The 144,179-nt window shown below is 39.3% G+C and overlaps 4 protein-coding genes across 8 annotated transcripts in view; 1 reads left to right on the top strand and 3 right to left on the bottom strand.

Moving 5' to 3' along the window:
• LOC311080529 (uncharacterized protein) overlaps positions 1-5,054 on the bottom strand; it is an 8,854-nt gene extending 3,800 nt beyond the window's left edge. For 2 of the 3 annotated variants that reach the window (XM_084110520.1, XM_084110521.1), the window contains exons 1-2: positions 4,983-5,054; positions 4,226-4,367 (exon numbers count right to left, since the gene is read on the bottom strand). In XM_084110520.1, the coding sequence (XP_083966646.1) occupies positions 4,226-4,304 (79 nt within the window). In that variant the 5' untranslated portion in view covers positions 4,305-4,367; positions 4,983-5,054. Of the gene's footprint in view, positions 1-934; positions 1,021-4,225; positions 4,368-4,982 lie in introns of all 3 variants that reach the window. The other variant, XM_084110522.1, reaches the window with a different exon arrangement.
• A 65,619-nt stretch (positions 5,055-70,673) lies between these two features.
• LOC311080520 (protein NLRC3-like) lies at positions 70,674-112,269 on the bottom strand. Of its 2 annotated transcripts, XM_084110509.1 has the most exons (10): positions 112,178-112,268; positions 111,854-111,960; positions 105,860-106,221; positions 105,646-105,708; positions 98,650-100,498; positions 96,618-96,791; positions 96,331-96,504; positions 90,511-90,684; positions 77,724-77,770; positions 70,674-72,530 (listed from the first exon to the last, which is right to left on the bottom strand). In XM_084110509.1, the coding sequence occupies exons 3-10, from the start codon at positions 106,113-106,115 to the stop codon at positions 72,010-72,012; spliced, it is 3,258 nt and encodes a 1,085-aa protein (XP_083966635.1). In that variant the 5' UTR covers positions 106,116-106,221; positions 111,854-111,960; positions 112,178-112,268; the 3' UTR covers positions 70,674-72,009. The 2 variants fall into 2 exon arrangements, with proteins under 2 accessions (XP_083966635.1, XP_083966634.1); XM_084110508.1 differs by lacking the exon at positions 111,854-111,960 and having other exon boundaries at positions 112,178-112,269.
• An 11,232-nt stretch (positions 112,270-123,501) lies between these two features.
• LOC311080527 (uncharacterized protein) lies at positions 123,502-126,055 on the top strand. 2 transcript variants are annotated; one of them, XR_014605630.1, is made up of 3 exons: positions 123,502-124,722; positions 124,804-124,880; positions 124,979-125,952. XR_014605630.1 is itself a non-coding variant. In XM_084110518.1 (3 exons), the coding sequence occupies exons 1-3, from the start codon at positions 124,597-124,599 to the stop codon at positions 125,936-125,938; spliced, it is 1,179 nt and encodes a 392-aa protein (XP_083966644.1). In that variant the 5' UTR covers positions 123,502-124,596; the 3' UTR covers positions 125,939-126,055. The 2 variants fall into 2 exon arrangements, 1 of the variants encoding a protein (XP_083966644.1); XM_084110518.1 differs by having other exon boundaries at positions 124,963-126,055.
• An 88-nt stretch (positions 126,056-126,143) lies between these two features.
• Positions 126,144-128,842, bottom strand: LOC311080525 (uncharacterized protein). Its single transcript, XM_084110516.1, has 3 exons — positions 128,056-128,842; positions 127,076-127,208; positions 126,144-126,957 (listed from the first exon to the last, which is right to left on the bottom strand). Exons 1-3 carry the CDS (start codon positions 128,697-128,699, stop codon positions 126,205-126,207), a joined length of 1,530 nt encoding a protein of 509 aa, XP_083966642.1. The 5' UTR covers positions 128,700-128,842; the 3' UTR covers positions 126,144-126,204.
• Positions 128,843-144,179: the final 15,337 nt, after the last annotated feature.

The raw sequence follows: 144,179 nt of genomic DNA, 5'->3' as shown, positions 1-144,179 counted from the left end.
CATCAACATTTGTTCAACTTTAGCCTCTAGTTGCAAATTGTGGCAAGAATTCCCATCTCGCTTTATTAATGATGTCATCAGTGATTAGTCAATGTCCGCTCAACTTTAAATCACCATAACTGTATATAATATGATGCTATAAAAATTCTAAGATCCACACTGGGAATATGGAAAAAATAAAAACAACGGCTTTAGTTGGATAACAGAGGCTATGGTGAATGAAATAGGTCAGAAGTACTATGATTTCTTGCCTACATTGATATGGTCTCTGGCCCTTGAGATCCACTTATCTGCAGAGTTCTGATCAAACACACCTGAACAAGCTAATCAAGGGTTTTAGCATACCAGTCAAGTCAAGTCACCTTCATTTATATAGAGCTCTTAACAATATTGTTTCAAAGCAGCTTTACAGTGTTAATAGGAAATTAAAATAACAGAGATTGTTTTGGCTTTACAGCAGCTCTAGAATAATTTTATTGTCCAGCTAAAGTTGGTTTTGATTGATTCTCTTCCGTTGCGAAGATCATTAGTTATTAACTTAGGGGCCACTTACACGACACCGTTCTAACAGTAAACCCTTAATGTGCCCGACCATTTGCACAACAACAGTGCCTGGTGGCTCGAGAACGCAAACCTTGAAAGGTTCCAAGGTGCAAGCGTTGAATAATTTTGAAAAACGTTATCTCTGCGTAAACCTCAAAAACGTGAATCTGTGAAAACACTGACCGGGTGTAGCCTACATGCATATTACGTGTCTTGACTCTAGGTATGAGTGTTTGAATGTGTGTAGTCTTTCTTTACAAATTTACCTCACCAAATTATGTGTCTGGCCTTAAAAAATCATAATACAGATACCAGGGAATGTAAAGCCAGCAGCCTGTAGCCCAAGACTGGTTGCCCACTGAAGCTAAGCAGGGCTGAGCCTGGTTAGTACCTGGATGGGAGACCTCCTGAGAGGTCATCCAGGTGGATGCTGCACATTGGTGGTGGTTGAGGAGATTCCCCCTTCCATGTAAAGCGCTATATAAATGTAACAAATTATTAAAGTCAGAGATATCAAAATTTGGAGAATGTTTAAAAAAATTCACAAGTGTTTTTGCGAAACCATTATATCTCTGGAACACTAGGTGGCACTGTATTCTTATCATCATTAAAGATATTGCAATTTATGACAAAATTCAAAATGACGGACTGATGTTTGTCTGATCTGGACAAAATCAGCACAGATTCAGCATGACACCAAGAGACACCAATATTATGAGTTTCTGACAAGCTGTTAAATTAATAGCAATAGCTATTTTCGTATCTTGTGACCCATAGGCGGCGCTGTTCCCATCTTTTGTTTCCCCTCAGAGCATGGTTTTGATGAAGTGTACCAACTTTTGTTTTGATTAATCAAAGTCTGGCAAAGATACAACCTCTGAATCCTTTGGTAAACATTATAAAGCTTGTGATCAGGGCTGTGCGATATGACGATATACATCAGATGGATGAAATAAAATCTCTATCGTTTCATATTTTGCATCAGTTATTTGGTGGTGTCGCAAAAATACATTGTTTATTGGCAATATTTTTTCATCATTTGGATGACTGCAATCTTACACGCCACCATTAGGGATAAATAACATGTCGAGTGAAGGGGAGACAGAAACTGGTGGCCCGAGCAGGAGAGGGACCAGCCAGAACAAATCGAGGAGCTCGTTTCTAAACGAGGGGCTACCTCTGTAGCATGGACAGGGTTTGATTATGAAAAGTCTGACACAGATCAAAAAACTGTACTTTGCAAATTATGTCAGACGCCGGATACCAGAACAGGCTCAAAACACCACTAACTTCACTCGCATTATTGACGTAATACATCATTCTTCATATATAACAGCACAGTGAGGCGGTGGTCAGGCTGCACAGCACAGATTGTACTACGGACTATTTCAATTGAGCAGTGTAACTTTCTAATATGTTTAGTTGACTGCATTTTATTTTGATTATGAACATTTAGCTCAAAATAAATATGAATAAAACAATCATAACGTGTAATAATAAATGATGAATATATGGATCAGTTAATATAAATGTAGTAAAATTAATATTACAATCAATCAACCTGTTCGTCCTGTGAACACTCAGTGTTAATTGTTTATTAATTCTAAAAAAAAAGTTCATTTCCGGGGGAGTGAAATGTCTTTCTTACTGTACATTACTACTAAGAGCCTGTAGTGAAAATCTAAACTGTAAAATAAACTTTGTTGCAAGCAGAGAATCAGAACCTTTTGCACAAGTTTTATTAACTAATTAACTAATCTAAACAACACATTCACATAAAAATGGTAAGAGACAGTATGAAACCGGGAGCAGGAAATGGAACTATGGAAAATATCCATCAGCTTATCATTATCAGAGCACCTCATTAAATATATACATGCATGGCCTTTGCAGTGAAAGCATTTTGTGAAGTTCCTGAAGAGGGATTTTGATGGTACCTAGGGCTGTCGCGATAACCGCAATATTGTAATACCGCGCTATTGACAAGCAAACCGCAGAGGAAGGATAGCAACCGCAGAAACCGCAGTGCTCAGGTTTTTTTTTTTTTTTTTCATGAGGCTGTGGCCTTCTTGTTTTACAGTTTGTCACTGTGCATTCAATGTTAAATAAATTAATGATACAATATGGTTACGACTGTTATTTTCCCGCAAACCGTTGTAGCTGTTTCGTTTGTTTTGAATAGACCTGCTGAAACAATGGCAGGCGCTCTCATCCCAAAACCCAATGTCACGTCGCCAGTTTGGGAACATTTCGGCTTTCAACCCAATGAAAAGGGCGAGCCAGCGAATTTAGATGAGCCCATATGCAAAATTTGCGGCAAAAAGGTTCCTGTGACACGCGGCAATACATCTAATTTGAGGTGTCATCTCGCTAACTGTCATCCAGCCATTGAAGCGCAGCTGCCCCCTCAAGCATCAGGTCGCGGAGCAACATCAAAAAGAACAGCTGAGACCGGTACCGGCCGACAGTTAGGAGTAGCTGAAGCCTTTGCGAAATCTGTAAAATACAGCCGTGAAAGTAACAGGCATAAATGCCTTACAGCCGCTGTAACGCAGTATCTAGTTCAGGAGATGGTTCCATTCAACACTGTGGAGAAACCTGCATTCAAGTCAATGCTTCAAAAATTTGACAAGCAGTACGAGTTGCCGGGCAAAACTTACTTTTCAGAAACTGCTGTGCCGAAAATGTACAGCAGGGTAAAGACATCGATCAAAAGCGAGCTTATGAATGTTGATTACTTTTCTGCCACAACCGATATGTGGTCAAGTGTCAATATGACTCCTTATATGAGTCTAACGGTTCAGTATCTCAGCATGGAATGGATTCTGAAATCACGGTGCCTCGAAACAGTGTTTATGCCCGAAAACCACACGTCCGACAATATTTCGGATGCCCTCCAGCACGCATTTGAAGAGTGGTCCCTGGATGAGAAGAAGCTGGCCTGTATCACTACAGACAACGGGTCCAACATCGCTGCAGCAGTCAAAAAGTTGAACTGGCCGTGGCTGAACTGCTTTGGTCACAATTTACATTTGGCAGTTACAAACGCAGTGGCAAGCGTAAAGGACCGCACAGCCCGAGCAATGGGCCTGTGTCACACATTGGTCAGTACATTTTCTCAGAGCTGGTTGAAGAGAAGAGATCTAGCGAAAGCACAAGCGGAACTTCAAATTCCTCAGCATGGCCTCATACTGGTAAGTTATAAAATTTAAACTACTTGCTAACTTACTGATCATGTTATTAGGCAATAAATAAAAATGAAATTATAAAAATTAAACAATATAGCCTACTGTTACAATAGCATACTTGTCTGTTGGTTGCTGGGTTTAATGTATTTTTCTTTTAAAATAAATATTTTGAATCAAAAATTATTTCAAAAGGTAGGCTAAGATATATTGAAGAAAAAACATTTAGGCTAACTTCAGCTCAATTTAACGTCAAAATGCAGTGCTCCCATTGAAAACGATTGGAAAAGTACGCTACCCGTGGGGAAAAAAGCCGTGGACACACAGCTTTAGTGTTTGTCTGGTCATGTTATCTCACCATGTATGTCCACATAAGGCTTGATGCCAAATAATAGCGCTTTATTTAGGACACTCATATGACATTCTTTAAAATTATCATTAATTTCTGTACAGCTGGAGATTTTAATAAGGATTAAATCTGTGAGAATGAAACCAACCTGTTTGTTCCTCAGTATCTCTGTGTTTCAGTGTTTCATCAATCTTCATGTCTTCACTCTCCTCTTTAATAAACTCCATCTTTATAAAAGTGTGTCACGTGGATCTCAGTCGCTTCACCAGGAGTTTTTCTGTGTGTTTGTCCTGTTTAAGATGAGAATAATTAACGTTAAGAAGCGTTTCAGTAAGCTCTAGCAGCTAGTTCAGTAGTTCAGTTCACTGGTAAGAGAGTCAGTCAGAGTGAGAGTTAATGGACTTAAACAGTAGCCAAAAAAAATAAATAGTACTAAATGAATAAAACAGCACAAATAGACATGGACACATCACTAGCCTACTATGATTCGTTTACTTAGAATTTATTTTGGTATGATGTGTAGATTAATATAGACTGCACTTTCATGAAAACATTCGCTTTTGTTTTTTTACTAACGTTACACACGTTTGCGTTCGTTAGACTCGGTGATTCGAGCGCTTCGGATCACTGAATCATTTCGCGAAGCATTTGGTTTAATTGATTTGAGTCAAAGTCTATAGAATATGACTTAAAAGGTTTGTTTGAGTTGCCAAAAGCTCCGTTTCTCCACCCCTACTGCGCTTTACTCACATTCTTAAACGTTTATTAATGGTTAAGCATAACAACGTTACATTCAGTGACATATAACTCATTTCAAAGCTCTCATAAAGCTATAAAACAGTCCAAGTCATAATCTAACCGAGCCAAGCAGGATTTATATCGATCTAAACAATTAAAACACAAACCTTTATTCAGCAGAATCACAGCAAATGCAGGAGCAAAGAGGCACAGCAAAGGCGCAGCCATATGACGTCACACCACCGAAACAAAATAAAAGTATCGGTCAAAAGTTTGGACACACTATTATTTTTAATGTTTTTGAGTTTCTTATGCTCATCAAGCCTGCATTACTTGATAGAAAAAAACAGTAATATTGTGAAATATTATTACAATTTAAAATAATGGTTTTCTATTTTAATATACTATAAAATGTAATTTATTTCTGTGATGCACAGATGAATTTTCCTCAGCCATTACTCAGTCTTCAGTGTCACATGATCCTTCAGAAATCATTCTAATATATTGATTTATGATTAATGTTGGAAACAGTTGTGCTGCTTAATATTTTTCTGTAACCTGTGATACTTTTTTCAGGAAACTTTAAAAAAAAAAGTTAAAAAGAAAAGAGTTTATTCAAAATACTAAATTATTCAAAAGTCTTTACTATCACTTTTTTATCGAGTTAACACATCCTTGCTAAATTAAAAAAATAAAAATAATTACTGACCCCAAACTTTTAAGTAGTACTGTATAAATTAATTAAAAAAATTGTGTGAGATTTTGCAAAACAGTTTATTCCCGATATCACGATATTCAAATGCAAATAGCTCCATTTTAACATCTTCTTTAGACAATATCTGCCCTCTCTCCTCCAGGCCAGCATGCGCTCCTCCCTCTAACCCCTGGTTATCTGAGGTTCTTCGTGAACACCGGACCGAACTCAGGGCAGCGGAGAGGAAATGGCGCAAATCAAAAGACACATCTGACCTGAGTATGTATAAATCTCTCCTGTCTTCCTTTTCTGTGGATGTTCATGCTGCAAAATCTTCATATTTACACAAGATCAACAGCGCCTCCAACACACAATTACTTTTCAAGACATTCAACTCTCTCTCCTCTGTCGTCCACCACCACCCACCTCCTCTTTAACTGCTGATGATTTTGCTAACTTCTTTACCAACAAAACAACAACTATCAGCAGTCAGTTCTCAGCTCCACACACACAGGAACCCAGACCGACCCCTTCCATAGCCAATAACCCTCTCTCCTCCTCCTCTTCGCTAACCGAGGAAGAAGTATCTACACTTCTCCTCTCCAGTCATCCTACCACCTGCCCTCTAGACCCCATCCCCTCACACCTTCTACAAGCCATCTCTCCCACACTTCTACCAGCACTCACACACATCATCAACTCTTCTCTCCATACTGGCATTTTCCCTACAGCATTCAAGCAGGCTCGGGTTACTCCACTGCTTAAAAAACCAACGCTAAACACATCATTTGTAGAGAATTACAGACCTATCTCTCTCCTACCATTCATTGCGAAAACACTTGAAAGAGCTGTTTTCAACCAAGTAACATCCTTCTTGTCTCCGAACAACCAGCTGGATGTCAACCAATCTGGCTTCAAGAAAGGGCATTCAACTGAGACTGCATTACTGTCGGTCACAGAAGCCCTACAGACCGCAAAAGCTGCTTCCAAATCTTCAGTTCTCATTCTCCTGGATCTGTCTGCTGCCTTTGAAACTGTGAATCATCAGATCCTTATGTCCACTCTCTCATCACTGGGCATCACAGAAACTTCCCTCCACTGGTTTCAGTCCTGTCTCACAGGTAGATCCTTCAAGGTCGCATGGAGAGGCATTTTAAAAAGTGCCAAGACAATGTTTGAGCTCATATATCGGTAACCTGTCATTGTGTTGTTCTTATATTACAAAACATGTTTCAAATTATTATGCAAGTGACATATTAGTTGGATTTCAGTACAATACACATTCAGATTTTAGTTGTTCAAAGAAAGCGTTTGTTTTATTTCTCCATATCTTTTTAAGGACTGGTATCAATCTCAGACAGGTTTGTTAAATAGTTTGCTAAGTGGCAATGGAAACCCTACTTAAAGAGGTTTTTCCAGATTATTAAGCAAGTCACAGGATGAAATGGTGCAATGTTATGCAAAAGGCATGAAGACAACTAAAATTGTGTGAAAACTGAATGGAGATTGTCAAACTATCATAAGATTTGTGAGTAATTTACAGCACAAGGGAAGTGGTCAGATAAAGGCTTATTAATTAAAGTTTCTGTCAAAAAAAATTACATTAAAAGGACAGCTATAAAAAAAATAAAAAGCCACTGTTGGTATTTGAAGCTGCTGGTGTCTCTGGAGTCTCAAGAACCTCTCCATGCAGACTGGCAGTTGTGTGTAAAGTTGCATTTCTGCATCCCCTAGATCAGGGATATTCAACTAATATTTAAAGAGGTCCAGTTAGAGAAAATTTCTTGAAGCAAAGGTCCGGAAGATCATAATATCTAACTATTTAATGTGATATATATTTAAGTAGCCTAGTAGTTGTATCAATACCTGACTGCCAAATCAAATGCATATGTCTTCTTCCGCTTATCCGGGGCCGGGTCACAGGGGCAGCAGTCTAAGCAGAGATGCCCAGACTTCCCTCTCCATAGACACTTCCTCCAGCTCTTCCGGGTGGACACCGTGGCGTTCCCAGGCCTGCTGGGAGACATAATCCCTCCAGTGTGTCCTAGGTCTTCCCCGGGGTCTCCTCCCAGTGGGACGTGCCCGGAACACCTCCCCGGGAAGGCATCCAGGAGGCATCCGGAAGAGATGCCCGAGCCACCTCAGCTGACCCCTCTCGATGTGGAGTTCCACCCGAGTGACCGAGCTCCTCACCCTATCTCTAAAGGGGGTCGCACACCGGACGCGCAGCTCAGCGCCGCGCCACGTCTAGGACAACTCTCACCTGAAAATCCGATAACATCAGCAATTTTCTGATTTCTGTAAATAAATATAAAACTAAATGTATATTGCAGCACAGGGTGAAGTCTGTATATACATTAACTATGATTTGAGACACATAAATGTAAATTTAATAGGAACGTAGATTTACCGGTAATCACCATGACAGACCGGTACATCGACTGCATTACTGCAGAAGCTGCACCGATCCGTCTGTCAATCTCCCGTTCCATCCTTCCCTCACTCGTGAACAAGCCCCCCAGATACTTGAACTCCTCCACTTGAGGCAGGAACTCTCCACCAACCTGAAGTGGGCAAGCCACCCTTTTCTGACTGAGGACCATGGCCTTGGATGTGCTGATTCTCATCCCAGCCGCTTCACACTCGGCTGCAAACCGTCCCAGTGCATGCTAAAGGTCCTGTTCTGATGGGGCCAACAAGAAAACATCAATCGCAAAAAGCAGAGACAAATCAAATCTATTCAGTACAATTCAGAAACTTGTTGACAATATTTATTGTCATGTAACAGAACTGAACATATATGTATGACTGCAGATATGTATAATGTTCTCATTAACTAAATAAAAGTAGGGCTGCATTTCAAAATAAGAGAAAATAAATAAAATGTGAAAATTGTGCTTAACATCAGTAAAAAATAAAATAAAGGGGGGAAAAGCTTGAAGTTCCCCTCTTCTGTTTCACATCTTGACTCTACAGTCTCAACCAATTTTATACATAATAAATCTCAACACGTCTTAACAATTGAATATTTTTACAGAATAACTTTCTTCCCCTCTTATATCCCACTCCACCACTTTTTTTGCTCAGTGAGAGAATTGAGCTCTAGCTTGTCTTGCCAGGATTTGAAACCTGGGCTTGAATGGAGTCAGGGCCATTCTCATACACGTGGAGATGCTCATTGATGAGCCTGGAACGATATTTAGTTTTGATTATGTTCAATGTGGAGTTGTATGTGAAGCCAAACATGGTCAAGATGTAAACGGCTACTTTCACTACAAGAGGAGTGACACCTAACAGGTCTTCACAGAATGCTTTCTGGTCTGTGTTGAAAAACCTGACATACACTAACAGCTGAGTATAGTCACACATGTCAGTGGACTTAAGCACAATTTATTAAGTATAACTAAATGTATTTGTGCCACACTATAAACTGGTATACTTAAAGTCTATTAAATTGGAACAACTAATTTTGTACTAAATGCATTTTAGTTGGACAAAAATAGAGTTGAAGTTCAACTAAAGTTGTATTTAATATACTTGTTTGTGCTAAAGTGGAACTTTTCCAAGTATACTTAAAGTATACTTTTAATATACTCTTGTATTTAAGTTTTAAAATGCAGAATTCACTCAGCTTAAACTTCAAATATATTTTGGTGACATTACAATTGCAGTTCAATTACACTAAGAGTGTTGAACATACATTAATATTATACTGATAACAAACTTTTAGTGATTTTAAAACACATTGCAATAGCATTCCAAGTAAACTTGAAGTGTGCTAATGGCATCATTACAGTGTGCTTCAAGTAGACTACAATTTCTCATACAGTGTGATTATTTATTAAGATTACTTAAATCTATATAAATAATGACACTGTATGAGAAATGGCCTTTTACTGACACACCTCAGTATACCGGTAACTTACTTATCCGGAGAACATCAGTGAGACAATGGGAACAAATATTTGCACATTGAATGCAGGAACCACTTCAGACTGGAATTGAACCTGGGTCGCCCGAGTCACTTGCACACAAATGCACTCGTTTTACCAGTTGCAGCATTACGCTTGCAACAGATTCTCTGCTTGCAACAAAGTTTATTTTACGATTTAGATTTTGACTACAGGCAGTAGTACTACAGTAGTACTTACAGTAAGAAAGACATTTCCCTCCCCGGAAATGAATATTTCTTAGAATTAATAAACAATTAATGAGTGTTCACAGGATGAACAGGTGGGTTGATTGTAATATTAATTTTATTACATTAAGTTAATTCTATTAACTAATCCAAATATTCATAATCAATGATAACAAGTTATGATTACCGTATTTTTCGGACTATAAGTCACACTTTTTTTCATAGTTTGACTGGTCCTGCGACTTATAGTCAAGTGCGACTTGTATATCAAAATTAATTCAGACTGAGATGAAAACATTACCGTCTACAGCCGCGAGAGGGCGCTCTATGGCGGAGTTGTTCAGAAGCCACACCCAAGGATGAAGAAAATTCAATGGATTCAGTGATGTGGAATGAGATCGCGGGAGCTTGGTGAACTTGTTTACTGGTAACTTGCTTGTTGGACTCGCTGGCTTATGTTAATTTAGCCTATTCAGCCTCCCAGGTATATGTTCTTTATGCTATTGTGTAGCTAAATAACTGTTAATGTGTTGCGTTGACATACCGGATACCTACTCAGCCTGTTGTTCTGTGTGCTACTGTGTAGTTGAATAACTTGCCTTTCCATATTAAATGTCTGTTCTTGGTCTTGGATTTTGTGAAATAAATTTCTAAATAAATGCGATTTATAGTCCAGTGCGACTTATATATGTTTTTTTCCTCTTCATGACGCATTTTTTGACTGATGCGACTTATACTCCGGAGCGACTTATAGTCCGAAACATACGGTAATTATTGATATTTCTTTAGATCTAATTTTCTACAGTGTATTAGGAATAATACACTCCAGTGCATACAACTTCTGATCAGGTACATGAATATCTTTCACCATTTCAAATTAACTAGTCTATAGGCTATTTTGTTTTCATTATTTGTCATAACTACATATCTTTACTTTTGTGACTACAGTACATTCTACATGTAGGCTATGTAAGCTGCTTTGCAACCATGCAAAATTGTGAAAAGTGCTATAGAAATAAATTTGAATTGAAATAAGCAATAGCCTACCTGATATTCAAAGTGTGGGTAAATTATTGAAAAGATAAAGGTCATAATTATATAACTTCATGATTATTTTTTTGCAACTATAAACACATTTCCTGTAAACATAAGAAGTAGAACTCAAATACAATTCATTGTATTGTACATTTAATCATATCAGGTCAACAGAGATTTAAAAAAAAGTAAATGACTGAAGTAGTACTTAAATATTTTACAAATTCAATTCATTTACAAATTGCTTGTTGTTACATTTGCACTGTATTTGCATTTGCATCGGCTCTGGGTTTCTTGCCTTCAGCTCTGGGCTTCTTGTCTTCACCTTGGGGTTTCTTGTCTTCAGCTCTGGGTTTCTTGTCTTCAGCTCTGGGCTTCTTGTCTTCAGCCTTGGGCTTCTTGTTTTCAGCACTAGGTTTATTGTCTTCAGTTCTGGGTTTCTTGTCTTCACCTTGGGGTTTCTTGTCTTCAGCTCTGGGATTCTTGTTTTCAGCTCTAGGTTTCTTGTCTTCAGCTCTGGTCTTCTTGTCTTCAGCTCTGGGTTTCTTTTTTTCAGCTCTGGGTTTCTTGTCTTCAACTCTGAGTTTCTTGTCTTCAGCTCTGGGTTTCTTGTCTTCAGCTCGGAGTTTCTTGTCTTCAGCTCAGAGTTTCTTGTCTTCAGTTCTGGGTTTCTTGTCTTCAGCTCGGAATTTGTCTTCAGCTCTGGGTTTTCTTGTCTTCAGATCTGGGTTTCTTGTCTCCAGCTCGGGGCTTCTTGTCTTCAGTTCGTTGCTTCTTGTCTTCAGCTCTGGGTTTCTTGTCTTCAGCTCTGGGCTTCTTGTCCTCAGCTCTGGGCTTCTTGTCCTCAGCTCTGGGTTTCTTGTCTTCAGCTCTGGACTTCTTGTCCTCAGCTCTGAGTTTCTTGTCTTCAGCTCTGGGTTTCTTGTCTCCAGCTCGGGGCTTCTTGTCTTTAGCTTTGGGCTTCTTTTCCTCAGCTCTGGGTTTCTTGTCCTCAGCTCTGGGCTTCTTGTCCTCAGCTCTGAGTTTATTGTCCTCAGCTCTGAACTTCTTGGTGTCAGGGGTTTTATGACGTATCATTATCCAAAGAGGCAATCAGCTTATCAGTCTTTTATACTCCTGTTGTTTCCCACCGAAGTTAGGTTCTAATCTTATTGATTGACGCAAGTTGTAACTTTCCCAAAGTTTTCAAGATCCTTCAGAAAGCATCACAGGTGCAAGCTTTCCACCTTTTCATGTCCTTGAACTACAGTAAACTCAACCAAGATGGCTGATTTCCTTTTAAGGTTATAGAAGTAGAACCACAGTCTTTTGTGTCCTTGAGCGCACACACACATAAACGCACATAACCAACAATTACTGTACATATCTGCCAATACAGTATATGCATTGTGTATACACTGTACACAATGCATCATATTCAGTACATTGGCTAAATATGTGTAGGTATCTACAATAGACAAGTACGCAGATTGCATTTCATTGATATTATACAACAGTAAACTACATTCGCTACTGGCAGTTGCTGATGCTGATTTTAATTTTAAAAAAAATTTTCGTTCGCCGGCAGCGCACACAGTCTTCAAACGGACGAGCAGAGGACGAGAGAATATGGTTGCAAGATACGAAGAATAAGAAAACATCATATTTGAAGTAAGTTTTAAGGTTTAACATCAGGGTTTTTTGCTCTGAATAAATTTTATGAGACGCTGTGTGAGTTAAAAAGGCTGCAATACGCTACTAGTTAATCAGACTAGAGAGATTGGTTCGCAATTTAGCATAACAATCCATACGCTTACACCTGTGCTAGTAATACACGCATATACCATGTCGTGTGTACATTAAAGTATACAAATGTTTAGCTAATGTTGGAAAGTAGGCTATAGCTGTCAGTGTTCAACGAGTTAACATTTAGCAGTTTGAAATCGATTAGGTAGCTCAGTTAGGGCCGTTACATAGTCAACACGAGCAAGCAACGCGAGCGACGTGCTCCCTTTCATAGTCTAAACAGTGGACGCAAGCAGACGCAAGCGTCACGGGCAATGCGTGAAATGCAATACACCGCTCACGCAACAGGGGGTAGTAGAGTTGGGTGATATTAGTAGAGTCGGGTCACGTGATATTCAGATCAAAATGGCAACTGAAGAGGAGTGCATCCTATTGCTGATTTTACATCGGCGGCAACAAAGGCAGCGCAGAGATAGGCGATGGTATGTTCGCCCTTTAAACCGAAGAAGAGATCAGGATGGGGAGTTTGTGTCTCTGGTGCTTCCCATGCGAAGCCTGGACGAGGAGAGACATTTCCAGTACTTTAGGATGTTGGCGGCAAAATTTGATCAATTGCTTTCACAAGTCGTCTGCTTTCTCCCGGACACTCACCAAAATCACTGCAACCCGATTGGAGCTTCGCAAAGGCTTGCAGTGACTTTGCGGTACCTCACAAAAGGCATCAGCCTGCAAGCACTCTCTGCCAGCTACAAAATGGGCACCAGCACTGTTTCGGGCATACTGGAGCATACTCGAACTACTGGAGTTCATGGCCTTTCCTTCGCGCAGTCAGTGGCAGGACAAAGCGGAGGACTTTTGGAGACAGTGGCAGTTTCCCCTATGTGTCGGGGCGATTGATGGGAAGCATGTTCGCATCAGAGCACCACCACGATCAGGCAGCGACTTCTACAATTACAAAGTTTTTTTTCTATTATCCTTATGGCAGCTGCTGATGTGAACTATAGATTTATTTACATCGATGTTGGCGCATTCGGGCGTGAGAGCGATGGAGGTGTGTTGGGCAGCAGTGTGTTTGGATCCAGACTGGCAGAGGGCAATCTCAATCTACCTGCTCCTGCTGTCCTACCAGGCACCACAACGCCCAGTCCTTTTTTTTCTCTGGGGGATGAGGCATTTCCCTTACAGGAGAACCTGATGCGACCCTATCCAGGTGTGAATAAAAATAATTGATAGCAGACCTGCTCGATAAAATAACCCGGAAGCAATGAAAAAGAGAGCATGCACTGGTCTTAGCTCGTTTATAGACTGCTTCTGACCACGCACACACTAACACTGTGCCATTACACACAGTGTGCGTAATTGGCGTCAGCCAAGTTATCTGTTCTGTCTAGTTACTGTACTGACACTTATTTGTTCTTCTCATTAAAGGCACGAACCTGCAGGATAGGAAGCGCATTTACAATTACCGACAGGCCAAGGCGAGACGCGTGGTGGAGAATGCCTTCGGTATATAGGCTGCGCGCTTCCGAATTTTCAGCCGCCTGATTGACTGCAAACCTGAAAAAGTGGTGAAGCTCGTGAAGGCGTGCGTGGCAGTCCACAACTTTCTGCCATCCACTGAACGTGCCAGATACATGCCCGCCACCTTTGTGGATGCGACGTCTGACACCGGATAGGTCCAGCCTGGAGAGTGGAAACAGCACGTTGCGGGGGACCGGATGGTCCGAATGGTCGACGGACCACGGTGTTCGGTCGGCAGCAGCAGACCCTCCCGGAGAGCGGCACTTGTCAAGGAGCAGCTGGCTGACTCCTTTTTATCAGATGCTGGTGTGTTTCCCCACCAGTACAGTGTGCTAGCACTGACCAATAAATTGATAAAAGGTCTCTTGGAAGCATGAGTTTTGTTTATTAGTTAACACTTTACACATTTGAACTAATTTGGTATTATGTGAAAACCATTACACATTTTAACTAATTTGGTATTATGTGAAAACCATTCATTCATATCCATATACAATACTAAAATTAGGCCTTCTGAACGTACAGCCTAGCCAACATTGAAATGGTGACAGTGTAATTCATTCTCATATGAAGGCTACTGAACTTTAACATGTTTCACACAGAACATGACCTAACAAATGTCAAAAACAAATAACATCAGTAACAGCATGTAGCCTACAATATTGGTAGACAAATTAAGTCAAATTAAAAGGGCTCATACTGCCGCATGAGCTGTTTGATGTCGCGCATCAAAATTGCGCTTTGTTCCTGTGGGAGATTTTGTAGAAAATGGCACAGATAATTACAAAAAGTGGTGTGTATGTCCCTCTTTTCGCTTTCCCTCTCCCTCTCTCTATCCCTCTCTCTCTCCTGCCGTATTTCCTGCAGCCTATCGAGGAGCGTACGCTCACATGGATCCATAATCGGCCTGTGGCTTTTGCGCTTCCTTTTACCACCACGGGAGGCTGATGATGTCGGGGTGGTAGGGGGGTAGAAACGGTGTAGAAACGGTCAAATGGTGTAGAAACGGTTGATGGTGTAGAAACGGTCGAAGCCACTAGTGTCGGGGTGGTGGGAGGGTCAGATAGAAGTGGGGAAAACTGGGATATGGATGAGTCGGGATTGGGGGTAGATGGAGGTGCCTGATCTCCCTGCGCAATAATGCTCTCCTCCTCCTCCTCCTCCTCCTCCTCCTCCTCCTCATCATCATCGTCGCCCTCATCGTCTCCCTCATCTGCCTACACAGAAAGAAAATGTAGGCCTACTCCTGTTTCAAACGTCCTGACAAAATCAGTAGCCTACCATTCTCAGTAAATGACAGTTATGACAGTTATAAAGACATCAAAATAATAAAATATTATAACATAACTTAAATTTAAATGTACAAATTGAATGGATTTGAATGTACACACACTCTCTGGGTAACTCTCTCTCTCTCTCTCTCTCTCCTGCCGTAGGCTATTTCAGCCTCTCGAGAAGGGCACATAGGCTACACACACAATGTTGTTTACATACCGAAAAATTTTACTCTGTAGTCCTATGCTTTATGAATTCACTCAACCAGCTAAGTTGAGTCAATACTTTGGGGTAGCCGAAACTCGGCTGCCCCGCACCACTTCTGCATGCCACCTTCCACTTTTTGTGCGCCCTAGTAACGGGCACTTTTCCAGTCCATTTTCACCTTATCTACGGTCTTTCCCATCGTGGCATTTTCCAACGCTAGTTTATTGGAGTGTAATTGCGATGAACTGTCATATAAATGCGGATGTATACGCATAAGCTCGCATAATTTTTCCTCTTCGCCCGCCATTGTATTCAAACCTTCTTCTGTAAACATAATATACTTGAATTAATGTACAATACTTACAATGTTGCCCCCACCGACAACGCATAGTATTGCGTGCATCGGCGCATCGTCTATCAAAAACTAGGACGACACATTTTGACTTGCAGACGCGTATGCGTACCGATGCGTTGACTATGTAACGGCTCTTAGGCTACTGCAGTTCAGAATAGGGCTAGCAATGATCAAACTGGTAACTTAGATTGGTAGTTGATTTTAATGTACAGTTATGAATGTAATTTAAATTACTCTCTTCCAGCCATTGACGAGTTTATGGCTTTCTGTGTTTTCACTGTTATAAGGTATGGGGCACTATTACACATCTCCTGAACGAGTACCTCCAGATCAAAACACAGGCAAAGAAACTTACCAACATTCAAGTGTTGATAAAAAAGGATGCACGAAGCTAGAATAAAACAGATTTTTTTTGTTTAAAAGCAGAGGGTCTGTTCTTTCTTTTGATATAATGCATGTTCAGATATTCATACAACAAAATATTCTGGGGTGCCATGAAATTGTGAAAATGACCAAAAATGTGGCGGTGGCTTACAACTTTATTTATTATTATTTTATTTTTTTAAATGCTGGCGGGAAAGAGTAAGATAAAAATGTTAGTAATTGGATGATTAGATGTAACCATAGGCTGTCATATTTTTGCACAAGATCAATTAACTGAGATATCAGAGTTCTTTTTAAAGAAGCACAAACAGGCAGATCAGGTGCAAACAGACCCCAGCCCATGCATCATCACTGGACCCCAGAGCAGCTCCCTACATGAGGCTAGTCAGAGTCAGTGTGGTCAGACTTCAGGACCACCAACCAAAACTGTGTGGTTACCAACATGCTTTAAAATATCTTCTTTTGTGTTCCGCAGAAGAAGGTCATACAGGTTTGGACGTTTAAAATGTTGGTTCATGTGTGTTCTTGTTGTTGATGGTTGTTGCATTTATATTGTGATTATACACTAATGGTTCTTGTGTTATAAATCGAAGTATCAAGAGAGGACACAGATACCTCTGATTACTGTGTGTGTGTGTGTGTGTGTGTGTGTGTGTGTGTGTGTGTGTGTACCCCCGAAAGTAGCAGTGACCACCCCCTGGCCACCCCATGTATAAAACTCTAGTTCCGCTACTGATTAAAATATTAACTGACATATCGCTTGTGACTTAATGATACAAATATTATAATTAAACTTTATTTGGAGTACTTCTTTATTGCACTTATGAGCACTTCTTTATTGCACTTATGAACATTTATTAATATTAAGCCAAAAACGTGTTTTAGTATATTAGTAAGGATCATATGATCACTGTATGATAACAGTCTTTAAATGCAAGATATTAAAGTATACTTGCAATAGTTTCACTTTAGCACAATAAAATATACTTAAGTTTATCTTTAGTTGAACTTCAGCACTATTTCTGGATAACTAAAGTACACTAAGTACAAAATTAGTTGTTACAATTAAGCAGACTTTAAGTATACCAATTTAGTATACTAAAAGAACAATTGCAGGGTATTCATATTAAGTACTTAAATGTGTAAATGTATTTGTAGTATACTTAGCATAAAATAAATGTATTTAAAATACATTTAAGTATATTTATTTTTCACTAGGGTATCCACAGCTAAGCCTACACATGATAATAATAATAATAATAATAATAATAATAATACTATGTTTATTTTATATTGCGCCTTAAATGAAAATGACAAATGAAAAAACTCAAGGTCGCTTTACAATAAAGTACAAATAAACATGACATAGAACATGACATAGAAACAATACAAATAAATTGAGATTAATAACATAATAGATAGAGGTACATAAACATAGAAATCAGATCATAGAGTCAGGGCTCAGGGAAACAAGTAGCAAAAAGAAATGTTTTAAGGTGGGTTTTGAAATCGTGTAATGATGAAAGGTCGCGGATGTGTTGGGGAATAGAATTCCAGAGCTTGCGAAAGTGAACTTTCCGGAAAAGTTCGCTCTGGCTGGTGAACACCTTTGTACTACCATTGGTGCGTGGTGATTACGTTATAGGTAGGTGTGCGCTGAGGCTCCACCTTCTTTCACGTGGAAATCTTTTCTGGTTCATTTGCTCTGTTCAATCAGTAGAGGTCAGACATCCGCATGTGAAAACATGAACACACTGTAGATGCTTTATAGTAGAAAATGAAGTTGTACATATGATGAAAGGAGACACTAACACTGTTTTTCATGTTTAATACGGTAAAGCTGCTTGATTTTAAGCAATCTATTGTATAAAGTGCTGTACAAATAAATGTGAGGTTACTTTACTAGAGTGCTGAATTACAGAGCTCATGCAAACATATCCATGTTACTATGATCAGATGCTTTATTTTAAAAAATGCTTGCTGTTTTCTCAATTTTGTTGTTTATGTTGTTATTGAGAGGAAAGTGTGCTGCACATATTTACATATTCAGCTCTCAGCAGTGTGGGTGGCATCAGATGTTCGATAACAGTATATCACTGCTCACTTATTTCGAACTTTGTTTACCCCTAAACGAAGAACAAAAAATAACTTATAAACATACGAGTATATAAGCAGCCGCTTACGTCTCTCTAGCATCAGCTGTTCCAGCAACTGAAGTGCCATACAGAACAATGTCCGACATCCCGGAAATCCAGCTCTCTTCCCTTCTGTTCCCCAATTGTCTTCTAACATTCTTCTCAGTATAGATCCTAGCGTGAGGCTGTCTCCGGAAATAATTTCTCCACTCTTTTTGCCCAACAACCCTCCCCTTCCTCTCACTTCAGCCCATGCCAGCCATCTTGGACACCAGTCAGTAATGGGACCCTCTGACCAGCATTCATCTTCTTTTCTCAACACTAACACTTGTTCTTCAGGTCGCTTGACAGCTCATTCTCTCTCCACAGCAGTCCATCTTCCAGCTCCTCCCAACGCAGTCACCATGGAACCACCTCCAGTCTCAGCACACCTCCGTTCCCTAATTCTATCAGAAATTCAGAACATTGGCTCCGGAAGCAGACTCCAACCCAACTCCAGTTCCTCCTTATTCAGCACTCATATTCCTCCAGACCATCCCCTCAGACATCTCCATACCCTATCCACGAATACCATATTACAAGCCGTTTCTTCCAGAACACTCCAAACCTACTGGACAGCTTGGGGTTCCTTCAAAAACTTCCATAGAGCTCACAACATGGTTTCTCCTGAGTTTTCCCTCCTCTCAATATCCTTCTTCATCACGTACCTCCATCATACCAATTTAATTCAGCAAGGATCAATCTCAAAATCTACCTCAGCGGCATTCATTTCTTTTTTAAGGTCATCCACGGCCAACAGTGCCCCAACATTTCAAATCCTCAGATATCCCTCCTCCTCAAAGGTTTACAAAAAACCAATCCCCCTCATGCAGACTCCAGACATCCTTTCACCATCAACATTCTTAGCATCTGCCTAACCACTCTCCGCTCAGGTCTATTTTCCCCCCAAAAAACAAGAATCCTAGATGCCATGTTCAGTTTGGCTTTCTTTGGCTTCCTCAGAGTCTCAGAATTCACCACCAACTCAAAATTCAACCCAGCTATCCATCCTACATTCTCTGACCGTCAAATAATAAACCATGATATCATACTTTTCAACATCAAACAAAGCAAAACCGATCAATTGAAACATGGTCATTCAATTTTCATTTTCATTTTGCCAACTCCCATTCAACCATACCAGTCCATAGCCCTTTTTCTTCACCAGAGGAAATCCCAAATTACCTCTCCTCTTGACCCTCTTTTTATCAATGATAAAAACCTCACTGCCTCCAGACATTCAAAAGAACCTCAAATCCATTCTCAACAGTTCCGGCATCCCAACCAAACATTTCTCTTCCCATTCCTTCCACATAGGGGCAGCCACCACAGCAGTGCAAAGGGGCCTTTTCGCTCTCTCCTTTGAAATGCAGCGGGAGCTCTCCTGGTCGAATCATACTGTGAGTTTTCTGTTCGGGCGCCCTGGGGGCTCTTCACTTTCCGAATCGCTGTGTGGGCCCTCCTATTCGAACAAGCGGACGGGAGGTACCGAGGATCGCATGTCCCTTGGGCGCGGCATGCCTTTATGTCTTTACGTGATCTAAGCCCCCCCTCAAAATATTCTAGTGATTTTGATCTTACAGTGTTGTACATCATTCAATCCTGTTTAATGTCTATTTTTTTGTGTATACTCACAATAAAAACAAAGTGTTGTGCTATTTGCCAAATAAAGAAAAATAAACATGATGCAAGTTCTGCCTTCTCTGTCAGTGAAGTCTATTCTGAAACGTGTCTGAAAATGAACTGTAACTCAGCGAAAACTTGTCACACAGGAAAGAGAGACGTCTTTATAAAGCTTGAATTGTCTTCTTTTAAATTAAATAATTTATATAAAAAAAAATATTCCCAGTTTATGTAATCCATTTGAAACCAAGGAGAGGTACAGTTTTTTCATGCTCTCTTCATTATCTCTAATGAGATGAGGTCTCCACGGCCCCAGCGCTATTCACATGGTATATAGTTAAGGTGAGATATATATGCATCGCACACGCCCCCGATCAATGCCACAAAAACACGAAGTTCCTTCATCAGATTCACTGATAGTTCATCGCGTTTTGAGAATGGCACGCTACTCCAGTAAAGAGGCCCTTCAGATAATTCTGGACAGCGAGGAAGAGGAAGATTGCAACATTCTGAAGAGTGTTACGGCCAGCTCGTTTAAAGCCGCAACATAAAAGAGGGATCAAACACCATCGTTCAATGAATGAAAAATGTTTTATTTTCTTGTTTTATATTTTAACAAATATAACAATAACCACTCATAACAAACACAATAACTACAATAAAATAGTAAAGCTACATAACATAAGATACGTATATACATAAGAAAGAAAATTAATGAGATGCTAAGAGCCGCTCCTGTGATAAACTATCCCACAGAGAGTGCTAACCAAATGAAAACTCAGAGGACTTATATACTCCATTTCCCTAATTAGTAATTAATATGGGGGAGTGACTCAAAACTCCCACAGACTGCCACCATCAGGTAAGGAGGACACTCAGGGTCGTTACAAGAGCGAATTGATCCCGCCAAGGATACAAGTTCGGAGTAAGTTGTTTAGTGTTATATAATTCTTTTTCTGATAATATAGAACTCGTATGAATTTTCAGACTATATTTTGCCTAGTTTTGGCTAGCTTTTGACATATTACATGAAAGATTGACTTACAATGGCCCTAACATTCGTGTATATGTTCCAGTGTAAACGTTTGTAATGTGATATTACTCTCTAAACATATATGTATATTAAATATATTTCGCTCAGTTTTGATTAGTTTATGACGCTGATTATCATGCTAAAATACTGCCTTTTGCATAATGTAGCTTGTTTGCGAATATCTTTATAGCAAAACAATACATTTATAGTTCGTAAAATACACAATGGTGTCTATGGAAGCAGCAATAACAATCCATTCAAATATATTTGCCGAAGTGTTTTATTCATATCAGATACACAGTGTAAGTAACTATAAAGTTTACTATTTTCTTCTCCCTGTTCACCGGCCACTTACTTTCATTGTTGGTTGGGGGTCGTGATGCCGGCTCAACATCGTGATGTCTGGCCGGCCCAATCGTCCATCGTCTATCGGCCCAACCCAACTAACCACGCGTAATCTTTTTTTTCTATAAAATGCAAACATGTACATCCATTTTGCTCACATATTATTGTAGCAAACTTTGTGCTGAATACAGCAAAATGACATGTTGGCCAATAGTATGTTGTAAGTAGCTGAAATAAGCACAAATGTGAAAAGCACATGTCAAAATATCTCAAGGGCCCCAAAAAAACCTCAGACCTCAGAGGATTAATTTAAAAAAATGTTTGCCGTTTTCTCAATTTTGTTGTTTATTTTGTTAGTGAGAGGAAAGTGTGCTGCACGTATTTACATATTCAGCTCTCGGCTGTGTGGGCGGCATCACATGTTCAATAACAGTAAATCACTGCTCACGTATTTTGAACTTAGTTTACCCCTAAACGAAGAACAAAAATAACTTTGCCGTGAGTATATCGGGGCCTTAAGTTTAATAAGTGGCTGTGGTGACTGAAGTTGGCTGTTCCTCAATCCAAGAAGTAGTCATAGGGTGATCATGCTTTTTCAGAAGTAGCTCCTAAATTGTGGAACAATCTCCCCTTTATATTCGGCAGGCTCCATTTATAGAGGTTTTAGGTCTCAGCTGAAAATGCATCTGTTTAGGTTGGCTTTTGATGTAAGGGATTTTTGATTATGGGAACCTTTTATAATGTTTATTTACATTCATACTAGTGATTGACTGATTAATGAAACAAACACATACATCTCTGTTATGAATAATAACCATTTACTCTGCAATAATGTCTTATTTATAATGTTTCTTGTAATTTTTTATTAAGGAAGGACATGCCTGAAGGACACCGCCGTGCCTACCGTTTTCTCTTTCTCCAAGGGCGAAGAACAACAGCCAAAAAGAAGATGCTTGGTAAGTATTAATGAGGTGGAAAGTGGCATCCCTATTACTGCTGTAAATAGTAATGTGGAGGTTGCATATGTAGACAATGGGAGTGGTGCCAACAGCCATGCAACACTTAAAAGGAAAGCTTATGAAGGAAAGGACAAGCTATGTGTGGCTCGCCAAAAGCTGAGGATGAATATCAGAGGTGGAAAGTAATGAATTACATTTACTCACGTTACGTAATGTAAAGGGTCACTTTTTTGTGTACTTCTACTTTTTAAAATCTGTAATTTTACTTTTACTTAAGTACATTTTGTTTGAACTATTGTACTTCGCTACATTTTAAATCATATCCGTTACTTAGTTAAAAAAAAAAAAAAAAACGGTGGGGGGGGGGGGGGGGGGGGCTACTGCATTAATTGAAGGGCGGGAGAACAAACGTGCAAAAAAGGTGATGCAGACCCAGCTGAAAGTGAATGCCATTGAATTCTTATGAAGCAAACCATGGCCAGCATGGCTCTGTCTGACAGTTTGTTCAATTCAATTTTGCGGCAACTACTGAAATTTACCCTCATATTTTCATTAATCTAGTCTAGATGAAGTGGTCAATCAGCTTTATCTGTCTTTGCAAAATTCAGATTACTGCAGGCCTGTCGGATGCCCCTCGTATTTCCTACCAATGGACGCTGTGGAGAGTTATCTGCTTTCAGGGTTGTCTGTTTGCAACATTGCAACTCTTTTTGGGGTTTGTGAAAGAACAGTTCACCGTCGAATGGCAGATCATGGGATGAGGTATGTAGTGCGATTTATATTGTGGGCCAGCATTTGGGCAAATCTTATTGGTATAATTAACCTAAAAACTATAAATATGTAATTTATAAATAGGCCTATCGACATGTTGTTCTAAACAATAAAAGTAAATTGTGATTTTAGACTGTCAGTTCCTTACACCGTGGCCTGATTCCAATTTACATGGCTGTAAACTTCCCTTTAGGTTTTCTGATTTATATAGCAGAGAGCTGGATGCTGTGGTGCGTGAAATTCTCAGCCATTATCCTAATACCAGCTACGCAATGATGTCAGGCCATCTCAGAGTCATGCATCACGTGTTTAACCCTCTGAGGTCTGAGCTGTTTTCTGGGCCCTGGAGGTGTTCTGACATGCTCTGACATTTCTTGTTATTTCTGTTACTTGTGACATTTTCATGGCTAAAGTCTAATTACACTGTATTCAGCACAAACTCTGCTACAATAATATATCAGCACCATGTATGTAAAAGTTTGTAGTTTTGAGATAATGACATTTATGCGTGGTTTGTGAAAATACAAAAAAAAATTCTCACTGAAATAAGGCCATGAAACCCATACTGATTATTTCTTCACAAGACTTTTGAAAATTGTATCACGTAGCCTAGAATATTTGCTCTAAAACTATGTGAAAATCACCCTGACTGCTCATTCAGATAAGACAATATATTGATTTAAAAATATTACGATGTGTTTTGTGTGAAAAAGCCTTATGCGGGAGCTCATTAATATGTAAGCTTTTCACACCTGAGAAAGACAAAGACCCTCCCCTAACGGCCCTATTAGGAGCTATCAGGCCCTGTCATTCTGAGCAACCTTGCACAATACTGTAAATGAGGAGATTTAAAAAAGAATGGCTTTTAAATTGTTTGGATTTATTTACAACACAACATAGTCCAAAGATACACAACACATGCCAAAAAAGCACTTATTGAAAACAATGATCCAAAGACATTGTACATACCTTTCATTTCCAAGGTGTTTGATTTTCACTTTACCATGTTCATGTACAGAGACTCATGTGAATGTTGAAGTCCTCAGTGGAATCTGGGCCCTGAAAAAAAAAAAGTGAACATACTGATATCAAGAGAAAGGCCTGCACGATTTTGGGAATAAATTTTAGATTTTTCTGGTTAAAATTGCTTTTTAAAATTCACAGAATACACACACACACACACACACAAATGTTTCCAACAATATATAATATAATGAACACCAGGTTTGTTGTGCCTTGTAGGCATAAGCTATTGTTAGTTCACAGTGAATCGGCGGGAGACGTGGATACAAAAAATATAAATTTGATTAAAGATAGGAGGAGACTTTATAAAAACACAGAGAACAAACCATCAATAACATTTAATGCAGATCACAACAATTACACAATTTAACAAAACACACAAAGAGCAACTTGAGTAGTCAGCGGCATCTGAGTTCAGGAAAAAGGAGCCGAGGTGTGACAGCAGGGAATAAAGGGCACAACAAGGCCTCCACGGCAAGTCACCTTTCCCGTATACATGTGCATCAACACTCACGCACACATACACACACCACTCATGACACAGCACTCGTGATGAAAAGACCACTACCAACAATCCACCCCTGCCTTAAGCACTCAGCTCCTGTAACAACAGAATTAGGTTATACACAACTCAGAGTTAACTCACTCCAAGTCAAACATCTTACAAAAACTGATCACAATACAAAAATAACTAATAGAAAAAAAGGAAAAAAGGAAAATGATCACTTATTGCCACACAAGACACAAGAATAACCAAAAAAATAAAGAATTCACATTTACCAAGATTCACATTAACTTGATTTAACACAAAAATAAAACTCCTATACCCTTAAAACATAACAAACTATACAAAACATAAACGTAATACAATAGCAACCAAACAGAAACTCACATTAACAACCTTTACAGTCTAACAAACACACTACCTATACTAAAGAAAAAGAAAATATAAACCAGAACACACGCACACACACACAACACTTCAGTAACGAACACAATAAGAAAGCAAATTTAATCCAAAGAGCAACAGCAAAGCAACAGTGCCTCCAGATGGAAGTCTCAAGCAGCCAAACGACACGGAAGCTAATTGCCCATGCAGACGCAACCAATCTGTACTTAATACATCTATAATATTACAAGTTAAACAATCAGACAAACTCCACAATTGAACTACTAACAACTATTAATAAAAATCATCTTATCTGTACAGAAGATCGCCACTTGACCTATAATAAGTTAGAAGAACATACCTTATGAGTGCGATCTCCAGGAACCAAATCAGTCAGGCAGACAACACACATGCTTGGAAGCTGAGGGCTTGTCCAGTCTATTGGAGAGGACAATGTGCACGTCGGCGGTAACGAACGCATCCGTACTGTACTGCAAACACCCGTACTGGCCGTGCTTGAATCAGTCTCACCCAAACCTTTGACTATACACAAACAAGGATGCCGCTACAGTACGAGTGGATACTTAGACAAAAACACCACCATGAATTTCACCTACCAGAAGAGGGACAACCTCCACCCAGTGCCAGCTGCAGGACTTCATATGCCGCTCTGAAAATAGGCTAACGTTAGCTACAGTATGCCATTGACAACCCAGCCAACATCACCAGACATTCCTGAATGGTGACTAAATTACGACACCGGAAGGGGCAGTGACTCGTGACGGCATTCAATCTAGCCAGCTTATACACTCTACTGCAGACCACTGATGGGACGAAAATCGATGAGTAGACTAACCAACCACATGCAGACAGGAAGAACTTCATTGGACCTGCCACACACAACAAATAATGAAATACCTGGGGCCCACACAGACGGGTGGACAAAAATATCAGAGAAATCAAATATTACAATTTTTGGCCATGTAAAGTGCGTAATGGGATGAACATCCCTTGCGAGTGTCATTTAAACTGTCCAGTAGGCTATTTGAATGTGAATCATGGCCGTGTTTTCCTATTCCTCTCTACGTCCATTTTTAATTGTTTGCAACCATGAAAATAAACTTAGTTTGGCCATGAGAGTGTAAAAGAAAATGAGACATAGTCATATTTAACGAAACATGATAAGCAAAAAGAATGGTCACGTTCTCTTGTGTGAAAAATGTATACAATGGATTAACTATTGCCGTTAGAGGTTCGATCCTTCAAAAAGACTGGACAAATTTGTCTACTTCAGCCGGAGTTTGAAAAGTGTAGGATCTCTCCCCACGTGTCAGCAAGAGCCGTGCTGGAAAGATGATTCGGTGCTTATGAATCCCCTTGTCTCGCAGCTTCTTTCGCACGTCATCATAGTCGCGCTGCATCTTGTGTATACCAGCGGAGAGGTCTGGATGAAAACGGACTTGTTCATTGTTGTAAAGAACATTCCCTTTTATTCTGGCTGCCTTTAAAGGAGAAGTTCACTTTCAAAAAAACTTTTGCTGATAATTTACTCACCCCCATGTCATCCAAGATGTCCATGTCTTTCTTTCTTCAGTCGCAAAGAAATTAAGGTTTTTGATGAAAACATTCCAGGATTTCCCCCCATGTAATGGATTCTATTGGGACCCAAACGGTAGAAGGTCCAAATGACAGTTTAAGTGTAGCTTCAAAGGGCTTTAAACGATACCAGATGATGAATAAGGGTCTTATCTAGCGAAACGATCGGTCATTTCCAAAATAAATAAAAAAGTTTAAGTTTTATAAGCACAAACGCTCGCCTTGCTCTGTTCTGTGATGCGCGTTCGTGACGTCACGTAATACGCAATTACGTTGAAAAGGTCACACTTGACGTGTTTACAAATGTGCGGAAGGAGGACCATATACACATTTTCAAATGTATTTGTGTCAGTTTATCGTTTAAAATGCCCATTTCGTGTGCGTATCCTGGGTGTTTTAATATTAAAAAGCCAAAAAGAACATTTTCTTCAGGACAGAAATTTTTCAAGCGTGACCTTTTCAACGTAATTGCGTATTACGTGACGTCACGAACGCGCATCACAGAACAGAGCAAGGCGAACATTTGTGCTTATAAAACTTAAACTTTTTTATTTATTTTGGAAATGACCGATCGTTTCGCTAGATAAGACCCTTATTCATCGTCTGGTATCGTTTAAAGCCCTTTGAAGCTGCACTTAAACTGTCATTTGGACCTTCTACCGTTTGGGTCCCAATAGAATCCATTACATGGGGGGAAATCCTGGAATGTTTTCATCAAAAACCTTAATTTCTTTGCGACTGAAGAAAGAAAGACATGGACATCTTGGATGACATGGGGGTGAGTAAATTATCAGCAAAAGTTTTTTTGAAAGTGAACTTCTCCTTTAATACTCGCTCCTTGTCTTTGAAATTCAAGAACTTCAAAATCAGTGTCCTCTGGTGTGTCACGATTCTGTGAGCCCGCTCGATTATCAAGTACTCCGGCGATTCCATTCCTAGAGCCTCTGGTATCCACTTCTCCAGAAATGTAACCGTGTCCTGGCCTTCTGCTTTTTCTGGTAGGCCCACCAGTCTCACGTTGTTCCGTCGCCTTCTCTATTCCAAATCTTCAACTTTGTTTGAAAGAGTTTTAACGGTGCTTTCCAATGTGCCCACTTTGGAAATCAGCCCATTGACGTTGTCTTCAGCATCAGAAATGCATTGTTACACGTGAGCTATGCACCCCGTAATTGTTATTTGCACACCATCAATTTTCTTTCAAAGACCACTTTTCAAGGACATTATAGCTTTCATGATATCCTGGTTGTTATTTTTGCCCGAAGTTATTACTTCACCATCTCCTTCGTCAGGGCCGTCTTCCACAGTTGCCATGGCATCGTTAATTTCTTCACCCTCAGAGTGTTCATCTTCGTTTCTTGCTTTTTTCTTGTCTTTTTTGCCACCTTTACGTGACATTTTAATTCCCCGTACTCTTATATACGTGTTGCTTGACTTTAAATACAATTCTGGTTGGTATTGTGGGATTAATTAAATGCTGTCGGCAGAGCTAAAAAGTTGCGACCTCTTAGCATCTCGCCATAACCAGAACCCTCGTTTAATTTCTGATGGGCTGAAAATCATAAATTATTTTAGCACACAAAATATATCTTCTTACTGCCACAACTTTTAAGTTAGTAATACATTTTTCTATTTCACAGTTTCGCAACTAATGGCCAGTGTTATATTTTGTGAATACTACAAACATCTAGATACATAGTATTACTATTGAAATATTAAAGGGCTACTATACAGTTCCAGACAAAAGTTTAGACACATACTTTTGACAGGTACTGTAGCTAATAAAATAGCACTACAATACAAACTATAGTATTGGTGAAAAATATTATAGAATACTATAAACTTATAAACTAGTATAATGGTAAGGTTAACTTTCATAAGGGGGGGGTTGGTTGGCACATTTTTCACTCACTGCCGTTTTTCTCTGCCATAATTTATGTTAGAATATTCCAACAAGTAGCAAATGCAAGGCTACGGTCTCAACTATAAATATGTTTATATAGTCATGTTGTGCATTTGTGCTCGCAGTTACAAAAATGTTTGCAGATAATGTCTGAATATATACCATAATTAATGAAAACCAACTTATATCCCAACTATATAGGGCCCCACATTAGCTCTTAAAACGCACCCCCAGATGCTTATGGCCACATCTGCCAGACAGGACCCCTGGTTCGGGCATCTGATCAGGATGCCTCTTGAGCACCATCTACGAGGTAGATCCAGAATGCGCTGAAGGGATTTTAATCTCATCTGGTCTGGGAGTGCCTGGGTATCCCATTTAAACCAGTTAATAAACAAGATTAAAGGAATAGCAGCTATGCATATAGCAAATTCAAATTTCAGCACATTGCTTTGCTATTGGGGAAGACTATAAGTATTATTGGAGTTGCTTCAGCTGTGATCTTTGAGGGTTTACAAAGTATATTCTTTGTTGTCATGTTTTCCATCATCTTTCATATTTGTGATATCCTCCCTAGACTTTTGTCCACTGTAGTGGACATTATATTTTAGTGAATTTCTCTGACATAATACATGTCACATGTCACACAAGCACATTCAGGACTTTTCAGAGATACCAAATGTTTGGAGGTTTCACCATGAAAACAACTTCTCCTTGGTCTTTAAAAATCAGACTACTTTAAAATCGGACTACTTTTCAAATTGTATTTCATAAACCAACATCTCAGGAAAATGTTATGGGGTTTCAAATAAAAAAAATACTTTCTGTTACAGAACAGGGCATTGATTTCATACATTTCCACTGTAAAGGACATCAGGACTTAAATCATGTTTATCAGGCATTTTGGGAGACACAAGAAGTGAATATGGAAATAAATTATACATCAATATTCCTATGAAATATTAGATATTATTATTAAAATGTTGCCAATTATTACTCCAATTATTACACTTCTTTTTTCATTAAATGTTGCTCCAAGAACACATTAATGTGCAAATTAGATACAGTGTATAGATACATTGCATTGAATGGGAATATTCATTTATGGCCATTTTACCCACATATTGCATAAAGTAAAATGGTGTATCAATTAATTCCGTTATTTCTTTCATAACATAGTTGAGAATCCTCTTTATACAAATTTTGGTTAAAAAAAATCCTGAAACCCCCAAATTTATTGGTGATTGAAAAAAAAAATCCCATTGTTTTTGCCTAGACATATAATTTCATGTCATTTTATTTTTTAAACAACTTAGTCCTGGGGTCTCATTTATAAAACTGTGCGTAGGATCCTTACTAAAAGTGTACGTGCGTCCGAAAGTCAAAAATGGCATACGCAAACAAAAATTGAGACTTATAAAACCGTGCGCACGCACACCTGGACGCAATTTTCCATTTATAAATCACAGTCTACCTGATAATTTGCGCACGTGAAAAAAATCGACATCCCGCCCTTTACCCGCCCCCTTTCAACCATATATAGCCCATGCAAATCACCTCATAAATGGCCTTGCATATTAATATAAACGAGGTTCTTTATGCATAAAAATGGCAGCAATGGAAAATAAGGGGCAAAAAAAGAAATTTCACAGACACCGAAATAGAGGTTCTTGTGACGGAGGTGGAGGAAAGGAAAATTATTTTGTTTGGTAGCCATAGCATTGGCGTCACTAACAAAAAAAAAGTGTGGAATGGCAGCATGTGACTGCAGCTGTGAATGCAGTTGGTTCGACTAACCGGACGGTTCCGGAAATAAAAAAGAAGTGGTCCGAAAGGTGGGGGCAAAAAAAAGGCTCGCCAGTCACCGACAGAGTGTGTCTGGGACTGGTGGGGGTCCTGGGACGCCCGATCTGTCCCCCTTGGAGACCCGGCTGGCTTCTATAATTGGAGAAACCAGTGTGTGCGGCATTCTGCCTGACACGGAGGGAGACACAGACATGGTGGAAACAGGTAAATTATTTTATTGAATTAGCACAATTAAATAAAATATAGCACAATAGGTTATTGTGTTTTAGTTTTTTTTTTTAGAATTCTAATTTAGTTATTGTTTTTCCAGAGGATATGGGAGCACAGGGTGGTGAGGAGACTCCCAGCGCTGAGTCTGCAGCAACTGTGGAGTGTCCGGAGGTCCCCAGCAGGAGCGCGTCCAGACCCCATGGCATGGTTGGAAGTGGCCGGGTGTTAACTGATGCTGTCCTTCAGACACAGAGGGACACTATTGACGCAATTACAGTTATAGCAGATGAGCTAAAACAAATAAGGGTTGTGTTGGGCGACATTGCGTCTACATTAAAAGATCTTGTTAAAAAATGAACCTTTGTGTTGTTCCTTCAAAAATGCTGCATTACTTCCTCGCGGATCCTTGCTCCCTGATGATGCCATTCATGTTGGGGAGGGGGGTGTGGGTCAGGCTCCTCATGCTGTAGGTAAGGAAGGTCAGGGGGGAGAGCGACACCATTCCTCTGTGCCATGTTGTGTAGAATGGCGCATGCCATGATGATCTGGCAGACTTTTTTTGGTTGATATAAAAGTCTACCACCAGAAACATCAAGGCAACGCCATCTACACTTGAGGAGGCCAATGGCTCTCTCAACAACCGAGCGCGCACGAGCGTGGGCATCATTGTAACGCATTTGCTCTGCACTCTGAGGGTTTGGAAATGGGGTGAGGAGCCAACGTCTCAGGGGGTAACCACTGTCACCTACCAGTATAACAGATTAATTTTACAGTAGGCTTGAACTGTTAGAAAAGACCATTATGTAATTTTCACTTACCAAGAAGCCACCCATCGCGCACAGCACCTGCCTCAAGTCTGTTCCCTACACTGCTGTGCATTACAATAAACGAGTCATGTGTTGAACCAGGCCATCGTGCCACAACGTTTGTAAAAATCATGTTGGCCTCACAAACAACTTGCACATTTATGGAATGCACATGTTTTCTATTCACATAAATGAACTCGTTCTCATAGGGAGCCCTTATAGCAATATGAGTGCAGTCAATTGCGCCGATTACATTTGGGAATCCGGACATTGCTGCAAATTGCCTTTTGATATTGGCCTGTTCCCAAATAGTGTAAGGAAACTTTATGTATCGATTTGTCATTGTAATAATCCCTTTCAAAACAGCAGGCATTAAGGAGCTCAGTGATGGCTGTGAAATCCCAGACCTATGTCAAATTAACAGAATTATAAGTTTCCACATCAAGTTTTGCGCAGAAAAAAATAGCATCATCATATTTGTTAACTTGCCTATCGGCTAACTCCCGCTGGTAACTCCCGGTTGCCAAAAATCCTAAAACTGACAGGACTTGGGATGGTACCGGGATGGCGCGGTTTCGTGTAGTTTGCCTTTGTAACGTTGGCCCCAATTCAGCACACAGATCCAAAAGCATGGCTCTAGGGAATCTAAATCGGCTTATTAGCCAGTCATCATCGTGGGCTAGGAAATCTTCGCGGTCTCTAAACACTCTTAACCTCCTAAGTCTGCCATTGGCATAGTCCTCCAGCAATGCCAGCACATCCATCATGCCGTATGCAGAGGTGTCACCGTAGTAATTATGTTTACAGCGATCACATTCAATCCTTTACACCTTGTCATACCAATCAGACAATGAGTGGTAAACCCATACGCCCACCCTTAGATCATTAGCAAATGAAAGTAAAATAAATTACATTGATGCACTTTTATTTGATAATTTATTACAATTTATTTATATAAATTGGTAGTGTGGACATGCATGTTTTTATGATTAGGACGCATAATGAGGATTGAAAGTGATTTGTATGTTTATGGTAATATGGATAGGTCTATATGCGCAACTTTTCAAGTTCAATGTGTTTAATTTCATTCATCTACCGTCAATCCCTCAGCTCACCATCGGATGTCGCCAAACTGCTCCGTCTCCAAAATGTTCGTACGCATGGGTCAGAGTTTGCGTGCAGGTACGCAAATTTTCCCGTCAAGTTTGTTTTTATAAATCACAACTTATGCGTCGGAAGTGGCGTACGCCTCTTTCAGGGCCTGTTTTGTGCGTACGCAATGGTTATAAATGAGGCCCCTGGTGTCCAGTACAGAGGACATAGCATAACGTATGAATAAAATATTAATTTTAAAAAATGTTTTTTTTTACCATTTGTTTCTTGTGCTCTAAACAATGTGATGACATGAAAAAAAAAAAACTAAATTCAAAAACCTTTTTTTTCTGGGTCTCAGGAGGATATGTTTGTTCTCTTTCTAACTGTCAAATATCCTGGACCACCAAGCCCAAAGGAGACCTTAGAAAGTAAGTGCAACAAATATATTACTCACAGATATGTGAAATCTATCATGGTCCATATTTACCAAAATATAGTCCCTGATGCAAGTGGGTAAATATATATATTGAGTATATTTACATTATTTTGTATATAGTTGCAGAGTCTGGTTGTTTGAATGAGGTGGAACCATCTGTATCTTCATAAGGAGATGGGGTACAGCATTGCCCTCATCATCTGTGTGCATGGATTAATATAAGAACCGCCAACTACAGTACAATTAAAAGTTTTTATGAATTTTGTATGCATATGTACAATCTAGTACCTTGCTTATTTTTGTTTTTTAATTTAGTCAGATTCACTTGGGGGGAGACATTCGAGTGCGCAGAGAGTCCTGGTCAAGGATACAAAACAGCTTGCAGGATTCCTTATTTGTGAAGGAGTTGGCAGTGGCAATCTGGGACACAGGGAAGGAATGCCCCACAACCAAAACCACCAGGCAGCCTTTAACCCCCTGAAACTTCAGACAAGGTAGCAGTAGCCACAAGGTCTTTATAGAATGCCAAGTACTGAGTTATGCAGTAATACATTTTTCTTTATTCTGGTGCGACAGAAGCATCACTGTTTATCTGTACATTTCTTTTCAGTCTGCTTCAAGGAGTGGCTTGACAAAAAGAATGTGGAGGAGACAGTTGCAGGCCAGATGGGTAAAGGCTGGACGGTTCATCACAGAAAAAATAATGGACAAAAAAAAACCTTAAAAATTTGAGCACTTAAGATCAATTGTTGTTTACATTACATTTATTCATTTAGCAGACCCTTTTATCCAAAGCGACTTACAAATGAGAACAATAGAAGCAGCTAAACTAACAGTAGAACAACAATATGCAAGTGCTATAACCCTTCTCAGTTTAATCTAACGCAGTACATGTTAATTTTTTTTATTATGTTATTTTTTTTTATACAATAGAAGAGAAGAGAAAGTGTTAGTATTACTGGATCAAGTGCTGTCGAAAAAAGAAGGATCCTCAGCCGGTTCTTGAAAGTGGTTATGGACTCAGAAGCTCTGGTTGAGTTAGGCAGATCATTCCACCAGCAGGGAACAGTCATGGTAAAGGTCAGAGAAAGAGATTTTGTGCCTCTTTGAGATGGCACCACAAGACGTCGTTCGCTTGCAGAGCGCAAGTTTCTGGATGGCACATAAGTCTGAAGTAATGAGTTTAAGTAAAAGGGAGCAGAGCCAGTGGTTGTTCTGTAGGCAAACGTCAGTGAATTGAATTTGATGCGAGCGGCAACTGGCAACCAGTGCAATTTTGTGAGGAGAGGAGTGACGCGTGCTCTCTTCGGCTCGTTAAAGACCTAAGTGCTAGTGATGTCATTGTAGATGGAGAAGAGAAGTGGTCCAAGCACTGAGCCCTGAGGCACTCCAGTAGCTAGATGTTGGGTCTTAGACACCACACCCCTCCACGATACCCTAAAGGACCTACCTGAGAGGTAAGACTTGAACCATTGGAGTGCGGTCCCCGAGATGCCCTTAATCTTTGGGATTGACAGGAGGATCTGGTGGTTAACTGTGTCAAAGGCAGCAGACAGATCCAGCAGGATGATAACTGAGGATTTGGAAGCTGCTCTTGCCAGTCTCAGAGCTTCAATTACTGAGAGCAGGGCAGTCTCAGTTGAGTGTCAGCTTTTGAAACTAGACTGATTGTTGTCCAAGAGGTTGTTCTGTTTAAGGAAGGAAGAGATCTGGTTGAAAACAACTCGTTCAAGTGTTTTCGCGATGAATGAAAGAAGAGATACCGGGCTGTAATTTTCCAGATGTGCTGGATTTAGAGTGGGTTTCTTAAGCAGTGGGGTTACACGAGCCTGCTTAAATGCTGTGGGAAAGGTACGAGTGTGAAGAGAGATGTTTATGATGTGTGTGAGTGCGGGTACAACTGAGGATGAAATGGCTTGAAGTAGGTTAGTGGGAATAGGATCAAGCGGACAGGTGGTGGGGCAATTGGAAAGGAGGAGTTTGGAGACTTCTGCCTCTGAAAGTAGAGAGAAGGAGGGTAGAATGTGTGTGTTAGCTGGTAAAATGTGTGTGTCAGTTCATAGATTGGAAAATTGGCCGCTGTTTTGGTTGATGAAGGAGGAGGAGGAGGGTTGAGAAGTGCGGAGAAGGTTTTGAAAAGCATGCGAGAATCTGAAGTTAAGTCAGGACCACTTCGCCAAGTATGGATAAATAGATTTATTGCGATAATATAGCATACAGTTAGTGTTGGCAGTATGGTTCTGTTCTGGGCAAAACTCCCACGCCTGTCCATGCAGCTATGCCTGGACAGAGCTGGAGAGCAGCAAGGCAAACCCCCATGGGGTACAGAACAGAACCAGTATATGCATGATTACAATTCTCAATTACATGATTTGGAATGAGCAATTACATATGAAATACAATACATTATAGAAAATTTGCCAAGATTATACTGTAAAGAAAACAAGTGATCAGAAAGATGAAGGTTTGGTTAGGAGGAGTTGGGGTTGGAGGAGGGAGTTTAGATGCGAGCAGCAAGCTATGTGGGAAATGCTGAAGGAGTGTGAGATTTAAGTGTGCCGCTGAGATAGATGTCGACACCGGATTGGTCCACGTCATGAACAGCTGGCTAACAGCTGATGTGGGCTTGGCTGACGTAGCCTGCTTGAACTAACGCGATGCTTGATAATTGTTAATTTTGTTTGTTTGTAATAGTCATTTTAGCAGTAGAGATATTAGCAGAGAAGGAAGAGAGGAGGGATTGATAAAGACCAAGGTCAGTAGGATCTTTCGATTTGCTCCACTTCCTCTCTGCACCCCTGTGTTTAGAACGATGTTCATGGAGAACATCAGATAGCCAGGGGGCAGAGGGTGTGGCGTGGGCTGGCCTGGAGGAAAGGGGTCAGAAGTTGTCCAAGCAGGATGTTAGAGTGTAGAAAAGATTATCAGTTGCACTGTTAGTATCTAGTGTTGAAAGCTGATCAGGTGGAGGAAGTGTGTGTTGTGTTCTGAGGCAGGTTGAGGTTGAGAGTGAGGAGGAAGTGATCTGAGGTGTGCAGTGGAGTGACCAGTGTATTGTTAGGGGTTAACAGTTTAGGACCCAATGACCAGATGTTTGAAAGAAGACCCGGAGTCAGAATTATAAAAAATTGAAGAAAAGTTTTACTGAAGATAGTTTGCAGTTTCATCAGCAGAAGTCAGCTTCAAGACTCGCACAGAAGTTTGTAGGCCGCCCCGCTTACAGTTACAAAGATCACAGCAGTTATACCATTTCCAAGGTCTAAGCTACGTCATTGCTTACAGGTTGAATGATTCTCATTGGCTAAGAAATAGATAAACATAGTAATTTTCCACACATATACAGATAGACTGAAGCATATCTGCATAGACCCTGAAGTCAGGCACGTTGTGACCTTCCAGGTCGCAGATTTGAGTTGCTGGGTGCCAGCATGTCCCGAACAACAACTCAATCTCCAATAATGCCAGTGGTTCCTTAACCTGTAACCAAGAAGACTAACACACACACCGACACACAGCTTTTCCAAGGTTGGATTTGGCAAGGCTCTAACTATAAACAGGAGTCTCGTCTCAAAACATCAAGATAATAAGTTCTTATTCTCAAGGATATGGGACACTTTAGTCTAAATGGAAAATATACACAAAAAACACAAACACAAAACAAGTCCCTATTTAATTTCTGTAAGAAATGATGAATAGGCAAGCACTGTTACTGCATTCAAATATTAAATACTGACATTAAAGAATGCATGAAAATAACATTTCAGTAATCACACTGTAACTTCTATAATAAAGTAAAATCTCCAGAGAAGTCATTCAACTCATTTGATATTTAGAAGGAAAAATATTGATTAACACCTTGATTATAATCACTCATTACATATACATAGAAGCAGCAGTGGATTCCAATCCACCCCCTTCAGTATGGTCAGTGGAGCAGTACCATGTGTAAATAAGGTAAAATTTGTTATCTGATTTGTGAGTAGCCGCAGTAGATACTCGTTTGAGGTCGAATGAGGCAAGCAGAGTGTGGAAATCAGCAGCCTGAGGTTTTTCTAGGTGGATGTTGAAGTCTCCAAGAACTATGAGAGGAGTACCATCCTCAGGGAAGGATGAGAGTAGCACATCAAGCTCCTCCAAGAAACTGCCAAGCTGACCTGGGGGACGATATACAACTACAAAATGACAAAATGACTTGTTTAAGTAATTGTCATGGGGAGACTGATAAAAGCCATGAGTTCTTTGAAGAGAACACCAAGAGGATGAGCGCGAGCACGAGGAACATGTTGATTGACAGCTGATTCTAGTGGACTGAGTTTGATTATATGACTTTGTTTTCTCCTGTTTTATTTTGTTTTTCAATAAACACCCGCAGTCTCCGCAAGCCGACCCTGTCCTCTTAAACATTATTATAACTCTGTATTAGCCATTACATCCAAGTTACCTGCCCTTGACACTAATTCATATTTTGGGTTGTTAGTGCAACATTTATCTACAATTCAAATAAATTATTAAATAAGCATTGCATCTTTCTTTTTAGTCAGCAAGGTGCATTAAATAAACAAATTAAAATGCACATCATACATTCTACAGGGTGGGCCATTTATATGGATACACCGTAATAACATGGGAATGGTTGGTGATATTAAAGTTCTGTTTGTGGCACATTAGTATATGTGAGGGGGCAAACTCCTCAAGATGGGTGGTGACCATGGTGGCCATTTAGAAGTCGGCCATCTTGGATACAACTTTTGTTTTTTCAATAGGAAGAGGGCCATGTGACACATCAAACTTATTGGTAATGTCACAAGAAAAACAATGGTGTGCTTGGTTTCAACGTAACTTTATTCATTCATGAGTTATTTACAAGTTTCTGACCACTTATAAAATGTGTTCAATGTGCTGCCCATTGTGTTGGATTGTCAATGCAACCCTGTTCTCCCACTCTTCACACACTGATAGCAACACCGCAGGAGAAATGCCAGCACAGGCATCCAGTATCCGTAGTTTCAGGTGCTGCACATCTCGTATCTTCACACCATAGACAATTGCCTTCAGATGACCCCAAAGATAAAAGTCTAAGGGGGTCAGATCGGGAGACCTTGGCCCACAACTGGCCCACGACGACCAATCCACTTTCCAGGAAACTGTTCATCTAGGAATGCTCGGACCTGGCACCCATAACGTGGTGGTGCACCATCTTGCTGGAAAAACTCAGGGAACGTGCCAGCTTCAGTGCATAAAGAGGGAAACACATCATCATGTAGCAATTTCAAATATCCAGTGGCCTTGAGGTTTCCATTGATGAAGAATGGACCCACTATCGTTGTACCCCATATACCACACCAAACCATCACTTTTGTTGTTCCAACAGTCTTGGAGGGATCCATCCAATGTGGGTTAGTGTCAGACCAATAGCGGTGGTTTTGTTTGTTAACTTCACCATTCACATAAAAGTTTGCCTCATCACTGAACAAAATCTTCTGCGTGAACTGAGGGTCCTGTTCCAATTTTTGTTTTGCCCATTCTGCAAATTCTGTGCGCCGATCTGGGTCATCCTCGTTGAGATGCTGCAGTAGCTGGAGTTTGTAAGGGTGCCATTTGTGAGTAGCTAATATCCGCCGAAGGGATGTTCGACTAATGCCACTCTCCAGTGACATGCGGCGAGTGCTACGATGTGGGCTCTTGCTGAATGAAGCTAGGACAGCCACTGATGTTTCTTCATTAGTGACAGTTTTCTTGCGTCCACATTTTGGCAAATCCAACACTGAACCAGTTTCACGAAACTTAGCAAGCAGTTTGCTGACTGTAGCATGGGAGATGGGTGGTCTCGTAGGGTGTCTTACATTGAAATCTGCTGCAATGACCCGGTTACTGCGTTCACCAGATATCAACACGATTTCGATCCGCTCCTCACGCGTTAACCTCTTCGACATGTCACTGGCTGTGAACAAAGAGAAACTTGTAAATAACTCATAAACGAATAAAGTTACGTTGAAACCAAGCACACCATTGCTTTTCTTGTGACATTACCAATAAGTTTGATGTGTCACATGGCCCTCTTCCTATTGAAAAAACAAAAGTTGTATCCAAGATGGCCGACTTCTAAATGGCCACCATGTTCACCACCCATCTTGAGGAGTTTGCCCCCTCACATATACTAATGTGCCACAAACAGGACTTTAATATCACCAACCATTCCCATTTTATTACGGTGTATCCATATAAATGGCCCACCCTGTACAACAAAAGTAATAGCTCACATCATAATTTTACGTCAATAACTGTGATATATGAGTGTTTTTATCAAAACGCTATTGTAATTGTTGAAAGAGACTTAATTTGACAGTTCAAAGTCCAAGAATTTTGGTGATTAGCAAACATTAATTACCATAATGGTGATTTCAAATGAAACATTCATTAAAGCATGAACATTACCTAGAACTAAACCTCTGTTAATTCTCCATAAGAACTTTTGTGGACGTATTAAATGAAGTAAAACTGGTTAATAATAGGGGAAGTTTGTAATGTTGTGTTTTATGTTTTTTGTGTCATGTCAGAACTTTTGTTGTACTTCATGTTCCTAGTGCCATATTTGTTAATTCATGTTTATTATTTTTATCGTTCCCAAGTATCTTGAATATATAGCCCTTTTTTCCGTTCTGTGTTTTAAAAGATTTGTTGTCAATAAGCCAATGCATAATCTGCTTTTAGGAACAGACATGTACATATTCAGATTATAAACTTAGTTTGGTGTTTTAAGCACCCAAAAATATGATGAAATAAAAAAAAAAAAAGAATAGACTCAAAGGTGCCTCAGGATGTGGGAAGGAAAATTGTCTCTAGATTTACTACTGATCAGTGAAAAAAATCAGACTACAATAAAAAAATAAGGTAGTAACTAATGATTACCTGAATGTAAATGCCTTTTAGCCATTGCTTACAAACAATATATATTTTTCTGTGTAGTGATGCACTTAATGTCGATAACTTCCCTGCCAGTGTTGTTTTAAAATGTTGCCAGCCACCACCAGCGATTTTGGTAACTTTCACAAAAATTTCATGGCCCCCAGAATATTTTGTTGTATGAATATCTGAACATGCAATATATCAAAAGAAAGTACAGACTCTCTGCTTTAAAAAAAAAAAAAAAAAACAGTTTTATTCTAGATTCATGTGGGTACGTTTAATAAAAAAATAGCAACATTTTGAGCAAAAAGCTGGGAAAGTCACATTTTTGTCAAAGACTACACATCCAGATGGGATTCAGAACGATGATCAAAACACAGATGGAGTTGATCGAGTCCATCAACACTCCTAAAGCTTCACAGTCCTAAAACTCGTCCTGGGTCAACATTTCATTCAGCAACATTAAGCAGTTTTGATTTACTGTAGTGTATATGCTGTTTAATGTTGATGATTGCATTATTTTTCATATGCATATGATATCACTTGTTTCTACATCTTTTTCGCCTTTCCAGTAACCAATGCTGATTTTAGGAATCCTCCTGAGCTGAGATTCACACAATTGGCTTTTTGTTTCTACGCGCTGTAACCGGTAGACCAATCACAACACTGCTATTTCCAGTATGAGCTCGCAAATGAAGTTTCAGGTCTCTTCGATATGTGAAACTCCTGTCACACTGAAGACACATGAAAGGTTTCTCTCCAGTGTGAAGCCTCATGTGGACTTGATAGTTTCCTTTTTCATTGAAACCTTTTCCACACTGTTGGCAGGTGAAAGGCTTCTCTCCTGTGTGAAGTCTCACATGAACATCAAGGTTTGATTTGCTTGAGCAAGTCCTTCCACAGTAATGGCACATGAAAGGCTTCTCTCCAATGTGACTTATCACATGCCACTCAAGGTGATTGCTGTCTGTGAAACTTCTTTCGCATTGGTGACATTTAAAGTAGTTTTCTCTTGAGTGTAGCCTCATGTGGCCATTAAGGTTTAATTTACGTCTGAAACTCTTTCCACATCGATCACATGTGAAAGGCGTTTCTCCAGTGTGAATTCTTTTGTGGTCATTCAGCGTTCCTTGTTGTGCAAAACTTTTTCCACACAGTTTGCAGGTAAAGGGCTTCTCTCCAGTGTGAATTCTATTGTGCTCATTCAGCGTTCCTTGTTGTGCAAAACTTTTTCCACACAGTTGGCAGGTGAAGGGCTTCTCTCCAGTGTGAACTCTCATGTGCACTTTAAGGCTTCCTTTTCCAGTGAAACCTTTCCCACACTGTTGGCAGGGGTAAGGACTCTCTCCATTGTGAATTCTCACGTGAGCATTAAGGTTTTCACGTTTACTGAAACTCTTTCCACACTGAAAGCAGGTGAAATAACGTCTACCCCCCGTCTTTCGAGCTCTTTTTCGTGAGGGAGTCTTTTCAGTCTGCGAGCAGCTAGGATGGTTTTTCCCAGTTATAAAATCATGTTCCTCTTCCTTTACAACGTTCAGTTCTTGAGTCTCATCTTCCAGCAGCATTGGGTCTAAGGTGAAAATGGATAAATACAACTTTAAGCCCAGTTTAATGGCACAGAATGAAAAATAAATGCATACAAGGTTCAGGCTTCTTAAGCCAACACCAACATTTGTTCAACTTTAACCTCTAGTTGCAAATTGTGGCAAGCATTCCCATCTCACCTCATTATTAATGTCATCAGCGATTAGTCAATGTCTGCTTGACTTTATTCACATAACTGTATATGAACCCTATATAATTATGATGCTATAAAAATTCTAAGATCCACAGTGGGAATATGGAAAAAAATAAAAATACAGGCTTTAGTTGGATGATGGCTTTAGTTGGATAATAGAGGATATGGTGAATGAAATACAGTGGGGAGAACAAGTATTTGATACACTGCCGATTTTGCAGGTTTTACCACTTACAAAGCATATAGAAGTCTGTAATATTTATCATAGGTACTCTTCAACTGTGAGTGACGGAATCTAAAACAAAAATCCAGAAAATCACATTGTAATTAGTTTGCAATTACAGAGATTATACGTTTCCTGTAGTTCTTGACCAGGTTTGCACACACTGCAGCAGGGATTTTGGCCCACTCCTCCATACAGACCTTCTCCAGATCCTTCAGGTTTTGGGGCTGTCGCTGGGCAATACGGACTTTCAGCTCCCTCCAAAGATTTTCTATTGGGTTCAGGTCTGGAGACTGGCTAGGCCACTCCAGGACCTTGAGATGCTTCTTACGGAGCCACTCTTAGTTGCCCTGGCTGTGTGTTTCGGGTCGTTGTCATGCTGGAAGACCCAGCCACGATCCATCTTCAATGCTCTTACTGAGGGAAGGAGGTTGTTGGCCAAGATCTCGCGATACATGGCCCCATCCATCCTCCCCTCAATATGGTGCAGTCATCCTGTCCCCTTTGCAGAAAAGCATCCCCAAATAATGATGTTTCCACCTCCATGCTTCACGGTTGGGATGGTGTTCTTGGGGTTGTACTCATCCTTCTTCCTCCAAACACGGCGAGTGGAGTTTAGTCCATGTGTTTTTAATCCATGTGTTACTAATGGTTTTCTTTGAGACTGTGGTCCCAGCTCTCTTCAGGTCATTGACCAGGTCCTGCCATGTAGTTCTGGGCTGATCCCTCACCTTCCTCATGATCACTGATGCCCCACGAGGTGAGATCTTGCATGGTTGCGCCAACAGTTGTTGCCTTCTCACCAAGCTGCTTGCCTTTTGTCCTGTAGCCCATCCCAGCCTTGTGTAGGTCTACAATTTTATCCCTGATGTCTTTACACAGCTCTCTGGTCTTGGCCATTGTGGAGAGGTTGGAGTCTGTTTGATTGAGTGTGTGGACAGGTGTCTTTTATACAGGTAACAAGTTCAAACAGGTGCAGTTAACCCCCTGGGATCGGCGGTATCGCCGGCGATACCAGCGCGCTTTTTTTCTTATCAGTTCAAAAGAGATTCAAAAATACTCTGTTGACCTTTTTTTTACAAACAAATTTCACATATCAATCGATCCTGTTAAGTGTGTATTATTTTTGTGTATACTCACAATAAAAACAAAATGTTGTGCTTTTTGAAAAAATAAAGAAAAATAAACATGATGCGAGTTCTGCCTACTCCGTGTCAGTGAAGTCAATTCTGAAACACATCCGAAAATGAACTAACTCAGAGAATACTCAGTCAAACAGGCATACAGACACACAGGCATGAAGCTTGAATTCTCTTCTTTTAAATTAAGTAATTTTTATAAAAAACAAATATTCACAGTTTATGTAATATGTATGAAAAGAGAGAGATGTCAGTCGTTCTCATCTAAGCTCATTATGTTTTAATGTGACTCCGCCCATGGAGAGCATGCACTATTCAAACGCAAATTATCTGAGGCGATCCATGCAAACCTATGAAACGCCCACATCAGCTGGATAACACACACCGCGAGTTCACTTTCAGACTCATGTACTTTACGACGCTGTGAGGAATAATACTATCTTAATAATAATTCTGGAAAATTTACCTCAGAAGTGCTGGAAGTTTCATTTCGAGGAGCAACAGATCCAGATGAGGAATAGGTCAGTTATATATTTGCTTTGTTCTAATCGCAATAGTGTCTGTACACGCAAAAAGACTGTATATATGAATCGCGTTTCTGCGTGTGAATGAATGAACAGCTTTTACCGAACTCTATTGCTATACTGAGATGAGTAAAAATTGACTAGAAAAATCTGAGAGATTATAAAGTTTTACTGTAAAATACTGCCACATCAAATAAGCTTATAATGTTGCCAATTTCTGTTCTTATATGTTATATATATATATATATGTTTTGTTAAAAATAAAGTCATCAACTAAGATGTTATAGTGTTTGTTAATATGATAAAATGTATACTTTAGTTTTTACAAATGAAGATTACACTGGAAAATTTAAGTTTTATTAGTGACACATTTGAGTAGAGAATATATTCCAAAATTTTCTGAAAATACAGTATGAGAACAATTAACTGCATAATTACTAGAAATGTTTACCTTGGATATTATACAATTTGCAAGCACAATTTGTGAAAAAAAACAACAACTGTGTTTCCAACTGTGAACCAATTATATATATATATATATATATATATAGTCCTTGCATTCTTTCTTGTGGCTCAGTGACACACCTGAATGAAAGGCTCATTAAGTATGCAGCCCCATTATGCGGGGCATTGTATTCTCAGGTGTGAAGTACTCTATATGCATGATGGTGTTGGATCATTGACGCCCACTCGCATATTGCCTTTCCAAACAAAAAGTGTCTTACAAAATTTAAATCAATGTATTGTTTTTGTAACGAGGCAGGCTGGAACATAGAAGGAAGCAGGATCCAAATGCAGCAGTAGTAGTACTTTTATTAAATAAACTAAAGACTAGACAGACTCAAAATCTCAGACATAGGGAACGGAACAGCACAACCAACATCTAACAACATCATGAACCCACAAATACTGTAACAAGACACAGGGTTTAAATACAGAGACTAACAAGCTAAACAAGATAACAAGAGGGTGTGGTTAATCAGAAACACCTGGGGATACTAATAAACTAGAAAAACTACAAAGGACTACAAAACATGACACAGAACAGGAAATATCAAGTATATTTGTATAGCGCTTTTCACAATACAGATTGTATAAAAGCAGCTTCACAGTATTAAATTAAAATAAAATAATACAACAAAGTTTGTTTCTAGTGGAATTTATTGATTGATAGAATAAAATTAAATATCCCCAAAATATCCCCAACTGAGCAAGCCAAAGGCAACAGTGGCAAGGACCCGAAAAAACTCCATCAAGTGACCTAATGGTGTCCTAAAACTCCATCAGGTGACCTAATGGAGAAAAAAAAAAAAACCTTGGAAGAACCCAAGCTCAGTCGGGGGCCAGTTCTCCTCTGGCATTTATGAACTAGAGGCCGGATTGTAGTTTGAACTGTGAGATTAACAATATTATATGAATGCCTGGCCGAAAAGATGCGTCTTTAATCTAGTTTTAAACTGGGAGAGCGAGTCCGAGCAACGAACAGTATCAGGAAGACTATTCCAGAGTTTCGGAGCCAAATGTGAAAATGCTCTCCCTCCTTTGGTTGATCTGGATATCCTAGGTATGACCAAAAGCCTCGAATTTATTGATCTTAAAGAGCGCGATGGATTATAGGGTGATAGAAGATCCGTTAAATAGACTGGAGCTAAGCCGTTTAGGGCTTTATAAGTCAGTAGCAATACCTTATAATTAATACAGAACTTTATAGGTAGCCAATGTAGTGATGATAAAATCGGGTGTTATATGATCATATTTTCTTGATCTAGTAAGAACTCTAGCAGCTGCATTTTGGACTAACTGTAGCTTGTTTATTGAGGATGCAGGACAACCGGCTAATAAAGCATTACAGTAATCTAGTCTTGAGGTCATGAATGCATGAACTAACTTTTCTGCATCAGAAACTGATAGCATATTACGTAGCTTAGCAATGTTTCTAAGGTGGAAAAAGGCTGTTTTTGTAACATACGAAATATGATTTTTAAAAGACAGGTTACAATCGAGTATAACACCCAGGTCTTTTACTGTAGATGATAAAGTAACAGGACATCCTACGATGTCAAAGTTGTATTGTGAGAGGTTCTGTGGGCGGTTTTTTGAACCGATAAGTATTACCTCTGTCTTGTCTGGATTTAATAAAAGAAAATTACGCGTCATCCAATCTTTTATATCTTTAACACACTCTGTCAATTTGGATAATTTAGCGTTTTCATCCGGCCGTGATGAAATATAGATTTGAGTGTCATCAGCATAACAATGGAAACTAATTCCATGTTTCCTTATAATATTTCCAAGTGGCATCATATATATTGAGAATAATAGAGGGCCTAACACAGATCCCTGCGGCACTCCATAGTTTACTGGAATTATGATCGATTTTTCTCCATTTAAATAGACAAAATGGTAGCGGTCAGATAAGTATGATCTAAACCAGCTTAATGCTTGTCCTTGAACACCAGTATAATTTTGATTAAATAAATTTTAATTTTGATCTAAGAGTATTGTGTGATCTATAGTATCGAACGCAGCACTTAGATCAAGTAAAACTAGTATTGAGATACAGCCTTGGTCAGAAGCTAAAAGTAAATCATTTGTGATTTTAACGAGCGCAGTTTCAGTGCTATGATGCGGCCTGAATCCTGACTGAAACTTTTCATAGATATCATTTTCTTGCAAGAAAGAGCCCAGTTGAGTGGACACAACTTTTTCTAGTATTTTAGACATAAAAGGTAGATTTGAAATGGGTCTATAATTTGCTAGATTATTATGATCTAATTGTGGTTTCTTAATGAGAGGTTTTATAACTGCCAGTTTAAATGTTCTTGGAACATGACCTAAAGATAAAGATGAGTTAATAATATTGAGGAGAGGCTCTTCCACTACAGGTAACACTTCCTTCAGTAGTTTAGTTGGTATAGGATCTAATAAACATGTTGTTGTTTTAGATGAAGTGATAAGTTTATTTAACTCTTTTTGTTCTATAGTTGTAAAGCACTGTAATTGTTCTTGCGGGGGGATAACTGAGGCTGAATTATAAGGTGCGATTGAGGATTGAACGTTTACAATTGTGGTTCTGATGTTTTCTATTTGCTCAGTGAAGTAGTTAAGGAAATCATTACTACTAAACTGTAACGGGATATTTTGTTCGGGTGACGTCTGTTTATTTGTTAGTCTAGCCACGGTGTTAAATAAAAACCTAGGATTGTTTTGGTTGTTTTCTATTAGTTTGCGGAGGTGCTCAGCCCTGGCCGCTTTTAGGGCCTTTTTATAACGTGACATACTGTCTTTCCACGCGATTCTAAAGACCTAGAAATAACTAAAGTCCACACAAAACAAGGGAAACACCAGACAGGAATCATTACAGTTTTATGTGAATGATTAGGAAGGATGATTTTCACATCATTTTGAAGAAAAAACTCTAGGCGACAAAATGCATTATTCAGAAGTCTTGTGGACACAATTTAGTATGCGTTGTGTGGCCTTATTTCAGAAACTTTCATTTTTAGTTTTTTCAATAACCATGCATAAACATCATTCTCTCAAAAATACAAACATGTACATACATGTTGCTCACATATTATGGCAGCCCTGTTTGTGCTAAATGGAGTGTAATTACACCTTTGCCATTAATATGTTTATAAGCAACTGAAAAAAGCACAAATGTCAGGGCATGTCAGAACATCTCAAGGACCCCAAAAACACCTCAGACCCCAGAGGGTTAATACAGGTAATGAGTGGAGAACAGGAGGGCTTCTTAAAGAAAAACTAACAGGTATGTGAGAGCCGGAATTCTTACTGGTTGGTAGGTGATCAAATACTTATGTCATGCAATAAAATGCAAATTAATTATTTAAAAATCATACAATGTGATTTTCTGGATTTTTGTTTTAGATTCCATCTCTCACAGTTGAAGTGTACCTATGATAAAAATTACATACCTCTACATGCTTTGTAAGTAGGAAAACCTGCAAAACCGGCAGTGTATCAAATACTTGTTCTCCCCACTGTAGGTCAGAAGTACTATGATTTCTTGCCTACAGTGATATGGTCATGCAGATCCACTTTCCTGCAGAGATCAGCTCCAACCCTGATCAAACACACCTGAACAAGCTAATCAAGGGCTTTAACAAATCAGTCAAGTCACCTTCATTTATATAGCGCTTTTAACAATATAGATTGTTTCGAAGCAGCTTTAAAGTGATAATAGGAAATTACAGTAACAGAGATTGTTTGGCTTTACAGCAGCTCTAGAATAAAGTTACTGTCCAGCTACAGTTAGTTTTGATTGATTTACTTCCATTGCAAAGATCATTAGTTAGGGGCCGCTAACACGACACCGTTCTAACAGAAAACACACTCATTTGCACAACAACAGTGCCTGGTGGCTCGAGAACGCAAACCTTGAAACAGGTTCCAAGGTGCAAACGTTATCTCCGCGTAAACTTCAGAAATGTGAATCTGTGAAAATGCTGATGGAGTGCACATACGTGTCTAGTCTATAGGTGGCGCTGTATTCATATCTTCATAAAAAGATATTGCAATTTATGACAAAATTCTAAATAACAGACTGATGTTTGTCTGATCTGGACAAAATCAGCACAGATTCAGCATGACACCAATATTATGAGTTTCTAACAAGCTGTTAAAGTTAATAGCAATAGTTATTTTTCGTATATCATGACCCATAGCCGGTGCTGTTCCCATCTTTTGTTTCCCCTTCAGAGCATGGATTTGAAGAAGCGTACCAACTTTTGTTTTGATTAAAGTCTGGCCAAGATACAGCCTCTGAATCCTTTGGTAAACATTATAAAGCTTGTGATCAGGACTGTGCGTTATGACGATATATATAGGGTTCTTGCAGGTTTCATTAAGTCAAATTTAAGAGCTTTTTAAGGCATTTTAAGACCATAAAGATTGAAATTTAAGACCTACACGACACATTACTAAAAAAAATATATATATTCAAATCAAAGAAATTCTGAAAAAAATCATTTTATTTCAATGAATTAAGTCATACAGATAAAGCAATCACATTAGTAACCTTCCACACCCAACAACGTGCCAAATGCCCAAAACCTTAGGCCAAAAATGAATGTAGGCTAAAACAAACTTGCTCTCAAATAGAATAGATTTCATCTCATATTTATTTACATTACAAAACAGCATATTAATACCCTAATAGAGATTGAACAGGCTACTCCAACCCATGTAGCACACACTCAGTCACACACACACACACACACATCAGATAATCCATGTTAGATAGATAGATACTTACCTCGGGATAATTAGAGTATCTATCTATCTAACATGGATGATCTGATGTGTGTGAGAGAGAGAGAGAGAGAGAGAGAGAGAGAGAGAGAGGGGATTACATATGCCTCCCCTTTAGCACCAATCTCAGCCTCAAATGTTTTTGTCTTTGTACGCCCTTCATTTGACTTGGATAGGAGCTGGGCCATCTTTGAGCCAGCCTTTCCCTCGGCTTCCTCGGCAAGCATGTCTGCCTCCCTGGCAAGACAGTTGGACACCTCTTTTAAACAGGTCTTCCTCTTTTTTAGTTGCTCTAAACCATCCTCTGCAAGCTTTCTCTTCTGGCTCTGCATTTACATTTTTCCATTTTCTGCATTTTTCAATCTCCAACCCAAGCAGCAGGATAGGGACGGCTTAAACTCTCATGCAGTTAGTTGTCTAGTCGGTTCTCAAATGGCTGGAAGTTGAGAAGTTCTTCGTTCCTTGCCTCAACAGACAGGAAAGACTCAAACTGTTGGACAATGGTTTCCCCTAAAACAAAGTGATTGATAAAAGAGAAGTCAAATATGCATATAGATAAATCACAGCACTCAAGACTCAAACTGACTCTTAACCTATGCAAGTCTTCAATAACAACATACAAAAGCCTGTGTAAAATGATGGGACTTATTCAATACATGGGCCACTGCACACAGAACAGGTGCAAGATGTCCATGCTAAACCAAAACACTGATAGGAAAAGAGAAAAGGGGGACCAAATGTCTGCAACATAGAGAGAATGCTCGAAACACAGTCTTATAAAAATTCAGAGTATAGTTGAGCATGGTACTTAAACTTTGGTTCATAACCCCTTCCAAATCTATTCCTACCAGCAGATACACCTCCTGTCAGCTGCTTGTCATTCAGAAATGTCTGTATGAGACATTTCATTTAAGTCTTGCTTTTGTCTGGGTCCCTGAACATGAGAGACGGGTCAGGACACTCCATCTGCCTAACTGTTGCATATTTCAAGAGGCTCTTCTCCTGAACTTTCCTCACGATGTTTGAGAGTCCCAGCATGCAATCCCTCCTAAACTCAAGGACCCTTAACTCTGCACTTTTACTGTTCTGGACAGGGGAATGTGCAATAAAAAAAATACATGTCAGTAGTATAAAAAAAAAGTTTAATTCAAAAAGTACACATGATTGGGCAATCATGAGACTTCATGCAATGAGGTCATATGACTTCTTACTGTACGTTCACACCGCCGCCAGCGAGAGCGGCAAAATTCGCTCTCGCCGCCCTGCCACCGACGCCGGAGAAAGATTCAGGGACGCTCTGACGTAGTTCGAAGTAGACCAATGTTTACAGGATTGCGTTCTCTTGTATCCTCTCAGGCGGAGGACTTCTACATTCCGATTGGTTGCCGCTGAACCGCGTCATAGCTTATTACCATAAAGTTGACTTGATTTCAACTCTTCTCGCCACTCTCGCCGTCCAAGACGCGCCGCGCCGCCCTCGCCGGAGCTCGCCGCCGGCTCTCATTGAAAATGAATGGCTTCCGGCCACTTTGACGCTCTCGTCGCCGGCAGTGTGAACGCACAGTTAGTGTATTAGCCTAATGGCAAAGTTTCTTCCTGTTGCACACTTTACAATTGACATATCTGGAGTATGTTAAACGAAATGACACTTACTGCCTGCATATTGATAATTATTTCCAAAACCTTAAGAATCATCATGACAATACCTTGAGAGCTGCCTCAGCACCCAAGCCGATGTCAACCATCTGTGGGAGGAGGAGCAAGTTCTTGTCAGACAGGTCCAGTATGGTAAGCTGAAGGGCAGTGATGTATTGCAGGACCTCTCTTTTAACAAAGCACCTCAGTAGACTCTGTCAGAAGACAAATGAAGTAACAATAACAGAGTTGAAAAGGTTTCATTCAATTAACAAAGCAATTAACATTCACTTGGTCTAGAGGAGACTGGCCCTAAAATACTTCACATGTTGGCCTAACAATATGACAAACACTTTGATTGACTTGGATAAAAGCAATCGCCAGAGATGAATAAATAAACAAATAGAATGTATGTTGAGATGTTTATGCCAACAAGTGATACAACGCATATACTGTAAATAATTACCGTAATCAACTCAGCCAAGTCTTTGCCAAAAAAAAGGTATCACAGGTTCGTCTGTTTGGTACTTCCTCATGAATGGATCAAAGGTCCTGGCCACTGCCAACTGTGCATCCTCGTTATTGTTAAAGGATCGTTGTGGGCTGCTTCAATGGTGTCAAATGATGCCGTCTTGGGGGTTTGGCAGCTCTTTTCTGTGCACAGTGTCCAGGTATAGCAGAGATGGCCAGACCGCCAGAGCCCACTCAATAGCCGAAAGATTGTCCAGCCACCGATGGCCGCAGAATGGCTGAGGGAACACTCTGGATTTGGTGACTCTTACGTAGTCCTCCCTCCTCGCTGGAACATGGTGGGATAATGTGTGCATTGCCTTTAATATCTTGTCCACATGCCACATCGAAAAACCAGCCTTGAAGGCATTATGCAGTGTGTGGAGCCCACAGCTGCCTACGGACACCAGCTGTGCACCCCCATAGTTCTCAGTATGGTCAAGCTGGAGGAGCTCTAAAAACTTGAAGTTCACATTAGGCCCATTCATGGAGACTGACATCAGCCTGCTGCCATCCAATTGATCCAAAGACTCCTTATGTATTGAAAATAAGGAGAAATAAAAAGACAGATAACATTAAAGCAATGACACACACAGTCATTGTACATTTAACTATCTACATGTTTGACTACAAGCCTTTCTTCATGTATCTCTGTAGGTGTGTAGAACTATGACTGCTAATGTGGCCTAAACTGCATGTGAACCTACATTTCCTATCTCTCGATTGCCAAATTTTTGTTTGAGACAATAAAGGCTAATCTAATGTAAACTGATAAAATAAATTAAACCATAAACAACGTTAGGTTACTTTTTCTATGTAGGCTACAGCTTCAAATGTGTAGACAGACCAGTGTTTCCCACACATAGACTAATTCGTGGCGGTGCGCCACAGAATCAACACCGGCCGCCACACATTGCGTTTCGTTATAAAAAAATTACGCTATGTAAAATACGCAGCGTGTTCATTCAGCTGCATTTCCTTTCCCTGCTCTCCCTCCGTTTCTCTGTCACACACGCATCTTTCTCACAAGCGATTTTTTGCCTCGCCAAAGCCTTATTTGATCGGTGAGTGATGTAGATAGAGCGCATATTACTGAAAGAACGAGCAGAGAGAGAGAGAGAGAGAGAGAGAGAGAGAGAGAGAGAGAGAGAGAGAGAGAGGCCCGGTCGCGCGCGTCTTCAAACTGTTTTGCTCTCTCTCGCTCCCTTGCGCGTATTAATCAAAATCTAATTTATGATTTATTAATCAATTGAGAATTGACACGATGGTAAAAGATCGGAACACCGAAGTTTTCACTTTGCCTTATCTTCTCTGAAAAGCGTTCCCCCCATTCAGCTGACATAAAAAAGCACCTTCAATAAACAAAACAAAACCTATCCAATGATGAAATGTTTTCTGTGTTGACAAATCTTGTTGCGATGTCCTGACTGCCGGGTTAATCACATTACGCGCAGCGTACAAGTCCGCTAATGACACGTCCGATTTGCGAACTAATGACTCCTTTGAACCGATTCCATTTAATGAATGGTTAAAACAACTGATCTGTCCAACACTGAATCGTTGTATAACAAATCGGTAACACTTTACAATAAGGTTCCATTTATTAAACTCTAGTTAACTACATTAGTTAACATTAACTATTAATAAACTGCACTTCTACAGCATTTATTAATCTTAATGTTAATTTCACCATTTACTAGGCTAGCCTACATTATTTAAATCAAAAGTTGTATTTGTTAACATTAGTTTGCTGCACTGTGTGAAGTAACAATAAAAATACAGCTGTTAACACCTCTTAAAATGAGAATGTGCTTACCCCATTTTTTAGTAAGAATGGTTAGCAAGATTTAACCTTAATAAACTACTGTATTTTCAGGTTATCTAGGCTATATGACAATGTGTAGAACAATTACCAAAACAATCTTTTAGTTTAGACTGTTTGCGGTAAATGCAGTTGGGTTGTCGAGGTCAAAACTCTAAATAAGCTGTGAATCAAATAAACTTACTATAAATAATTTTGTGTCTTTTTTTAATCTTACACTGAATTTTGTGAAGGTGTGAATCTTTTTTTTATTAATATTTAATATAATAAAGTTCTGTGTAACAAATTATTAACCACCACCCACCACCACCACAAATAGCTTTCGAATCTGTGGGAAACACTGCAGACATCACTTTCTTGTCTCAAAAGTGATAAGTAAAAGAATAGCCCATTCAACTTTCACTTACTTTGACATGTTTCAGTAGGTCCTGCGCTGTCCCATGTCCTATGGCCCATGAACTGTGAGCCCAGGTACCTCGACTTAATTCCATTGTTCCAGAAACGAACGTGGACCTCAAGCTGGTCTGATTTAGGCTTTTGTCGAACATTACGACATACGGCCCAGTAAGAGTACGAATCAATTCCCTCTTTATAAACTCCCCCAATCCAAATCTTGCCACATAAGAGCAGTACCTGGAGCTGGGTACCACTTGTAACCAACAGCGGAAATCGCTGTGATCTAGCCACCTCTCATTGAAAGTACACTTTCCCATTTTCCACACGTAGCCAAACTTTAACAAACTCTGAGGAGACGCTGATATCCCCCAGAAAGAACAACAACACACCGAAATAACTTTCTGCGGCCAGCGTTAAGACCTCGGATGAAAATCTGGCCGTTGTTAAGACATTTTAAAGCCTTCCAAATCTTAAATTTAAAGTTCCGAATTTTAGACTTTTTAAGACCCCACAGGAAACCCTGTATTTATCAGATGGACGAAATAAAAAGTCTATCATTTCATATTTTTGTTATTTCGTGATGTTGCAAAATACATTGTTTACAGCAATACTTTTGGCAATACTTTTGGATGACTGCAATCTTACACACCACCGTAGGGATGCAGACAGAAATGTGAATAACATGTAGAGTGAAGGGGAGACAACTGGTGAAACTGGTGGCCCGAGCAGGAGAGGGACCAGCCAGGACAAAACGAGGAGCTCGTTTCTAAACGAGGGGCTAACTCTGTAGCATGGACATGGTTTGATTATGAAAACTTTGCAAATTATGTAGGACACTGGATCCCAGAACAGGCTCAAAACACCACTAACTTCACTCGCATTATTGACGTAATACAGCATTCTTCATATCATATATAACAGCACAATGAGGCGGTGGTCACGCTACACGGCACAGATTGTACTACGGACTAGCCTATTTCAATTGAGCAGTGTAAGTTTCTAATATGTTTGGTTGACTGTATTTTATTTTGATAATGAACAGGCTGCTATGTTAGCAATGCTAGAATATGTTAGCAATACTAGAATGTGTGTGTGTGTGTGTGTGTGTGTGAGGTGCCGGCGCGATTTTTAGTGCGTGATGTGACATTGTGTGAATCCATTCCACACTATCATGCAATTTTTTGCTGGTTTCAAAACACACAACAAGCTGCATATTACCTGCTATCTATTTTCACTGAAATGTAGGCCTAATTGTTTGACAGTTGGTGTTGTATATATCCTCAGAAAAACTATAGCCAGCATTACCATTGCGACTTACCTATGATGACTTGACAGCTGAGAGCAGGCGTTTCACTCACGTTGGATTATAGGTTATGTATATCACATTTGCATAGTCTGTAGGCTACTAATTGAATTCGTGATTGGTTGACTGCCAAATTAAAATATTAAACGGAACGATAAAATAACGTTTCAAATAAACGTTTCTGTTCAGAACGATTCAATTTGATTTTGTTTCCGTGTCTGGTTATGTTCCTGTCAAAATTTTGTTTGTTTCAAGTTTTTGGTTTCGTTCATTGTTTCGGAGCCATGTGCTACATTTTAAACTTGAAAGCACAAGGTTTACATTTGGCATTTTATATAGCAATATTTTATGTTGGGCCTGTAATCATTTGTTTTTGAAAAGTTTTTTATATTTCATTCATATTTTATATTTCTACATTCTTAATTAAACATTTGCCCAGAAGTTATAAATAAAGGGAGAAAAATAATCACATATGAATGAGTTTGAGTATATACTTTACAATCTAGAGAAGAAATAGTCCTTTCCATGTGGTATATTATATATATATATATATATATATATATATATATATATATATATATTATCCCCCCGCAAGAACAATTACAGTGCTTTACAACTATAGAACAAAAAGACTTAAACTTATCACTTCATCTAAAACAACAACATGTTTATTAGATCCTATACCAACTAAACTAGTGAAGGAAGTGTTACCTGTAGTGGAAGAGCCTCTCCTCAATATTATTAACTCATCTTTATCTTTAGGTCATGTTCCAAGAACATTTAAACTGGCAGTTATAAAACCTCTCATTAAGAAACCACAATTAGATCATAATAATCTAGCAAATTATAGACCCATTTCAAATCTACCTTTTATGTCTAAAATACTAGAAAAAGTTGTGTCCGCTCAACTGGGCTCTTTCTTGCAAGAAAATGATATCTATGAAAAGTTTCAGTCAGGATTCAGGCCGCATCATAGCACTGAAACTGTGCTCGTTAAAATCACAAATGATTTACTTTTAGCTTCTGACCAAGGCTGTATCTCAATACTAGTTTTACTTGATCTAAGTGCTGCGTTCGATACTATAGATCACACAATACTCTTAGATCGACTACAAAATTATACTGGTGTTCAAGGACAAGCATTAAGCTGGTTTAGATCATACTTATCAGACCGCTACCATTTTGTCTATTTAAATGGAGAAAAATCGATCATAACTCCAGTAAACTATGGAGTGCCGCAGGGATCTGTGTTAGGCTCTCTATTATTCTCAATATGCCACTTGGAAATATTATAAGGAAACATGGAATTAGTTTCCATTGTTATGCTGATGACACTCAAATCTATATTTCATCACGGCCGGATGAAAACGCTAAATTATCCAAATTGACAGAGTGTGTTAAAGATATAAAAGATTGGATGACGTGTAATTTTCTTTTATTAAATCCAGACAAGACAGAGGTAATCTCTGTCTCTCACAATACAACTTTGACATCGTAGGATGTCCTGTTACTTTTTTTTTTTTTTCTCCATTAGGTCACCTGATGGAGTTTTAGGACACCATTAGGTCACTTGATGGAGTTTTTTCGGTTCCTTGCCACTGTTGCCTTTGGCTTGCTCAGTTGGGGATATTTTGGGGATATTTAATTTTATTCTATCAATCAATAAATTCCACTAGAAACAAACTTTGTTGTATTATTTTATTTTAATTTAATACTGTGAAGCTGCTTTGATACAATCTGTATTGTGAAAAGCGCTATACAAATATACTTGATTTGATATATAAACTATTAATTGATTGAATCTACAGAAAAGGGACTATATTGTGATATATATTGTTATCAGAATATGTGATGACTTATATCGTGATATAAGATTTTGGTCATATCTCCCAGCCCTATTTGTGATGTCAATATTTTAACAAAAATGAATAAAACAAATCTGTGTCATTTCTAAGCAGCTCGGTCCAAAGATCATCTCGACCAATTTTCATAAGAATTGGACAAAAATAGGAACAAAATGGCTGCTACTGTAATGGGTGGAGTCTAATGTAAGACTTTCAGCAACCGGTAAAAAACACACAGGTTTTATGCTCCACTCCACTTTTAGACATACACTTGCAAACTTTCCCTCGGGGGAATCCCTGTCGCCATTTTGAAGTGCATTCCACTTCGTGAAGTGGACGAAGGAAGTTTATATGGAAAGGCCCTCGCGCAACCCCTCAATTTTGACCAAGGGAGTGAGTCTACTCTGATGTACTTCAAGCACCTCTATATCCCACAATTCAACTTGATTGTGACATCACAGCAGATCAAGCTGAAATGAAGTGTATGATATATTTGTCACAGTGTCTGGTTTATGTTCCTTGGGTCACCACTAGATGTCCTCCTTCCTCACGGTGTCCAGCACACTCTTGCACTACATTCCCCATGATCCTTGTCTGTTCATTGCACTCAGCTGTCCCTCATCACTGATTATTGCACTCAGCCTGTTTCCCATTATCATTGTCGTTTCCCTGTGTATAAATACCCTGCCTGTTTTGTGTTTGTTACGGATTCCTTGTTTTTCATCACGCCACTTGTGAGGTCTGTTCCACTTGTTGTTCCTGTTTATTGTTTTATGGTTTTGGACTGCTTTTTGTATTTTTGACCCTTGCCTGGACTAGTTTCTGATTACGGATTTCCCTATTAAAATTCCATTTTGCATTATTGGATCTTCCTGTGTTTCCCTGAGTGTGGATCGTGACAATATTATTATTTTGAGAATTAATCACATAAATAGTGTATAATATATTCATTATTATAACACTTGTAGCTACCTTATGTTCACAGTCAAAGTTTATACTATTGATATTTTTTGTTTGTTTGTGTAATTCTATTTTAACAGCTTTTTACTTAGGCCTATAGGATTTTATATATTTTCTCCAACAACTTGCATGATGGTTTTTCATAAGTAAAAAGGGGTTTAAATAATAAACTAGCTCAATAGTGGATTCCAAGTGATCAAGGTCTTAGTGTATTCCACTTAAACCTTATGCACAAGTTCCGCTAGTAGTGGGCACTCATTAAACGCAAGCAATAACACACATCCAAGTGAATCAGACGGAGGGAAGTTAGCAACTGAAGGGCATACAAATTTGGAGTGGAACGCAGCCCTGGTGTTTTAAAAATGCAGCGCTCCCACTGAAAACGATTGGAAAAGTAAGCTAGCCATGGGAAAAAAGCCGTGGACACACAGCCTAAGTGTTTGTCTGGTCATGTTATCTCACCATGTCTGTCCACATAAGGCTCAATGTCAAATAATAGTAATAAAATAATAGTAATAATAATAAAAACAATTTAAATTATCATTAATTTCTGTGCAGCTAGAGATTTTAATAAGTATTAAATCTGTGAGAATGAAACCAACCTATTTGTTCATCAGTATCTCTGTGTTTCAGTGTTTCATCAATCTTCATGTCTTCACTCTCCTCTTTAATAAACTCCATCTTTTATTGTCACGTGGATCTCAGTCGCTTCACCAGGAGTTTTTCTGTGTGTTTGTCCTGTTTAAGATGAGATTAATTAACGTTAAGAAGTGTCTGAATCAGCTCTAGTTCAGTAGTTCAGTTCACTGGTAAGAGAGTCAGTCAGAGTGAGAGTTAATGGACTTAAACAGTAGCCAAAAAAGTAATTGAAAAGAATAAAACTAGTAACGTTAGGCTACTATATGAATAAAAGAGCACAAATAGACATACACACATCATTAGCCTACCATGATTTTTTTACTTAGAATTTATTTTTGGTGTGATGTGTAGATTAATATAAACTGCACTTTCATGAAAACATTCGCTTTTGTTTTTTTTTACTACACGAGCGCTTCAAATCACGGAATCATTTAGCGAAGCATTTGGTTTAATTTACTTAAGTCAAAGTCTATAGAATAACACTTAAATGTCTTAAAGGGACTATGTTTAAGTTTTTGTTTAAAAGCTCCGTTTCTCCATCCCTACTGCGCTTTACTCACATTCTTTAACGGTTTTGTTAATGGTTAAGCATAACAGCGTTACATTCAGTGATCTAACTAATTTCATAGCTCTCATAAAGCTATAAAACAGTCTAAATCACAATCTAACCGAGCCAAAAAGGGGTTATATCGATCTAAACACTTAAAACACAAACCTTTAATCAGCAGAATCACAGCAAATGCAGGAGCAAAAAGCAGGGGGGCAGGGATTTGTATTATTTTGAAGGTACCCCCGGGCGCCGCCATTGGCTAGCGGAACCCCACCTGCTGTTAGCATCCCATTGACTCCCATTCATTTTGGCGTCACTTTGACAGCGAATAACTTTACATCTGAGGCGTTTAAAGACTCCATTTGTCCATTATTTATTTTTAAAGAAACACGAAAATGTATAAAAGGCTCCATTACCTTGTAGCTTACGTTATGGCCCTGTAGAAGCAGTTTTTGTAAAAGTAGGCTAACGATTGCGTCACAGCCACGCGACTCTCTGTCGCACAGTAGGAAATTACCGTATGGACAGGAGGAGAAGCTCGCGGGCAATCGGGAGGACGTCGAGGCAAAATGACAAAATAATTAATCAGAACACCTACAAAAAGTTTCTCCTGCTCCAAGATCATGGACAGCTCCTACTCACGCTCTCCGTCTCTGCGAGTTTCGGAAGGTAATGATTCAGATTGATCTTGGCACAGCTACTAGAAGACAGACGGTTTGCTCACGTCACATCTACGTCGTCGAGCTCAGTTTGAGTCTGCGCAGTACGCTGGACCCCCAGGAAGTAAGAGTTTCTAATTGGCTTCACTTTGTCTCCGTTGAATCCAATGGGGTCGCTGTGTCCATTTCTTTTACTGTCTATGGCAAAGAGGCACAGCAAAGACGCAGCCATATGACGTCACACCACCAAACCAAAATAAAAGTACCGGTCAAAAGTTTGGACACATTACTATTTTAATGTTTTTTTGTTTGTTTTTTTTTTGGGTTTTTTATGTTTTTGAGTCTCTTATGCTCATCAAGCCTGCATTATTTTGTATATATAAAAAATAGTAATATTGTAAAATATTATTCGAATTTAAAATAATAGTTTTCTATTTTAATATACTTTAAGATATAATTAATTTGCACAGATTAATTTTCCTCAGCTATAACTCAATCTTCAGTGTCACATGATCCTTCAGATTCTGCTTAATATATTTTTTTAACCTGTGATACTTTTTTTAAGGAAACTTAATTTTTTTTTTTAAGTTATGAAGAACAGGGTTTATTCAAAATAGAAAATAGAAATAAGTCTTTACGGTCCGTGTAATGCTTTGCAGTTCTTTGTTAAATTTGCACCATCAAAATTAACCAAATTAAAAACTGGCTTCAAACTTTCATTTTTCATTTCTTTGGAATAATTCACAAACGGATAATTGTTTCTCAGTTTAATTTTCAATTCTACAAGCTGGGTTGTTGCGTCCGAGTCTGATTTTTGAACAAACATAAAAAATTACTCATTGCGCTGATTTTCCATTTCTCTGTGTTTTGCTCGCGATTGGACCGTACCAGTTCCACTGGGGGGGTGGAGCGGGGGGTGGGGATGTGGATGCATTAACCATAGGCATTAGAGGGCTGTAGCGTTGTCTGAGTCTGACCATGATTTAGCCCAGTGGTTCCCAATTCCAGTCCTCGTGACCCACTGCTCTGCACATTTTGTATGTATCCCTTATTTAACACCTGAACCAGATCATCAGCTCATTAGGAGAGACTCAATGAATTGAACTGAGTGTGTCAGATAAGAGAGACATACAAAATGTGCAGAGCAGTGGGTCACAAGGACTGGAATTGGGAACCACTGATTTAGCCTATCGCCTACATGTCAGAACCATATAAACTGTGTGACTGCGGTTAACAACAGATTTTCTGAACGATGTGTGAGTGGAGTGCGCTTGATTATGAAAGTGAAATTCATAGGTTAGTAGAGGAGCAGGGATACACATGCACACAAGTTCAAGAGGTCTTACAGCAGCAATATGGACTTGGGAGAGGTTCCAGTATTTCCTCCATTTCTAAATTCTGCACAACGAGGAACATTCATCGTTTCGATTATGCACGGCTAGGGAGAGATGGTGTAGATGCAGTCGTTCGACCTGTTAGCGGCCCTGTGTACGGTAGAAAGATGATGACTGGGATGTTGAGAGCTTCGGGATACAGGCTGAAAGAGCTGTAAGGCGTGCACTGGCACAAATTACCCCGCAGTACACACAGATGCGAAGAGAGGGAACTGCTCGCCAAACTAATCCACATGTACTCAGTTACGCTGAGTATGCCGGTCACAAAATACACATGGACCAAAACGAAAAGCTTGTGGATTTTGGAGTGACTGAAGTTGTTGCCTCTGATGGTTTCAGTGGGAAAATTTTGTCATTGCCTTTTTGATCAGCTAAGAGTTGATCATGGACGTGAATTTTATTTATGTCTGTATCAACAAGACAATCTTAGGGACTTTCGCACTAATGTCAACAGACCCCCTTTCATTCAAAGTCAGTCAAGACAGAACCACGCTGCTGAAAGAAAGTGGGTCGAAGTCAACTCGCGAATAAACTACCCAATTAAGTACACAGTGTGTGCCTTGGTCAACAATGTTTTTTTTGGACATTGATGACCCCTTTTGGAAGCACTGTGTCTCAGCCATTGCTTCAAAATGCTGCATGGTTGGGCTACAGAATTTCATCCCTGCCTGGAATGCACATACAATCCCATCCAAGGGCATACCGATGCTCTTTTTGCAGCCCATCTCAGGACCGCTCGAATACCACATCAGTTCCTTCCACCTGCTGAGGAACTTGCAGCTGAATACATTAGGAATGGAGGAACTCTGACTTATCCTGCGTCCTTTGGACGAGACCCCCTCGATGGTCACCCTGACCTTCAGGTGCAGAGGGAAACATTGCTGTTGTCAACCTGTAGTTGTGATGAAATGTTTTACGATTGTCTTTTAGGTCACAGTGGCCTATTCTGGGAGGGTTTGGAGACATATGCAAACATTACACATAGACTGGAGCAATAGGCTAGTGTGGTGTTATGTTGTTGTTCAAATTAAACAAAGTAGTAGCCTTAAAGTACATTTTTGAGAGTATTAAGATTTCCGCTCCACTATATCAGAGGTAAAGTTTTTTTTTACTTTACTATTTTTGTCTGACATCTTTACTGGTTATGTTTCAAATTGTAATTTCTTATTAAAGTCTCATTAAAAGTTGTCAGTTTTTTTTCTAGTTACTAGAAGAGGTTCTAGTAACAGGACAGCAACGCTACAAACATGCGAGATTATGAGATGCATTGCTGTATAACTCTGTATCTAATGGTAATAAAACACAACTTATACATTAAAGCTAGGGTAGGTAATCCTGTTCAGAAACACTTTTTTTTATACTGGGTGAAATGGTCCTTCCATCCTGAGTAGTCAATACATTATGTGTTCAGAAAAAGGAATGAAAAAAATCAGACCTCTGTAGCAGCTGCAGGACAGTAAAAACTCTGACCAATCACTGCCATTCGGTGCGAATGTAAAGAACCAATCAGATGCCTTCATGTCTCGTGCCCGAGCACCACTGCGTGCACAGCCCTGCGTGCACTCATCACATGTCACCGTTCCCGGAAACATTCAGCTCACTCAGAGACAATTTATATGGCTCACTACACCGAGTAAGCAGGAGTTTGCGGCACAATGGAAGAGAAAATGCAGCAAAATCTACCAATGCCAGCTTTGCTGGTAACTGCTCGCCCTAATAAAAAGCCTAAAAAAAGAAAATCGGAGACAGAAAAGGCTGCAACGAAACAGGCACTGGATAAAGCCAGAGCACAACTCGCGTCAACATTGCAGCATTTGAACGGTGGAGACAACTGAGGGAGCTGAAAAGCGATGCCGAGGTTGCGTTCTTTCTGCTGAACAGGTAATTATTTGTTTTGCTTCGGGGGGATTTGTTATTTCCATGATATATGTTACGTTAGTCGGTGTAAGCCAGTTGCGTTACAGGTCTGCTTATCTGACTTTTAGGACATGACATTTTGAACATATTGCACAGCCATAGTCGCAAGTGTCTGCATTATAATTGTGATAAAATGACGTTAATATATTGCTTATAAACGGGACAACTGTGGTGATGTGGCATATGTGTTTTGTTAGCTACGAGAAGAAATGTTTGTTACTGTGTGAAATGGAAACAAAGTTGTGTTGTCATTCATTGTGTGTCTTTGAGATGCAGTAATTATTGTCAGATGTGTAATTGTGATATTCTTCCTAAAGGTAAATCACTGCCAAAGGAGTAGATCACCACAGCAGACGACGCCTCATGCAAAGCCTGACCTGTCAGCCATCCCTGGACACTCCTTTTCTTTTATATATATATATATATATATATATATATATATATATATTTCTTATTTGTGTTTGTGGGGGCGTAGCTTTGGACTGAGTACTGACGGGAGGGGGTGGAGCTTAGAAGAGGTGCCGCTTTCAAATCTTGTTAGCTCTCCCAACATAACCTACTATAGCTTTAATGCTGAAGAATTATTAATCCATAAAACAAACAATGCTGACAACAAACAGTTTTCGCAGAATACTTTAACCCCTGGTTTCACAGACAAGGCTGGTCCTGGACTAAAATGCATGTTTGAGCCGTTTTAACTGAAAGCAACTTGCACTGACATATACAATATGTCACTGTCATTGTTTTGTCGCAAGATACACACTAAAAATGTTTATATGTTACTTAAATGTCCTAATTTAACTAATGCCTAATCCTGCCCTGTCTGTGAAACCAGGCCTTAACCTACCATACTAGGATTAGGACTATTCTTTGTCATTATCAAAATCTTTAATATATTTTATGTATTTTTTTTATCACTCCTAAACTGCAGCATGGAATGGTTTCCATGTTACAGTACATTAACATTCTGTCATTTACATTGATTGACATTTTTGTTTGACATAATCACAACACATCACTATATTTATCAGCTATGCACTCTGACTATGGTAAACTGGGTGTGGGGTCAGGGTCACACGTACCTGGTATTAATGACATAAGTACATTTGCAAGTTGAACTGGTTTATTTTGTGAAGCACCATTGTAACATCTGGTAAAGTCATAATTCAGTTTCTTATAATGCCCCACAAGATGTACAATAATGGGGAAACACTCAAACCAGACTTTATTTCAAGTATCAGAGCTATTTTTGTTAAAACTGTAACAGTGAAATGACCCTTAGCCAGCATATTCTGCTAGGAAAGCCAAAATGTGCTATGGTTCATATAACAACAGTGTTTGTTGAAGAAAAGGGAGAGTGTCTCTCTTTAAACGGCCTATTCAAAAACAGGAACAGATACTGCTGTTAAGCAGTAATGCCGATTAAGACACTGCATATGGCACCGGGCTACACAGATAAACTCAGCTGGCTTTTTTGAATTTATGCCCCCATATACGCATACAAAAACGTGATACAGAAAAAGAAAAAATACTCGGCCAGATGCCATACTAACCCCTGAACACCATGCCCAAGATTCTTAACAAAAACAACAAAACAAAGCAAGGTGCTAAAATACATATAACAAATGTTTTCAACATTATTTCTGAACTTTTGAGCCAAACTGTCAGCCAGACCACATTTAAATCACTGCATTTGTCAGTTTTGCCAGTACCTCACTCAGACCTCTTAAAAACACCAGTTTGCCTGCGAACATATTTGCCTTGCATAAAAGGCAGCTGTCATTATCATTTAGATAGGTCTGGATACAGGGGCCACACCCTGCAACCTGCCCATAGCATGCCGTTATAACAAGCACAGAATTTTGGATGTTTGTGCACATCCTACATGCCAACGCATCTCGCAGAGAGGAAGCAATGGATAGTGACTTTGACACTTAAGAAACTTTCTCCTTCACCTCTGCTAAGCCGTCAATCTGTTGCACTACCTGTAGGACATTAGCCTTAATGTGGTTGACTGAAATGGTTAGCTCGTTACATTTTTCATCGATGTTTTCAGCTAGCTTTGATGCAGAGTTTTTTTTATCTCAAGCTCAACGTCAAGCAGGCCATCTAGAACTTCATTTTCTTCGGGGTCCACCCTGGGAAAAAAAAAGTGAAAAAGACATGTCCATTACTTCACAGACAATACTGCAGTCTATCTGTAACATTAACATTATCAAGATGTTAAGTAAAAAGCATCATCCTTATCTCTATTATTACACATTTTAAAATGTTACTTTAAAATGATACCACCATGAATAGATGCTTTATGTTATTGCATGTGGCCAATGCAAGCTATTAGGTTTATGGTCTTTGTTTTCAATCTGTTTTCCTACAGGCCAATTTTAATACTAGCTTAATAATAATAATAATAATAATAATAAACAATAATGAGAAAACAACCCCAATATCATCTTGACTATCGACAAAGACATCAGTTATTGGCAATATCTCCAACTATAGTAAATAATACACTATACTATTGTCTATCAGTGCAACGCTATTCTGGTGTTAGAATTCTAACTATTAAACATTGCTTTGAAGGAAAGGAGGAAAGAAGGAAAGGTGGTAACAGTTCATCAGGGAGATCACAGCAGTCCATTACTGTTACAGACTTGCAGGTAACCATTAGATACGGGTTTTTCTATACAGTGTATTGTTGCATGACATGTCACTTAACTTTTCCTGCTTTAAAGGCTTTGAGAAGCTTTCCTTTTATCACTGATAGTGTTAAATTAGTAAGTAATTGTAATTCCCATTCACTCATTGATCACTGTATTAGTGAGTTAAAACCAATAACATCATCCTTTGTCTGGTAAGTCACATAAGGCTCTGGCTCTGTTTTACACAGTTATCTAAACGCTCAGGTTAAATCTTAGATTATCTTATCAGTTCTAACTAAGAGACTATATCTAACTGTGCACATATATTCAAACACACATAACTATAGAACCAATTCTTAATGCGCATGTGAACAGCATCAGCGTTTCTCACAGGTTAGCGTTTAAATTCTATGTAGAGAGAATGGTGTCATCTTAGCGGCCCTTAATTTGTATCATTTATTTATCAGTCACACAGGGCTATTCTGGGACATTAGGTATACCTGACCTTACCAACCTAAAACATCATGCAAAGTCTGCCTCATGCTAAATACTGAAATGTTGGTACAGTGACAACACTAGCTGTGATGATGCAGTCAACATATAGTGAGTGGTGTTTACATGGTTATGCCTCTACTGCATAAAAGGTCATTTTGATTCCTGAAATTCTTTTTTTTTTTAATTGCCTTTTCTTTTTGGAGGCACTTTTAACTCTTACCGTCTTGAGCTTGGCCAGGTCTGCTGTTCTGATGGCGTATACCTTCCAGCTTGATGTTTTCCAAAATTCCAAATCTAAAAATGCAACAAAATTATTAAATTATGCCCACATTAAATTTCATGGTTTCTACTTAAATTTTCAAAACAGTTATATTTTTCAAATTTCTACAAAATTCACAAAACTGCACACACAATATGTGAGGAACACCTTATCTCTTGCACTATGTTCTTTGTTGGGCTTTTTCAGATATTGTGTTACAGTGCACTTCATAATGCCCTGACAAACCCACTTACAACAGCCTAACACTAGAATACAGTACTTTAAAAAAAATTGTAATTTGTTAGTCTATGAACTTTGCACATACCACATTTTACATCGTGTACCAAAATATACAATAGTTTGCTTAAAATGATAATTTAAACAAACTGAAACATTTAACCAACACATCCCTTTTGCCTGCATGCAGTTAAAAAACAAACGTATGTACAACTAAGTTTATGATTATGTACATTAAGATTATGTACATCATCATCCTCAGATGGACTCTTTGGGCAGTTGATAAACATGTCTGGTAGTTCAGGGGATAAACATGTGGACATCTGCAGTCAAATACCTTTGGTCTCTGATGTATCCGCAATTGCCAGCCCTTTGGCATCGCAGATACTGTAGCTGTCAGCGGAATTTAAATATTCCTGCACAGTTTGTCCCACTGCCTACACACCCTGGCCTTCGGATATTGTGACATGTACTGTAGCTGTGATAAAGAAAAAAAGTTAATAATCTAGTTATGCGGTTACCAACCCTAGTCCTGGAGTACCCTCAATACTGCACATTTGTTTTATGTTTCTCTGACAAACCCATCTGACTCTGAGGTCTTGGAGTTTCTACTAATGAGCTGATGAGTTGAATCAGGTGCATTTGATTAAAGTCCACGTGAACCGGATCTTGCAACAGACTTCAGTGCTGAGATGTATTTCTGACTGAAACGGAGTATTGAAAAAGGGTTATATTTTAGCTCCTCTTTATCCATGGCTCATAGCAGACTGACGGTTGGAGGGGCGTGATTAAGGATATTCAAACTAGAAATTTGAGCTAGCAAAGTAAATATGTTCCATTTTGAATTCATGAGGACTTTAAGGAGACATAAGCAGTGATTGGGGTACTCCAGGACCAGGGTTGGGAACCACTAATCCAGTTTAACATAAGCTACAGCATTTGAAGTACAATTTATGAGCTAAAAGATCTGGCTAATTATACATACTGTATGGAGATATTTTCCCGCTGTCCTCAATGTCTGCTACATAAATTTGTTTTCTTGCTGATTTGGCCCTTCGGAGAGGGTTTTGAAACGTATTAGATGGGTGTGTAAAGGCAGGAGTCCCTTTTGGGCGACAGGATAATGGTGTTGAAGGGCCTGCAACTGGTGTCAAAACTTGTTCTTTGCTTGTCCCTGACACAGCAAATGATCCCCGGTCTCTCATGAGGGTGGTCTGAAACTGTCCAGATTGATCTGGAAAAAATGTTTCTCTTGTTATGTCGTCCTCTAAGTTGGTCTGGCTCAACCTAAAGAGAAGGATACAATAAAGTTAGATTAATGTCACTACTAAATGTCTATATTTCTACTAATATATATATATATATATATATATATATATATATATATATATATATATATATATACAGTGAGGAAAATAAGTATTTGAACACCCTGCTATTTTGCAAGTTCTCCCACTTAGAAATCATGGAGGGGTCTGAAATTGTCATCGTAGGTGCATATCCACTGTGAGAGACATAATCTAAAAAAAAAAAATCCAGAAATCACAATGTATGATTTTTTAACTATTTATTTGTATGATACAGCTGCAAATAAGTATTTGAACACCTGAGAAAATCAATGTTAATATTTGGTACAGTAGCCTTTGTTTGCAATTACAGAGGTCAAACATTTCCTGTAGTTTTTTACCAGGTTTGCACACACTGCAGGAGGGATTTTGGCCCACTCCTCCACACAAATCTTCTCTAGATCAGTCAGGTTTCTGGGCTGTCGCTGAGAAACACGGAGTTTGAGCTCCCTCCAAAGATTCTCTATTGGGTTTAGGTCTGGAGACTGGCTAGGCCACGCCAGAACCTTGATATGCTTCTTACAGAGCCACTCCTTGGTTATCCTGGCTGTGTGCTTCGGGTCATTGTCATGTTGGAAGACCCAGCCTCGACCCATCTTCAATGCTCTAACTGAGGGAAGGAGGTTGTTCCCCAAAATCTCGCAATACATGGCCCCGGTCATCCTCTCCTTAATACAGTGCAGTCGCCCTGTCCCATGTGCAGAAAAACACCCCCAAAGCATGATGCTACCACCCCCATGCTTCACAGTAGCGATGGTGTTCTTGGGATGGTACTCATCATTCTTCTTCCTCCAAACACGTTTAGTGGAATTATGACCAAAAAGTTATATTTTGGTCTCATCTGACCACATGACTTTCTCCCATGACTCCTCTGGATCATCCAAACGTTCATTGGCAAACTTAAGACGGGCCTTGACATGTGCTGGTTTAAGCAGGGGAACCTTCCATGCCATGTATGATTTCAAACCATGACGTCTTAGTGTATTACCAACAGTAACCTTGGAAACAGTGGTCCCAGCTCTTTTCAGGTCATTGACCAGCTCCTCCCGTGTAGTTCTGGGCTGATTTCTCACCTTTCTTAGGATGATTGAGACCCCACGAGGTGAGATCTTGCATGGAGCCCCAGTCCGAGGGAGATTGAGAGTCATGTTTAGCTTCTTCCATTTTCTAATGATTGCTCCAACAGTGGACCTTTTTTCACCAAGCTGCTTGGCAATTTCCCCGTAGCCCTTTCCAGCCTTGTGGAGGTGTACAATTTTGTCTCTAGTGTCTTTGGACAGCTCTTTGGTCTTGGCCATGTTAGTAGTTGGATTCTTACTGATTGTATGGGGTGGACAGGTGTCTTTATGCAGCTAACGACCTCAAACAGGTACATCTAATTTAGGATAATAAATGGAGTGGAGGTGGACATTTTAAAGGCAGTCTAACAGGTCTTTGAGGGTCAGAATTCTAGCTGATAGACAGGTGTTCAAATACTTATTTGCAGCTGTATCATACAAATAAATAGTTAAAAAATCATACATTGTGATTTCTGGATTTTTTTTTTAGATTATGTCTCTCACAGTGGACATGCACCTACGATGACAATTTCAGACCCCTCCATGATTTCTAAGTGGGAGAACTTGCAAAATAGCAGTGTGTTCAAATACTTATTTTCCTCACTGTATATATATATACACAGTGCAATGCATAAGTGAATACACCCATGCTAAAGTTGACTAAAAAGAGGAATAAAAAATCATATTTTGGAAATTGAACTTAATGCCTTAATTTAAAAAATTAGGAAAAATCCAACCTTTAAGGACACCAATTTTCTTTGTGAATGAATAATGTATCGTAAATAAATAAATGTTCTTCCTTAAAATACATGGTGCATAAGTGAGTACACCCCTATGTTAAATTCCCATAGAGGCAGGCAGATTTTTATTTTTAAGTATTTTTTAAAAAAAAATGTTAGGATACTATGCATCCTGATAAAGTTCCCTTGGCCTTTGGAATTAAAATAGCCCCACATCATCACATAGCCTTCACCATACCTAGAGATTGGCATGGTTTTATTTCAGTTAGCCTAATAGCTAGTTTGATTTGCATTGAGAGATGATCTTATGGAAAGTACCCCATGAGAGCTTTTTTTTAACCTTTTATGCGTTTTGGCCGTTCATTTAACGTTACACGAGTCACGACCACGAGGTTTTGGTGGCCTGAAAACGCAAGCTTTTGAAGTGCAAGGTTGAGAACGATGCCATTTCCATATCCATCCATGTAAACAACAAAACGTAATTTTGTGAACGAGCATGTTCGCGGGATGTTTCTTGACAAAGTGACATCGCCAACTACGTTATGGCGTAGCATGCATAATACAGCATTTTTTTTTTGTGGCATTTTCGCATTTTCGTGTGAACGGGGATAGTTTTGACATGGCTGTTGTGTAAACATACCCTTAGTTACAAAATATATAACGTTAGTTAAGTTACTAACCCTCCAGTGAAGACTTTACGTTCCAATATAAACCTATAGGAAGCGCCCGCGCGATCACTTGCATATGCTGGCTAGTGGCTAACGCTAGCTTAACTATCAAGCTAACATTAATGAAAGTTAAAGACAAAAAAAATGCACGAAAATATGAAAATCAACCAGTTAATCACCTTAAAAATACACTCCAATCGGTCCCTCGACAGATCTCGGGCTGACATTGTCAACCTTTTTGCCCCGTGGTATAGGCTGAACTGCGGCGGGTACAGGTCATCCATCTTTAACGTTAACTTTGCATGCAGTGGCAATGACGCACAGATTGCGATGCAAACCATCTTAAAGGATTAGTTCACCTCAAAGTGAAAATTTCCTGATAATTTACTCACCCCAATAGCATTCTAGATGTCCATGTCTTTCTTTCTTCTGTGGAAAATAAATTAAGTTTTTTTGAGGAAAAGATTTCAGGATTTTTCTCAAAACAATGGAGTTCAATGGCAACCAGCATGTTGAAGTTCAAATCAATGCAGTTTCAAAGGGCTCTGCACGATCCCAGCTGAGGAATGGGGTCTTATCTAGCGAAAATATCGGCCATTTTCTAAAAATAAAATAAAAATGTATATACTTTTTAACTACAATTGTTTGTACAGGGCAAGATCAAGCTGAAGCACTACACGCATCCTGTGAATTATTAAAATAAATAAAGACTATAGAAAAATTCTTTCTTCACAGATAACAATTAATCAGTTTCTGTTTAGGAAAGTAACCAGGCGAGTGTGAGGAGACGGGGTGGTGGAGGGATGCTGAAAACTGTCGAGGAATATATAGGCCTCTACTCATGCTGAATAGCTAGACATGTTGATTACTGATTGTTGACAGCTGGTTGGAATGACATGATGATTGGATAGATCATTTGAACGTGTTCCTCCCGAACTTTGTTAATAAAACATAATTTATACACAACAGGTTATATATAAGTTTTAGAGGGTTTTTATTGTGAAACTCAACATCAGACAGTCCTGACATTGTGTGTGACACTCTGAGGTGATGTACTAAACCAAAGACTATAGATTTTGCAAGCAGTTTTTGAGATTTCTGGATTCCCCCATTCAAGTAGACAGGAGCCGGTCTTGGATGCCCGAAACTGAACAGAAGCAGGAGTATAAATACACACGGCTGAACAAATAAAAACAGCTGACAATAATCAGAAACAAAGTAATAAAGATTAAAAGAAAACTCAACAAAAAAACTAAACATAACCCTGACAATAATAATAAAATGATAAAGTGTGTAAATCAAATGACAGATACATACATGACTAATGATTATAAATTATTGATCTGAATATAAACTCAAAGAAAATAAAGCACAACACAGATGTAAGGTTAAAGTAACACGCACAGGTTTCTATTGAGATCCTTTGATCCTTCATTTACACAGGAATTAATCAACAAAGTGTGCGATTGATTCATTCTCTTGAATCTGTGTCTTAATTTCCTTGACTTTGACGTTTAGTTCCTGTTTTTCTTTTGTTGTTGCTTCTAACTCTATGTCTTCCTTAAACTCTGTAAATTCACTCTCCATTTGTCTTTTGAGACGGTCTTTGAATGTCTTAAATTCAGTTTTGAGTTCATCCAGACATGTTTGCAGGGAGTCTCATTGTGTCTCTCTTCTTCTGTCTCATGTTTCCTCTCTCTTCTCTGTTAGTATACTTGCCTGTTTTTTCTAGGTTTCTCTTGCTCTTTGCCTTGTTTCCACCACTCATCCTTAAACTTTCTCTCACTTTTATTATAATTATCGGGTATATTATATAAACTTCAAGAAAGCTCATCGTTTACTCAACCAATACAACTCTAGCGCACGACCCAAAGTTCAGCTGTAGTATTAATGTAATGAAGTGAAAGTAAGAGACTCTATAACATCTCACTGTCAATGTCATGATTACCTGTATGTCTCGGTCTTTATGGACTCTTATTTTGAATTTCTGTTGTCTTGTTGTGTCTGGTTTTCAGTTTTTGGCTCCTGTGTTGCCATTGCTGTCTTGTTAATTTCCATAGTAACCCTTGTTTGTAACCATGACAACTTATCACCATCACCCAATCCCTTGTTATCTAGTGTATTTAAACCCTCAGTCATCTTAGGTTCATTGTCTTATGTTAATGTTTTGTGCTGGTGTTGATTAAATATGTGTTCATGTCTTTCTGCATCAAGCCTCTTATCTTGGATTAGTCAAGCCAGTGTGTGAGAGTCACTGATTTATCATGCAGCTCAAAACATTATGGGTAGAATCTCTCTACAGTCTGTTCTGATTCATAAACACAGTTTCACTGATGATTTATAACCAACATTAAACCCAGGATAGAGCGGTTGAGTGAATGTGGTCTGGACTGTGTGTATGAGGCTCACTGTGTCAGAGATGCTGTAGAAGGACAGAGTTCCTGTACTGTGATCCACATACACTCTTACTCTACTGCTAATGGAATTTACAGGGAGTTTAGTCACTATATTATTGTGTATGAATGAGTAACTGGAGGAAGAGCAGATCAAACTCCAGGACTGATCATTATATCCAAACTCACACTCATAACCCCGTCCCTTCCTGCTGATGCTCTTATATGACACTGATATATACACATATTCTCCAGTCCACTCAATCTCCCAGTAACAGCGTCCATACACAATCTCTCTACACAACACCTGACACACATCAAATCTGTCTGGATGATCAGGATACGGCTGATCTGTGTCTGTGTAAGTAATCACTCTGTTCCTCTCAGACAGACTGAGGCGTTTATTCACTGTGTTCAGATCCAGAGTGAGCTGATGGGAATCTGATGGAGAGAAAACACATCAGAATCAGGATCAGTCTGATCTATTATTATAGCTGAACTCTTCATGTTCAATATATTAGCAGTGTCTCAGTACAGTTTACCAGATACAGTATGTGTGAGTGTGTAACACTTTATAATAGCTTTCACTAATAAATCATTAACAAACATTATATAATGCTTAATGTATCATTAGTTAATATATATATTCAATTAGCTAAAGTGCTTGTTCTTGTTTACAAATTAACTTATTACACATTACATAATGATTAACAGATTAAGTAAATTAAAATGCTTACAAATGTTATTAAACTTTCCATTCATGTGATCCTGCACTTCTTGAAAAATGCCATTAAACTTCAGTTCATATTAACTAATGCACTTTTTTACATTTACAAAATTACAAATGCAAAAAGGTGTTTGGTAGCTATGAGTGATGTGCTTACGAGTTATTGAATAATATGGTCAAATGAATAGTGTGTGAAGTGCTTTTATTAATTAAGCAAATTATTTTCACAATATTTTTAAATGTAAAAAGGAGCATTAGGCAATAAATGAACTGAAGTCAGGGATTAAAGCAAAAAAAAAAATAAGCATAACTTTAACAGAAGTTTTTATTTCTCAAATAATAAAAGCCAACAGAGCTTTTGCCGCAAAGTTAGCTAATATCACAAACTATATATAATATAATATCTGTTTTTAACCTAGCCATTATACCCTGGACATTATAATAATAATAATAATAATAATAAATTCAGTTTTAACCTGAGCATTATAATAAGAAATTATAATGCATGTTCTAACTCAACCTGTTAACACTGAACAGAAGAGGGAAACTAATATCAACAGCATCAGAACAAAAAGTGCATTTATGGTAGGGATGGGCATTTCAACCAAAAATAATATTCGATGATCGCTGGGAATTATTCGAAAAATCGCACCCCTCCCCCACATCCTCACCGGCAAAACGCGTTCATTCAAATTCCACTACGACATTCAATTTCTCTGTACTGTAGGCCTACGTGTTGTAGCCATTAAAGAAAACGTATTTAGTTTCATATGTATGTTTAAATAATATTACGTTTTTTTTTTTTTTTTTTTATTTCATCTATGTTGATTATATGAAAAGTGAACAGCATGAGTAAGATGGGCAATATATCGGGAGACATATGGAGTGGGTCAGGCATGATTTTGGCCACTTAAGTTTTGTTTTGTATAAACCCTTTCTTTAAAGTGAATTTCATTTTGTATAAATTGAATCTCAATTTTAATAGATTTTTCATCAAACAATTGCCTAGATTTAATAGATGAGAAGCAAATATAGCAGACAATATAATCAGGACATGCAAGGCACCGGCGCGATCACTTGCATTGCTCGTGAACTGGAGCACATCTCATAAATGAACCGAAACTCAGCGCATAGGCGCACAGGCATGAGAAATATATCTACAGAAAGCTTGAAATGTCTACTTTTAAACAAAACAATTCAAAACGAATAGTAACAGACTACTCTCTTATATAATCCGTATAAAATTTACATTTCTCTCTATAGGATGCGTTCACTACATTTGGACATTTTTGTGTAATTCTATTTATTAAATGTGAAGAATACTTTCCAAACCGTTACATATAATATTATAAATGTTGTGTTCAGATGTTCATGATATAAAAATATATGTATTAGAATAACTTTTAATATGGAGTGAACATGGAGCAGTTTTTCCGTGAGCGGGAATGGAAAACCTGGAGTGGACCCAGAGCGGAGTTATTATAGAACGCTTAGAGTGGAGAGAGCAACGTGCTTTCGCTCCACTCCAGGCTTTGATCACATCCCCCTCAGCAGGGTGAATACACCTCATCTTTCCTTAATTTAAGACCTATTCAAACTAAAATTAAGACATTTAATTTTAATACACTATTTTAGAAATGTAAGCCTATTTACAGACTTAAAATTATGAAAAGTGAATTTAAGACATTAAGGACAGACGGGAACCCTGCAATTGACGGAAATCCATTTAGCATTCAAATATACATTACCAAATAAGCTTTTAATTATTGTATAATTTCTTTTAAAATCATTTGTAGATTTTCAATCTTGATCATGTGAATTGAAAGTTTAATGGGCTTTGTAAACATTTAAATTTACATTAAATAATGATCTGTTAATCATTATATAAAGTTTAATAAGTTCATTAATAAACAATAACAAGCACATTATCTCATATATCTAGCCATGTGAATATATATTAACTAGTGATGTATTGAGCATTATATGTTTGTTAATGATTTACTAATGAAAGTTATTACAGTGTTACAATGTGAGTGTGTTTGTGTGTGGGGGAGTATGTGTGTGTGTGCGTGAGAGATTTTATTTTTAAAAAACAACTTTATTACATTATCAATTCGTATTTAACACCACAAAATATCAAAACACAACTCTCCTTCCACCACTGAACAAATAGCGTCATTATAACACCACTGTTGTATAAAAATTTCAACATCATTCATAGCTCTATAGTACCTAAAATCTATTTTAAGTCTAGACTTTACAAAAGCTTTAAAAATAGGCAAAAGCTCCTGACCATGTGTATTCTCAAATGTATTTCTCCTTGTAGTAAGTATTGCAAGTTTTGCCTGACCTACCAAAAAATTTATTAACTGCCATTTTACCTTTTGATTCTGACTATAGCCAGATCACAAAATAAAAGAACTTTGAGTATATACCTCTCCACATTTATAAATGCCTTGCTCAATATGTCAAACAATTGCATTAATCTTCCACATTCCAAATAGCAATGAAATACAGTCTCTGGTTATCCACAAAAAATACACTTAAAACTATTAAGAATTCTTTCTGTACCATTTGTAGGGGCATACACATTTATAAACGCCATCTTATACTTTTCAAAAGTAGCCCGTATTATCATAAGCCTGCCAGCTATTACCTCTTCCACCTGATATGAAACAGGCAAAAATCTTTTTGTAAATAAAACAGCCCCTTCTCCTCTATTAGAACTCATATGTGTTAACAACACTTCTCCCTCCCATTCCCTTTTCCAATCAATTGCATTCATGCAGTCACTATGAGTCTCCTGAACATTGTCTTGTGTCAGTGTATGTTTGGTTCCTGTTTTCCTTTGTTCTTTCCCGCCACTCCTTCGTTACTATGGTTACTGTCATTATCAGTTCAGTTGTGTCACCTGTTTAGTCAATCATCGTTATCTGTATCACCTGTGTTCTGTTAATCAGTTTCATCTGTGTTTCTATTTAAGTTCCGTAAGTATTTAAGTTAAGTATTGAATGACTATTTAAGTCATTCATATTTCTGATCTGTCTTTAGTGTGTTGCTACCTGTTCTGCTGTCATGTTTTATTACATTAAACTTTCGTTTTGGAATTATATCCTCGTCTCCGTCTGCCTTCCTGCAACCCACTGTGACATACATTACATCTATATTCTTTTGTTTTATTAGCTCATACAGCAACATCATTCTCTGAATATCTTGCACCATTTATATTAAGTGATCCCACCCTTACTGCACTCATTAGTAAAAGTGTAAGACACTGCCACAAAACATTCCTTAAAAAGAAGGAACACAAAGAATTGTTTCAATCATTTTGTTTGTAGTTCTTGTCTCAGTTTAGCAACACACTTTTTTTTGCCTGTAGATTTCTTGCACAGTGAATTGTTCAGTTCCTTCACCCCTCATTAGTGTTCCAACTGACTCAAACATTCTCCGATCAGAAAACTAATTCACAACCTGTAAAATATTCATTTTTTTAGTTTTTTTTTTTTTGCACAAAAGCCCTGATTTTCACAAATGAATAGTCAATCTTTTTTTCCTCTATTTTGCTGTCAATTGCCTCTATCTGAATCATCCACTGTGCTATGTTCACTTTCATTATGTTTGACATCACTGACACAATTCCTGGATTTTTGCATCTTATCTTAATCCTTTCCCTCTTAATAGAAGAGGTTTTGAAAACCTTCTTCATTCACTAATTCACTCTCCATTCCTTCTCCTTCTAGAACAGTCTCTACAGCCTCAACCACATCACTACATTCAACGTGCACTTCTCCCCCATCCCCATTCGTTCCTTCTATCTTCACTTCATTCACCTGTTCACCCACATTTTCTTTTGTTTTTTCACCTTCTGTCACATTATCCTGTACTGTTCTTCAACTACACCTCGACCACCACCATCCTCAGCAATTACAACATTAGTAGCATCAGTCTTCTCTGGACATGCACATCTTATATGCCCCCTTTGTCCGCATCCAAAACATTTAACTGTTTCAGATGATGCAAAAACAATATAGTCAAATCCATCCATCTCTAAAACTTACAAAATGTTTCAATAGAAGTGATTTACAGCCTAAGGGAATCTTTTTCATTTGAGAGACTATTTTTCCATACCTTGATAATTCTGCCAATAATAGATCATCCTTTATGAAATGGGGCACATTTGACAGTGTGATATTCCTTGCTGGCTGAACCAAAGGCATTACCAGGGTAAATAAAAGTATATTTTATTATTACCCCACTTTGAACCACACTATTCACTTTCTCTAGAGTATCGAGAAAGATAACGACAGCACTACTCATTCGTGACGCTGACATGATACTCTCATACCCGACAGCCTTTCCAACCGCCAGACTACACTCTTCAACTGAACAATTCATCACCGGCACAATCTTAACTCCATGACTGCGTGAGAGTCGCTCAAATGCTACTTTACCTTAAGCCGCCGTTCTCAACTGATAACCTCACAAAAAACTTTCTTTCTACACAACGACTCAAGCCTTAAAATTCCTTCCAAAAACATCTATAATCAAACAAAAAGAAATAAAGTTTTAGAGGAAAAAAGACAGAAACTCATTTCGCACCACACTCTCACGATCACGCTGCCTCCACCCACTCACTCGAGAGAGAGAGTGTGTGTGAGTTTGTGTGTTAATGAAAGCGTGTGTGTGTATGTGTGTGAGTGTCTGTATGTGTGAGAGTGGGAGTTTGTGTGTAAATTAATGTGTGTGTGTGTGTGTGTGTGTGCGTGTGTGTGTGCGTGTGTGTGTGTGTGTGTGTGTGTGAGAGAGAGAGAGTGTGAGGTTGTGTAAATGAAAGTGTGTGTGTGTGTGTGTGTGTGTGTGTGTGTGTGTGTGTGTGTGTGTGTGTGTGTGTGCGTGCGTATACATACACTTGTGTAGTCCTGCTGTAATCCTGATCTCTCCTCCATGATCCACACTACAAAACACACACAGTGTGAAAGTTAATCAGAAAACACTCACACACATAAACACACACACACACACACACACACACACACACACACACACAGATTTGTCTATATTAGTGACAGACACAGCATTGCAGGGCTATAAGATGATTAATCACAATATATTTTCAATTATGATTTCTAATTTCATCTGTAAGTTGCAGTTGGTGGTCAGTTTGTGCGTAAATGTATGTTTTTGACAAACTTTTTCACATTTGATGTGATTTCTAGCAAGAAATGAGTACTGAAATAATAAAGTATTGTCTTAGTTGTACATCTTTAGACGGTCATAGGCCTTTATCACACCGGAATTTGTTACAGGAAGTGCTGGTCGAAGCAGTGTATCGATTCTTCCGGTTATGTATATTTTCATATATAATCAAATTATATTTTCACTTTTTGTCACAGGCAGGACAGACACAAACAAGAAACGACAAGGGACTGAATAGAACAGAGAGTATAAATACACAGGATGAAATGAGGGAACTAACTACACACAGGTGGAGGAAGATGAACTAATCAGGGACTAACAAGAACAGGTGCAGACTAGACAGAACATTATTGTGACATTACGCCCGCCCTCGTAAAGGCGCGTCCTCAGGTGGTGGTGATGAGGCGGAGGCGGAGGCTTAAGTGAAGGGCATGGAGCTGGTGATGGATGGTGATGAGGAGGAGTCGGTGGAGTTGCCAACCATGGTGGAGCTTAAGGTGGGAGGAACTAGGGAGGAGTCCAGATAGAGCGGGCGGATGGAATCCCAGAAGTCCGATGCGGAAACCCGGGGCGTTGACCACCGGAGGGTGACCTGGAGAGACAAGTGAGCCCAGCGGAGCTTTTGAGCAGATGGTCCGTGGAGGCGATGAGGGAGCGGTGCAGCAGGGGGCTCGGCCTCACGCCAAGCTGGTGGAGGGGAAGCCCGAGGCGAGGAGGATGAGTCGCATGGAGTGAGCGGTGGAGGCAGAGCCGAGGAGCTGGACCACACCAGTGGTGCCGACGGATCCAGGAGACTGGCCGTGACCAGCGATGGAGACGGGATGAGGACAACAGGCAGGGATACGGGCAGAAGACTTCCAGACGTGACCGGCGAAGAAGATGATGATGCGAGGGTGGGGAATTGGGTGGGAATAGGATCCACGGACCACAGGTCTATAAGGTCCAGATCCGCTCCTGGCTCTGAGGTGGACTGACCTGCCTGCGTCAACTCCGAGGCCTTGATGTTCTTCGGTACAGAGGTACAGAGGATCTGCTCAAACATGTTTATCATGTGTATGAGCACGTCCCAGTGAGGAAAGGAAAATCCAAGAGTGAAAATCTAGCTCTAATTAAACGTAAATCGCCCTGAATTAAAATGTAAAAACGGATCAAATAATTTCTTTGTCGAAATGTTGCGATATTGTTTCATTTAAGTTCATAATTATTCTATAAATGTTATTTAGTTTAACAGCAGCACGAAATACCCACTGTGGTTCGAGATTTATTTGAATAAATAAAAATATTGCCTCTACTTTATTCACAAATCGCACCCTGGTTTTAAGGATCCAAAGTGCCCTGTGAAATTAATATTGAGTTGAACATTTTTTTCAAGTTTGTATTTCGTTTTGCTTGGAAAACCGAAGTAGAGTTTTAATTCTTCAATTAGCCTATTGCATTATTGAAATAATTAAATATTTAGTTAATAAACTTTTTTTATGATAGAAATATTACTACATTTAGCCTAAATTATTTAATTCCTTCATTATCAAAACACTTTAATAATGCTAATGTCTAGAATAGCGATTTAAGTCAGAATTGTGACTTCTCTTTGTCTCAGACGCTACTCACCTCTCAGAGAGCCTATGGTGTTTTGTTCAGTGGCTTTATCGTGGGGGTGCAGGACAATATACACTCAACAAAATTATAAACGCAACACTTTTGTTTTTGCCCTTATTTTTCCTGAGCTGAACTCAAAGATCTAAGACTTTCTATGTACACAAAAGGCCTATTTCTCTCAAATACTGTTCACAAATCTGTCTAAATCTGTGTTAGTTAGCACTTTTCCTTTGCCGAGATAATCCATCCACCTCACAGGTGTGGCATATCAAGATGCTGATTAGACAGCATGATTATTGCACAGGTGTGCCTTAGGCTGGCCACAATAAAAGGCCACTCTAAAATGTCCAGTTTTACTGTATTGGGTAGGGATGGGCAAATTAAGCCTCATGAAGCAATGAGGCATCAAGAGTGTCGAAAACAGCGCCATCTTGTGGCAGGTCAAATTTATAGCAGCCATAAACCCGAGTGCGTATTTCACCTCCGTTGTTTATCCATTAAACACAAATAAAAGCCTGACTATGCTAAATGTTCAGTTTTCTGATAATATAATTTACATATTAAAGTGTGTCAATAAATGAATGTACGGCACTTTAAATGCACATACCTTAGAAAGCATAAATCTGTATTGAAGATGACATAACTTGCCCACACTTTTACTAAAAAACCTTTACAAAGATAGGACATTTGTGTTGTAAGAATGTAGAGCGAGACTTCCTATATACGACAATTCACCATGACGTCACAACAGTAATAGACGTTCTTCCGGGTGGCAAAAGCCGAAGCGTTCCTATGGCAACGCTAGTAAATTGCTTGGAAGGGAGGCCCACCGTCGACAGTAAAAATGTAATAAAAATAAAAAAAATAATTAAATATAATGCATTTTTTTTATCATAATAACAACTGTGTTTAATTATATAAGTAAAAAATATAATAAATATGTAATATAGTAGGCCTACACATAATTAGCAAAATACTCTCTATAGCTATTTTTTCTAGCCAAAATAACGTGCTATATAGCCTATCATAGTCATTAAATGGCTTTCCTGAGGTAAATGTTATGTGACAATTGTTTTCCAGCTGTTATATTGACCTTTGCGCGGTTGAAAAACACTGATTGGTCGATATTATGTATGAGGAATATACATTTCGGTAAGTTGCGTGAGAAAATGGATGTGTGGCGTGAGAGCATGTGAAAAGTGATAATTGCGTGAGTCTCATCATTGTCAGTGTGTGAGAGTGGGCATCCCTCTTTTACTTCAGGCAGTGACTGGCAATGAGTCTGATCTTCAAAAGAGACAAGTTTACTAATATTAGTCTCGAATTTCCCCAGCGGAAGATAAATGCTCTGCTGTGATTTTGTAGATGGACCGTTTTGAAAATACATGAAGAGTTGTGTAAAGCAGAGAGAAATGTAAACGTTGGATGAATCATATAATTTAGGGGATCGTTAAGATTTCCTACTTTTGACGACACGACGTCCACTCGCTATAACCTCCTCACAGGAAATCGATAAAACCCCTACACCTTTTGCTGTATATCTGGCAGCGCAACCCCAAACACAACACGTTTTCATCATCGTTTCAGCTTTGATCAACAACAATGTTTTTAACTATGTAACTGCTGCAGTCGCCGGCTGGATCTCTTCAGTTAGTCAGTGGAAGCCGCTCGCGTTCTGCCACCCGGAAGTATCTCGGTGCCTATTGTTTACAAACATTCTGAAAAGGCCTATAAAAACACTGATTTGTTAGGTCATGTTTTCTCAGTAAAATCAGATGATTTTCTATTAATTCAGTAGAATGTGTGGGAATACCAATATGGCGGCGCAGTGGCTTCACTTGTTATGATGTCATGAGCTGTCCAGTCATTTATTATAGATCTTACACTTTCATTTCATCAAACTATGCTGTGAGCAACTGTATGATCTGTGTTTCACTGACCATTATTCAGTATGTATATTGATTTGTCTCTTGTAACGCAAGTTGCATTTTATATTTACTAATTTGTGTTTGCTTTTTAGTAGGTTGATTCATTTTATTGAGAACGTTGAGGTTAGCGTTAAGATTATGCCAGGGTTCCTCAAATCCAGTTCTGGAGGGCCACTGCCCTGCCGAGGTTAGCTCAAACCCAGATCAAACTCACCTTTCCTATGATTTTCTAGAGATCCTGACGACCTTGATTAGCTTGCTTTGGTGTGTTTTATCAGGGTTGTAGCTAAGCTCTGCATTGGCCCTCCAGGGCTGCGTTCCACTCCACTTTTAGACAAACACTCGCAAACTTCGCTAAGCACTTCCCCTCTGGGAATCCCTGTCACCATTTTGAAGTGAAATTTCATCAATAATATATTTATTTGTGCTCCAAAGATGAAGATGAACGAAGGACTTATGGGTTTGGAACGACATGAGGGTGAGTAATTAATGACAGAAATTTCATTTTTGGATGAACTAACTTTACTGTTTGTAACCAACCACAAAGGTTAAGGAGTGTAAAGAGAAGGTGTTAAACCACAAGCGCAGATAAGGCTGAAGACAAAGGCTATGTCTACATTAATCCGGATACATTTGAAAAAGGTGTTTCCGTTTAAAAACGCTCTCCGTCCACACTAGCATTTTCCAAAAGTTTCTCATCCACACTGAAAAGTCGGAAAACACTTAATTCACTGATGCGTCCAGTTCGCACTCACTCACCATATGTTTGGTCTAAAATGCATGTATTTGGTCTAATGGTGTCATGTATTGCCACAGGACAGCAAATGTGAGTACATTTTCTGTCATCTTTGCAGGACTGTGATATGAAGAGTGTGCAAAGTAACAGATCTTAGCAACAGTGTGAAAGTGAATAGCATATAACGGGCACAGTACCCGTTACAACATAAACATGTTGGTGCAATATGTATCACATGACTAATCTCACGTCATCGTTTTTAAGAGAAAACCTCCCCTTTCTTTTCAAGTAATCCATGGCATTTGTAGATGGCTGCTTTATTTCAACATGGGTCCCATCCACGGCACCAATGCACTGAGGAATGCCATGGGCTCGGTGAAACCCTGCTACAAGTTCCTTTACTTTGGACTCAGTGACAGGTAACTGTATATACACAGGACCCAAGTGGACAGTAATTGCTTCACATACATGCCTTACTATTTTTGACACCACCTGTCTTGATAATCCAAAGGCGTTTGCCGTCTTGTGTAATCTCCCCTCGTCTGCTAAATAGTACAGTGTGCAACTTTTTTGACAACACTGACAGGCGATCTCATTACAGTTGTCTGCCCTTCAATGTGCGGGCGATGTAGCTCACTCAAAGTCAACAGGCATGGTCCTCGACAAACTAAAATTCTCTCTCCATTCTTCAGCAACAACCACTTCATTCTCAAAGCTGTCCCACCAACTAGAGGTCCGACCGGGTCTCGTCCAAAACCGGCGACGTCCGAAATACCCGTGTGGACAAGGCCTGTCAGTCTCTGTAAATCATGTTTAATAAGCCGGATGTCCTTTTTGCTGTCACCTTCTAGTGCTTTTCCCCTTCTTCATTTCAAGCTCCACTGACCGCAAAGGCTCAAAGGGAGCTCTCTGCAGGGCTGATAAGACCACTGCGAGGTCCCAAGAGGGTATGAGAGGAGAGCGAGGAGGATTTAGTCTCCTCGCCCCCCTCAGGAACCTGATGACCAGGTCATGCTTTCCCACCATTTTTGACTCCACAAGGTCGTGGTGCGCAGTGATTGGCAGCCACGTAAACCTTCAGGGTGGAAGGAGACAGCCTTCGTTCCCAAATCAGCTGAACCGTCTGGGGATGGAGTCTCCATTCCCCAGGAAGTGACTAAATCCGCGAGAGCTCGTCGGATGCACGGTTCAACTCTTCCGGGATGTGAATGGCTCGAAGCGACCTCAGAAGCTTCTGACTCCATAGGAGGAGATGGCGGGCGAGTTGCGACATACGGTGGGATTAATTGCATTTGTGATAATATCGTGATATGATGAAACACGATTTTTTAACCGCAAAAGCTGCGATTACACTCTGGTCATGTGACGTGAGAGTAAGCAGTCTGCACTGCAGATGAAGCATCAACTTGGCATGCTACATACAGGCCTGGCAAAGATTACAGGAAAGAACAGTTTATGTTTAATTTATATGATATTGTGTTATAGATTCTCTCCAACAATTCTTTATCGATTCAGATAATTTCAGAATCGAAGCTGAGCTTAGTTTTAAACACAGATGCGTGATGATGCTGCGTGTGCTTTATAAACAACCGATTTCTGCTTGCTTCTAATTCCTCTTTCTCTCTCTCTCACACACACACACACACAACACCACTCAAACCTTCTGAAAAATATTCTTTCATAAAGACCGGAAAAGTTTAAGCGAATTACAAGGACATTCACAGGCTTCATTGCACAAGATATGCGCTGTGAGATACGCGTGCATTGCTTGATGTTAAGGCTGATTTATACTTCTGCGTCGGACATATGCCGGAGCCTCTGCGCTGTAGGCTACGCGTTGGTTTTCATTTATACTTCTGCGTCGTTGTCCACGTTGACGCGCAATAACACATGGAGAGGGAGTATGTGAAACCCGAGGGAAGGGTTCAAGCAGACCAATCACAGCACTTGCCGTCCGCGAGGAATTGTCGCGTTGTTACATTTTTGGAGAGGTGCACGCCAGGGTACGCGTGCTACACACAGCCTACGACGTAGTTACAACGTGAGTTCGACACGGAAGTATAAATTGGGCTTTACACTTGCCCGCCGGTATTTTCCTTAAAAATGCTCTACGAAGGCATCATATGTCTTTTGGAATGCAGTTGGCTTATATATTAAAAATATAAAAATCACCAACAGAAGCTGCGTTCAATTTCAAATACTCACACACGCTTTGCGAAGAGCACTTGCGCATGCGTCTGTGAGCAACTCCGTCTACGTGGTTAAATGTACTTGCATCTCAAAATGCTTTTATGATGCAAAATTAATGTAAACACAGTCTTAAGTTATTAAACAGACAGCACAAACCAAATCTTATATTTCAAAAGAGATCTGTGCATTAGTGTGAATGCAGCTTATCGTATCTAAACTGAGAAAGAAAAATCACTTACAGCTCTTGAATGGAAAACGTTCAGACAGCCTACTCTTAAATACTGAAAGCACTCTTTGTTTATTGCTTGTAATGTTTTTTTCCCCTCTTTGTTATTTGCTAGCTTTAATGTTTTGGAGCTATATTAGTTTATATAGCCTATTTAAAATTCTTAACATGTAATTGTATTAATTTAGTTTTTTAAAGTTGGCTTACTTATAATTACATATGTAATTAAATAAATATTTTAAGTTTTATTAATAAGATTAATTAATAAGGAAAAAAGTAGATCGGCTCATGAGGTGCCTAAAGATTCCCATCCCTATTTTACAATGATTTATTGCTTGTCTTTGTTGAATAATAGAAAATATAAAGAGCTTAGAAAAAAGTCGCATATTAAATTGCAATTGCAATATTGGTAAAACTAAATGGCAATTAGATTATTTTCAAAAATTGTTCAGCCCTAATGTACGCTACTGTGGCCGTGTTGTCTGAACGGACTAGTACGTGTTGGTCCTTGAGCAATGCCCGGAAATGGTGCAGAGCCAAGCGTACTGCCAGCAACTTTGACATGCCAAAGGCGCTGGGGTCCTGTCCAGGAACCCGTGGCAGCATGTCCATTGCACATGGCACCCCAGCCCGTGGTGGAGGCATCTGTTGAGACAACAACATGCCTGAAAACTCATTCTAAGGGGACTCCAGCCCATATAAAGGAGAGGTTCATCCACGGGGTAAGGGTCTGACTGCAGGCCTGAGTAACTGGTAACGATCGCAAAGCCAGTGCTGAAGTAGTCTCATATGAAGCAATCCGAGCGGAGTGGCTACCGCTCCGTACGCCATATGCCCCATGAGCCTCTGAAATAACTTCACTGGAACCGTACTCTTGTCCTCGAATTGACTCAGTCAATTCAGCAGTGACTGCGCGCGCTCGCTCGTAAGCTGCGCCGGAGCACCATGTCCCTGTGTTCGCAAACCTGGTCTCGAGATGAGCTAGAATCAGCCAGTCGTTGAGATAGTTCAGGATGCGAACCCCGTGTTGCCGGAGTGGCACAAGGGCTGCCTCGACGACTTTCGTGAAGACGTGAGGGGACAGGGCTAACCCGAATGAAAGAACCGTGTACTGGTATGCCTCGCTGAGCAGTCCCTAAAGGTCAAAGGAGACTTCCACGATCTCATGACCTCTTCATGCACTTCCTGGAAGAAAGGAATTGGGGACACCTGTCAGCACCCGCCGCCCCCAAAAACCAATCATCAAGCCTTGAGCGCTCGGTACATGGCGGAGGGTTCCACACAAACACGATTCTTGTGGCTGCCCAGGAAAGCATGGCAGTCAGCTCTGGATTAGACTCGGGCAATGCTGGCACCCCCAAAGGAGGCAGCACAGCCGAGTCTTCATCTCCAGATGACTCAAGCCCACCTTGTGATGCGCTGGAATGAAACGCTGGACCCGCCATAAGACTGGCCAGCGACCTCATCCGGAAACCTCACGGGTTGCAATATGCAAGAGGAGGGTGTGGTCCGAGGTGAATTTGTTGGGTTGTTCCACACCAACAGCCTCAAATCACCCTGGCCACCAGCCAAAGTATCCCCTCTCGTGGAGAGAATAGATTGGGGTATGGCAGAGGGGACTCTACCTCTAAGGAGGTCATTGAGTCTCGATCACAACATTGAGATGGTCATGTTCCTGCAATGAGAACATGACGCATCCACGAACGCTGCACGAGCGTGATTTAAGCCCAAACACGCAATGCAGCGTTCATGCCCATCAGCAGAATTAATCTGTCTACCGCACCCAGAAATACACGGGCGAGACATCTTTAAAAAGACGTGCCGCGTGCAGCTCTTTTAGAGAGGATCAAATTCAGCAGCAGTGCTGAAGCGCCCATGGAGAAACACACACTGTCGGCAGATCACTGCACAGACCAGCAGCAGGAATGCGATCTCGCTGGAACACGCCGTAACACCAACACCGCTGAAGAGTCGCTCGTCTCGTAATTCAAAACTCGTAGACAGCTTGCGGTGAAGTGAAGTGAAGAAACACTCGGCTCCGAAGCAAAAACATAATGTGAGATTGACGCTGCTCCTTTTATACCCATGAGGTGGGGCGGAGTTGCGCTATGCAAAATACGCAGACCCATGGCATTTTTCTTGCCATTGGCTCGTTTTGTAAGAACTCGAAGGTGATAGGCTTCTAAGCGAAACCCCCATTTTGTCATTCACTGACGTAACTTGTAGTGACTGAACGAAAGGGAACAGTACATACACACATATTGTGAATATGGATTAACTGTAAAGCTCGTGTACAGCTGCGTTCTGTATGAAAGATACCAGTGTTAATAACAAATAAACCTACTTTGGATGAAGCTGATTGGATCCAGTGTTTTGACTGACACCCCTTGTGGAAAGCTAGATATCTGACCTCACCTAATATGGTCCCGTTCTCAGTCATACTACATAAGTTGCGAAACTATTTTACTGATAGGCAATTAAGACTGATAGTTGCTAGGCAGAACTGACAAGTGTGTGTGTGTGTCAGTGTGTGTCTGTATTGTATGTGTGTGCGTTTATATGTGAGAAAGAGCAGGAGAAAACAAATAAGACGTAGAAAAATTATGAAAATAGTTTGTCATTTTTATCCTATTTGTTATGTTTATTTGTTTGGTCAATATCTTTGTGGGTTTTGGTTCTTTTGCTGTTGTAGGCTGTAAGGACCTTACAATAAGATATAATTTGGCGAAAGGCTATGAAACTCTAATGCAGTGAAAACCTGCCTGGAACTACTTTAGCTGTGCATTTACTGGAAAAAATTCCATGCCATAGAAAGTTCATCAACCAATTAGAATGAAGCATTTAACAGCCCTGTAATATAACTAACCCTCTGTACATTCTCAATAAGAACTTTTGTAAATGTATGAAAGTAATAACGTCTAACTGGTTTGCGGGGGCGGCAAAAGCTCAACTATCGCTCTAGGCAGGGGCGGGATGGAAGTGGCACTACTAGGAAGAATAAACAAATTTCTGCCCTGACTGTGCTGCCACCCTAGGCGGCTGACTAGTTCTCCTATAGGCAGAGGTGGAAAGTAACTAATTACAAATACTTTCGTTACAGTACTTGAGTAGATTTTTTGATTTTTTTCTACTTTCTTGAGTATAATTAAATTGTGGTACTTTTACTTTTACTTGAGTTGAATAAAAATAAAGTATTCAACTTCACTACATTTATTTTTCACCAAAAGTACAAAGTATTTTGACAAAGGTGCCGACGAACAACAGGGCAAATTGACATTTGACAGACACTTTTCAAACTACAGCGGTGGAGCCCTGCGCATCAGCCAATAACAGAAAGTTCTGAAGCGCTTCAGCCAATAACTGGCAGGTCTGACTTGGGTGCAAAACCAATCAAAACTTCCAGTTTGACTGGGGGGCGGGGCGTTCAAACCGCACTTTGACATTCAATTACTGGCGCTCGTGTTTTGAATCAGTATCACTAACGTTTCAATATTTCAGTGAATGTAAGTGAGCTATGCTCATATTCTGATTTTAAATTTTAATTATGGCAACTTTTGAAATGGGTCATCCCATTGATAATACCAGAGCACTGAGCAGTTGAAGTAAATAAAAAACGTGGCTCATAACATGGACGCAGTTATTGCATGGACAGAGCAAGAACAATGTAAGTGTCTAAAATACATGCACACAGTTCAATGGTAAAGCTCGCCATCTTTAACAATACAATTAAACAAAATGTACAAAGCAAACTTTGTACAAAGCTGAAAAAACCTCAACTCGATTTTTCTGTCAATCAGATGCATGTAAAAGTATAGTTTGTTACTATAGCAACAGGAGCCCACAACAGGAGCTCAGCACATTTTCGGTAGAATGAAAAAAAAAAGAGAGAGAGAATTTAATTTAACATGTTAACCATACCCCAACTGATTATTTTTATTTTTTTCACTGGGACTTTTTTATTCATACTATTGTAGGCTAAATCTCTCTTTTTTTTATCAGATCTCTCACTTAACCTTCTTTGCTTTCAATTATTAAATGATTCAAATGAAATCATTCAAAGAATCTTACCTGGACTTACTTTTCAAAATTAGTAATAAAACAAATTGCTCTTGACAACAGGGAAAGCTAGTATGTTTGCTTAGCATACTGTTAAACACTACAATTTATGAGTTTAATATCATGTTTTGCTCCAAAATCACAATACATGAAATTACTTCTGTGGTTTCATGTTGCTTCTTAACACAGAGTGAGAATATATTATTTATTAGATTCTACAAGCTATGTTGCATTGCATTAAAGGGTTAGTTCACCCTGAAATGAAAATTAGCCCATGATTTATTCACCCTCAAATCCTTCTAGGTGTAGATGACATTCTTCTTTCAGACGAATACAATCAGAGTTATATAAAAAAATGTCCTGGCTCTTCCAAGCTTTATAATGGGAGTAAATGGCTGGAATAAATTTGAAGAAAAAAAAAATTACTCCACACAGCTCCAGTGGGTTAATAAAGCCCTTCTGAAGTGAAGCCATGGGTTTTTGTTAGGAAAAATAGGCTACCCATATTTATAACTTTATAATCTAAAATAACTAGCTTCCGCCAGACGACCGTACGCATACTACGCAATTCTTGCGCCACAAGAATAACCCATGACGTATGTATGACGTAGGATGTAGGAGTATCGTAAGCTTAGACGCCTCTCGCTGTTTAAACAAATAGGGCTATGCAGCAAACTGAAGCTACTCTTCTATTATACATAAATCCTCCGACATTTCTCTTCAAAATTGCTAATTCGCGACCAGGGTTTTGTTTAGCTCTTTCCTCTGAGCTTCCACGTTCGTCATATTACGTTGTGCGTCGGGTCAGGGGTTAGTCTTCCACCCTAAATCAATGCGTACGGCCATCTGGCGGAAGCTAGTGATTATAGTTTATAAAGTTTTAAATATGGGTATTTTCCTTACACAAATGAATGGATTCACTTCAGAAGGCATTTATTAACCCCCTGGAGTAAAAGTGGATCACTTTTTTCATGGATGGATGCACTTTTTTGGGCTACTGTGTTTTCTCCAGAAAATTTCTCCAGCCATTCACTGCCATTATAAAGCTTAGAAGAGCCAGGACATTTTGTAATATAACTCTGATTGTATTTGTCTGAAAGAAGAATGTAATTTACACCTAGGATGGCTTGAGGGAGAGTAAATCATGGGCTTATTTTCCTTTTTGGGTGAACTATCCCTTTAAAGACATTCATCATTCTTATGAAAATACCTGAGATAGCTTGATGAACACATATATATTATCGCTATCATCTGTTTGTCTTCATGTAGTCACCAGTCATCATGACTTCATCAGTCAAAACGTCAATATTTGCATGTTATTATATCCATATAAGGCATTTCCTGAAATGTCATACGTTTTATACTTCTATGAATCTCACTTGTGGACTTTCTGCACGAGGGATGAATCAGTATGTACTGGGCTTCCAGTATGGATTAAACAGATGACATGAGTGTTTAGTGCTCCATATCGCCATCATCTCCCCATTTTGGGTAAAAATAGAAAAATAATACCAAAGTACTTTGTAACGTAGTTACATGAGTAGTTTTTAAGCAAACTACTTATTTACTCTACTTGAGTACAAGTAGAAGTACTGAAAAATAATATGACTCAAGTAAAATTATTACTTAAGTAGCAATACTTAAGTACAATTTGTTAGTACTCTTTCCACCACTGCCTATAGGCACTTGCCCTGCTGTTTTATAATAAGTGAAGATTGTAATGTTGTTTTGGAGTTTTTAATCAAAACTCTTCTTGCTCTACATACTTGAGTGTATCTAGTCTGTAGTCTGGATGGTTGAGTTTATCAGAGAGCAGCTTGACTCCTGAATCTCCTGGGTGATTGTAGCTCAGATCCAGCTCTCTCAGGTGTGAGGGGTTTGAACTCAGAGCTGAAGACACATAACCACAGCCTTCCTCTGTCACCATACAGCCAGATAATCTACAAAGACACAAGGCAACAGTCCACATGACATTAGTTTGGAAATCAGTTACTATTACACACTGACCTGAGCAGTTTGTATTTGCAACTGTTGTCTTTTGTAGATCCAGTCACAAAAGTAACAAGAGTCTGTGGAAATGTGACAGATTAAAAGTATTCATTTGCTTTTCTAAATGTTTAGAAAAAAATCCCCAGAAATGGCATACCCAAACTAAAACACTAAAAGCACTAAAGTATGGTCTAATTTGAAAGCAGACACTTGGCAGTTTAATTATTGTCATAATGAAAAAAATAGTTATAAATAGCTTCAAAGTTTTGTAAAGTTATTAGAAATGTATTTTTATGAAATGTCTTTATGAAAATAAAATTGAAGTTGGCATTATATTAATTTAGAAATGCACTGCAGCTAAAGCCACATGTCTGACCATGTTAAATCTGAAGATGATAAGTCTAAAACTCTGAGTTTTATTAAATGATTTTCAAGATCATCTCATGTGATTTTATTTTGAGAAGACTTTAAAATGCTAACTAATGTTTATTGTCATTTTCTAAGCATCCAATCAGTGTATTGTCTCTCTTCTTTTGTCTTCATTATAATTACTAACTACTGTCTATTCATGGTGTTTCAATCCCTAATTTCTTTGATCAAAGTTATTCTTGAAAAAAGAAACATTTCAGTGAGCATTCCTATTCAAAATTATTCCTAAAAATAACAGCTAGGTGGCAGGTGCATCTTAGGCATCGTTAGCATGTTAGCTTAGCTCACCATAAATACACGACAATTTTGAGATTAAAACCCTGTTTTTGCTCCAAACTTACGCAAGTCAAGTGTTTTAAATAACCTTCTGTGTTTTGATTTGGTTTCAGATAAAAAAAATCAGACAGAAAATATATTATTTTATAGTATTCTGCACAATGATAAAGGCTATATCAATTACCATTGCATTAAAAATATAATCTATTATTATGAAATGCTCAACATGGCTTGAAGAACACAGCTCAAGAATTGTATTTATTGTCTCCAAAACGTCTTTATCTGCATGTTACAGCGATCTCTGTTTATGTCAGGGAGTTCCTGGAATGTCACATGACATGGCTCTTCTTCATGTTTTCCATATATGGACTAAATGTGCATAGGGCACCCTCAGGCTGCCAGTGTGAATTGAAAACACAGTACAATATTATTCTTCCCTATAGAAATATGACGTACAACTATGAGAATCTATCAAAATTTCTCCAAATCTGCACAGTTTTGAGCTACAATCCCTGAGGGACGATGTTTTGTCAAGTGCTTTCATGACGACCGTATGGGAGATGCTGCTGACACTCATAATTCATAATAAAGGTATCGACTCTTTTTTTATTACATAACTCTTTACACAAATTAAGACATAACTGTCACTAAGTTTCTCAGAATAAAATAGTGGTCAAAAACTGAAGCTTGAGTTTTCTATCTTTTTAATGATGTATAGTTTGTCAAGGTAATAACATTAAATCTAAAAGTAACTTTGAACTTATTTAAACAAAGTACGATTCAGTGCTGAAGGGCGTTGTTAGGCACGACACGTTTACCAGTTACCACAATACAACGGTTACCACACAATACAAATATTTAAGCAAAAGATTATGTATCAATGCAAATTCATGAAGTACACTCACTAAAAGCCTTCCTTCCGCTAGAAAAAACAGTCCCTAACCGTGAACCGCAACCGAAGTTACATTATTTCGCCATTAGATGGCAACAAAGACTGTATTTATGAGCGAGTCTGTCAGTAGAGAAGACTTTTATATTGAAAGGACTGAAACTTGTGAACACTGATAAGCAAGATGCAACTGACAAATGACTAGAGGGCACGGAAACAGGGCCGGCGCTAGCCATTTGGGTGCCCTAAGCGCAAATGCTTGGCGGTTTTAACTGCTGCAAATAAATAATTTTACATTAACAATGGCACCAAACATGAAAATAAATAAATAATATAAAGGTTAAAATTATAAATACCAAATACCACCACAATTACTAAAAACACAGATTTGGAACTGAACAATGTAAACACAGAAAGTTAAAAGTGCAAAGGTCTGATGAGGCACAATATAATAATTCTGTACATAATTTGACAACTCTGTGAATATGAAAATATACAAACACTGAGATTGTGTTGTTGTTGTTTTTTTCTAATTGCAGTTTCACCAACAGATATCGCCCTTGGCCTATGAACCTCTTGAAAATGACCGCATAGAACAACAAAGAAAAAACTTATCTAAGCGGTCTAATTTGGCAAAATCACATCATGTTCAGTTGCAGGGTTTTTCTAAAGTTCACCTTACCAAGAGGCAGATATACATTGTATTGAAGCGAAGAAATTACAATAGGGAACGTTCTGCACTAATAGCCTATGCACACATCTGTGTAACGTAATAGCCTACCTAGGGGGAAAATTAGCTTTATTTGTCATTCAAATATGACGATGAGGACCCCAACGATTGGCCTTCCTTTCCTTCTCAAACAAACTAACTGCATCTTAAACAGTCCCCAAGCTTCAAAATTTCCCGGGGAAGAAACCCCCGGACCCCCGTTAAAATAAAAGACTCAACATGCAGGGCTAAAGCCCCGGATCTTTTGCACTACTAGCGACGCCCCTGGACATTTTTATTTTAAACATTGTCTTACATGCAAGCGACGCGCGAGCATCATCCCGCTGTCTCTTCTTTTTTCCGCCCCCGACTCTTGGTGCCTTTTCGAGGCCATGTCTGAGGTCGGTGTCTGCCAAATTTGACATTGATTGAGGCATAATCGAACAGACCACTGGGATGTGGGTAAGGGGGGCACCAGAGGGAGACTGGCACAGGAGATTCACCTTTTTCTCGACTAATTTGGTCTAGGCCTATATTACTTTTGTATTGCTTTTGTATATTAACATGCTTTAGACATATTTTATTTGTTATTTATACTAGTAGCCTATTGTGATGATTTTTCACAACCCAGATTTTTTGGTGCCCCCCCAAGCACTTGGTGCCCTACGCGCAGTGCGTGATGTGCGTGTGCGGAGCGCCGGCCCTGCACGGAAAACCCCTTAACTATGGGGTTAGAATTGTTGCATTATTCCAATTAAATAGATTGAGATTCACAAAAATGTATCAAATTCACAAATAAATAGATTAAGATCCACAAATAAATGTACAGTTTCACAAAAATACATCAAATTCACAAATTAAAAAAAAAGATTTGCAAATAAAAAAATATATTTACAAATGTGTTTTATGTCACAAACACATCTCTGCCTGGCATTTATTTGTGAATCGCTTCATGTGCATTTGTAAATCGCTGCACACATTTGTGAATCGCTTCTTGTGCATTTGTAAATTCCCTCGCATCTCAAATTTGAAATTCGCATTTCAAAACTCTCCAGTGATGAAATGTTTTCTGTGTTGACAAATCTTGTGCGATATAGCAGCACCAAACACAACAACTTCGCGATGATCCCTAATGATCCAGTGATGCACATTTGAGGATGAGCTTAACTTTTATTGGAAATATTTACGAATGCTCGTTTTAAGCGGGCGGGAATGCAATTCATTCGCTCATGGTAACACCGATTTGACCAATTGCACAGATGCAAATAATAATAATAATAATAATTATAGCTAATTATTCTTTTTTTCCCCGACCAAATGTGACCAAAAATTTGATATATGCTGTCATTATAAAAGGTTTCTAGTGTCAATGTATTGCTTGTTTTTTCTGTTTACATTTCATGGTGTCCATTTCACACTTCTCTTCTCCCATGATCGAACATAGAATGCTGCTACGTCAGAGCGGCCAAAGCGTCAATAGGCTTCCCCGAACTTTTTGACAAGCGTCCTTGACAGGGCGGCCAGAGCTTCTTTGCAGCTCAAGTCGGCGGCGGTGTGTACGTACAGTTAGGGGCATCTTACACGACACCGTTCTAAAAGAAAACCCCTAACGCGCTCCGGCCAGCTCTTTGGCACAACAACAGTGCCTGGTGGCTTGAGAACGCAAACCTTGAAATAGGTTCAAAGGTGTAAGTCTTGAAAAAAAAAAAATACACAATATTACACAAACTCGCGTATTTATCACGAGATTGAATCCAGTTATTCATTAGTCAGCAACTTATATAGGCCTATGCTTTTTTGTTCTATCTTGAAGAGTGTGACGCTTCCATAAAGCGTTGTTCCCATAACAGAGATGTAAAGCACTGTTTCTATGGCATTTTCAAAGGCTCATAAAAATGTGGCTTGACTTGATACACAGTCTAATGGTCTAACTCTAATGAAATCCAAATTTTAAACATCTTTTACAGTAGCAATGTTATGGGCCTTAGCCTTACAATTCCTATTTGAGCCAATGCAGATGAATGAGCAAAGTTATTTCAGGGCAAGATCGCCCTGATTGCACAGCCAAACATGACTGATTGTAGCGAGAACATGCTACGATTGGTCAGCTCAATGTGGCCGTTATCTGATTGGCTTGAGTAAACGGTGGGTGGAGTCCACTTATTTGTGGATTTGTCTGTACGTTGACGCTAGAAGTGTTTCAAAATCCACAGATGTGTGAGGGGATTTACAAATGCACAAGAAGCTATTCACAAATGCACAGGACGTGATTCACAAATAAATGCCAGGCAGAGTTGTTTTTGTAATTTAAAACACATTTGTAAATGTTTTTTGTTTTTTTTATTTGTGAATTTTATAATTTTCTGTGAAACTCTTTACATTTATTTGTGGATCTTAATCTATTTATTTGGAATAATGCAACAATTGTAACCCCATACTTAACTGTTAAAAGGACAAGATATCACAGCGGACATTCAAACGGATTTACTTTATTACGAATATAGGACTGACCTGAAGGAAGATGCTATATCTACTGTAAATGCTGCTACACTCACTTATTCAATCTCTCACAATATTCTACTCTATAAGCTTCAATGAACAATATCATTGAGAACAAACATATATTTACGTTGCTAAGAGTGGTTGCTAGGGGTGTTGTGTAATACATAGAACTGTTGTTTGAAGCGGTCATAGCCGTGTTTTATCGTGAATAAAACACAGCTATTGACCAATCAGAATCAAGGACTGGAACTAACCGTTTTATAAATATAAATAATCCATTAAGTATTTGAGTATAATAAATCACAAAATTATTAAATGATTAGTTTCAAATTAAATTACTTGTAAATGTAATATATAAAGAATAATATAGCCAAGAAAGCACGCAAAGAGCCCTCTCCTTATAATAACTAAAAACTCACTTTAGTTCATCATGATCTCGGAGTTCCGTTATAATCAATGCATCTCTTATTTACAACGTGTCTATACTTTATTATAATTAGAGGATTCACGAGCGCTGAATAAAAACTTTTGAGTGGCAAGTGAATTCTGACTAACTTAAACACCTCTGATTGGCCATTGCGAAATGTCTGTGATTGGCTACAAAATTAAAAAAATTTCATAAAATTCAACGCTGCAAAAACATATTGGAAATGCAAACTTGGAACATTTGCTAAATATGTTTAGCCAAATCAAATGGGGCCCCCTGATTCCCTGGGGCCCTAAGTGACCGCTTACCTTGCTTATTGGTTAAGTCTTGATTATAGAATATTTAATTATTTTAAAACCATTTACCTCATTATCTCCAGCTGACAGTTTGGACTCTTCAGGCCATCAGAAAGAAGCTTCACTCCAGAATCCTGCAGGTCATTGTTACTCAGGTCCAGCTCTCTTAGAAAGGAGTTTGGGGATTGTAGAGCTGAAGACAAACTCTCACAACACTGAGCAGTGAGATTACATTTGGGAAATCTGAAGAAGAAAAACACATTGTAATTGCATACAGAATAAATCTTAGCAGTGCAATTTTTATTTTTATTTTATAATTCACTTATTGCAAAAAAATTAAGTATTTGAACTCAAACCTCAGTATCTCCAGCTGACAGTTTGGACTCTTCAATCCATCAGAAAGACGCTTCACTCCAGAATCCTGGAGGTCATTGTTACTCAGGTCCAGCTCTTTTAGGACACTGTTTGTGGATTGTAGAACTGAAGACAAACTCGTACAACAATGAAAAGTGAGATTACAGCTACGTAGCCTGTGTAAAGTACAAAACAAACAGCAATATTAAAGATTATCAGGTAGGTTTTATAAGGGATTATAATCTGCATAGATAACTTGGAAAAACCTTTGACTGTAGTGATGTAAGCAAAGTCAAAACAATTTTCTCTTCATAAAACATCAAAACAGTATTTCCAGTTACTTTCATTTATGATAACTTTAATTGACCTCCATTCAAGACATTGAAGTGAACGGCCACTATTTTGTATGTTAAAATTATTTTCAATGGCCTGCCATTACACGTGGAATTGTTTTGAAAACCTCTGACATAAGAATATCTGTGTGCACTGTGTATAATTATTTTTGTATATATAAATATACTCATATGCATGTATATATTTAAGAAATATTTGCATGTATATACTGTATGTATATTTATACATAATTTATATTATATATAAATATTTTATATATAAATAACACATTTTTCTTAAATATATACATGCACATGTGTATGTACATGCATATGTGCATTTATATATGACCCTGGATCACAAAACCAGTCACAAGTAGCACGGATATATTTGTGGCAATAGCCAACAATACATTGTATGGGTCAAAATTAGCGATTTCTCTTTTATGCCAAAAATGTATAGAATATTAAATAAAGATGAAAATCCTACCGTAAATATATAAAACATTTATTTTTGTGAGTGAATGCAGCACAATCATGAACATAAATTGACAACTTTAAAGGCGATTTTCTTAATGTTTAGATTTTTTTGCACCCTCAGATTCCAGATTTTCAAATAGTTGTATCTCGGCCAAATATTGTCCAATCTTAACAAACCATACATCAATGGAAAGCTTATTCATTCAGCTTTCAGATTATATATACATCTCAATGAATTTAAATGACCCATGTGACTGGTTTTGTGGTCCAGGGTCACATATATACAAAATAATTAACCATTGCTTAGCACTACTCATTATATAGTTGAAACATTTGCCAACAATGTGAAACATTTTTCTTTTTTAAATAAAATTAAATAAGTTGTAATGTCTTACTGGTGACAAAACAAAATATCTCATTGTAAAAACTATTACAGAGAATGGCTTAGATCAAAACAATAACAAAAGCAGCATTCTCTATGTGCTTCCCTTCCGATAATCCAATGTATTAACCACATAAATTCAGAAGCAAAGGAAAGACCAGCAAATCACAACTTTTACATTTAACTGCGGCTCTATAGTATAAATACTCAATACATATCGAATGATCTGTAACAGACAAAGCAATAGTAACACATGGTAAAAACATTGTTACTCTAACTTGTGTGTTGTGACATTGGTGTTGGATCAAATATAGTCTAAAAATAGTCTAATTTTCACAATTTGACACTGCAAAAATATCTTGTAATCCTAAGAGGTATCTCTATGGTTTTGTTTGCTGGAGTAATCCTGTTTTTACTACATGGCACGTGCGAATCAATGGGATGGGCGAGGAGTAGGCATTGATCTTCTTCTGCAGAGATGGTCTTTCATCGCATTATGATGCAATAATGTAACAAAATCTGAAACTAGTTGTTTTCTGAACTTGGTTTCAATAAAAGCTTTTTTTGGACTAACAAGAAAGTTTTGAGTTCAGAAACATACAGGATATTTTTATAGTATATGTCAAAAGATTAATGAACATTTTATTTCTCAATTCACGACCCCTTTAAGAAAAAAAAGGGTAAAACTCAGACTCAACTTGCCTGATGATAGAGATACATTGGCATTTAATATCATCACATACATTGATACATTTAAAGTCTCGGCCAATGAGTTAACCGAGTAAAATTAAGCCCCAATTAAAATGACTAATAGTATATAAATGTAAAGGAGACTCTTACAATGCTCTTCTGGTGTTTTTGATCACTGGTAGTAGTCTCATCAGTCCATGATCAGATCTTCTGTATTTCTGCAGATCAAACTTTTCCTGAGTCTCTTCAGACATGAGGAGCACAAACACCAGACCAGACCACTGAGCAGAGGAGAGATTCTGTGCTGAAAGATTTCCTGAGCTCAGATTCTCCTGGATTTCCTTTACAAAGTCATCTTTCAGTTCATTGAGACAGTGGAAGAGATTGATGGTCCTCTCTACTGATTTCTCTGTCTCTATTTTCTTTTTGATATAGTCAGCAGTGTTTTTCATGTTCTCTGATTTGAGTTTTAGTCCTGGCAGTAGTTCCTTCAGGTCATTCTGACTGGACTCCTGTGACAGACCCAGGAGGAACCGGAGGAAAAGGTCCAGGTGTCCATTCTCGCTTAGTAAAGCCTTCTTGACTGCAGCCTTATGAAGCTTAAACAGTGGCTTTTTGGACAGCTTCCATGTCAGTTTTTTTGTCCAGGATTCAAGAAAGGGGTTTGTTTTCTTGTTTTTGCCCATCAAAAACACATAAAGAGCTGCCAGGAATTCCTGTACGCTGAGATGTATGAAGCTGTAAACATTTCTTCGTAAAAGTATTTCTTCCTTAAACATTTGAGTGCATAACCCAGAGTACACTGACCCTTCGCTGACATCTAGTCCACATTCCTCAAGATCTTCTTTGTAGAAAATCAGGTTTCCTTTCTCCAGCTGTTGAAAGGCCAGTTTCCCAAGCTTCAGAATAATCTCATCAAAAGACCTTGTATTGGCTTTAGGTTCAGGGTCATCACAGTATTTTTTTTCCATCTGTTGCTGCTGAGAAATTAAGAACCTTGTGTACATCCCTGTGAGAGTTGTGGGAGTTTTGTCATTGCTCTCTTGAGCCAGTAGAGGCTGAAGAACAGTAAGAGAGATCCAGCAGAAGACAGGGATATGGCACATGATGTACAGGCTCCTGAATTTCCTGATGTGATGGATAATATTTTCAGAAACCTCAGGACTGCTGTTATTTTTGAAGTATTGCTCTTTCTGCTCATTGTTAAATCCTCGCACCTCTGTCACTTGATCAATGTAGTCACGGGGTATCGGACCAGCTGCTGCTGGTCTGGATGTGATCCAGATGAGAGCAGAGGGAACCAGGTGTGTCTTGATAAGGTTTATTATTATCTTACTCACTGTTGTTTTTTCTTTAACATCAGTACATTTGTCATCCTCTTTAAAGTTCAAAGTGCGGCGACATTCGTCCAGCCCATCAAAGATGAACATGACCTTACCATCACCTTCAGGAAGAGAGGGCAATTCTTCAGGACTACTAAAGAAGTATTTGTTAAGCAGTCCCATGAGACTGTACTCTTCTTTAATCAAATTCAGTGTACGGAATGGAAGTGGAAATATGAAGACTATATCCTGATTTTCTATTCCTTCAGGCCAGTCAAGGATGAATTTATTGACAGAGACAGTTTTTCCCACTCCTGCGATCCCCATTGTCAACACTTTTCTGTTTCGTCGACTCGTGTCACACTGGACTTTAAACATGTCATTACACTCGATTGGCTTCTCCTTGGCAGTCAGTCGGTTGTGATTTGATTCGATCTGTATCACCTCATGGTCGTTCACTCTTCCTCCAGTTTCATTCTCCACCACATATAAATCAGTGTAAATATCATTTAGGTATTGCCGATGACCCATCTGTGAATTACCAACCAAGATCCGCTCGTAGTCCTGTTTTAATTTGTCCTTCAGTTTGTGGTTGGTCTTTATATAGTCATGAACAGTAGCTTGACTTGTCTTTGTATAGTCATGAACGGTAGCTTGACTGTCATCTGCTGTTGAGCCTTTAAGGAAGAAGGGAAAAAACAGCAAAGACTAAGTGATTGTGTTTTTCATAAATTCATTATAAAACCTATATGTAAATTATAACCTAGTCTGCAGTTCCCATTACAAAAATAACTACAGCACATTGTCAAGAGAAATGGAGTGTTCTATTCTAAACAATTAGATAAAGAACTAAATTATAAGAAAAGATTTAATAAAAAAGCAGAGAATTACAGATCTTGGATAATCTGTAGGGGCCATGAAGTTTTCATAAGGTGACAAAAACATGTACTGTGTGTGCACACGTGTAGACCACATCCTGTAAAGATGACGTATTTTGCATTATGTGTTTGGGTGAACGTCGGTTCTGGGTAACATGAGCATTTTTGTGTGTAACTGCTAAATATAAAGACAGTCAGGCATTAAATGTCTAGAAAGGTAGAAAACTGATAAAATGTACAATAAAAAATGTGTGTATTGCTAATACCATTGACGCAAACAGGAAAAGCATTTTGTAAAAAAGCAGGTAAAACCAAGCATTGACGCTAATAATGTAAAAATTAAATGCACAGTAATTGTTGACGCAAGTAGAAGCAACGTGCGCAAATGTAGAGATATTGTGCGTCATTAGTGATTATAAAATGGGGCCTTTTTGAGCTTTCTCATGTGTGTGTGTGTGTGTGTGTGTGTAAGATCTTCTGGAGAGAGAGAGAGCAAGCAGCAAGCGGAAGCCAGCCACAGACCACAACCTTCAGAAGAAGACCGCGGATTTTCTTACAGAGCGTATATATTGAACGAAGACAGGGTAAGCATTAAAATGTAATTGTGTATTCTGGCCCATGGAACTCCCAGCTTATACGGCATAGAGTGGTGTATTTTTGCTTTTGCCTCTGCAAGAAATAATAAATTGAGAATGAGGACTGCAATCACTCAAAACTTATTGTCCAAGTCTGTTTATTGCTGAAGAGTAAGAACCCTTTTGGGGTATCATGAAATAACTGTCTGAAAAAGCTATATCCCATGGATTTTACAAAGTCAGTCAAGGTTGACAACCAGTCACAACAGAGTGGGCCGTGGGAGTGCATGAGCAGGTATAGCTGTTCTCTGGGGTGACCCACACCACCCAGGTAGGCTTGGTTGTTATCTGAACTGTAGGCCTAGGGGGAACGGCAGTGATCAGAGTAAACCCTGAGATAATATAATCAAAGAAGAGAATATTATACGCCTACCTGACTCCTCCTGAATCTATAAAGGTAGACCTTTTACAGGAGTTGAGTAATATAAATAGAAGAAGTGGCTTGTGACCAACATAAGAGTTACAGGGTTGTGGTAGAAACCACCCAGGAGGTGACGCGGCACAACATGTGTAATAATAATAACTACTATATTCAAATTAATCACACTCGTACTCCAACGGTGCTTCTCAATATCTCTCCTCGTTTCCTCGCTCCTCCGTCCCTCGCTCCTCCGTCCTCCATTCTATGACCCGGAAACCGATCAAGCTCAGCCATCTTGTAGGACATCTCAATTCTCTAATTGCACCGGGAGGAGGCGAGGATCGAGGAGTGAGGAGGCTTCCAGAGGAGTCATGAGCGAGGATACACAGGTGTATCCTTTGCGGAAGAGTTTTATCGACTAAACATGACGAACGTATAAATTCTCCTCCCCCTTCACATCTTTACCTTTGCAGTTTAAATAAACCACACATCTCACATATTGGTTTATCATTATTTATTACGAATTTCTTAAATAACCAAACTTCAACAACATCCAACAAGATCCTTTGAGCGCAGCTGATGACACAGTGAAGTGACACTCGAGTGATCAAATATTCCAATGTATAAACCTCTTTTCCTCCAACCTCCTTTTCTTTCCTTGCAGCCTTTCCTCGCATCCTACAGGAGGCGGAGCTAAGACATGAGGAAATGGAGCGAGAATGCACAAATAAGAAATGAGAAGCACCAAGTGATTACATTGTTACGTTCTTAGGGATGTTTAGCGTTTTTGGTTGTGTTTTGTGTGTTTCTCTTTTTGGTTCCTTTTGTCTCACTCTGACTTTAACAGGTGGCGTGCTGATTGGCTGTTTAGCCTGTCAATTATCCGTGACGAGTTGATTGGCTGTGCCCTTTGAGGGCGTTATCATCCAGTCATCCTGATGCTCGACACCTGGGGAAGCGCTACTTAAGTGACATGCAACTGCTGAAGCAGGAGAGACCCCAGCACACATTGGCATACAAGGGAATGAGATGGCAGCTAATTTAGCTAAAAATGGGTTGAAAGTAAATAAGGTAGAGGTGGCAGTCCCAGTTAGTAAAGTAGAGATCAAATCATATGTACGGAGCAAAATTAAGTTACAGTGGCAGAGATTATGGGATAAGGGAAATAAAGGAAGGCATTATAAGTAGTGATGGCAAAATGAGGCTTCCTGAACCACTGAGACCTCGCAGGCCATTGCTTCAGCTAAAGGTTCATTACTCGAAGCTTCATTCAGCATTGCTCACTAGTGACACCTAGCTACTGTGCAAAGAAATAGACAAATTAATTCATTCTGAACCAGTGTCGCGCCCCCCCCCCCCCCTCCCTAATTTTATAAAAAATGCTTTTATAAATAAAAATATTTATTTGTAATGTAAATATATTTATATTTAAATGTATATTTTATAAAAATATTTTTATAAATAAACAATATTTATTTATTTATTTTGTACTCACTGTTGATGTTTGTAACCTTTCATTTGCAATAATAAAAAGACATGATCAGACATTTGTCCATTACTGTGTATAATATAAAATATGTATATTTCTCTGTCTGAATTTACTTGAGTCACACACCAGAGTCACACACACAGTTCATTAATTATTCATAAATTGTTTGGATAGGGACAGTATGAACAACAACAGTGACACTGTTGAGTGCAGTGCTTATGTTAGAGGGAGTGTAATAATTTATTAATTTAACAGATTATAGATAACAGATTAAAGTAAACTGCAACAGAATAGTCTGGAAGGAAGGAAAATAAAAATAGATTTTTTATTGAGAAACAGAATTATTTCAAGTGTGTTGGGGTTTAGACGATTCCTCTTCTTGGACAAAATCTCTCTAGCCTGGGAAAATATCCTTTCACAAGGAACAGAGGATGAAGGGGAACGTAAAAATGGCAGTGGTACAAATGAGGATACTGATGCTTCTGTTGAGCCCAGACAGGGGAGGATTCCCCCTTTCTTGCTGGCTCCATTACCAGGGAAAAGGAAGAGTCACAAAAAGCAAACAAATCCAAAAGGGCAATCCAAATCAAAAAGCAGTCCAGTCCAGATCCAAAAATCCAGAGCAATCCAAATAATCTTATCTAATTAATATAACAAGACTATAATATAGGCCTACTATAATAATAATATACTATAACTATTCTAACCTGATAATGTAATAATATACAGCCCTAACACATATGACACAATAACGACAATGACAATGATAGTTTTCTAACTCTCTGACAGACACTACTACAACTGATTCTACTACTGCTGACAACACCCACAAGGAGGCGCGAGTTTCGAATTTAATCCGGAAGCGACACTCAGACCGAACCGATGACGTAGCCACACAAACCGAGGCCTCGTTTGTCATTAGTCACGTGATTTTCACGTTAACAACACAAGCCTCGAATCGCGGCTTCATCTGGCACGCCCACTTTTTCTCGACACACGCTCCAACGCCTCGGTTCAAATGTCACATCACTAATTATAAGATACAGCAGAAAGTGGGGGAAGAAAAGTCAATGGGGAAGAGCAGGAGAGAACAGTGTCAATTTAGCAGAATTAGACTAGGTCATACAAAGTTAAATGCATCTCTACATCTTATAGGAAAACATATCTGGAAATTGTGAGACATGCAGTCAACTGGAAACTGTGGAACGTGATGTTTGAATGCACTAAATACTCAACTCAAAGAATGGCTTTAAGGAATGGACTGGAACAAGAAGGAATTAAACAAATGGACAAAAAGAAGCAGGAGAGACTTTTTGTATTGAATTTGACTTGTGATGTGTTTTTGTTTTATTTAGTTTTGTTAAGTGCTTTGACTGTCATGTTAATCTTGCCTATTTTGACTGCCTTAAAAACTTCCCATTTGTGAATTTTGAAAGTATTAAACAAGCTCTTCTAAGCTGGATGGAGGAGAGGGGTTAGGTAAGCATGTCATGAGACATACCTATCTTGTTTTACTTTTGTCTGTTTGTCTGGTTAGAGTAGTTTAGTTATGACGTAGTGGATGTTGAAGACTTTTTAAGGATTGGATTGAAATGAAATGAAATGGTTTCGTAAGTTCCTTTTTGATTGTTATTTTCTTTTGTTTGGCACAATCCAGTTTCCCCCTTTGTTCTACCCAGTTCCTAAAATTTGCCGGTGTGTTTAGTTTTCTTTTGTTTCATGGTTGGTTTATTTGTCTTTGTGTAAATATTGATTTTTCTTTTATTCATATGTAAAATAGTTATCCATTTATTAAATTAAGTTAATTTGACTTTTTGTCTCGTGTCTCTCGTTCTTCTCATCTCATTCAGTGAATATTGGTGTCAGGGGTCCGAACTGCATCATCTTTCAGTTGATATAAGATACTGGATGCTTTCCAGTATCAATCAAAATCTATCTTTGCACAGAAGCCAAATCTGAAGTGGCATAAAACCTTAAAGATGTGGGATAGTTCACCCAAAATTTTTAATTCTGTCATTGTTTACTCCCCCTCAAGTTGTTCCAAACCTGTATAAATGTATTTGTTCTGCTGAACACAAAGGAAGGTATTTTGAAGAATGTTTGTATCCAAACAGTTGTGTGGCACCATTGACTTCCATAGTATTTTTTTCCTACTATAGAATTCAATGGTGAATAGCTCACTGCTGTTTGGTGGTTTGCTACACAATGAAATTACAGGACAAAACGGTATCAGAGTTGGATTTGATACTAGGAGCTGAGGTGGATCAGACCCAGCATGTTTTATGTCTGCTTTTATGCGGCGTTGCATCTTTAAACAGAATTTTGTGCCGACATAGAGCAGCCTTAACTCCGCTGTGTAAAGATGCCTTAAGGTCTGCCGCTGTTATTCTTGGCCCTGTTATTGTTTTTTGCTGTTACATTTAATCTTGTTTCCATGTACAGGGAGTGATTTGTTATTTACCCCATTTCTCTACTGAATGAGCTCCAACAGCAGCAGATGTCTTTATACTGCCTTCAGCCTGACCTGCGTGTGTGTGTGAGAGAGAGAGAAGATCACTAACTGGGAGATATAAGTTACACAAACACATCAGCAAAGTAAAGAGGAAAGATTTAAGTCATACCATCACACTGGTAAACATTCGATCATATTACAGTCACAGCAAATTAAACATTACCTTGCTTGTGTTTGTTCTCCAGCTGATTAGCCAGTTCATTCTGGTTCATGTTTCTCAGGATCTCCACCGCGATCTTCACAGCTTCTTCTGGTCCAAAACACTCCAACATCTTATCCACAGTTTTTAACCTATCTGCATTCTCCATTTCACAATTTGATATATGCTCATGATTCTTTAAGCGCCACTGAAACTCCTTTAGATCAGCTTCTACTAGTTCCTTCAGTGAGTTCAGAAGCTGCTCTTCAACAGATGCCATCGTCCTTCACGGATTCACAGCTATGTCTTTAAATGCAAATGAGCTGCTTCTTTCAGCCCCCTTTCCAGAAAAGGGTGGTGCTTTTACAGCTTGTGCCTCAGATACTCTGCCAACAACAAATAAAACAGGAAACGTTTAACGTTTAGTTTAAATAGCCTTGTCAGTTTAAACTTCAGAAATATGGTTTTCTGAGTGCAAAACACACTAAGCACGTGCACAGAAAGAATGCTTTTTGCATCGATTTTCAAATACAAACAGTTCACATACACAGTTGGTTAAATTTATGAACATAATTAGCTGGGAAAGAAACCGGATGTATCTCAGTATAAGATCTGGGAATTGGTGTCTCTTGGACATGGCGACAAGTATCGTACTAATGCAACCAGGCTTCGTCCCTGTATGCCTTGTGTGGAAGTGCCTGAAAGATAACTCAAGACTACACGGCGTTTCAGGGAGTTCAGAAACAGTGCACACTGATGTTGTTTTGAATATTGATATTGTTATTGCTTTTTACCTGCTTGGAAGAAATGTTACTTTGCTTGCTTTAAAGGTAATGCTTATAAAAACGCTTGAATGCTATGTGATTGGAAAGTACCTGAAATACTTGAAATGATGTTGATGTAGTAAACCTCTAGATTGTTAAAAGTAATAAATAAGTGTTCCCTTTCGAGGAAACTCGCACTGTTTCAATGACGTTTTGGAAACGCCCCTGCGTGATTGCGTCTGAAGCACTTATATCAACTAGTCCAATGGCGAGAGTGAACATCGCGGGCGGGTGACGTCCAGTGTTGGGTAAGTTACCTTAAAAAAGTAATTAGTTACTTTTTGTGAGAAGTAACTATAACTGAGTTAGTAATTATTACAAAAGTAACTAATTACCAGGGAAAGTAACTATTGTGTTACTTAAAAAAAAAGTTCAAATATGTGAAATAACTTATTTCCGCGAAATATTAAATATGTTAAATGAATGAAATGGACACTAAATAAAATCAATTATTATTATAAAACATTGTACACTAATCTACACTATTTTAATGTTGCTGTGGGACAATGTGAGAGACACCTATTAAATTAAATATTATATTACTATAGTGGAACAACAAAACACAATAGATAGTCGAGCGTGCTCTCGGACACATTCTGTCTCTCTTGCGCGCTGTCAAGCGAGCTCGCTGCATTCGCCTCTCTTTTATCCAGCCCAGCGCCTCATAAACACACACACACCAGAGAAAAAACTTTGCAGGTCCTATGGCTGAGATAGAGCCTTCTCGGACAAAAACTGCTTCAGTGAGCTCAATTATAGTAACGCCACATTTTATTGTCAGTAATGGTAATGGCATTGTAACGGAGGAAACAGTAATTACACTGAACAAAATTATAAATGCAACACTTTTGTTTTTGCCCCCATTTTTCATGAGCTGAACTCAAAGATCTAAGACTTTTTCTCGTCGCTGTCCCAGGTTCACAGGTGGTCTTATCTAGGTTGTGCTCTCAGTATTCACACAGACAGGCTCTTGTTTGTATGGCGTTTGGGCATTCTCGTTCCCAAAGCGCCATTGACGCAGCGCAAGTTCCCTCGAATGGGAACGTCTCAGGTTATGACTGTAACCCTAGTTCCCTGAGAAGCGTCACTTTGCCATACTCCCTGCACCGGTCAGACCGGATATGCTTTTATCCTTTCCTGGTCGTGACATCACCCGCCCGTGACGTTCACTCTCTCCATTGGACTAGTTGACACAAGTGCTTCAGATGCAATCATGCAGGAGCGTTTCCAAAGTGTCATCGACACTGCGCAAGTTCTATTGCCTCCTGTGAGACTTTACTTATAACTACAAACTGAGCTTCAAACAAGAACAACCACAAGGGAGTCTTCTACATCATTACATTCCAGAATAACTTTAACCTGCTGCTGGTGAGTACTTAACCCCCTGGGGTCGACGGTCGCGCCAGCGATACCAGCTCGCTTTTTTTCTAATCAGTGCAAAATATAGTGCAAAAATACTCTGTTGATTTTGATCTTGCATAAAAGTGTTATACATTATCGTTAAGTGTCTATTTTTTTGTGTATACTCACAATAAAAACAAAGTGTTCTGCTTTTTGCCAAATAAAGAAAAATAAACATGATGCGAGTTCTGCCTTCTCTCTGTCAGTGAAGTCCATTCTGAAATGCGTCCGAAAAAGAGATAAAAAGATGTCACTTTTCACAAAGTGAAAGATAAAAAGTATTTTTTATCAGACAAAAGGCTGATAAAAAAGACAGCCGTTGCATCGGCATTCAACTGCGTGAATAGCAGTTAGCGCTCTGCTTTTACATTTTTGTTTATTTAAATTAAATTTTTGATCTATTATTCTCTCTTGATGAATCAATGACATGACAAAGTGAAACTATTGTAGGTGTTTTTCATTGCATGGTTTTCAATTTAAAAAATCTTTCCCATATAGTTTCCCAATAGTTCCCATTACGTTTTCAGAATGATCCCAGTACATTCCCCTAACCTCTTTACTCTGATATCATGTACCCTGCAGTACGTCAGTAATCATCCAGCACTGCCACATCCCATATAGTATAAGCGGCATTGAAGACGGATGGATGGATGGATGTCAATGATCAGTAAACTTCAACAAACCACGTCTTGTTTTAATCTGTTGTTTAATCAATAGAAATGATCCAAGCACATAAATCATTATATGAAGGATTAAATGTGTCCATTAAAATTTAAGATTTCTTAGAGCTTGGATCCAACCACAATATCCCATATTTTACTACTTCTTTTTTTTTTAGCACCAAATAACAACGTTAAATAATTTCTTATTTCTTAGGCTTCACTTTTGATTATTCTTGTGTAAGACTGATTTGTTTAACTTCTTCCTGTTACAAAGAAAAAATAAGTACTTGCACACACTGACACTGGCAAGAAACCAGAAGTTGAAGATACACACACACACATTTGCGCACAAACATTTCTTCCTTGTTTCTATATTTCTTGAAATGCAATATATGGTTAGGTTGATCTTTAATTATTATGATTGGATGGACTGGATATCCTGGATGATTTTGCCATATCTTTAGTTATTGAATGTATAAATATGAATCTTCTTCCTTAAAGGGTCATGAAACCCCCCTTTTTCAGCTCAAGTCTAGCTCACAATCTTTTTGAAAAATGCAACTTAATTGGGCGTGGTGGTTGTAAGAAGAAGAGAGGGGAGTGGGTGTGGTACGGCACGGGAGGGGAGGGGGGGAAACTGTCATCGCCAGTGGCCCATGCATATCGACTGTCACTAAAAATCTGTGGTAAAACGTGAGGAAATGCTAGATTTTTTTTATAGCTGGCAAAGTTAAAGTCTAATGAAATACACGGACACCTTATTTTTGTCCTTTCAAAAGTAACTGAATGCCCTGCTACATATATTAGCCTACAGTAATCATAATTGTATTTACATATAAATGTACATGTATAGGTATAATTATGTTATTATAAAATATATATTTGTTTATATACACACTATAAATGCATATATTTGAAAATACTAAATTTTCTGCTTAAAAAAAAAAACGTTCCGTACATAGCCTAGATCTACGCGCCCCCTGAACCCACATAATAAAGATGGACAGTGACATAGAAATTTGCAAAAATTAAGCATAGGCTACGTTCCATACAATTGAGGTATTATCGAAATATCTAAATTTTAATAACGAGTGATTATTTAAAGCTACACTGTGTAATATTTTAAGTTGATTTTTAGCAAAAAACACTTTGTTCTTTCAAAATTATACGTTCTCATTGATGAGTAATAACTTCAACCAACTAATTAAGTATTCTCGTAAGTGCATAATCTGCCGTTTAGAATACATACGAGCGAGTCGCTCGAATGGCGGAAGACATGTTGTACAGCGCATCCATCTTGAAAATACATTAGCCAAAGAGGGACATACCTGGAAATTCAAGCTTCGCCTTTCGCGTTTTTACACTCAGTGGCACCGTGACGAATGTGAGGAGGAGATTACTCGCGACTGCCGGCAGATTTGAAATAATACGGCCACCCTAGGACTTAAAACGCCCTCGGAATGGGAGGGGCTAGAAAGTAATATTCAGTTGGTAGTCATATACAATTTCACCGAGTGGTCAGGGGTGACCACTTATTCCATGCCCCATATACTAGCGTTATAAGCTAATCTGTTTTTAGAGATAAAACTCTTTACATTCGATTATCATGAAAACGCATCCCAGAGAACGATCGACTCGGTAACCATGTGCTAATTACCCCTGGGTTCATTTTTCACCGGAATTGTCCTTTAACTCAACCAACGAGTCTATAAGACAGGGATTGTCAACCTTTTAGTCATGAAGTGCCATTTTTAAGCTTCCAAGTTAATCACAGTCACACAACCCATATACTCCTTTCATAATAAGATGATTTTCTTTAGGTTTAAATTAGACTTTGAAGAACAGATTTCAAAATGGGCCTATTTACACAGTCATTTGTGTGTGTTTTACTGATTGGATAGCTCTTCGTTTTTTTTAATTATTTTTTTACAAAAGTGTTCCAATCTTCAATTCCTGCTCTATAAGCAAATTCACGTCATATATTCACGATAAGAAGTTCACGTCAATGAAAGCAAGCTGTGAGCATGATTTCATTTATCAGCTCATTTCAAGATCAAAGATGCAATTGTAGAGAGAGCGGCATCAGCACTGGAAAGATAATTTAGTGTCACTACTTTTAACGAAGATGATTGTGTGTTGAGCTTCAAGCTGAGACACTGGACTTTTCAGTTTCATTTCAGTAGCTGAGCTACTCCTATGCAGCTATGTGTGTTGCAGTAGCGCTGTCATTTCTGTGTACCAGGAGCCGTTATAACACGCCCTCGCATGGTTAGTTTTTCCAATTTTAGGAGTAAAATTTACATGTGTGGCTTCAACAACCAGATACATTTTGTCCAGTTTCATCTGGAATGTGGAAAAATGCCTTTTCACAATTAGATAGCTATCCTCAAAATGTAGATCTCTATGCAGGTGGGAGGTACTTTATCTGAATGAACTACATCTTTCTCACTTTTGCTCTGCGACAGTATTTTACATATGCTTCTGCCTCATCTGGACGATTGAACTGCTTCTCCAAGCCTCATGGGGTTTAGGTTTTGGCTGCAATGTCCATATTTCCAATATCTACAGCAATATCTTTATGGAAGTGAAGTGCATCCCTGAGTAGCTTGGAGACTACGGTTTCCATAAAGCAGGTTTATGTCTTAGAGAATATGTTTCAGGGTTAGTTTACTTCAGATTAACGTCTCGAAGCCAGTGTTAATTTTGACAGCAAATTTCGATTTAGTTTTAGTCATAGTCGTTTGACTAACATGCCATTTAGTTTTAGTCATATTTTAGTCATCTGAATTGTTTTAGTCGACTGAATATCATAAGATTTTAGTCGACTAAAATCTAATGGGTTTAGTTAAATTGTTAAATGCATTAATTAAGCATTTCTCTAAAATTTCCAAACTCATTTACTCCTGGAGAAAACATCTATTAACCTGCTAATATGAATGATATTAAGGTTTGAACATGCAATATAGACACATATTTAACTGCTCTGACGTGTTTATTTATCTTAAATAAATAAATAAATAAAACCACTTTTCATAAAGAAACAAGAACATGGTTTTCTTTTTAATTAATGATATGTGCATTCTTTTTATCAACTTGCATACAATATTCTTCATTCTCTCAAGCAGACATACTTTTTCAGATTTATCCATTTGCCTGCTCTTCTCTTTCTCCTAGCCATTTCCGTTTACATTTTTGAACGTTTCATGAGACGTGCAGCAAGTGTATGCCAACTTATGTCCTGTTGGGTACATCAGCATGTTACAATTCAAATTCAAACCTATGTCAATAAATCATAAATCATTGTTATTCAGCCCTACTTTTCCAATCTCACATTTCACTCATCTGCAGTCAAAAGTGAACAAATTTTATGTATTTATGGAAGATTTATTTTTGCAATTGGAGTTTTCTATATTTGAAAATACATAAAAAGAACTAAAGAAACATGAAATGCTCACCTCAACAATATTTGTAGATCTTTCTTTTTTCTCTTCTGAACTATCGAGTTGAACAGCAGCTCTGAAATTTCTTTCACTTCCTTGAAGGAAGTGAAACTGCTTTCAAGAAGAGATTTATGCACTTAAAGGGATAGTTCACTTTGAAATTAATTTTTGATATGTTTTAGCTTACCTCAAGGGCATCCAAGATGTAGGTGTCTTTGTTTCCGCAGTAGTTTCAATTTTGATATTTTTAGGTCAAACCGTTCTTGTCTGTCAGTCATATAATGCAGGTCGATGGTCACTGGCTCAAAACACAAGCACAGAGTCCAAATTAAAACAGTTCCCCATCGTCCAAATGAAACAATTCCCCATCATAAGTACACATTGATGGCCTAAGACACGAAACGAGCGGTTTGTGTGAGAAAACGAACAGTATTTATATCGTTGTTATCTCTTGAAAACAGCACACGTCCAAATGATCTGACGGCGCGGGCGGGTATAGATGTATACACTAGAAGTCGCCTTCGCTACTGCAGTTCATTGGAACGAAACCGTAGCCAAGGCGACATCTATGTATATATCTATACCCGCCCGCGCCGTCAGATCATTTGGACGTGTGCTGTTTTCAAGAGATAACAACGATATAAATACTGTTCGTTTTCTCACAAAAACCGCTCGTTTCGTGTCTTAGGCCATCAATGTGTACTTATGATGGGGAATTGTTTCATTTGGACGATGGGGAATTGTTTTAATTTGGACTCTGTGCTTGTGTTTTGAGACAGTGACCATAGACCTGCATTATATGACTGACAGACAAGAACGGTTTGACCTAAAAATATCAAAATTGAAACTACTGCGGAAACAAAGACACCTACATCTTGGATGCCCTTGAGGTAAGCTAAAACATATCAAAAATTAATTTCAAAGTGAACTATCCCTTTAATATGTCTGTGCACTACAGGGCGCTCTAGTTCACTCCCTTGTATGTTGCGTTGAGTCATAAAAGACGTTCCCAGTAAACAGAGATGAGTTAACACAGCAATCGTCTCAACGTATCATTGTGTTATATAAAAGACAAAGACATAACATATTGGCGACAAGGATCATCTTTGTTGAACCCATGTTTAGTGCGACATAGAGAGCTGGCTACTGAATACTGCAGAACTGATGAATGTAGTGGACCAACGACAAAATGGCTGTGTTTATCGGTCATATGGATGCATTTGATGAGTCAGCAGAACAGTGGGCTACCTACATAGAAAAGTTTGAACAATTTGTTGCTGCAAATGACATTGCAGATGAGAAACAAGTCGCGGTGTTACTGAGTGTAATGGGTGCATCTACATATGGTCTGTTGCAAAGTTTAATTGCTCCGGATAAACCGGGTGTGAAGTCATACGAAGACATTGTGCGTGTTTTGAAAGAACATTTCTCGCCGAAACCGACCATGATTGCAGAAAGATTTAGGTTTCATAACCGTAGTCGACAGGAGACATAAACAGTAGCACAGTATGTCGCAGTTTTGAAAAAGCTGAGTGAACGCTGCGAATTTGGGACACATTTGCAAGATGCATTAAGGGTGCTTTCACACTTGGTTCGATTGCCTGTTCCGAACCCGAGTTCGATTGCTCCCCAGTCCCTCTGCCCCCGATGGACTGAGTTCACATTATATTATTTGTATCTGAAACGCGCTACGCTTTTGTCATCAAGCTGCAGCTGGCACGTAATCATGTTGCTTGGTAACCGCTATGAATGAAAAGGCGTCAAAATGGATAGAATTGCTCGCTTCACATTTGTTCTTCTTTTTTGAACCTTTGGTTTTGTTTTCAAAGAAAAGATACAGAAACACACTTGCATCTGTCTGCCGCAAAAGTACTAAAATCGTTCCAAAGACAGCGGGCTGTCTGCCGAAGACAATTTCGCAGAAATTAAAACCAGAAATCATCTCTCTGGTTGCAGTGCGTCAATCCCGCTTTTCGTCAAGGTAAGTGTATACACACACACGCACGCACCACATTATACGTCATCAATAGCGATTCACTTCCGCGATTTGGTACGATTGCGTTCATATCAGCAACGAACCGTACCGCAGTTCACATTAACCGTTCCCCAGACCACCCTTTTTAAGCGGACACGAGTACGGTTCGCGGGTGCGCACCCGAGTTCGGAAGACAGCGTTCACATCATCCAAACGAACTGAACTCTGACGTCATTCGAACCCGGGTGCGCACCAAAAGTGCTAGTATGAAAGCACCCTAAGAGATCGCTTTGTGTGTGGGCTGAAAACGGAGTCTATACAGAAACGGCTACTGACGGAAGCAGCTCTCACATTCCAAAAGGCGGTGGAGATTGCAGTGTCTATGGAAATGGCCGCAAGGGAATCTCAACAGTTAAGTGGCTCTTTGAAAGTGAATGCAGTCCTTGCAAGAGAAAGGGGGGAGCAAGTGCTACCGTTGTGGAAGAACAAACCACAATGATAAAGATTTCAAAGAGCAGCAGTGCCACAACTGTGGTTAAAAAGGCCACATTTCCCGAGTTTGTAGAATTAAAGCAAAACGCACAACTGAATATAAAAAGTTAAAGTGAGTGAGGATGAAAAGTGCCCAACAGAAAAAGAGAGTGCATCAGACGAATGTGAAAGACTTGTCGAGTGATGACACTACTGATACGGAACTGGCACTGCATGTGATGTCTAGAAAGGAGGAATTGTCAGACATCTGTCTAAAGCCAAAAGTTGAGGAAGAAATCTTGGAAATGGAATTAGACACTGGAGCTGCTGTTTCTTTGATTTCAAGAGAACTTTACAACACACGACTAGCCCATAAACCACTGTGCACGACAGATGTGATTCTGAAAACCTATACAGGCGAGGTGGTGTCTCCAGTAGGGGTCATCATAGTCAAAGTTAAAATAAACAAACAGAAGGCTCACATCCTTGAGTTGCACTGAGGTCAGACCGATCAGACCACCTGAGAAAGTAGTTACTATGTCTGATTTCAAAGAAATTGATGGCAAAATTTTGGAAGAAACCGTACAGCACCTTAAAACATCAACCTGCGCTCTTGACACACTTCCCACATCTTTTTTCAAAAGTGTGTTAAACAGTTTAGATGCAGATATTCTAGAAGTGGTAAATGCCTCACTTCTCTGTGGGAGTTTTCCAAACTCCCTGAAAACTGCAGTTGTCAAGCCCCTCCTGAAAAAGAGCAATCTGGATAAGACCATATTAAGCAACTATAGACTGATCTCAAATCTTCCTTTCATAGGCAAGATCATTGAAAAAGTTGTCTTCAATCAGCTGAACAAATTCCTGAGCTTGAATGGATCCTTTGACAATTTTCAATCTGGTTTCCGACCGCACCACAGCACAGAGACAGCGCTCATAAAGATAAACGATATTCGCTTAAATACTGATTCAGGCAAATTATCAGTGCTGGTACTACTCGACCTCAGTGCTGCATTTGACACTGTCGATCATAACATACTTCTTGACAGGCTGGAAAACTGGGTGGGGCTTTCTGGGATAGTCCTTAAATGTTTCAGGTCATACTTAGATGGGAGAGGTTATTATGTGAGTATAGTGGACGCATATGCTCCCAATGAGCCAAATAATGAGAAAGAACCAAATTGCCTACCACAGCTATGCAGACGACACACAGCTCTACTTAGCCCTATCGCCTAATGACTACAGCCCCATTGATTCCCTGTGCCAATGCATTGACGAAGTCAACAGTTGGATGTGTCAAAACTTTCTTCAGTTAAACAAAGACAAAACTGAAGTCATTGCGTTTGGAAACAAAGATGAAGTTCTCAAGGTGAACGCATACCTTCACTCTAGGGGTCAAACAACTAAACATCAAGTCAGGAATCTTGGTGTGACACTAGAGTCAGACCTTAGTTTCAGTAGTCATGTCAAAGCAATAACTAAATCAGCATACTATCATCTGAAAAATATTGCAAGAATAAGATGCTTTGTTTCCAGACAAGACTTAGAGAAACTTGTGCATGCTTTCATCACCAGCAGGGTGGATTATTGTAATGGACTCCTCACTGGCCTTCCCAAAAAGACCATAAGACAGTTGCAGCTCATACAGAACGCTGCCGCCAGGATTCTGAGCAGAACCAGAAAATATGAACATATCACACCAGTCCTCAGGTCTTTACACTGGCTCCCAGTTAAATTTAGGATTGAAGTATTATTACTGGTATATAAATCATTCAATGGCCTAGGACCTCAATATATTGCAGATATGCTCACTGAATATAAACCCAACAGATCACTCAGATCATTAGGATCATATCAGCTAGAAATACCAAGGGTTCACTCTAAGCATGGCGAGTCCGCTTTTAGCTATTATGCCAGCCGCAGCTGGAACCAGCTTCCAGAGGAGATCAGATGTGCTCCTACAGTAGTCACATTCAAATCCAGACACAAAACACATCTGTTTAGCTATGCATTTACTGATTGAGCACTGTGCCGCTGTTCGTCCGACTGTTTGTACTGTACTGTATTTTATTTTATTTTTCTAAACTGTTTTAATTATTCTTATTTCTTTTTATTATTTTAATTTCTTCTATGTAAAGCACTTTGAATTGCCATTGTGTATGAAATGTGCTATATAAATAAACTTGCCTTGCCTTGCCAAGGCGAAATTACCACTCTATGTCGTGGAAGGAGAAGCCCTACCACTATTCAGGAGAGAGTGGCTCAAAAAATTAAGCCGAACTTAAGAGTGTGAGTAAAGGGTTAATTGAAACGGTGCTAGAAAAGCACAAAAATGTCTTCAGGAAAACACTGGGCTTGCTAAAAGGTATTGAGGCTACAGCCACAATTTTGTCAAGCACGCAATGTCCCCTATGCACTGAAGCCGAAAGTGGAAGCAGAAATAAATCGACTATTGGAGCTGGGGGTCATCTCCCCGGTGACTTGCAGCAAATGGGCTACCCCTATTGTGCCAGTTGTTAAAAGGAATGGGGATGTGAGGATTTGTGGAGATTTTAAGGTAACAGTGAATCCGGCCCTTCGTGTTGAATGTTACCCGATTGCACAAATAGAGGACTTATTCTCATCATTGGCAGGGGGCCAACGCTTCACCAAACTGGACCTCTCAAATGCGTACTTATAAGTGTCCTTGGCAGAAAGCTCACGCAAATGTCTCACTATCACCACGTCAAAGGGGCTGTTCTGTTACAATTGTTTACCATTTGGTATTGCTTCAGCTCCTGCAATTTTTCAAAGGGCGATGGATCAGATCTTACAAGGCCTTCCCCAATGTTCATTGCTATCTAGACGATATATTAGTGACTGGGTCAGATGACGAGCAGCATCTCAAAAATGTAGATGCAGTCCTCAGTCGATTGGATGAGTTTGGGCTATGTGTCCAACGTGAGAAATGTGAATTCTTTAAAGATTCGCTGGAGTATTTGGGGCACATCATAGATGCTCAGGGTCTTCATAAGTCACCAGAAAAGGTCAGGGCAATCATGGATGCGCCTGCACCGAAGGACGTCAGTCAAATTCGTTCATTTCTAGGATTTATAAACTATTACAGTCAAATCATCCCTAATCTTGCACCAGTGTTAGCACCCCTCAATGCTCTTCTGTGTAAAGGATAGCAGTGTCTGTGGTCTCTTGAGTGTGAGGATGCATTCAACAAGGTAAAAAAATTGTTGCTATCGCAAAGCGTATTGACACATTATAATCCACAGTTACCAATCAGACTGGCCTGGGATGCATCACCATACGGTGTGGGCACCACAGAACATTGAGCACAGCAGAGCAAAACGTCTCAGGTTACGTATGTAACCCTGGTTCTCTGATAGGGAATGAGACGCTGCGTTTGAGACGCTGTGGGAACGCCCTGCGTGATTGCGTCGTGAAGCATGTGTATAATCAGTCCAATGGAAAGACGAGACGTCATAGGCAGGTGACGTTATCGACCAGGAAACTATAAAGCACTCCTGAAACCAGACTGCGGTAGCTTCTGGAAAGCCTGAAGCAAGTCGATCAGGGCATGCAGGAAGTATGGCAGGCAAACGCAGCGTCTCGTTCCCTATCAGGGAACCAGGGTTACATCCGTAACCTGAGACGTTCCCTTTCAAGGGAACTCGAGCTGCGTTTGAGACGCTGTGGGAACCCCATACCCACTACACCATAATACCAAATACTCGTTCTGTGTGAAGTCCTTGCGCACACTAAGAAGCAAGCAACCTAGCCCCAGGAGTGAAGAGGTCTAGATCATAAGATCTGACAAATGTATGTGGTGAAGACCAACCCGCCGCATTACAGATATCCTGAAGAGAAACTCCCGAAATTAAAGCCTTCAAGGCAGCCATACTCCTCATAGAATGGGCCCGAACATCCAAGGGTGAAGGCTGTCCGGCCGCTTCATAAGCAAGTGAGACAGCCTCAACTACCCACTTGCTCATTACCTTTTTAGATGCAGGGCAACCTTTCTTAGGTGACCCGAAGCAGACAAATAATTGCTCTGATTTACACCACAGGGCAGCTCTGTGAACGTATGCAACCAAAAGCCCGAACGGGACATAACAGATTAAGTTTTTCCTGATCTGAGGTATTAAATGGTGGAGGATAAAAGGCCTGCAGCACTGTTGGGCCCGCAACATTAGTAGGGACCTTAGGGATGTAACCCGGTCTAGGGTGAAGAAATGCCTTCACCATACCAGGTGCAAATTCCAAACATGAAGGAGCAACCGAAAAGGCTTGCAAATCTCCAATTCTCTTGATAAAAGAAATAGCAAGAAGAAATAAAGTTTTTAGAGTGAGGAACTTTTCTGAAACCTCTTCAGTGGGCTCGAAGGGAGCCAAAGCCAGACCCTCATGTACAATGGCCAAATGCCAAGCCGGTGCTCTAGAGTGCAGGTCTCAACCTCAATGTACCACGGAGAAAACGAATAATCAGAGGATATCTCCCAAGAGAAGTGCCCTCCAGAGGGGTCTGGTAGGCCGATATAACCGCCACATATACCTTTAAGGTAGAGGGAGATAATCCAGGAGAGAAACGGTCTTGCAAGAAATCAAGAACTGTACCAATAGGGCAGTTAACAGGATCTAGGTGACGTTCACCACACCAGGCAGAGAATAATTTCCATTTCAATGCATATAGTTTTCTCGTAGAAGGCGCTCTGGAGAACGGTCTCAACGACCTCAGTTGAGAGACCGGATTCTATGAGCTGGGCCCCCTCAGAGGCCAGGCCCACAGTTTCCACAACTCCGGATGAGGGTGAAATATTGTGCCTTTATTAGTTCAAGGCTTGATTATTGCAATGCTCTTTATGTTGGTCTGAGTCAAATATCTCTTTTCCGTCTTCAGCTTGTACAAAATGCTGCTGCTCGTTTTTTAACAAGTACACCTAGAAGCGCACACATCACTCGAGTTCTAGCTACTCTACACTGGCTTCCGGTGCGTTTTAGGATTGATTTTAAGATTTTATTGTTTGTTTTTAAAGCTGTGAATGGGCAAGCTCCTGAGTACTTGTCTGAGCTCTTAACTCTAGGTGGACTAAATCGGCGGTTGCAGTCTTCTGATCAACAGACTTTACAGGTCCCGAAGTCGAGGTATAAACAGTGGGGTGATAGGGCCTTCGCTGTTGCTGGCCCTAAACTCTGGAACAAGCTCCCCCCTGACATTCGTACTGTAACAGATCTTGTACTTTTTAAAACAAAACTTAAAACTTATTTGTTTAAAATGGCTTTTAATACACAGTAGTGGTGCAACAATTTTACTGTTTCTTCTGATGATTTTAAGTAATCATATATAGCTTACTGTTTTTATGCTTCATGTTTTTGTTTTTCTTCTTACTCTGTTTTTTGTTGAATGTGGTGTTTGTTTATTTGTACCTGATGTGAAACACTTTGGACACCTGGTGGCTGCTGTAAAGTGCTATAGAAATAAAGTTTGACTGATTGATAGAAGGGACACTAGGTCCGAGAACCACACTCGGGCCGGCCAATAAGGGGCTACTAATAGCAGACGGGCCCCTTCCCGGCGAACCCTCTCCAGAACACCCGGAAGCATGGATATCGGGGGAAATGTGTACAGGTGCAGCCTCGGCCACACCTGCACCATCGCATCCAGTCCGAGAGGAGCTGGGTGCATAAGAGAGAACCACATGGGACAATGGGTTGTATCTGATGATGCGAAAAGGTCGACTTGAGCTTGACCAAATTTCTCCCAAAGGAGCTCCACCACCTCGGGGTGAAGTCTCCACTCCCCGGGCCTCAGCCCCTGCCTCGACAGGATATCCGCTCCCAGATTCCTGATGCCCCGGAATATATACTGCCCTGAGTGACAGCAATTTCCCCTGGGCCCATAGGAGGATCTGATGGGCCTGCTTGCATAGGTGACGTGACCTCAGACCCCCCTGATGGTTGATATAGGAGACCCCCCGATGGTTGCTATAGGAGACCAATGATGTGTTGTCCATGCGGACAAGCACATGGTGACCTCTCAGGTCTGGCAGGAAATATTTGAGTGCTCGAAATACTGGCATCATTTCTAGCCGATTTATGTGCCAAGAACATTGATGGTCCTGCTAAAGACCTTTCGCCGAGCGGCCACTCATGACCGCCCATCCCGTGAGGGAAGCATCCGTCGATAGTGCTACGCGTTGACAAGAAGCCCCCAGCACTGGGCCCTGGGCGAGGAACCAAGGTTTCTTCCACATGACCAAGGCACGTGGGCATTGCCGCGTGACCTTGATCATGCAAAATGGATTTCCCCTTGGAGAAAACCCCTTGGTCCTGAGCCACCACTGCAGAGGTCTCATGTACAGAAGGCCAAAAGTGATTACGTTGGACGCAGCTGCCATGAGCCCCATCAGTCTCTGAAACTGTTTCAGAGTGAGTGACTGGCCGAGTTTTACCCCATTTACGGCTGTGAGAATCGCAGAAATAAGTGCAGGAGACGGACGTGCTTGCATTATTGTCGAATCCCATATTACACCTAGAAAAGTGGTCCTCTGTGCTGGGAGGAGCACACTCTTTTTGGCGTTGAGCCGCAACCCCAACATCTTTATGTGAGACAGAACGACATCTCGATGTCGAACTGCCATCTGCTCGGACTGAGCTAGAATCAACCAATCGTCGATATAAATTAATACGCGAATGCCCTGGAGTCTCAGAGGAGCCAGAGCTGCATCCACGCATTTTGTAAAGGTGCGGGGTGATAAACCTAGGCCGAAGGGAAGAACCCGATACTAGTATGCTTCGCCCCTGAAAGCGAACCTCAGGAACTTCCTGTGATGAGGATGGATAGATACATGGAAGTACGCATCCTTCAAGTCTATTGTGACAAACCAGTCCTCGGACTGAATCTGTGATACAATCTGTTTGAGTGTAAGCATTCTGAACTTGAGTTTCTGAACTCTGCTGTTTAAATGGCGCAGATCTAGAATAGGACGCAACCCCCATCCTTCTTTGGAGCAATGAAGTAATGGCTGTAAAACCCTGACTCTTTGCTAGGAGGAGAAACCCTTTCTATAGGCCCTTTTTGTAGAAGCGTCAGTACTTCCTGCTCCATAACCAGAGCCTGCTCAGAGTCCACCACTGTGGGAAGGACCCCTTGAAATCTGGGCGGACGAGAACCGAACTGAGAAATATTTGGTAGTAGTTTCCACGCCGCCAGAAATTCTGCTAAGGGAACCAGTCTCTCGAGACTGGCCTCTGGATTTGGTTGAACAGTCATTTCGGTGCCCTGAAGCAGCGAACGATCACCGAACTGATTGTTCTACGACCCTCCTCGGAGGATTGTATGGGGACGCTTGAAAGGTAACTTGAAAGGGGACGCTTGAAAGGTAACTATGTTCAAATTGAAAGGGAGGCACTTGGAAATTCTACCAATATCTATACGGGTGGAAGTTTACATTGCTTACGGACCACCGTCTGCTGACAACGATTTTCAGTCCAACAAAAGCCATTCCGTCCATGGCTGCGGCTCGTATGCAGCGCTAGGCTTTGTTGTTGGCAGTAAAGAGTCTAGAGTGCAGACTCTTAGTATAGAGTCGGTGCACACCACTGTAACGTGGATGGGTTATCACGACTACCTCTGCCAACCACACCTCAAGTGAAGCTGGATACGGTGGAGTTGCTTCAAGTAAAGCATCTTGATTCCTTGCCAGTGCTGTGTTCAGATGTTTGTAAAGAAACAAGGTCTGACTCCACTATGTCACAAGTAATGGAGATGGTGGCAACTGGACCTTTTTCACAAGTCACAGATGCAAATAATGTGCTTGCATCATACGTGACTATGCAATAGGGTTGCCTTATGTGGGGTTATGTGCCTTAAGCTGAGATCCAGGGTACTGGCAGAGCTGCACACTGGACATCCGGGTGTCATAAGGATGAAGGCAGTTGCTCGTAGTTATGTCTGATGGCCTGGTATTGATGCTCAAATTGAACAATTGTCAAAAACCTGTCACTCATGCCAGCAGATGCAAAAAGCTCCTGGTCCCTCACCATTACACCCTTGGAAATGGCCAGAATCATCTTGGCAATGCATACATGTGGACTTTGCAGGTCCATTTGAAGGACACATGTACTTGGTAGTGGTGGATGCTCACTCCAAGTGGCCAGAGGTGTGTGTGGTGGATGCTCACTCCAAGTGGCCAGAGGTGTGTGTGATGGAATCAATTGCGTCTACCAAGACCATTCAGGTGCTGAGGGGATTATTTAGTCGTTATGGACTTTGAGGCCCGTTATCACTAACCAACTGTTCACCTCGGATGAGTTCCAGAAAGATTTTTTTTCAAGACTAATGGAGTGACACACACACGTTCTGCACCTTTTCACCCAGCTATGAAAGGCTTGGCTGAACACTTGGTTCAGACATTTAACCCTCTGGGGTCTGAGGTGTTTTTGGGGTCCTTGACATGCCCTGACATTTGTGCTTTTTTCAGTTGCTTATAAACATATTAATGGCAAAGGTGTAATTACACTATATTTAGCACAAACAGGGCTACCATAATATGTGAGCAACGTGCATGTTTGTATTTTTGAGAGAATAATGTTTATGCATGGTTATTGAAAAAACTAAAGTTTCTGAAATAAGGCCACAAAACACATACTAAATATGTGTCAATAGGCTCTATGCACGCGTACTTCCGTGTTCGACGCAAGGCTGCTCTTCCGTTTCCGGTTGGAGAGGTTTGAAGTGGAGGAAAACGCGATTATGGCAGAGTCGTCGAATTTTACTCGGTGTTTGCTCGAGTTGCCTAAATTTACAATCAATGATGTGCGAAGAATTGTAAGGATGTGCAGTACAACGCCACAGAGCAAACTTGAGAAAGGTTTCAAGTTTTATGTGTCTTCTTATCTCTGCAATTATGAAGGTAAATTCAGCTAGCCTGAACTGAACTGCTATTTTTTTACGATCCGTCCATAAGCAGGCTAATCATGTTAGTATAAATGTTTGACATTTAATGTGTCTGTAATTTTGTCTGAAAGTGTCAGGTAAAATCAGGGCCACAAATGAGATCTCAGTGAAAGCTCACTGCTACCGCTCTATGAGGAAAGCAGAGACTCCACACCAACTGAGAGTAGGAGTAGTAGCTTAAAAGTGACGTTCAAAGTTCTGTTGGACATGTTCAGTCCAGTTCAGTTTTTACTTTTCTAACGTTACCACTGTTCAGCTTGGATAACCACAGCTGTTATCTTAGCTAGTATGGATGATTATTGTACAAAATTAATAAGAATAAAAAATGTAATGCAGTTCTACGACAGATGAATAGCACTGCATTATCACTGCAAATTATAGCTGAAACGGTGGTAATGGAGATACACTGCGGCAAAGTTGGTTTCATAATTGCACATTCAGACTTTTTGTCAATAGCTTTCCAATTGTGGATGCAAAAGAGTTAATATAATTGACAATGAGCTACAAAAAAATGCATTTTTTTTAATAAAACGACTACAAGAGAAAACAAGAGTTGGAGCTGATAGTCATACTTGTTTATAATAATAATAATTTACTTTTGAATACACCATAAGAAAGGTATTGAGGGCAAAAATCTGAATATATGAATATGAAACTAACTTTACCGCAGTTGCAGATACAGGGTAGCAGAGTGTTCAGGCTTTCCAGTTAGTCTATAACACACAGGGAGTTTATTTTAAAATCTGAAGAATAATGATATGAAATGTAGTTTTACCTGATGTGATGGCTACAGATGCAGAATGCTGGCTATTTCCCTTACTCGGCTACCCTTCAAACTGCTAATGTTCTACCTTGAAACTGTTGTTGTCTTTACCTGTTCCAAGCATAGACAAATGGTTGTTGATGAGTAGCTGATATACATGATGACTACTTTTTTGTATTTATTTTTTTACACTTTTTGTTTGTGTATTTCAGGTGACATTACGTGATTCAGAGCCAGTTGTGCTGGTTAACAGCTCCTGCTCCTGTGTGGCTGGGAGTGGGATGTGCAACCATTTGGTTGCTTTGCTTTACCAGACAGCCCATTACTATGAATCTGGAATGTCTGTCGTCCCTCCTGTCCTATCATGCACCCAAACAGAACAGAAGTGGCATAAACCACGAACAATGGTTTGTATCAATTAAATATCTGACATAATGTTTGTTTTGCTATAGTCTTTTGCTGTAGTTTTGATGGCATCTAATAAATAGGGAGTGAAGCCGGGACCGGTGGATGCCATGGTGGTAGTGAAGCCCAAACCAGGTGCTACTTCAGCAAGTGGAATCAGGTATGCAGTCAGTGTAAACATGCATGCTATACTATACTCTGTAGCAAAAATGTTTATTGATTCCCTGATAATGATATTCCAGATCTTCACTATACAAGGCCTACAGTGGTGAGCTGCCAGTCCCATCAACAGTCGACCCTAAAGCTGTCTATGCTGACTTCAAACCAGGATCTCTTCCGCTTATCTGCACAATGAATCTCTCACCTGACAAGCCACTCGTGGACTCCATTTTCGGTAAGGTACAAGCTGGCAGTATCCTATCGTATCAGCATCCACCACCTACACCTGATGGTTTTATCACCCATAAGGATGCACCCCCATTCCCAAAAGTGCCACCAGAGGGCTACCAGTTAAAGCCAACAGACTGTACATATGTGCCAACAAACCAGGAACAGCTGCATCTCCACTCACTGTCTGTGACTTTGTTGCAGTCACACCTCATTGAGGAAGCAACCAGATGTCAAAGTGCAGCACCTGAGTGGCATTCACTGAGGAAAGAGAGGGTGACTGCTTCAAATTTTAGGGAGGTTAGCCATGTTAGAGGTCCAAATGCTGCAGAAAACCTAACTGAGAGGATCATCCGAGGGACACGACAAACACCACACATGAAGAGGGGACTGGATATGGAGGCAGGTGCCTTAAAGGACTATGCAACTCTTAAAAACCTGAACTTAAGGAAATGTGGGCTGGTGATTCATCCAGATGCACCTTGGCTGGGTGCGTCACCTGATGGGATGGTATATGACCCGCTTGAGAGACCATCATTCGGTTTGGTTGAGATGAAATGCCCAAATGCACTAAACTACGTCGACTGCAGGTACCTCAGAGTTGATCATGGAACATATAAATTAAAGGAAAGCCATGCTTATTATTGGCAAGTGCAGGGGCAGTTGCTTATGACGGGTATGGAATGGTGTGACTTTGTTGTCTGTGCCCATGATGACATGTTTGTGCAGCGCATTTACAGAGACAATTCTGTGTTAAGCTCCCTGAAACAGAGGTGTGATTTGTTTTTCTTTTTTACATATCTGCCAAAATACCTCTCTATGCACAAGTAACTAAAGAGGCACAGTGCTGAGGAAATGAGGAAATTAATTGATGTATGATTTTACAAACATTTTATTTTGTCTTTTCATGTCATCAAAATGTAATTAAAATATTTGTTTCACAATTCTATATTTGTTGACAATTTAATTTCAAATCAAATTTCAAATTATATACCATGAATAACGACTCATTCTAAAGTTAAAACAAAAATGATTATTTCATGTGATTATACAGTAATAAAAAACATTTCTCCCTGTCTAATTCTGCTTCTTCAGCATTAGCAATTGCTTGCCCAGGCTTTAACTAAGGGCCCGTTTTGGTAGTTAACCAAGAGGCAGGCGACTGTGTACAGTTGGTTGATGCTTCCTGTGAGAGAAAGAGGTATTGCTGTACTGAATATCTTGTGCTCCTTCACCCTTCGAATGAGGCGCTCAACATGGACTCTGAGTCTTGCAATAGACTGCGTTTTCCTGACCTCTGGCCCAGACAGTTGTGCTCTCTTTGACAGGAAGGTAGGTATGTGGACTTTGCAGGGCACACAGTCTTCCACAAGGAAACCCTTATCCACCATTACAGCCATTGTTGGTTTTAGAAGAGACACAATACCAGACTGCTTTAGGATCTCTCTATCACTGATGGCTCCTTCATAGAGAGATGACACGAAGGTTACAGCACCGTGAGGAGCCATCCCAATCAACCCTTTGAAAGTGCTGTGAGATTTATAGTTGGAGAATACCTCGCTCTGAAGGAGAAGAGAGTGTGGTGTTTGGCAGCGCAGTTCAGTGCAATCCAAAATCACTTGTGTATCTGAGTAAGACTGAAAAACATCTGGCATGTGAGCTTTGACAGTCTCCTCATCCATCCAAATGCCAACAGCTCCAAGCACAGTGTAGAGAAAGTTAGCCCATGTGTTGATTATGCGGCTTACAGTAGATTGGTGGATTCTGAATCTGTGGGCCAGATCCTTCTGCACCAGACCCAATGACAGATATGTCATGAACAGAAAAAACTCATCAATGGGTTGAAGAGACTGTGAAAAGAAGAAAATATTTTATTACTATTACACAAACACCATAACTGGCACAGAAAGGTTTATTGTAAAACAAAAAGATATCTTAATCAGATTAAATGTTTCAGACTACATGTACCGTTGTTGCATTGACAGCATGAGGGACCTCATCTGTCCCGGCTGCAGTCCGTGCTCTTGTCACGCGCACAATCTTGCCTGTTGCTGGCTCTATCTGCCTCCAAAAGGCCATCAAGTGCGCATGAGTCGCAAACCTGTGGGACATACATTATTTCATTAACACTTTATTTTAATGTTCCTAAATTTACAGATGTTGTATGTATTTATTATAGTAATAACTATAAATTAGGCATAATTACATGCACCTAACCTACAGTAAGTACATGTAGTTCATTAATATTACTCAGTATTTAAAGGATTAGTTCACTTTAAAATGAAAATTCTGTCATCATATACTCACCCTCATGTTGTTTCAAACCTGTATGAATTTCTTTCTTCTGCTGAACAGAAAGGAAGATATTTAGAAGATTATCAGTAACCAGACAGTTTTTGGGTCCCATTGACTTCCATAGTAGGAAAAAAAATATACTATGGAAGTCAATGGGACCCAAAAACTGTCTGGTTACTGATAATCTTCTAAATATCTTCTTTTCAGTTCAGCAGAAGAAAGAAATTCATACAGGTTTGAAACAACATGAGGGTGAGTATATGATGACAGAATTTTCATTTTAAAGTGAACTAATCCTTTAAATGCAAAATTACACTGTAACAGGGACACAATAAAATAAAGTGTAACCCATATTTTATTTGATGGTATGTTGCCCATAGACAGTTTTAAATTGCAGATTTATTAGCATCCTAGTCGTAATTCCCATTAATACAACATTATATTAGGAGGTAGAATAAAAAGCCTAATGCCAGCGTTTACAGAATAATACACTTAACAGTGTGTAACATATTATGTCTTTTTGGACTTGCCGTAGGCGAGAGGGATGGGCATGCGCAATTTGCACATGTGCACTGCTTACTGTTGGTCACTGCTGCAGGTGAGGTAAAATTAATGTGTTAATGAATGTTCAAGGAACTTCTGAGTCAGCTTACCTTGTGTAAAACCTAATATCATCATCGGAGGCAGCAAACCGCTCCAAACAGAACTTGGTGCTGATGGTTATCTCCTCAATTCGTTTTTGTAGCCTCGCTATTTGATCTTCATTGTGGTCCAGGGACAAATCCAGGGCAGCAGGCTCAGCACTGGAGCAGTAGTCGTGGTCCGAATATTCCACGTCCATAGAGGGGGCTTCGGTATGCAGTGTGTCTGTGTTTGGTCGCTCTACCCTTTCCCAAACTCCGGTCCGTGGGGCTGGAAGACTGAAGTTGTTCCAATGAAACAGCAACGGGACAGTTCCATTCTTCAGACGTCTGCGGCCGGCCGGCGTCTGCGGCTCGATCAGGTCTGTACTTTGGAAATGTCGGCTACACACTCTTGTTTGGTTTGTAACTGTAAAATGGTCTCGTCTTATATTAACTACCCACCTCTTCTGTATTTCCTTGTCTTTAGGAAACGTGTGGAAACTTAGAAAAGTGTTAAATTTAGCAGATGCTGTACACTGCGGCACACAGCAGTGGTGGCTAGAGGTGCTGTCCTCCCGTCTTTGAAAAGATACTTTCATACGTTTAGATGTCATTTTATATATATATATATATATATATATTTGTTTATTTAATATAATAAAGCAAATAAGCATCAACAATATGAGTGGAGGCTGTTTTGTCTGTTTTTGTGACTAACGTTACCGTAGTATAGCCAAAGAGAAGACTTTATTAGAAACAAAATAGTACATAGCACTCTACGATCGCCGGAACGGAAGTAATCCAGCATCCTTATATTTCACCGGAAGTACGTCATTCACCGCCGTGCATACAGCCTATAAGACTTTTGACTAATGGATGTCGTTGCCTAGAGTTTTTTCTTCAAAATGATGTGAAAATCATCCTGCCTAATCATTCACATAACACAATACATTGATTTAAATCTTGTAAAACACTTTTTGTTTGGAAAGGCAATATGCACAAAGGGCACAACGATTCAACACCATCATGCATATTTAGTGATTCACACCTCAGGAGACAATGGGGCCCGCATACTTAATGAGCCATTCATTCAGGTGTGTCACCTATAGCCACAAGAAAGAATGCAAGAGCATTGGTTCACAGTTGGAAGCATCTCAATTTTATTTTATTTTTCCACAAATTGTGCTTGCAAATTGTATAATATCCAAGGAAAACATGTCTAGTAATAGTGCAGTTAATTCTCATACTGTATTTTCAGTTTTGGAATATGTATCCTCTCCCCAAATTTGTCAATAATAAAACACAATAAAAATTATTTAAAGAAAAGGCTTATATTTACCTTTTAACATTTGTTTACATCTACCTTGTAAATATATATATTTTTTTATTAAAAAGGTTACAATTACAACAACAATTCAAGTGTAATCTTTCTTTGTAAAAACTAAAGTATACATTTTATCATACATATTTCAAAGTTAAGGATTCATTACTTTGAATATAGCCTACATTGACAAAACATACTATATTTAACATATTAGCAAAAATTGGCAAACAAAAGCTTATTTGAGGTGGCAGATATTTTACAGTAAAAATATATAATCTATCCAAAACTAGTCAATGAAATGTTGTCTTTCATATGTCTGTAACATATCTTTCATTTTTATTATAAGGAACATAAATGTTAATTTGCAGTTTAATACGTTGCTTATACAAATACATTTTATTTCAACATATTTCAGTCGATTTTTACTCATCTCAGTATAGCAATACAGTTTGCTAAAAGCAGATCATTCATTCACACACACAAACGCGAGTGTGCGAGCTGTGGTAAACAGCGCATCTCTGCCGTTCATTCATTCACACAGAAACGCGATTCACTTGAGAATGAAAAAAACTTACTACAGTATTCCTCAGCTCAGCTGCATCTGCTCCTCGAAATACCAGCACTTCTGAGGTACATTTTCCATTATTATTATTATTCCTCACAGCGCTGCGAGACGGTGTGAACAAGTACAATGATCTGTATAAGCTTGATGTGTTTTCTCGAGCTGATATGGGGGCGTTCACAGTTTGCACGGATCGCCTCAGTCATTTGAGCTTGAATAGCGCGCGTTCTCCGTGGGCGGAGTCACATTAAAAATAATTAGCTGAGATTAGAACGACTGACATCTCTCTCTTTTCATAAAGATTACATAAACAGAGAATATTTGTTTTTTATAAAAAATACTTAATTTAAAAGAAGAGAATTCAAGCTTCATGCCTGTGTGTCTGTATGTCTGTTTGACTGAGTATTCGCTGAGTTATGGTTCATTTTCGGACGCGTTTCAGAATGGACTTCACTGACAGAGAGGAGGCAGAACTCGCATCATGTTTATTTTTCTTTATTTGGCGAAAAGCACAACACTTTGTTTTTTTTGTGAGTATACACAAAAATAATACACACTTAACAGGATCGATTGATGTATAACACAAGCATATAAGATAAAAATTATTATTTTATTTATTTATTTTTGCACTGATAAGGAAAAAAACGAGCATATCGCGCCGGCGCGATAGCCGACCTCAGGGGGTTAAGCGGGCATTACGTTGTTCTAAGGGGTCAACTCCAATTCAACAAAGGCTGGACACCTTTCTACTGGCATATCGAAACACCCCGCACGCCACCACAAAGGAATCGCCTGCCATGTTGTTTCTGCACCGCAGGTTGCGATCTCGCTTGGATATGTAAAAGCCTAATGTTGCCTCTGTGGTTGAAAAAGCACAAATCAAACTGTGCCAGCAATGTCAAGTGCGTGCTAAAGACAGAACATTTGCTGTGGGTGACAAAGTATTGGTTCGTGATTATCAGAGGGGAAAGAAGTGGACGCCTGGAGTTGTTTCAGCAAAGACAGGCCCTGTATCATACACAGTGTGGTCTGGGACTTTCTGGGACTGGGACTTTCAGTTCACTGGAGATGGCACATCTAACTGACTGTGACAATGGAGATGAGATTGGACCAGAGGTCAATGAGGTTCCTGAGGGGAATCTGACAGATCTTTTTGAACATCCCAGGTCAGAAGAAACATCACCTCCTAGTCTCGATCCAATCCAGACTGGGTCAGCACAAGCTATGGATTCATTCCCAAGTGAAACAGGGGAGGTGTTACGCACTCCACACAAAGAGACTAAGAAATACCCGGATGTACCATTAAGCCTCCAATACGGTTTAGCCCTTAAGGTTTACCTTGGTGGTATAAGTTGATTCTGTTGTATACATTTTGACAGTCATGGCACTAAGTTTAGTTTAAAATAATAAGCACAACACAGTTCACTGAATGATTATAGTGTTTAATCACAGATGTTCTATATTTCTGGCATTACTAGAAGTACTGTATTAGACAGGAGTATAATTGTGTCAAGCATGATATACACTGCTCAAAAAAATTAAAGGAACACTTTGAAAACACATCAGATCTCAATGGGGAAAAATATCATGCTGGATATCTATACTAATATGGACTGGGTAATGTGTTATGAACGAAAGGATGCCACATTGTTTGATGGAAATGAAAATAATCAACCTACAGAGGATTGAATTCAAAGACACCCCGGAAATCTAAGTGAAAAAATGATGCAGCAGTCTTGTCAATTTTGCTGAAATTTCATTGCAGCAACTCAAAATGGTTCTCAGTAGTTTGTATGGCCCCCACGTGCTTGTATGCATGCCTGACAACGTCGGGACATGCTCCTACTGAGACGACGGATGGTGTCCTGGGGTATTTCCTCCCAGATCTGGACCAGCGCATCACTGAGCTCCTGGACAGTCTGAGGTGCAACCAGGTGATGTCAGATGGACCGAAACACAATGTCCCAGAGGTGTTCTATTGGATGTAGGTCAGGTGAGCGTGGTGGCCCTTCAATGGTATCATTCCTTCATCCTCCAGGAACTGCCTGCATGCTCTCACCACATGAGGCCGGGCATTGTTGTGCACCAGGAGGAACCCAGGACCCACTGCACCAGCATAGGGTCTGACAATGGATCCAAGGATTTCATCCCAATACCTAATGGCAGTCAGGGTGCCATTGTCTAGCCTGCAGAGGTCTGTGCGTCCCTCCATGGATATGCCTCCCCAGACCCTCACTGACCCACCACCAAACCGGTCATGCTGAACGATGTTACAGGCAGCATAACATTCTCCATGGCTTCTCCAGACCCTTTCCTGTCTGTCACGTGCTCAGGGTGAACCTGCTCTCATTTGTGAAAACCACAGGGCACCAGTGGCGGACCTGCCAATTCTGGTGTTCAATGGGAAATGCCAATCGAGCTCCCTGGTGCTGGGCAGTGAGCACAGGGCCCACCAGAAGACGTCGGGCCCTCAGGCCACCCTCATGAAGTCTGTTTCTGATTGTTTGGTCAGAGACATTCACACCAGTGGCCTGCTGGAGGTCATTTTGTAGGGTTCTGGCAGTGCTCATCATGTTCCTCCTCGCACAAAGGAGCAGATACCAGTCCTGCTGATGGGTTAAGGACCTTCTACGGCCCTGTCCAGCTCTCCTAGAGTAGCTGTCTGTCTTCCTGGAATCTCCTCCATGCTCTTGAGACTGTGCTGGGAGACACAGCAAACCTTCTGGCAATGGCACGTATTGATGAGCCATCCTGAAGGAGCTGGACTGCCTGCGCAACCTCTGTAGGGTCCAGGTATCGCCTCATGCTACCAGTAGTGACACTGACCCTAGCCAAATGCAAAACTGGTGAAAAACAGTCTGAAAAGATGAGTAGGGAAAAAATGTCAGTGGCCTCCACCTGTAAAACCATTCCTGTTTTGGGGGTTGTCTCACTGTTGCCCATCTAGTGCACCTGCTGTTAATTTCATTAACACTAAAGCAGCTGAAACTGATTACCAACCCCCTCTGTTACTTAACTGACCAGATCAATATCCCAGGAGTTTAACTGACTTGATGCTATTCTCTGATTAAAAAGTGTTCCCTTTATTTTTTTGAGCAGTGTATATATATATATGAGGAGCTCTTTTCCAAAACGCTATAAATCCATTTCAGGAAAATGTTCGTTTTCAGGAAAATTAAATTTTTTACCTAGACCCACACATTTTGTGAATATTCAATTTATCCTGTTAAAATGTTTTTTTTGGCTCAGTCTGAACATGTTGAACAATGATTATTAAATCAAACAACAATATTGTTGATGATAAATTCTAAGTTAATTTTTTTTTCAAAACGCTATAAATCCAAAAATTGATGGTTTGTCTTTTAAAAAACAAACATATATGTTTGTGTATATATATATATATATATATATATATAGAGAGAGAGAGAGAGAGAGAGAGAGAGAGAGAGAGAGAGAGGGGTTAAATTGGGCCAGGGCTCAGCCCCGGCACATAAGCCTGCTCGTTTGTGTCCTGATGTGCCTGTTTGCAGTTAGTTGCCTACTGGAAATTATGTCACATAAAATTTGATGAAAGTGATGCTTTTGAAAACATATTTCTGACAATAAATAAAAGATTTTTGAAATGGCATGTCTATTTTGTCTCGGCGGAGCTGAGATGAGAACAATCGGAACATGGCCGTATTCTTGTTCAGCTGCTTAATCTTGTCGTCAGTCGACCATGATCGCGGACTGCTCGCGCATGCCATGCGCATCTAGGTAGGCTCCTACTCGGAACTGAAGGGTTAAGCTCGGTGGTTAATGGAAATTAAATCAACCATTTATTCTCCAACTTTCAGAGATAAATTGAAATGAGTGGAGAATATCCACTCAAGAAGAGGAAACTGACTGATTTCTTCAAAAGGTGGGCTGATATTCCAGAAATTTTAGCATGACTAGCTCTGTAACATGTTGGCAGTAGAGATGGGACAGTATGAAAATGACCAAAATTATCACACTTTTAAAAATACCGCAATAATACCGAAAACTGTGTTCAATATGTTCAGAAAGCACTGACAGTCTGTCAGTGACAGGCCTAGACAAGCTGAAATAGTTTCAAAAAGTGTAACAGTGTTAAATATATTACAAAAATATAGGCAATATGCTTGTAAAAACTATTGAAAACTGGCTACCGAAACAATGAAAGAACTTGAACCAGAGATGTCTGACTGAGATCCAGGAAGATTTATTTACAACTCCAACGTGAAGTCAACTATGAAATTGTATTTGACGTTACATGTGAAGTTGGATGTGGTTCTGAAATATAAGCAAATAATAATGCACATTAATAAGCATCTGACTGTAGTGTGCCGGAGAAAGCAGGCGGAAGCGAGGATCTATATGCAGGGTTTTAATGGAGAAACACGTAGTACAAATAATAAAGAACACGAAGGACAAAGAAACAAAACCACGAGCAGGACCGAACTAGAAGCACCCATAAATAAACAATAATAAAATAATTATTAAATAATAAACAAGGAACAGACACTAAATAATCAATAAACAAGAAAAACTACAAAGGACTACAAAACATGGCACAGAACAGGAAATAACAAGTCCACACAAGACAAGGGGAACACAAGACAGGAATCATGACACTGACTTACTATGAAAATTTACCAAAACTAAATATTATAGCCACCAGCATACAAGAAACAATACTAAGAATTACATTCATTTCTCTGTAATAATTAACAAAAATGTAACATATTGCTCAGTAACACAAACTGAGAATAATCTAACATCTCTGGGCTAACCCGCGAATTCATCAGTAACGTTAACTGTACAGATCAACGACTAATCTAATGGTAATTTAGCCAGCTAGCTAGCACACCCCTGTCTGTCTGCCTCACTCTCCCGGCGCTGCAAGGCTTCAGTCGGGATGAGAGCTGACAACAGCCCCGGGACACATCCATAGTCACCCCCCAGCCAGGTAGCATACAGTCACTATGATTACACAGCAACCAAACCCGGTCAGCACTTAACTCCGGTGCTAAGGACGCTAACGGCAGTTTACTGAACCGTCGGGAAACAGACCCAGGCACCCGAGTCAGAACAGCAGCCATTCGTAACGTTACACTTCCATTAGCGTTACCGGTGTCTCCCCCCCTCCTTCGCTTTTAGCCGTCTTTACAGTTAGCTAAATGTAACCTTCATTTTGCATATCGTTACAGCCCTAGTAGGCACGTAATGTGTGAGCGCAGTGTGCTACGTGGCCACTTCAGGTGCCTTGGATGAAGCTGGGAAGGATTAAACACAGGGTTTCCACACCATGGTAATCCGCCACGATAATAAGGATATTTTAAATGAAAAGGGTAATTGTTACGTCAAAATTTTTACCGTGGTTTACCGTGTAGCGACTGGGCTATTGAATCATTCGTTCGTTTGGTCTGAATTAACAAATTCGGACTCTCTGTGTTTTCTAAGCACATTTCTTCTAAACACATTCTTTGCTAAGAGTACTAAAGTTTTAACATCCTGACTCTCGAGCATCTAAATTACTAGCATGGAGCCACCAGGTCTGGGTTTAGATTGCTTTCTGACACTTTATGGCACCTCAGAGTGTTAACAGACAAACACGACGCAGGACTTTCCCCTAGCTTCGCAAGCTTCAAACAAGTTTGCAACGCAAACCCCCCCTGCTCTCTCTCTCAACCAAAGAGATAAGGACTTTCTCCTGCTACGTGACATTCCACACACACACACGCAGAAACATCCCTTTGCATTTAACTCAGAATACAAGTGATTCAGAAATCTGTAGATGACATATTAAAGCATGCCTGTTTGGTTAGCCCTTTTATGCGATAGTTATGATTTTCTGATTTGTAACTTGGAAGTGTTTCTCCTAATTAATGTTCTCAAATAGAGTCATGGTCTTGTAACCCGACCCCCCTGCTATAGGATAACACTTTACAACCCCCGGGAGACTGAGAAGTCACTTCACACACACACACACACACACACACACCATCCATGGACCTTTTCAGAGAAAAGTACATTTAAATGTATTAAATGTATTGCTTTTGTGCTTAGATGTCTTCACATGTCATATTGGAGTATTCTACAATTTTATCGTGTGTGAACCGAACTTTAAATGCCTATAATCGTGCATTTGATTGTAACTTTGTATCCTTAACTGTTTTATATTTCATTCTTGGTATCTGTTTAACCGTCTCGCTCTGACTGAACCAATCATACATAGGAGATTACAGTAAAATGTATTATTCTGTGTGTACCATCTTTCTGGATAGAAATGACAATTCTAGACACGTCATAAACTATGCAAAAGACAGGACAAAGAAACTTTTCCCGCTCTGAAATCTCTGAAGGTGATTGGTCCACGTACGCGAAGTAGCCGTGAACCCATCCTCTCCATAAGAGACTGACACAGAAGTTTCTCCAGAGCACTTTTTCTGTGAGAGGTTTTCTGGTTCCATGGCTCCTTAGGGAGCTCGTCTCCGTTTTTCTTTTCTTCATTCTTTGTCTTTATTTTCGTCTTCGGACCTTTTCCTACGTTCAGTGAAGTGAGCGTAGCCGGCAACTTTAAACTTCAAGTAGAACCTTTAAATTTACCATGAGTCTGCTCGCCCGGAAGACACGAGAGAACACACCTAGCGCCGAAGGACAAACACGCGCACGACTCTGCTTTCCTCAGCAATACAAAGAAAACCATATGCAAGTATTAGCTTTATCAAATTTTAATGTAATTTGATTGCTTGTTGTCTCTCAAAGGTTACCCTGTCTGTGATTTTGCCCTACTCTGATCATTCTGTGATCCCTACTCCTCTTACTCTCTCATCCTGACTTTTAGTTTCACTTTCTCATCCTCACACTCACTCTCCCACTCCCATTTTCGTTATTCGTTTAGTCTTGTATTGTTTTTACTGTTTTGTATTGTTATATGCATATTTACTCTGTGATTCGTAGTATGTATTCCTTAGTTTTGCATGTATTAAAATCCATTATATTCTTGATTGTTTCTGTCTAAATGCTCACATTACGAAGTCAATGAAATGTTGATCCAAGCTACAAAGCTTTACAATTTGTTACTATTTCAGTAACCTAAATCTTATAACAAGAAGGTGATTTTTCGTGGCCAGAAAATAGCTTTCTTCGAATTATAAGAAAGAGATAATTTTTGTTGAAAAATTGATGAGTTAATCTTACGGCCGTTTGCTGGACAAACAGATTGTTCGATAACTAAATTAATTCCATTAAAGGTTATCTCATACAATCGATCTGTAAAAGACTATTGATATATTAATGACGAACCATAACCCGTTGTGGTGATCATTCATATATACAATCGATCTATTTTCAGCTTCGATAATTTAATGTAACTGTAATATGCAATATATATTAATCATATTCCCGATTAATTATTAAAATTCCCTATATATCATTTGAGCTAATGTTAATGCAGTATTAATGTTGTTACAACCGTTACAACCGTTACACCGGTAATCGTCTCATCCCTAGTTGGCAGCAGACTTTACAGTAATGTACTCAGTAGACTTACCAGATGTTTTAATTGATATCATATCAACATTCTATTAATGTTAAAGTTATGATGACTAAGATATGATCTATTTCTAGGTTTGTTATACAGGCATGAGTTAAGAATCATCATTAACATTGACATTAAGCATTCTTCCTTTTGTATTTCCCCTCATATGTAGAGTGGAGCCGAAGACTGGTGGAAATGGCACTGGACAGTGTGGCAGAAGTGAGGAGACGTGTAAAGAGGTGGAAATAATTTTTTTAACAATTACATTTCATTTCATTAAAGCTTTAATGTTCATTGTGTAAGAATTTCTCCCATCTAGCGGTGAAATTGTATATGACAACCAACTGGATTTTACTTTCTAGACCCCCCGTCCAGTCCTATCGTATCAGTGCTATCGTTATTCTGTATAATGTACGACATTAATAGTGTAAGGCAATGTTTACAGCGTAGGAGAAAAGCAATGGCTTGTGTGTTTAATATATTTCTCTGAGCAGCATGAACAATGTCAATGAAACTGAAATTAGCTCTTAGTATCTCCAGCTAGTCTGTGTTACAACTGCACATGACGTGGGCTTTCTGTCAGGGAAATCACGACACATATGATTACATTTATGTTACAAGGTAGACAATCCTTTTTCATCATTGGCGCGAGGAAAAGTATCCTAGACGACGTTCTAGCGTTATGCACAACCATGCTATAGTTAGACAATCAACTAGAAACTTTAGTACACAAATAGGCAGAATTACCTTTTGAGAAGAAAGCAGAATAAGCTTGATAGTGTAGTACATATTATTTTACAGGCTGGAATTGAGCATTAAATATTCGAATATTATTTGAATATTAAAAAAAATATCAAATGGAATTCGAATGGTATTATAGAGGAAGATTGACAGCTCTATTATGTAGTGACTGTAACAATATAATTTTGCGCAGAAAATGTTGCAATATTGAACTATATCCATCTCCCCCACCTCTGTGCTGGACAGGGCCAAGGGGCTGTGGACATGGGGCAGGACACTGGAGCAGGAGGTGGAGCCTGTCACAACTTGCCAGACTGCTGGAAGGTACACCAGTATGAATACTTCTGTAAGACCCACCCATTTCTTATGGTAAAAGAGAAAAAGTTGGGATGCAAAACATGTAGTGCTGTAAGATCACTCGGAGCAGAGCATAGTGGTAAACTCAGGTACACCTTATCAAGTGAATGGCAAAATTGTCTTGTTGGCCCTTATGGTAACACGACTGCAAAACAAATGAAATCTTTGAGAAAAAAAAAAAATGAACATAGTGTTTCCCAAAGTCATAAAATAGCTGAAAGTATACTTAAAAAGCAACAAAACAAAACATTAGAAACAAGTTTTCTCAGAACTGAGTCTGAAATTCTCGAGTCTACTTTCAGTGTGTTTAGAACAGCCTACTATGTAGCAAAGAGCAACTGGCCTTACACCGACCATCCAAAACTCATTGACTTGCAGATGCTTAACGGTGTGAATGTTGGCCGTGTTCTTCATTCAAATGTCACATGTACTGAGATCATTAATTTCATATCCAGTGAGATGAGACAGGCATTGTTGGCCAGCATCAAACAAAGTCGAACAAAGCTAACAGTGATTGTAGATGAGAGTACCTCGTTAAGCAAGAGGTCCTGTCTGATTGTGTACCTCAGAACATCTGTCCATAATTCGGATCCATTGACCTTCTTTTTAGATTTGCTTGAGCTAGAGAGCACCACTTCAGATGGGATTACAGCCGACCTACTTAACTGTCTTCAGAAACATGGTCTTGATGAAGCATTTCTAAAAGAATGCATGGTGGGTTTCTGCTCAGATGGAGCTGTCGTTATGTTGGGCAGAAAGAATGGCGTGTTCGCAAAACTCAAAAGTCAGTTCCCTGGCCTCATTGGTTGGCACTGCTTAACCCATAAAGACCTAGAACATTTTTGGGGCGCCTGACTCACCTGTACTTTTCTTTGTTTTTCTAACCCATTCTAGCAGCAAGCATCAAGTGCCATATATAATTTTAAACAGGAGAGCCTAAAGTTTCCATCTACTGTAGCTCATTTAAAGTCACAGTTTTACATTTCTTTTGTCAGAGAATTTATGAAATGAACAGGATTTTAAGAAAAACGGCAGCAAAAAATGTGGTGTTTTCAGTGTGAACTCAAACAGAACTTCCTGAAGTTTTGTTTTTTTCCTTTAGAAAGTTAGACTTGGTTGTTTTAGACTTCCAGATTAAATTTTGTCTACATGTAACAATCCCTCAGCAAGTTATAGCCATTTATTATAATATTATTCTAGGCGTTTAAACAGGTGTATTACATTTACTGACAATGTAGATGTGTCCAAATAAGTTCAGGAAGTAAAGTAAATAGAAAAGTTGTTATATTACAACAGAACACTGAAGCAAACATTTTTCTTCAGAAAATTATATTATAATTTGAACATGAACAACAAATGCAAACAATATAACAAGTAGTGACAACTGTGCAATATAAATACTAACAATACAATATAGCCTACAGAGTGTAAATGAACAAATGGTTCAAATAATCTTCACAAACTAAATACAAAAAGAAATAAACAGTGCAAATGAAGAAATGGTTCATTGAGGGTAATATACTGAGTGCTAATGAACAAATAGTGCAAATAATCTTCACAAACTAAATACAAATAGATAAATAAACAGTGCAAATGATTCAAACAATTTTCTGAATCGGAAGGTTCCACCACCAGGTCATCATCTAACGACTCGTTTAAAAAAATCAATTCTAACACATCCTCTGATTTGTACTGCTGTTTTTTGACATACTCATGCTCTTTCGTGTTTTGTGCTCTTTCGTGTTTTATGCTCTTTCGTGTTTTGCGCTATGGTCAAAAACTTTGCATCCGTTAGTTTTCATGCGTAGTTTTCAATGCATTGCGTTTGTTAAAATGTATAAAGAAACGAGATTGGTTGTTAAAAACACCAATCACTATGTTTATTGGTTGAGTTGATGACCATTTGGACGAATCTGGGCATGGGGGTGGGACTAAGCATCAACAATTGTTCCTGTTTGGCTCAGAGAAAGAAACCACATGTGTTTCCTTGACGAATCACCGCTGCAGATTTTGATGATTCAATCACCAGCGCTACGGAGCCACTGAATGACCAATTGAGACAACAGTGATAACACGGGAAAGCTGAGAATCTCATCTTTACGGTGCATTTTAAAGCATACAGATTGGATTAGCGACTCAAAAGTTATTAAACATTTTAGAATGATAGTTATTTTATGCCGCGGGCGGCTGTATCGGTCTTTAAGGGTTAAACCATAGATTAGAGTTGTCAATGTAAGACGCAGTAAAACATTGTACCGAAACCAATCACTTCTCATCATTTCTAGACAAGCTTTACTGCTTGTATAATCAATCACCAAAGAATGTAAGAGAACTTGAGACTGCTGTAACTGAAGTAGGCAGTTGTCTGAGAAGGATAGGTAGAGTCTTGGGGATCAGGTGGGTGGCGTCATCATTCCATACAGTTAATGCTGTTTGGACAATGTATGCAGCGCTATACAATCATCTAACAGCTTCAAGTAAAGATCTTAAGAGGAACTCCAATGAGAGGAGTATGTATCAGGGCTTAGCAACAAAGTTAAATTCTGTTGGTTTTGTTAAGAACCTTGGACTTATGATGGATGCACTCGAAGAACTCAAAGATCTCTCTGAGGCTCTGCAGAACAGAGACATTAGACTGTCTCAGTCAGTGACTCTCATCAAGAGGCAGATCGAGGTTTTTAGTTCAATGAGTAGAGAACCTGAGAGTGATTTCTATAAGAAAGCATGTGACGCAGTGATGGAAGGGCTGTTCAATGGCATAGAATTGCACAGTGACAGAAGCCAGAAAGTCATCAAGCCAGACAAGTTTTATGAAGCTTTGAAAACCAACATGGAGGCAAGAATGGTGACAGAGGAAGAAGAGTCCTTGTTTCAAAAGGTGAACATTCTTAACACAACTTGGCCCTCTCCTTTACCTCAAATGTATGGGGAACATGGACTTAGGGAGGTTTGTGATCTTTTTAGTATTGGCTTTACTGACATGAAGGCAAGCTTTAGGGATTTCAAAAGTGACCCCAGTCAACCCATGACTACACCACTTCTAACACTCAGACATGCTGTTGAAACAGTTGCTGTAAGCAGTGCAGAATGTGAGAGTGGATTTTCAGAAATTAACGCAATTGTTACACCTTTACGTTCCCTGCTGAGAATTGAAAATGTGTCCTCTAATGTTTGTTAACATTGTCGGCCCTCCATTAGCATCCTGGGACCCCACTAAATTTGTTAGAAAGTGGGTAGCAAGGAGGAGATCTGCAGAGCACCTGGCGTGTAAGAAAAGGCAGACTAATACTGAGGTGTCTGCATACCAGCCATTATGGGAAGTAATGAAGTTATAGATGAGTTATATATAGTTGATTAATTGAGAAAACAATTAAAAAAAGTCTGATGAAGGACTCGTTTTTATTCAAGGTCTGTGGGTGAGAAATCAAATGTACTGCAGCAAGGTGAGGGGAATAATGTAGCCGTTTGTAGCGCCAAGAAGTGTTTGTTCACATCCATTCTTTGTTGATGTGACTGGTTTCCAATGAGATGTTCCAGTTTCTGTATTCAGTGTAGCTGATTTCTCATTTGTTGTTGTTTTTACCACCAATTTGTTGTTGTTTGTTGTCGTTTTCCACCAATGCATTAACTGTGAACTGGACTTTGCATTGCTGCAGCACACACCATTATACAAATTTTTCCTGGTTTCTAACGATTCTTCACCTCATATACAATTTTTTTCTTGTTTGTTATTTGTCCGTGTGCCCTGTTTACAAAATATGCTATTGTTGATCTCACTTAATTCATCTATTATTCATATTTTCCACCAATGCAATAACTGTGAACTGGACTTTGCATCGCTGCAGCACACACCATTATACAAATTTTTCCTGGTTACTAATGATTTTTTGCCTTGTCTGTTATTTGTCGCTGTGCCCTGTTTACAAAATATGCTATTGTTGATCTCTTGCACTCGTTGAAATTGCACTGTCGATTGATGCTGTGATGTAATCTCGTTGACAATAAATTATTATTATTATTAGTTTCAAAGGGATAGTTCACCCAAAAATGAAAATTCTGTCATAATTTACTCACTCTCAAGTTGTTCGAGTTTTTCTTCTGCTGAAGACAAAAGAAGATTGAAGAGTGAAGAATGTTGGTAGTCAAACAGTCGACGGTAGCCATTGACTTTCATATTATTATTTTTTCCTACTATGGAGGTCAATGGCTACCGTCAACTGGCTAGTTTCCAATATTCTTCACTCTTCAATCTTCTTTTGTGTTCAGCAGAAGAAAGAAACTCATACAGGTTTGGAACAACTTGAGAGTGAGTAAATTATGACAGAATTTTCATTTTTGGGTGAACTATCCCTTTAATTGTAGTATCTGCATTGTTGGCAAGATAACAAGTGTATTGCTGTTCACATTGTTTTAAAGCACTTCAACATATTAAATACAAAACATTAACATGGTTAAAACTTGTGTTTTTTTTTTTTTTTACTTGATCAACTGTGTATATGTATATGTGTATGTATGTATGTATATATGTATATATATATATATATATATATATATATGTATGTATATGTGTAATATATATATATATATATATATATATATATATATATATATATATATATATATATATATATATATATATATATGTGTATGTATGTATGTATATACACTCACCTAAAGGATTATTAGGAACACCTGTTCAATTTCTCATTAATGCAATTATCTAATCAACCAATCATATGGCAGTTGCTTCAATGCATTTAGGGGTGTGGTCCTGGTCAAGACAATCTCCTGAACTCCAAACTGAATGTCAGAATGGGAAAGAAAGATGATTTAAGCAATTTTGAGCGTGGCATGGTTGTTGGTGCCAGACGGGCCGGTCTGAGTATTTCACAATCTGCTCAGTTACTGGGATTTTCACGCACAACCATTTCTAGGGTTTACAAAGAATGGTGTGAAAAGGGAAAAACATCCAGTATGCGGCAGTCCTGTGGGCGAAAATGCCTTGTTGATGCTAGAGGTCAGAGGAGAATGGGCCGACTGATTCAAGCTGATAGAAGAGCAACTTTGACTGAAATAAACACTCGTTACAACCGAGGTATGCAGCAAAGCATTTGTGAAGCCACAACATGCACAACCTTGAGGCGGATGGGCTACACAAGCAGAAGACCCCACCGGGTACCACTCATCTCCACCACAAATAGGAAAAAGAGGCTACAATTTGCACGAGCTCACCAAAATTGGACAGTTGAAGACTGCAAAAATGTTGCCTGGTCTGATGAGTCTCGATTTCTGTTGAGACATTCAGATGGTAGAGTCAGAATTTGGCGTAAACAGAATGAGAACATGGATCCATCATGCCTTGTTACCACTGTGCAGGCTGGTGGTGGTGGTGTAATGGTGTGGGGGATGTTTTCTTGGCACACTTTAGGCCCCTTAGTGCCAATTGGGCATCGTTTAAATGCCACGGCCTACCTGAGCATTGTTTCTGACCATGTCCATCCCTTTATGACCACCATGTACCCATCCTCTGATGACTACTTCCAGCAGGATAATGCACCATGTCACAAAGCTCGAATCATTTCAAATTGGTTTCTTGAACATGACAATGAGTTCACTGTACTAAAATG

This window comes from Abramis brama (genome assembly GCF_963993115.1).
Source record: "Abramis brama genome assembly, chromosome: 4".
Taxonomy (NCBI): Eukaryota; Metazoa; Chordata; class Actinopteri; order Cypriniformes; family Leuciscidae; genus Abramis; species Abramis brama.
This window is presented reverse-complemented; position numbering and strand designations above follow the sequence as displayed.

Excerpts from the sequence above, each read along its gene's own strand:
- LOC311080520 (XM_084110508.1), bottom strand. The coding sequence starts at position 106,115 with ATGGCATCTGTTGAAGAGCAGCTTCTGAACTCACTGAAGGAACTAGTA. Across the intron at positions 105,709-105,859 it reads GGAGAACAAACACAAGCAAG|GTCAGGCTGAAGGCAGTATA; the intron begins GTAATGTTTAAT and ends ACACACACGCAG. Across the intron at positions 90,685-96,330 it reads TGTCAGCTGGAGATAATGAG|ATTATCTGGCTGTATGGTGA; the intron begins GTAAATGGTTTT and ends GTGTCTTTGTAG.
- LOC311080527 (XM_084110518.1), top strand. The coding sequence starts at position 124,597 with ATGTGCAACCATTTGGTTGCTTTGCTTTACCAGACAGCCCATTACTAT. Across the intron at positions 124,723-124,803 it reads GGCATAAACCACGAACAATG|GGAGTGAAGCCGGGACCGGT; the intron begins GTTTGTATCAAT and ends TCTAATAAATAG. Across the intron at positions 124,881-124,962 it reads ACTTCAGCAAGTGGAATCAG|ATCTTCACTATACAAGGCCT; the intron begins GTATGCAGTCAG and ends ATGATATTCCAG.
- LOC311080525 (XM_084110516.1), bottom strand. The coding sequence starts at position 128,699 with ATGCTTATTTGCTTTATTATATTAAATAAACAAATATATATATATATA. Across the intron at positions 127,209-128,055 it reads GATATTAGGTTTTACACAAG|GTTTGCGACTCATGCGCACT; the intron begins GTAAGCTGACTC and ends TATGTCCCACAG. Across the intron at positions 126,958-127,075 it reads ATGCTGTCAATGCAACAACG|TCTCTTCAACCCATTGATGA; the intron begins GTACATGTAGTC and ends TTCTTTTCACAG.